At 46.2% G+C, this 144,179-nt stretch overlaps 1 protein-coding gene across 1 annotated transcript; it reads right to left on the reverse strand.

Moving 5' to 3' along the window:
• Window positions 1–4,719: 4,719 nt before the first annotated feature.
• Window positions 4,720–71,257, reverse strand: HMGCS1 (3-hydroxy-3-methylglutaryl-CoA synthase 1). The gene is made up of 10 exons (XM_085631209.1): window positions 71,076–71,257; window positions 63,738–64,195; window positions 51,755–51,880; window positions 44,976–45,140; window positions 26,428–26,596; window positions 18,106–18,276; window positions 16,330–16,436; window positions 9,026–9,151; window positions 8,258–8,427; window positions 4,720–5,799 (listed from the first exon to the last, which is right to left on the reverse strand). The coding sequence occupies exons 2-10, from the start codon at window positions 64,183–64,185 to the stop codon at window positions 5,710–5,712; spliced, it is 1,572 nt and encodes a 523-aa protein (XP_085487335.1). The 5' UTR covers window positions 64,186–64,195; window positions 71,076–71,257; the 3' UTR covers window positions 4,720–5,709.
• Window positions 71,258–144,179: the final 72,922 nt, after the last annotated feature.

Below are 144,179 nucleotides of genomic sequence, written 5' to 3' on the forward strand. Positions count from 1 at the left end.
CAGATTTTAATACAGAGCACGATTCATCAGGAGATGGTCCTTTTCTGTACAGCCTTGCCCTTCTTCGCTCAGACATACCCCAAAAAGAGTTGGTCGTCCACCCGGAACTCTTATGTGCTCCTCTTCCTTGGAGGGATGAGGCAGAGTGTAAAACGTAGGCACATTGATGGTTTGGCTACGTGAAGTGGAGTGACCACTTTTGAAGAAAGGAAGCGCTCATACGAAGCACCAGTTTGCCTGGGTATAAGTTAAAATAAGGAGGCTTGGATGACAAGGCCTGAAGCTCACCGACCCTTCGGGAAAATGTTATTGCTACGAGAAAGGCCATCTTGATGGAAGGAGCCTGAGTGGACAATTATGAAGAGGCACAAAGGGAGCGCACATAAGGAAAGTGAGGACAAGATGGAGTTCCCACTGGGGCATAACAAAAGGAGTGTGAGAAATCATATGTTGCAAACCTGTCAAAAACCTACGTACAATAGGGGATTGGAAAACGAAAGTTGGTCAGGCAACCGAAGAAAAGCAGAGATTGCAAACAGGTATCTGTTAACAGTGCCCAGAGCAGAGCCCTGCTGGGGAAGGGAAAGAATAAACAGGAGCACATGAGAAAGGGGGGCAGAAAGAGGGATCAGTTACTTTCTGTACACCATGCCACAAATTTAGCACAGTGGCAGGCGTTAACAGTCTTGGTAGAGGGACACTTGGCTGCTAAGATAACATTACAGACGTCAGGCAGAAGGTCGAAGGCTATCGCCCCTCAAGAAGGCGAAGCGTTGACTTGTTCAGGTGAAGAACCCTCCCGTGCTGCTGTAACAGAAGATCGTCCTGAAGGGGCAGCTTGATCAGAGGACCAATGACCATGCTCAACATCTCAAGATACCAGACTCTGTACCCAATCCGGAGCCACAAGAATGACTTAAGCCCGGTTGCTCATGATCTTCTTGAGAACTCTGGGCAGGAGTACTATGGGTGGAAAGTCATAAAGGAGGCCTGAGCTCCACTGAGACAAAAAGAGTCTCGGAGAGACAGCCGCCTTAGAAACTCCGCCGGGCAGAGCTGCTTGAAGTGGTGAACAGATCTAACCAAGGCTTTCCACACTGCTGAAAGAGACCTTGTACCACCTCCAGATAGAGACACCATTCATGATCGTCAGCTGAGTCTGTCCACTCTGGAATTCAGAGAACCTGCTAGATGTTGAACACCAGGGATATACCCTGCTGTTCCAGTCATGGCCAGGACTTCTTGACAAAGGGTCCACGACCCCACCCTGCCCTGCTTGATGCAGTATCATATAGTGGTGGTGTTGTTCGTGAACACTTGCACTAGCTTTCCCTAGATAGAGGGTAGAAAGGCTTTCAATGGCTATCTGATCGCTTGAAGCTCCAAGAATTTGATGTGGAGACCAGAGTCCTCTGATCTCCACCTCTACCAGTTGGCCACCCCATCCCAGAAGTGACACATCTGTCACTTCTGTCAGATCTGATTAGGGAAGGGAGAGGGGTCTGCCACTGAGCCAATCGGAGTTAGTAAGCAGGTCCTTAGCAGTTACCTTTGAGATCTGGATCATGTTGCAGATTCCCCTGATGCTGTGTCCATTGGAACTTCAGGTCCCATTGCAGAGTCTGCATATGCCAACTGGCATGTGTCGCAACAAACATGCAGGAGGCCATGAGGCCCATCAGCCTCAGTCAGTCTCACCGAAATCCAGGATTGAGGCTGAAACCTCAGTATCATAGCCTGAATATCCGGGACTCGCTGTTCGGAACTTTAGGCCCGAAACTGCACTGTGTCCAGAACATCTCTGATGAAAATGATAATCTGAAAGGGAATCAGTGTGACTTTGGCATGTCGATAGTGAACCCCAACAAATGCAGGTCTGCCTTAGTCTGGAGGTGGGAGACCAGAGCTTGGGGAGAACCCGCCTTCAACAGCCGGTCTTCGAGATAGGGAAGACTGGCACACCTGATCGCTACAGGTGTGTTGCAACCACCACCATCACCTTGGTGAACACCCAAGGGGTTCTGGTGAGGCCAAAAGGGAGCAAAGCAAAATAAAAACGCGTGTGGTCATTGTGAACCGCAGGCAACACCTGTGGGCAGGCAGGACAGGAATGTGGAAGTATGCACCCTGCAAGTCTAACACTGCCATCCAGTCTCCAGGGCAGACAGGATCTGAGCTAGAGTGAGCATCTTAAATTTCTCCTTCTGGAGGAAGAAATAGAGGGCAGGTCGAGGATAGGACGAAGGCCTCGGTCTTAGGCACTAGAAAGTAGCAGTAATAGCAAACACGACAAACTTCTGCCGCCGGCACTCTCTATGGCTCCTTTGGCCAAAAGAGAGGTCACTTCCTGGTGAAGAAGAGATAGGTGATCTTCCGTCAGCCTTTCATAAGTAGTAGCATGTAGGGAAGGGTTGTCTCGATGGGGAGGTAGTAGCCCCTTTGGACAATCTGCAAAACCCACATGTCTGATGTTATGGCCAGCCAGCGGGACAGGTGATGGCGAATCCTGCTGCCTACTGAGTGCTCATGATAAGTGGGCAGACTAGAAGGGTATGGAGGTTGTGTCTGTGGGGGTAGGGAGATGGATTGGTGGACTAACCCGACCGCTGGCAACCCAAAGGACCGGTAGGAACCACGTCGCGGCCATGCAGAGGCAGTAAAGCTTGCGTGCCGAGGTGGCTGGGCGGATAAGAAAGCAGTTGCAAGGCCCTTCAGTGCCAGGCTGGCGGAAAAACAAATCTTCTTACCAAGATTGTTCAACCTCTTAGATTACCTGTCAGAGGGTGCAGTAGGGAATGCACCAGGATTTAGATGGCATGTGGAGGCTTGGACCACCAAGCTCTCTGGGGTAGGGTGAAGTAATTTGGATGCCAAGGAACTGGGGGTGGGTTACAGAAAGCAATCGTCCTGTTCACAGAGGCTCTGTGCTGGTCTTGGACCAAATCCCAAGCAGGACATCAGTAAATGCCTCACTGAAAGGGAGAAGCGGTTCTGATGGGGACACTCCTGGATGGAGCACTTCAGTCAAGAAATTAATCTTCAGTGGCACTGAGGGCAGGCTAAGGTCCAGGATGTCAGCAGCCTACCCCACCAACATTACAAAAGAAGCTCCCTCCTCTGTAGCAAAGGGGGGGGGGGGAGAAAGCATGGCAGTATCTGGACAAGTATCCAGTCCACTGGCTTCCCCCACAACCTCAGCCCAGTCCAGTTGTTCTTCATAAGGCTGGTGTTCTTCATAAGGCTGGTATTCTTCAGGATCCAATGACCCTTCCCAATCCTTCCAGAGTCCTAGCCATAGGAATAGGGCTCCGGCCTGGAAGGCTTGGCTACAGTGGCGCTGGACGATGCCCCTCTGGCTCCATGTTAGAGTCGGGGATGAGAATGGCGATGGCACTGCCATTGGGCACCGGGAGCGTCTGCGAAGGTTAAGGTGGTACAGATCCAGATCCATCTGTGGCTACCTGGGGCCCGACTTGCGCCAGAGCTGCTGGCGTGGATTCAGTAGTGGTCCCTATCGAACCAGCGTAAGCAGAAAGTGCGCTGGAGTGAACGAACCGCTTAAAGACTAGGTACATGGCCTCAAACTCTTTGTCTAATCTGCTGGCAGACGAGGTGAAGTCGAGGCATGAAGAAAGACTTCGAATGAGACAATGACCTCAAGCTCCAGGACCTTCCTCTCAACCGGGACCGTGAATGTCATGGCTTTGCACGTTGAGCTGCCATAAGCTTGAGGGAGTGCTCCCTCAAGGCCTTCAGGTGCATGGCGTGCCAGTCAGAGCAGGTCCTCGGGACGTGATCCCGCTCGAGGAACCATAAGGCAAAAAAAAGGTACGGGTCCGTCACCAATATCTGTCAGTGACTGGCACCGCAGGGCTTGAAGCCGGCTACTTAATGACATCCCTGCCACACCGGGAGGTAAACCTCAAAAATGACTTACAAAATGTAGAAAAAACCCAGTCAAAAAAATGACTGATTGGTAGGTCTTTCTTGATCTGAGCTGGCTGGCGCGGAAAGAAAAGAATTGATGTTAGCGTGTCTGGGTGTCACCTATATAGGCACTGCAAATGTCAGTTCTGGCACGGGCGATGCCAAGCAGAGCCAAACAACGTCACCTACCGGCACGCAGGGGTACTGCTCACGAAAGACTTTCAGATCCAGTCTGGGGATAATTCGAAGGCAAGGCATGTGCGGCTAGAAGTCCCTATCAGATACAGCTTTCTCAGCAAAGTTGCACTGCCACATTAGGTTCTACCTCATGAATGTGATAGAACTAGACCCACTTTTTATTAGACATTTTAGGAACAAGGATCCATTAAAAAAATAAATAAATAAAAAAACATAATGCAGTCAAGTGTGTATTTAAAGGACTCCAGGCGAGATTTTGATTACAATGAAACTGGGAAATGAGAAATAAATCATAAAACAATGAAAGACTTTTTGGTCATAATCCAGCGATGGAAAAACTAAACTACTCATGTGGAGGACGGTCAGAAGTACATATGTTACATAAAGCGTACCATGCCCCAATTTTTAAGAGTATATAGCATACCTTGATGCAATCGATCATTGAACACATTAAACTTTTGATCTGTCAACAACTAGAGTTATTTACTCATTCGCAACACTACCATGTAAATAAATAGCCAATTAAACACACTACATTAATTTATTTGCTGGCTGAGCTTTTGTTGCAATAAATAAACGGAAACACCACAAATCTATGTTTAAATATCTGAGAGCTTTATTTTAGCAGGTCACCTCTTTAAGAGGGGGACACGTTTCTCATCAAGTTACTTGAGTCAGACTACTCTTTTGTGCACTACAATGTAGGCAGTATCAGGGCTGAACATAGCAATTTGAATCATTCACGTCCTGCATGTTAGCATTTCTTTACAGTTAGATTTGTAGCAAACTGACTGTACAAAAACATTCACAGTAAATTATTCTAGATTATCTTTAAATACACTAACACTGAATTACACAACAGAATGCAACCAGTTTCTCAAGGTTTCATGAAATTCTCAGTACATTCATATTTAGATACATAAACCGTTTAACTGTAACATTTTTAAAAAAAAAGCTTATTTTAAATTAGTTTAGATTTTCTACACGTTTATAAGTTAGCAAGGCTTTCAGCCAGAACAGAGCAGCAGTGCGTGCCTGAAAATGTAAGTGCTTGCCATGTTAATTTCTGAAATTCTACAATGTCTTATCCTCTTAAAATCCAAGTTAGAGTTAAAACAAGAGGATTACTGCAGACAAATGCTGCATTCAAAATAGTTCAACGCGGCTATAAAAGATCTTACTGAAGGGTGACCAGGGATTTATTAAAACACCCCAGCTTGTAAACCATGACAAAACAGGTTGCCGTTCCAACAGATGTGCAGTATGTCAAACATTCTCATCAGAACAGTGAAAACCCATTTTAAAAAACAAAAAAAGAACTATTTACAAAAGAAAAGGCAGCCCAAAACGCCGAGTTAACAGCACTGTGGTGATCTGATCGCTGAATGATTTAAAAACATTTTGAAATGCTTTGTAGTGTTAATTTCTGCATAATGTAATGGACCCTAAACTTGGACTCCGAACAAGTTGTAGATACATAAAAAGCTTGACAAATTACCAATTTCTCAGTCATTCTTTTTTGTACAACAAGCAGTGCTATCAGTCTTTGATCTTTTTGTTAACCCGTTCGCCCTCAGAGGTGTTTTAATGTTCTCCGTTTGTTATAATGGTAACGGATTCCTGTCCTGCAGATGAAGGAAGCCTTGGAACTTTTTTAGCAGGGCTTGGAATGTGCTTGAGAGAAAAAGGAAAAAACAACAGTTATTATTTGTAAATAAAATCCCCACATTTAACAATTTTTATTAAAGACAAAAACAGCAGCAGCAAAGACAGTACATAGGCAATACAGCTGTAGATACAGGCATTAAAGTACGAGCAAAATGTGCATCATCGTTATGGAGCATCAACAATGACCCCAAGCAATAGGCAGGTAAGTAAAGAGGGTTACATTTATTTCCACAGTTCTAGGAATCACCACATCTGTTCATCGTTTGTTGGCGCAAAATGTATTTGATTAGCTCAAAAGTGGCTGAATATTTGAACGTAGTGCAATATCTAAGGAGACAATTAACTAGCACGTGCCCTCGTTACATTTTTTTAAGCATTTTAAGTTGGGTAAAAACGGACCTGCTATAGGTTACAGATATGCATTTTCAAGATAAAGTTTCAATAGTTAAATTCTTTCAGTATATGAAAAAAAAAAAAAAAAAAGAAAAAAATCACATGGTGGAATCTATCTCGCATGGGTGAGGTAAGGCACATTTCTCAATTTCTCTATGAGGACAAAGAGGTGGGTATAAGCTATTTACAAGGCATTAGCTGAAGATTAAAGATGAAACGGTCTACAACATCACGGAGCATACGTTTCTTTTTTAGGTTTCAATGATTTTTATTGGATTTTTGTTTAACATACAATACGTCCGGTGGGTATACCCACTAAAATAAGGGATAGGAATACCCACCCCTAATTCACATCCCAGGCCTGCACACAATCCATATTAATGGCACCTAACTCAATTACAGTTATGCATCTCTTGTCTGGATCAGTCTGGCCTATGTCCAAAGGGTATCTTTGCCTGGCCAAAAGTCCAATGGCACCAAACGTATTTGAGCGCATCAGACCAGTATTGTGTACATTCAAGAACAACAGAACCTGGCACCACGTTTCAGTAAAATTTGTGCGATTTATTTTGTAAGTCGTATGCAATGGTTCCATTAGGTAGCATCTGCCACAGTCTCCGAAGCCAGAGTTCCACTGTGGGGTGGGGGGGCCTCATATTACAAGGTAACATTCAGAAGTGCCTCATTTTTATCTTTAATACAGAATGTTACCACGCCAGATGTTATTTAGAAGTGTGTTAAAGCTACAGAAGATCACTGGGGAGACAACTGGCAGAGTGCTGCTGGTGTTGAAAGTACAGGTTTCACTCGCCATGCTAGACTTTTTCTGGCATGTATTAGGAAGTGGAAGATATTTGATCATTTATACAAAATGTGCCACTGCTCTGGCCTTCTAGAGCACCAACCGTAATTTCTTTAAGAAAATGAAACCCCTCCTTTTCTTCATTTTACTGCCGGCTCCTCAGTAGGAAATTATTCCAATTCTACAACTCCGATTCCAGTATCAAAGCATAGGTGTGCCTCCATCTCCAAGGAGCATATCGTGAATAAATGTACCAACTGACATACACAAAGAACCTTCCCTTTTTAAACGTAGGAGATCTCTCAGACAATGGATATTTTCAGTCTAATTGATTCTCTTTCCTCTCTGATCAGCCTAGTCAGTCTCATGGTTTTCATAATCCACCCCACCAACACTTTAATTGGTTCAGCTCTTTAAAAACTAGCCTTGGGCCCTCTCCCATCCACACTCTACCATGTCCTTAGGTGATATTATCTCAACTTCTGAGTTTTCCCATCATCACTGTATCAATGACAGACGAATCATCTTCACCTTTCCGATATTCGTTACTACTGTCCAGACTAAAATAAATGGATGCCTCACAGCTATTCCTCATTGGGTGGACCTGTGTTCTATTATGCACTACACAAAGACTGGGATAATCTACTTACCTTTCAACTCAGTGCATGCACATCATGTGTTATTCCCTTCAACAGTATCATTTTATCACTATTAACCTTTGGGTAATAGTTCAGGCTTCAATTCTCAGATGAACAGTCCTGTGATCTGAATCGGATGACGCAGGTGGTCATCTGGTCAAGACTTTTCTGGAACTGGCATGGGTCAGGTAAATCTTCTAAATGGCATTAAAGATGTAGCTCTTGACAGCGCAGATGAGCAATTTTGTTGTCCCAGTATTAAACCTGTGGTGGCCTTTCCATACTTGAAAAGGAAGGATGTAAGTTGACTAAGTTGGCGGGCACAGAGCTGTTAGGCCAGCCAAGAGGACCACCGTTAGCTATTAAAGCCCAAGTACTCTCCCATAGAGGCTGATTAGAAGGGGTTTATCTCGAGTCTCGTGCAACGAGTTAACAAAAATTAATAATCTCTGAATCTCACTGTAATAATCTTGACAAAGTTCTGATGAACCGTCTTCTTTCTTTATATATTCATAGTATCAATATCTGCAAATACATCTATTTTGTTATAGTATGATTCATGCACTGGACTATACTTTTGAACAAAAACAGTAAAAAAAAAAAAAAAGTAACTGCACTTTGATCAATTTACCTCATTAATCACATTTGAATGGATAACGTCTACTTCAGTCCCAGCTTCTAGTGGTTGATCATCCAATACTGTGTGCCGAGAGTACTGCCTTCTGTGCTTTTCATCCACATGCACAAGGTACCATGTCCCTGCAAATAGGTCATCGACTGAGCCCTGTGGCCTGTAATTGGCTACATGAGTAAACAAAATTTGGTAAGATCCTGTTTCACTTATTTCCATGAAATACATGCATTTACTTTTCTTTGTCCTACAATCTTGCTGAGAACATATACTATATCTAAACATATTGCACGAACTTCTGCTAAACTTACATCCTGTCATTTAATTCAGATCAGTCAATGATTACTAGATTAACACTGAAAAAAAACAGCTCATTAGTTATCTTGTATGCTCTCTAAGACAAAACAAAGCCCAGCACATCCTGTGATAGTACCACTTTGCTTCTGGGGATATTTCATACATGTGCTGCTCTGTCCAAAATTGCTGCCCTTATCCCAGTTGTGCCTGCCAGCAGCAGGCTCTTTACAAATCATATGACTCAGGTTTGCTCCTGTCTATTGTATAAGACTAGCAGGGTTAAAACCATGTAGGCTATGGAGTGTAGTTTTGGCTACTTAATGTATATTCAACTTGCACCACAGTGGAGGAATAAGACTGATAAAATGTGATTTCCAAAAATGAACCGATGAAAACAGAAAAAAACTCCACCAACCAACTGACTGGTAACACACACTAATTGAAGCCATCAACTGAACTAGTTTCTTATACCTAAATGATGGGTTTCTTGTCGGAGTTTCATATTTTCAGCAAAGATCTCTGGTGGAACACATCTTCGTGAGTCAAGTCGTGCTTTAAGGTCAGACAAGCTGGCAGTCATCTTATGCAAAGATGAACCTACAAAAGAAAAGTTTCACAAATTGAGTATGGACAGGTCTGCAGTATGAAGATCAATACAGGTTGTCCTTTTGCTTTGTTCAAATAAATTAAAATGGATGGGTTCCTTTGTACAATGTTTGGTGTGTTTAAAAGTGCAAGGCAAATTTTCAATAATATAACTTATCAAGTCTGGACAAAGAGTTTTTTTACCCAAAATAAAATGGTTTAGGTTTTCGTAGATAAAGTATGCCTTTAGCGAAAATAAATTTAAGACCATTTATGTGCCAAACCAGACTAATATTAAAACAATCTCGAAATGGGGTGACAGTAGCATATCCTTCTGTCCTCGAAGAATGTACTATACCACAACATAATCACTCTGTAGTGCTAGGAACTTCTTTGGAGGTAACAGTTTTTCTTCATGCAGCGTTTGTGATCAAAGACCATGTGATAGGTTTTCCATATTTTTATTGCCAACAAGGCTGGATGGGAAAATTGGATATTATCTACATACATCTGGACTTACAGTTAATGCTGCGTATTGTGTCGTAGGCAACGGAGAGTGCTCATGATTAGGATTTGCAGTTGGTCATGGGGCATGCTGTTTAACTCCTGAGCAAACTTATGGTCCTGCACCAGCGACCGTAACTTTGCTCAGGAAAGGGAGATTTGCAAAGAGTTCCAGGTATCGGTGTCTGATTTTGCCAGAAACGGACTTCTTTTGGCATACTTTGTGAACCCTTGGAATAGGACCTGTTGGAATAAAGAATTCCTGGTTGTCAGGCATGGGTCTAGTATGGTGAAGGGACTGGTAAATCACAGAAACACAATAAGGGTGGGTTGGGAGGTTTGATGCTTTGAGTCTATTCCAGTGTCTTGCACGCTTGTTCAAGACTATTTTTCTATTTTTTTTTTTAAGTAAAGAAATCTGGATAGACAGAGGCTTGAATGGGGTCAAAAGTGAGAATACGTGATTTAACTTGGATCTCCATCAGAATGTCCTGGAGCCTGTCCTCACAAAGGAAATAGAAGTATTTGCAGTATTTGTTAGAAACTGCAAGGGAATAGTATAAAGTTTCCAATCCGCACCTTGGTATACAGATGCTCTTCGTCTTCAAAAACAGAAATGTAGGAAACTGGAAAGAATATGGAGATCAAACTATAACCTTTCTGACAAACTAATATATACCCATTCCCTAGCCAACTATAAAACAGACATCACCAAGGAAAAGTCGGCCTTTTTTACACAACAAATAGAAGCATCTAAGGACTCTGCCAGAGAACTCTTTCAGGTCATTTACGAACTCACTAAAGTCCCTGAGACTAAAAGGTAGCAACATCAGTCAATCTTTCTGCGAGGAAATTGCTTCTCATTTTCGCAATAAAGTTGAACAAATCTACAACCAATTCTCTGCCTCCAGTAACATCAACCTTCGCGTTAGTCCCACGACAGTCCAAGCTTCGACCAGTCTAAGTCCCCCTTCTAATCTCTACCAATTTTTATCTAAAACTACTGCAGATGTTCTTAATTTAGTTAACTCTACAATGTCAGGATCACCTTATGATCCATGTCCCCCCTCTACATTAAAACAGATTCCGGGTTCAGATTGCCTCATTAAAAAAAATCTTTAACAGATAGTCTGCACCTGTACTTTTCCTGATCTATGGAAAATAGCCTCTATCCTGCCACTTCTTAAGAAACCCAACCTAGACCCAGATAATCCAGCCAATTACCGTCCGATGTTACCAATCCCAGCCAAAATAGTGGGAAAACACGCAATTAACACAGTTTATTCAGAAAAATTATCTGTTGGGTCCTTCCCAGTTTGGCTTCAGGACCGAACATAGTACTGAGACGGCATTTAAAAAAAAAAAAAAAAAAAAAAAAAAAACCACAGATGAATTAAGAACTATTTTGGACAAGGGAGGCTCCGCAGCACTTATTCTCCTTGATTTGTCGGCGACCTTCGATACGGTCGATCATGCACCCTTGTTGGCAGTCTCAAAAAAACTGGGCATCGCTGATAAAGCCCTTGCCGTACTCCAATCATTCCCAACAGACAAAAGTAATTCAGTTATGCTGGAGAAATTTTCATCCAACTCATTCGCTCTTCCGTGTGGGGTCCCTGAGGGGTCCTCCCTAAGCCCTCTGCTCTTCAACATTTGTTTCAGAATTGGCCTCCCTGATTAGATAGTTTGGATTTTCCCCTACTGCCTATGCAGACGATACTCAAATCGTGGTGTCGGCCTCTAATAACACAGAAGTCACTATTTCTCAGTTTCACAACTGTATGAGAGTTGTTAGTGACTGAATGGGAAAGCATTGCCTTAAATGAAACTCCGAGAAAACGGAGGGGTTACTTTTTGGTAATAACCCTCAGTTCTGGAGCCCAGCATGTTGGCCAGCAGTGTTGGGAACTCTCCCAACTTCAGTCCAAAAGGCCAAAAACCTAGGCATAACCATAGACGACAAACTGAACTTTAATAAGCCTATTAGTTCAGTTGTCTTATCCTGCTTTAACACTCTGAGATTTGTCAGTAAGATTCTGCCGCATGTTCCTCCCACTTCCAGAAAAACATTAATACTGACAAAGTTGGATTTCTGTAACAGACTCTTTCTTAAGCTCCATAAACAATACGTGAAGAAACTACAAAGTGTGAAAAATGCGGTAGCTAGGCACATTTTTAATCTCCCCACATTCCATCCGGTTTCAGCATTCATTAAGGAACTTCACTGGCTCTCAGTGAACAGTCGCATTAAATTTAAGGCACTGTGCCTTAGCTATAAGGCCTTGCATGACTGTGATCCTAGCTACCTTAAACAGTCCCTGTCCTGGTACATAACTAATAGAGACCTACGATCAAAAAACTCCTTGACGGTCTCTCGCCCCAGTTTTAGGAGTCTCAAATGGGGAGGCAGCTGCTTTTCCTCTGATATATATATATATATATTAAAGCAGCTCCCACATTATTGAATTTTAGGAAACAAATCTAAACCTGGCTCTTTAACCTCTAGTTTCCCTCTGCCCTCACCTTACTGATATTCCCAATCCAGCGCCAAGACACCCTCGGGTATTCAAGCGCTTTAGAAACATCATAACATAACTTTTCAGAGAGTTCTAAACAATGCCTTCCCTTGCAGCCCAATTTACTTAAGATTGAAACAATCATGCTTTTGACTCTGGACCGCCTCATGGTGCCACCATATATGGAGGTAACTTTTTCTATCAGAAGCTAAGTGGGTCAATCGGAAGCTTTGTTCCAACTTGCAAACTAACTTTCTTGTTGGCCAGGCCTGTCTCAATAAGTATGAAAAAGTGGGATGGCTGAAATGCTTAAATTCACCTCAGCCACTGGTAACCACTCAGGCCAAAACCCAATCCATCATTTTGCACACCATGCCACCTCAGTTTGGACCCAGCTATCTGCAGATCAGTCTGGACTCTGCTCCAATAGGAAGTCTAGCTCAAACTGCCGAGTCAGGTCCTCCCTAAACTGCAACACAAGCAAACTAGGACAGGTTTTACCCTATTTATGAGCTCATAAGCTGGGTACAGCTCGGTTCCAGTGACAGTGTTCACCAGACCCACGGCTGGGCACAACAGTCTCAAAACCATTTGTTAGTTGCCTTACCGAAAGTCTTTTTACTTATGCTGCAGAAAGACTAGCGAATCTAGCACTTTGATGATGTTTAGGTGCACAGCTTTTAGGACAGCCTCTGGATTGGTTTTGCCAAGAAACAACAACTAAGAGTCTCATTTTGTGATTGGTGGAGCTGGAACTCGGTTCTGCTAAACTTCCACCCATTTTAGAGGTGGGGTGAGGCTGCCTGTGTGTAGGGAAAACAAGCAATGGCTCCCATGCGGAGGGGGAAAAAAATTCCCTACATGCCAGGGTCTGGCTTTGCTGCTACATTTCATGTTTTTCAGAAACCAGCTGGTGCTTTCAGTTTGTTGCTGACAAAAGAAAAAAGCGTGTAATGCTAAGTGGACTACTACACCCTGGTCGGCTTGCTCCTCATTGGGCTTTGCTCAGGTGCTTCTGTTACACTGGCAAATGCACTAGCGGACAAGTGCCAAGAGAGTATTACCAACATGGTAGCTCTAAACAGTACAAGCAGTCGTTTGTGAGATAGTGGGGAAGGGTTGGGGGGTGGAGGGGGGGGGGGGGGAGGGAACTGTAGTAGATGCCCACGGCTGCCCTAGCAGACTTCCAACTTCCAAATAAGGTTTTTTTCTGGATAATCAGTAACGAGCAAACATTATTTAACCACTGTCCTTCACTGAAAGTTCCAAAGTATAGGGAGAGAGGCAAAGAAAAATTAGACTGCACTACCGAGGATGTGAAAACACCTCGGTAGTGGTGCCCTTTTGTGTGGGCTGGGACTTCATCAACAAGCTAAAACCCAAAGGCCTACAAGTTTTCAATAACATCTGCAGATGTTTTACTACACTAATGTTCCACATAAAGATCAAAGTCACTCCTAAGAATTGTGTGCAAGAACGCTTGGATGGCAAGACCAGTGGACTCCTTGAGTAAGGTGGAGCTGATGAATTACACATTTAGGCACAAGGAGAAATCAACTATTAGATGTTTAAAGACAAGCAGATTACATAAAAAGCTAGGGAAGCAGATTAGATTAAAAACCTGGCAAGCACGTTAAGATTACCCTGTTCACGGTCACCAATCCTCAGCCTTCGCAATCAGCTCTATTCTTTGTGGGGATTTCTTAAAATCACAAGAAGTCATCTGTGAGTGTAGGTGTCAAACGAAAACACCTCAGTCACCCCATGTCATTCCTCTCTCTCCACCATGTAATTTAACTTAAGTGTGTGGGTGGTAGCCAAGTGGGCATTTACATGTTGAATCCTGAGGAAGTCAAATTCAGGGCTGAAGGTCCTCATTTGTGAAGTTACTGGCAGGTTGGGAACACGCTGTAGGAGTCCAAGCTTGACTAAATGATGTTAGGACAATCCCCTCTGACTATAAGCTTTATTGTGGAGGTGGGGGGAGTTGCAAAGAGGGTTAGTCAAAAGATATATAAGAACTCCACATGACTCATACAGAGTATGAGTGAGTGAGCTCCCTCTTTAAAATCCAAGAACATTACAAATTGTCACACTCTATAGAGGTTCTGAATTTGGATTTTTGATAAAGCCAGCACAGCCAATTTAATGAGGTCATCATTTAGATCACATTAGGTTTCCAATTTAGATTATGTCTAGGATAGAAAACCCTATGCATGCACAGAATTTGACCAGAATGTAACATATTTAAAGCAAAACAGGAAATTGATATAGATGAAGGGGCAATGTAAGGTAAATCAGCAATAGAACAGGAAATCTAATGATATGTGTCTAATATACTGGCCAGGTTTACAGTTGCTGGTGACAAATATTAGCTGACCCTGCTTTTAAGAAATCAATCCATCAGTTCAAATTCAGACTGCAATGAGGGGGCCCCTTCCTAATGTCGTCACTATGCACTCATCTCGAAGACATGCAACCAGCGAAATGCCCTACTGACAAAAGACAAAAAGAAAAATAAATTGGGTGGATCAGGTACTAGGAGCATCTGTACAAATTAACATAAGGAGTCTACTTATTAAAACTTATTGTCCAGAAGACAGTCCACATGAATATTTTCTTTGACTGTCCACAATGTATTTGGAGTATACCACAGGCAATATAGAGAGCCATTTAATCCCAACAACTTTAATAGTATTGGGTCCAGAACTGGGACCAACTTGCAGAAGAACAAAAAAACGAAATACGCACAAATACCGACTTTTTACATAGCAGTTTTGTACAGTACTTCTATGTCTTAGAAGTGCGGTAAAAATGTTGCTATTGCCATGTTCAATTTACAGACTTTGGCAGGATGGACTATTGAGTGGACCTGTAAGCCACATCATATTTCAGCAGTGAGTGTTTACGTCACCATTACTGGGAGGTGATACTCTAATGGGAACTAGAAAACAATGAACTAGGAGAGGATACAAGAGACCAAAGATGGAGCAGAAGGATAGGCATAGCACTACAAGGGAATATAGTGATTAGTGAACAGTGCAACAATCCTAAAACACAGCTACAACTGGAATGGCAGAGTCGCTTGGGTTTAAAAGACAAACATGTGACAGGGGCATAAAGGCAATGCAACACAGCACATGTACATCTGGGAATTAGAGATATTCTTACTGGAGCAAGAAGGCACCCACACCATGACAGGGAAATTCAATGATATTTCGGCCCGGGATTATTTGAAGTAAATTGAGGGCAGTGATATCTGAACATGAAGTCACACAGAGACACAGTCATGGGACACGTATACATAGAACGCACAGCTCAATGGCTGGCATCCACCACCACATGCACCATAACTGCACCAACATACACCATTCTAGAATCTGCACCTATTGTTCCTTGCACAGTAGAAAATGACACCTGCTCCACGCATATACTCATTGAAAAAGGAGAGAAGATGTTGCCATGAAGCAGACACACAGTAAATCATTGAGGCATGAGCTTCCTTTCCAAGAGACACCCATCTGTACAGTGACCACACTTGGATAATAGAGCGAAATCTGGGAGACAAAAACGTTTTTAGCTTACGGTAATAAAATGAGGGAATGCAGGGTATAGATGTGGAGGGCCGCAGAGAATGGAGTGGTTGCACAATATGTTGCAAACAACGTGGACAACACACGATAGAGCATTGCGTTCATGTAGGATTCACAATAAAAATCAACTGTGGGACAAGAAGTGGGTGCACAGATAATCTAGGGGGGGAACACTGAGAATTTAGATTACCAAAATTAAGAGTCCTGCTACTGCATATGGCTTTTCATGAGACCAATGCAGTGGGGTCGGATTCCAGGACAAAGAAGAAGCTAGAAGAGGCAGTGCTAGCCCAAGCAACAGCAACCTGAGGCACACCCATTGAATCTCGTCATTACTAGAATGACATTTGATGGGAAGTAAATTGTTCCTCCAAGATACATTCTCTGACTAGGGTTTCAAAAACTTCAGAAGATTATCTGAGGTTTATGAAAGATTCAATACGGCCTTGCTAAGAGGGTGCATGTCAAAATCTGTGAATCACTTTGATCAAGCCATATGCAAATCTAAATGTAGGACATATTGACAATATAATGAACATTTGTATTAAGGCAACATCTTTCAGTCCAAAAAACTCACCAGGTGCAGCATCCTGTGTAACAGTGAGTGAGTACAATGTAGCAGCAAAGCCAGAACCATATGAAAACACACCAATTCTTTGTCCTGCCAGCTGTTGAGGAGAATGCCTGCAGAAAAAGGTACACATCATAAGATTTTTTTTTTAAACTAATGTAAGAGGCAACATTTTTTTTCTGTAAAGGCTTGAACCTTATTCAAGAAAAGTAGGACAAGGTCACAGACAACTTAAAGTTTTCAGAGATGTGAAATATAAAGCTACAATTCTCAGAAACAAGGAGGGTCTTCGGTCAAAGAATGATACGGTTTAAGGCAAGTGAGTGGAATTTTATAAAACATCGGCTTGTCAAATGGACGGTATACTTCAGAAATTCACTTGCCAAGTATACAAATCCACCTCTCTGATGCAGTGAGGTGAAACATTGGAAGAGTTCTCCTTTTGTCACAGTTCTGATAATATCCTCTACATTCATCAGGGATCATGTGTCAGGGTTATACATTTTGGCATGGCTCTTTTTATGCCACGGTTCTATCAGAGAGTGAGTGAGTGAGTGAGTGTGTTTTTAAATAGAAGAAATGAAGCTCCACAGTTGGAAGAGTGTACAATGTTTAATAAGGTTGTGTTTGGGCAAGTTATTGCAGCCTACAGAGTTACCTTAAAAAAGCCCCAACCAGATTTTGAAATTGCGACTACAATTAGAAGCAGCCTTAAAACCCTTTCCTGAGTTTGTTCATTCCTGCTCCTCTGAAACAGACAGTCTTGCTGCTTGTATTTCCTATTAAAGCAATATCTTTGCAAACCCCATCTGACCTTCGACTAGCCTTCCTTCAAAAGGCGAGATACATTGAAAACATAAATGTTCCAAGCTGTGTGCTGCCACAAATGCCTTATGAGAACACAAGGAGAATGCTCATCTACTTGGGCACTTACTATTGCTTTACTTCATATTTAGTGAAGTCTCTCTTCAATCCTCAAATTATTTTCAGCTTTATACAGCGTTCAGACTTCAAAGCCAAGAGGTACTCAAATAATTGATGGCTACATAGCTGGAATGGAGTGTGTTGGATTATGTATAGATTAATTTCTGAAATGTGTGTGCACTAACACCAGACAGCCAAGTATGTTATGATCAACAAGCTGTGAAATTACAAATGGGCTAACGTAAATAGATGTAATCATATATAATCCGATGTAACATATGCGAAGGGTCCATTTCATTCTAATGTCCTGTTTTATCTTCTTGTGTCTTAATATCACATTAAATTCACACAAAATCCCTGACAAAGCAATTAGATTAGTGAGCATATATAAAAAAACAGAACTAGTGTGTCTTTTTTTCATGCTGGTTACAGTTTATAGTTCAAAACATTTTTAAACAACGTTCAAGACAAAAATGTTTTTGAGAAAATTATCATCATCATTTATACTTTATTTCGGCCTCTGGGGCCATTAAAGTGCATCAATAAAACAGAAAATATACACTTCTGATTAAAAACAGTGAATGCTGTCAAAAACCTTCTGTACAATAATCCATCCACAAGTGAAAAGCACAGAGCACACACACCACATAGGTAAAGCAGGAATGTGGGAACATATACTATAACATAAGCCAATTAAAATACAACCATTCATAGGTAAAATTATTTCAAAAGACATCCATATAAAAATAAACAAGTTATAAAATGTATGCTAAAATAGAACTATAGGCCAACGATGCAGGACATAGGGCCTGGTTGCAAACATACTCGCCCATCCATACAGAGAAAATGATAACTTACTGCGCTAGAAGAGAGGCTAGACAGCCATACACAGAAGGTGTGTACATATTTCCATTTTGATTAGAGACAAGCAAAGACGACTTGGTTTTCTGGTTGAAAAGCTCCTCACTGGCCTTCATAAAGGCCTTTTCCACATCTCTATCGAAGTATGTGTCTTCCAATGTTACATCTCTATAAAAACAAGAGGTTCAAGAGGTATATTTTTACATGCCATCTAAAGAGCTATACCGTCTTACTGCTAACCATGCTAAGACAAAGAATGACCATATGCACAGTACAAAGAAGGGTACAAGAAAATAAGATTAAAAATAAAAGCAGATATGCAATTTTAATAAACTTATCAGATCAAACATGGATTGGTACATACGCAGTTCAAACTTTTTTTCTTTCTTTTTTTTTTAACTTTTATTAAATTTGCACATTCTTTATGAAATTATTTGCTAAAACAAAGGCTTTCTGGTGTTGCCTTATTGCTCATTACACTGTTCGCAAATGGCCACCCCTGAAAATCCAAGAATTGCTTCCACAGTCTCACTCCTACCGGCACGTCAAACTTTTATCTCATGCAATTTGCAAAGGATCCCTCCCAAGAGTAATGTAGAGCAAGCACTTGCAATGCAATCGGTCTTGCATTTGTGAAAGTTTGAGCTCTTGGCATCGAGAATGACAATGTTTTTTACTTTTGTTTCATTGTATGCAGTGAGGTGATGATATTTGCATATTGGTATGACCTCGAGGAGCTGGAGAAGCAGAAAATAAGAAATGGGTAATGAGGGAGGGAAGACTAGAGTAATATGCGGACTAAAAACATTAGGACCAACATCCTGGAAAAATCAGACACTCATAGGGAATGCTGCAGTTCACCACCAGAGAAAAACAATGTTATTCTAAGAAAGACAAGAATCAAAAGTGGCGCTAATGTGTAATGCAACGCCGTGGCAGAGTAGTGTGCCTTTAACGGGGTTCATAGTAGACTAGTTCAATTTAAAGCATGGGGAAACAGGAAAGCGGACATATGGCCTGGTGCAAATGATGGGGGGGGGGGGGGGGGGAGGTCTCCGCGCTCTGGCAGACAGCGAAGCAAGCACAGGACCGTGTGCAAATAATTGCCCACCTACATTTAACTAGGATCAAAAAGCTACTGCAAGTCAGCAGAACTGAAACTTTAACTGCTGTGTGTTTTTATTCGATAAATTGGTTCATTCTGGGATTAGTAGTCTTGACTCGATTGAACTAATGGAAATGACTTCTTGAGGGACCCCTCCCAACCCAAATTTGGGAAAACTGTGCCTTAGTGACAGATGTGCTCAAACACCAGAGCCTCTAGTAGAGTAGCAAGCCACTGCACCATCTGTGCAGCACGAGTCCTGGAAGAGACCCCGTATCTCAGCACACGGGTTTTCCCAAACAACTCCCGAGGAGTTCCGTGCCCCAATAAAGCAAACCACAGTCTGTCCTCTACAGGCATCTCCAACTTACTAGTCAGCTACAAGACCACCAGCGTCACTCCCCCTCTACCTTCATCTCCCATTAATTCTTCGCAGTGCACTATTCAGACCATCTCCTCTGTCAGAACCTACCAGCCTCCCTCTTACCGGGCACCCTCATTCAAGAACCTTATCCCTATCTCCCTTAACAGCCCTAACACCCCCATCACTAAAACAGTTGCGTCAGAGCTGCACTGCTTGCTCCACGACTGCAGATCTGCAATCAAACACAAATTGGAAATTTCTGACATCATCACCCTCCAGAATCTTGACATGTTCTTCCTCACTGAGACCTGGTTTAATGACTCCTCTCATACTATCTTCTGGTACCCACTGACTACTCTATCTTCAGAAAAGACAGATCGGACAAAATTGGGGGCGGTGTCGCTATCATCTTCAGGAATCCTCTTCAAATGAAAGCCCTCCCTACCACCCTTTTCCGTACATTCGAATGCCTATCCCTAGAACTTCAAATACATCATGGCTCACCCTTTAGATTCCATGCCATCTACCACCCGCCCGGTAACTGCTCTTCCTTTGTGGAGGAACTCACTGACTTCATCAGTGACCAATTTTCTCAAAGTGACAGACAGATCTTCCTGGGTGACTTTAATCTCCATTGGGGCTCTTTGGAAGACTCGGCTGCTAACAAGCTTGCCACCTTTCTCTCAGCCAATGATCTCTTCCAACATTGCTCTGAAACTACTAATTCCAAGGACTCAATTCTGGATCTTGTAATATCCAAAGCAGACCTGCTGACTACTGCTCCCCCCATCCATGTAGACTGGTCTGACCACTTCCTCGTTCCCTTCCGTTTTCATCTTTCGCACGTTATAACTCTCGGCCAACCTAAAAGAGCTACTACCTGGTTCCGCAACACTAAAAACATTGATTTAAACACTTTTTGTGACTCTGCTATGCGGTCAATTCCTAGACTAGACCCGAACGTGGATGTCAACGCTCTCACCACTCAGTGCCTCTCAGTCCTAGCAGTTGAAATCAACAATGTCGCTCCACTCCAAAGTAAAAGGAAAAGACACACCCCCTCAGCACCTTGGTTCAATAAAGCTCTCTACAATGAAAGGAAAAACCTTAGAATCCTGGACAAACATTGGAGAAAATCTCCTTGTACCTTCAATCTCCATCTGCTACGTTCAGAAAGATCCAAATACCACAACCACATCTTCCATGAAAAAGCATCCCATTTCAGATCCCTCCTTGACTCAGCCAAAAACAGACTCAAAAAAACTCTTTGACCTCATGATAAACCCAAACTGCTCTCCCCTAACTACTAAGCCCAAGGACTCCACAAAGAAACCAGCCGATTTCGCCACTTTCTTTGATGAAAAGGTCAAAGCACTGGTGGATCAAGTCGCCCACCCCACCCCATTTTAGGAGCGGAAATCCTTAGTCACCTGGCAATACTCGGAAGATGACCTCCTCAAATGCATCCTTGAAACCAAACCATCCGAACACTCTTCTGACCCCATCCCTAGCATCATCGCTATCGATTTCTACACCCATACTCTCTTACTGGACCGGGCTAGTTAATCTCTTCCTCAGTCAAGGCTCCCTCCCTGTTGCCCTTAATCAGGACAGGTTACCCCTCTTCTAAAAAAACCCTCCGCTGATGCAACCGACCTTAACAACTTCCGCCCTATCACCAACCTCCCTTTTCTTTCGAAAATCACTGAAAAATGTGTTGCGAAACAACTTTCCCTACATATTATGGACAATAATCTCCTCGATGTTTTCCAATCTGGCTTCCTCCAAAATTGCAGCACTGAAACAGCCCTGCTGCAAGTGATTGATGATGCGTTGCATATACTAGACTCCGGGGAATAGTGTCTTCCGATTCTTCTAGACCTCTCTGCAGCCTTTGACACTGTTAATCAGAGCACCCTCCTCAACACTCTTCAACAGAGAATGGGATTGGATGGCACAGTGCTTAAATGGTTTGCCTCTTTCCTCTCAGACAGATCCCAAATGATTAAGATAGCGAACAGTCTTTCATCTCCATTGGCTGTTGTTCATGGTGTCCCTCAAGGTTCTATCCTGGCACCCACGCTGTTTAATCTCTACCTGGAACCATTAGGGAACCTCCTAAGCAAATCTGGGATCCATTACCATCTTTATGCGGATGACACTCAAATCTACCTCAAGGTGTCTTCCGCACACGATCTCTCTTTACTCGACTCTACTCTCAACTCCATCCACAACTGGATGTTAGCTCACCAACTCATTCTAAATCCCGCCAAAACTGAATTCCTCCTCCTTTCGACCTCTCTCTCACCTCCTCCTGTTCAATCGTGGATGGATCAGCTGAACCTGCTCAACAACAAACCCATCATTGTCGACAGCGCTAAATCTCTATGTGTCATTCTTGACAAAAGACTCAACTTAATCTCCCACATCAACTCTATTGCCAAGAACGCACGGTATCAGTTGCGCCTTCTATGGGGGATCCGTCGGTTCTTCCCGGAGAAAGACTTAAAAACCTTGGTACAATCGCTGGTTCTCTCAAGACTGGATTATTGCAATTCTCTTCTGACGGGCCTACCCAAATCCCACCTCTCCCCTCTCAAATCCATCCTCCATTCAGCAGCTCGCTTCATTTCAGGGTCTAAACGAAGCGACCACATCACTCCTATCCTGTCCTCTCTTCAATGGCTTCCGATTGAGGCAAGATCTATTTACAAAACTGCCTGCATCACACACAAAGCCTTGCACACGTCCTCCCCTCGTTACCTGGCAAATAAATTGAAATTGTCCGGAGGCTCGCGACCCTCTCGTAATGCGGAAAAGCTTCTGCTTGAGCCCCCCGTCTTCAAAAGGGAAAGATCAATGGCGCAATCCTTCTCAGGCAATGCGGTTAGACTATGGAACTCACTTCCCCCATTGCTCCGTGCCACCTCCTCTACCCGGATCTTCAAAGCTGAACTCAAAACTCTTCTCTTCCAAAGACACTTTCAGAACGAATACTTTCATACTCCGGCCCCTCTTGGAAGTTTGCTCTTCATTGTAAATTTGTATTTTTTCCCTGTGCATCCCTCACCCCTGCGTGCTGTGTTGGATTTTGTGTTTGTTTACCCTTCATTCTCAGGCCCCTCTTGGAAGTTCGCTCTTCGTTGTAAATTTGTATTTTTTCCTGTACATTCCTCACCCCTGTGTGCTGTTAGATTTTGTGTATCCTTCATTTTTAGTCTGTGTAATGTTATATTCTGTACCACTTTTCTCTTGTAACGTAACTAGCTCTATTGTACAGCGCTCCGACAACTTTGGGTAATGTAAGCGCTATATAAAAATGCACTAAATAAATAAATTACAAACTGGTGGTGGTGTTGAGGGGGGAAGGGGGGTGAGGGGGTGGACCATAGAGGGGATTCGGGACACAAGAATGACAAAAGGAAATCTTAAAGACTATTGAGGCCCATGGATAGGCTTAGCGGTAGAGTACAGGATAGAAGATTGCTCCGAACTGAAGCAGAGCAAGACTAGAATGTTAATATAAAACGGACTCTAATGTCAGCAGCGCTTTCCGGCTTGTTAACTCCACTACCAGTCTCCCAGTGGGGCCTAGCTCGCTCCTCTCTACAACGCTGAAGAGTCTTTATAGCCAGGATTCCCCTCTAGGTCAGAGATGGTAGAGACAGTCCAGGCAGCACTCAGGGTTACAACAAACAGAAAAGAAGTCCGAGTACCAAAGGTACACAGACAACCTAGCGCTGCAGTGATAATGTACCAGAAGGAGCGACTTCGAAATCGGCAAAAGAGCCCTGGATGTTCTCTGTTTTCAACACAAACATTTAGCTAACCAGTTGCACAATTCATGGCCAAATGAGACATGTGACAACATTAAAGCAGCATGAACCAGATACAAAAACTATACCTTTGTAGAAAATACGTATGTTTACCTACTAATATACACAAAGCATAATTTCTTTCACGCGTTGCTTACATCAAATGAAAATAATTCACGCCCAGGGTTTCTGTTTTACAAGCAGGCTTCTCAATGAAACCCGTCGACTTGTAAACTTTTACAGACACTACCGCTGCCGATCCTACTTTCTTTCACCAATCTGAATGGGAAATGCTTGAATCCCATCAGCTGCCCGCCACACATATTACGCCGCTCAATCCTCCCCGCCAATTGGCTACTTTAGTTCTAAGCAGCAGTGGACGCCCAGGTTGTTGGTTATTCTGGAAGTAAACGCAGCTGACGTAGGGCTTCACCTCTTCTTCGTTGGAGGGGAGTTTCCCTGTTGCCACTGTAAAACTATTTATTATTTCAAGCGACAAGCCGTGCAATGCAGTTTTATCGCACCCGAGACGCAGAGGCGTTGATCAGGAAATGTTTATGAGATGAATTACTCTGCCGTCAGCAACCCGGAAGAGGAAACCCCCCCGTGTCAGACTAGAACCAGCTGAGAAAACAAGTTCATAAAAGTGGTAATATCGTGGCGTAATAAATGAAGAGCACTGATAGGAAAATGAGTCCCAAACAATTAAATTAAGCCTTTGGACAGATACTCTAATAAAACATTATTATTATTGCTAGAGATTGGGTTACAATATATATTGCAAATTGCATGGCATTTTTGCGGCATCCTTTCCAGATTCTAGAAACCTTCATACAGTCAGTTGAGGATTCACTGTAAAAAACAGACCGCTACGTTTGCTTCCTCGCTTAACAGTACGCTGATGTAGGGACAGCATGCGCGTCGCTGCTCGTACCTGCGTCAACACTCCATGGGAGTTAACTTCTCAGAAAAGGAGGGACATGCACCCACCATTAGCAGGCTACCATTTTTAAATGACATACAGAAAAAACAATCCTAAGAGTGGGAGGAGTCAGACCCCACAAAGTACAGACAACAGAACGCCTAACAGCCCAAGCGCTGTCTAGGCTCAACTTAAAAACTATAACAGTCATAGTTACCAGGTGTACATGTAAATAAAGAAAAAAAAGTTATTTGCCTGGAACAATGGGTTTCCAACAATGATATCCACTCCAAATTCATAACCTTTGCCTAATTTACAGTCGAATTTAACATTAAATACACCTAAAATAGTTTCCCCTTTCAAAATCTCTTCTGAAATGGGGAAATAAAAAGGAAAAGTGCAACCCTTGGAGAAAAAGGAATCGCTTCTTTAAATGTAATTTATTGAGCATGGAGTTAATCCCTCACATTTGTCCTTTTGGTACTGCGTTACCCTTACCTGCAGTATAACATGATCTAAGTGGGTGGCCACAACGCTGAAGAAAATGTTGCAGCCTCCCACCCCCCCATCACATCTATATAGATTTATAGAGAGAAAGGGGGGCGAGGAGGGAGGATAAGAATGAGAATCTCCAGATATATTTTTTAGCATAGGCTAAACAGAAATATTTTTAAAATATACATGATGCAGACCTACTGCAGACAGTTTGGAGGGTTGGAGTCACAAAACCTACCAGAAAGGATAGCTGTACTTCCACCGAGCAATACAACAAATGCCATTGACTTAATATACATCGATTAGAGGCAGAACCAGTGTCGGGAGCTATCTGATGAATTTCTGTTCTGCTGCAGGAGTCAAAAGAGCCTGTTACACCGACTTCCCCACCATTATGGAGTCCTGCCTTACTTCACAAGCAATGGTGTTGTGGAGTTCAGAACCACTTCCACTGCCCTTCTATGACTGCTTTGTATGGTATGGAGAAACAGAGGCCAGTGACAGGACCTATGCTGAAGAATTGGTTGTTGTGTTGTGATGAAAGGAAGGGACAAAAACATGCTTTGCAATGGGCGAAATAAACTGCAGAACTAGTGGCAGACAGCAGGGCATGGGGAGGAAGGAAGACTAAATATTTTCATGACACTAGGACTGTGACCCGGTCAGTGACTATGAGCTATAGAGACAACCTTTAATATTGGAACTCCTGGGTGATGGGGGCAATAACAGAGGCTGGTATCTTAAGTAGGCATGGAACATATTCCTGCTTAAGTTATCAGCTCTCTGGGTTCATATCAACAAGCTATATTTTTTTGTAAAACTGGTTTAATCAAATCGGACCATATGATCTCCTTGCATACACAAATACATGCGAAGTTACCAGCATCTACACCACACACCACAGGTGAGAAAGTTGTATATTCTATAGCATCAGTGTAGGTGAGGATACAATTATCATGTGGCTTTTCAGTTTTGTCTCAAAGATTATTAGGTGAAACATAGATGGATAACAATTGTGCCAACACTGTACAGCACTTTTGCATAATTTTATTTTTTTCTCAATCATGAACACATAATCAGTTCTGAGTAGTCAGTGAGTAATCATTCTCCTTAACGTTAAATAACTGGAATTTGAGATAAACAGAATAGTTTTGAATGAATAAAACAGTTTTAGATTACTGAAAAGTCATATGAATTTCTCAGTCGTTGGACCTTAAATAAAAGCTTGGTCTTCATGCCAAGCATACTTCAGTCTTGAGATTGTTTCTGGAAAGGTTTCCCTACCCTCAAGGGGTAAAACTTCTTTAGAGGCAGAATCCCTTTTTTCATGTTTAAGAGCCATTTATGTTCGAAGAAGCACCTTCATAGTTACATAGATTTTGATTCTTCATATGACCGTTCAATTTATCATACAACATTCGTGTCAACTACTGTAAATTCTGAATTGGCTGAATAAACGCAAATACACTTTCACACAAACATAAGTGTTTCATCAACCAGCTTATAGCAAATATTATGCTAACGTTGCAAATGCCTCCTTTCGATTAAATCTACAATTCCAGTCCATAGCATGTCAGCAAAGAATGGAAGACTCAACAAGCAGAAACTCTGTTCTCACCTGAAGGCTTCAAGCCCAGCAAATACACCATTTTCAATGTCTGGGGTTGGGTCACCCAGGAAGTCGTTAAGCATTAACCTAGCAAGAGATTTCTGAACAAGCTTGCAGTAGGGAGAATGGAAGATCATGAACCCAAAGTCATTCAGGGTAAAGCGCTGGTTACATCCATCTGAAAAACATGTTCAAGGACATATTAAATGTTCATGTTTTCATCGTGGTTCCTCTGTCTTGATTTTGAGACCTTCCTAAATAATCACAAAATTATAGCCAGGCTAATATATGTACATTTAAGGGAAGCATTAAAATTCTAATCTGACAAATGCCACATTTTTTTCCTATGCATTCAAAACTGACGAACAGATTTGTGCATTGCGCATGTAATGTGCGACAAAAAGGTGTGTGCACTCCAAATAATTATACTGTATTGGAATATTTAAGCCTGCAGTTGCTCACATAAACCTCAACAAAAACAAACTAACATTTGATCTCACACATGCTTGCTCAACGTATACCAAAAGGAAAACAAAATAAACATTACAACCAAACTGATATCTATGCAGTTTTTAATCTTCTATACAGCGTTAAAAAAACATATCATCCCTCTTTTGAAAAAACAGGTGTGGTGGTCTTGACAGAGGAATGGGCAGACGTATGTTGGAAACAGGTCAAGTTATACGGACTAGGAGTAAAGATCCCTAGAAAGATAGCAGTATCCTATTCTTGCATCTCTCGTTTTGTCTTGTGATTAGATGTATCAGAAAGAGGCAAACCAGGGGGAGAAAATGAAGCCCCAGTGGCCACAGCAGTAAGCAAAATAAAGGCTTCTTAAAACTTTTGGTGAACGTATGGATGGCCCTGGAGGAGGTACCAAGGCCAGAATATACATCTTTACCCAAAAGACCAGAAGAAAGTGCTCTAGGTTAAAGCTGGTTCCCACAAGGTGATAAGGACCTTTTTACACACTCTTTTCAGCTCGCTAAACAGACAACTCTAACTATAACTCGCCACTCTACTGTGTAAGGTGTTGTGACAAATAATGTCATGTGAGAAGTTATAAGTGTTGTTATGAATGTTATGATTTCATATGCTATAAGCGATGCAGTATGCAAGGGTGTAAAGAGTCCATGGAAAAGGAAAGCGGTCTAGTTAATGTAGAGTGGTGCGTGAGGTGACAACTGTTTGGCAGTGCGCCACATAGTTATTTGAAGGTGGTGTGCAAATTATCAATTGAAGTTATAATTATGAATTTACAAATTTATGTTTGTGAATTTTAAGTTGGATTTGAATAAAAAGAATACACAAGGTATTTCTAAATATAAATTGTTCTAAACCTCTTCTTTTTCACTGTATGTTAATGGTTCTTATTTTTTAATAAAAATGTGTTTCAAATCGATGAATTGTCACCAATTGGAGTCTTGTAAAGTGGAGTGTAGAACAGTACAGTAAAAGAGAATGTCGTAGAGTCTAGTGTTGTAGAGTGGAATAGAGTGGAGTGACGTAGCGTACAGTGGAGTAAAGTGATATACAGTTGAGTGACATGGTGTGTCGCATCGTGGAGTGGAGTAACGTAGAGTGGAGCGGCATGTCGAACAGTAGAGCCGAGTATTGTACAGTGGAGTGTCATCGACTGCTGTGTCACGACATCACATGGAGCGTCAGAGTACAGTGTCGTAGAGTATAGTGGCATAGAGTGGAGAAAAGCGTTATATAGTTCAGGGTTGTTGAGTGTACTGTTGTGCAGTACAGTGGCAGAGTCTCTTGTACACTGTAGTACTGTACAATAGACTATCATTTGTGAAACAGTGCATGGTAGAGTGGAGGGTTATTATAGTTGGTGTTCTCTGGTTAGCGAGCTGAAAAGAGGGTGTAGCGAGGTCCGCTACCTACAATAATTTGAAGGTGGTGGATAAATTGTAAATGAAAGTTATAACTTTCGAATTTTTTAAGTTTGTGTAGGGAAAGGAAAATGTTATTTACCCAGTAAGCATCTGTTCTTGGCATGCAAGGCTATAGATTCACATGCTTTGCATACTCCTGCCATCTAGCGTTGGGTCCGGATGTTTGCAAGTTGTTTTTCTTCGAAGAAGTCTTTCCAGTCACGAGGTAGGTGACTCCTTCCTTCGGTTATAGTGCGCATGGGCATAGACTCCATTGTTAGACTGTTTTCCCGCAGAGGGCGAGAATGGAATTGGTAAGTGTAGAATAAAGATGTCCATGCGTATGTATGTAAATAAGAAAGTGCAACAGGTATAGGTACCCAGGGAGGCGGGTGGGAGCATGTGAATCTACAGCTCTACATGCCGTGAACAAATGCTTTCTGGGCAAGTAATATTTTCCGTTCAAGGCATGTGAGCTGTAGATCACATGCTTTGCATAGACTATACAGCAGTACACTACCAAAGTGGTTGCTAACCTGTAGCTGTTGCACTGGTTTGAAAAAAAAGTGTTTTAAGTACTTCCTGGCCTACATTAGCTTGTTGCATCGCTAACACATCTACACAACAGTGCTTGGTGAATGTGTGCGGTATAGACCGTGTTGCTACCTTACAGATGTCAGCTAGGGGAATATTACCTAGGAAGGCCACAGTAGCCCCTATTTTGCGGGTGGAATGCGCTCCAGCTGGTATTGTCAAGGCTCCTTTTGCTTTTGTATAACATGTCTTGATACATTTTACAATCCATCTTGCAATGCCCGCTTTAGATATGGGATTGCCTTTGTGGGGTGGGGGAAAAAGCAACAAAAAGTTGCTTTTTCTTACGAAAGTCTTTTGTTCTTTCTACATGATATAGTAGAGCTCTTCTAACATCTAGTATGTGTAGAGCTCGTTCTGCTACAGTATCAGGTAGAGAAAAGAACACAGGTAACTCAACTGATTGATATGAAAAGCAGGAACTACTTTAGGAAGAAATTTGGGATTGGTTCGAAGAACCACTTTGCCTTTGTGAAGTTGAAAGAAAAGCTCTTGTACAGTTTTTGTGCCTGGAGTTCACCAACTCTCCTTAGGGAAGTGATTGCAATAAGAAAAGCAACCTTCCATAAGAGGAATTGAAATTGACACCTGGGCATTGGTTCAAAAGATGGACTCATTTGCCCTGTAGGAACTATGTTTAAATTCCATACTGGTACAGGTGTGACTCTTGGTGGTATCACTCTTTAGTCCTTCCATAAAGGCCTTAATCACTGGTACTCTGAATCGAGACAGGAGTGGTCTGTTTTGTAAGTATGTAGCTACTGCTGCTAGATGCAAATGAATGGATGTGTAGGCTAGTCCAGATTGCTGTAAATGTAAGAGATAACAGATGATGTTTTGCACTGAAGCATCAAGGGGATCGATATTGTTACAGTAAATAAACCGTTTCCATTTTGCTGCATTACCTGCTCAAGTAGTAGGTTTTCTAGCCTCCTCTCGGATATTCATACAGTATGGTGGTAATTGTAAATAACCAAACTATGACTTCAGGAGACAAATTGCTAGATTGAGTTCTTTGGCATTTGGATGCTTGATTTCTCCATGGCTCGGAGTGAGGAGACTGGAGTTTAGATGCAGCTTTTGGTGTGGAACTTCTGAGAGCTCCAGCAGGGTGGTGAACCAAGGTGGACGTGCCCATGTGGGAACTATGAGAATCAGTTTGAGGGATGTTTGTCTGAGCTTCCGAACTACCAGCGGAATGAGTGGGAGGGGCGGAAAAGCGTAGGCAAATACCCCCGACTAGTTCATCCATAGGACATTGCCTTTGGAAAGCGGGTGTGGGAATCTGGAGGCGTAGCTTGGGCACTTTGCATTTTGAGCTGTGGCGAACAGGTCCATGTGAGGAAATCCCATTTCTGGAAATCGGGAACAAGAATATGGGGATGAAGTTCCCACTTGAGGATTTGCTGTCTCTCTCTGCTGAGAAGGTCTGCAATCTGATTGTTTCCTCCTGGAAGATGTTCTGCCAGGAGATACATTTTGTGGTATAAAGCCCATTTCCAAGTGGCTTGTGCTAGGCGTGAGAGTTGGAGTGTGTGTCCCGCCTCGTTTCTGTATATAGTACATAACAGTCATGTCTGTGAGTACTAGGACCGCTTTCCCTATTAGGGGAGTTTGAAAAGCTCGGAGTGCTAGAAACACTTCTGGTAGCTCTAGGTGATTTATGGAGACTCTTGTACTTTAGGCTCCATAATCCTTGGATTGTGTGACTTAGTAGGTGAGTGCCCAACCAGTGAGCGATACGTCTGCTGTTAGCACGGTCTCTGGAACTGGGTCGAGAAAAGGCTGCCCATTGGATACATTTTGTGGGTTCCACCGCTGCAGAGAGGGATGGGTGCGCCATCTACCAACACTAGATTGGTTAACTGACCCTGCGACTGGTTCCACTGACTTGCTAAGCATTCTTGAAGGGGGCGCATGTGAAGTCTTGCGTGGGGAACAATTACGAAGCAAGACGCCATCATTTCCAGCAGTTGCATCATTGATTTGGCTGAAACTGAGTGAGAAGGGACTGAATAATGTGAATTTTGGCTGTACTGGGAAAGGCTAGAGCTCTTTGAGCGTCTATGGTGGCTCCCAGGTAAGTTGTGTGTTGGAAGGCTGTAGATGAGACTTCAACGCGTTCACTGTGAACTCTATTTGGTGAAGTAAGTGAATAGTGGTTTGAGTGTGTTGGAGACACATTTGGCAAGTGCTGGCTTTGATGAGCCAGTCAGCCAGGTATGGGAAGACGTGGCTGTGCTGCCTTCTCAGATGGTCTGCGACTACTGACAGGCATTTGGCAAATACCCTGGGAGCAGTGGGGACTCTAAACGGTAGTACTTTGAATTGGTAGCGATGACCTGCTATCATGAATCTGAGGTATTTGCGATGAGTGGGATGAATTGGAATGTGGAAATATGCATCTTTTAAGTCTAGCGTAGACATAGTCGTCCTGCTGTCTAGCGTAGACAATGTCGCCCTGCTGTAGAAGTGGGAGCAGTTGTCGAAGTGTTACCATGTGGAAATGCTCTGATTGTATGTAGAGGTTTCGTTCTCTGAGGTCCAGAATAGGTCTCGGAACAGTCTTTTTGGGGAACTAGAAAATACAGGGAGTACACACCTGACCCTTAATATTGTAACGGTACAGGCTCTATGGCTCCTTTGAGCAAGAGAGATTGGACTTCTTGTTCGAGTAGGTGCAAATGTTCTGGTGACATTTTGTCAAAGCATGGTGGAATGTTTGGAGGATCGTTGATAAGCTCAAGGCAATAACCATGTTGGATAATTCCTAACACCCATTTGTCTGTGGTAATAGATTGCCAAATAGGGAGTAATTGTAGAAGACGTCCCCCGACAGGTGTTAAATGATCGGGGGGGGGGGGGGTGTCGAGAGGAAGTGTAGGCAAGTCACTGCTTGTTGGGGGAGGGCGGGAATTACGTGGTGCGGAACCTTTGCCATTGTTACCTCTGTGTCCTCCTCTAAAGAAGCCTCTTGTAGAGGAAGATCGATTGTTGCCTCTGTACGAGGCGACAGTATTATCGGAGGACATAGTTTTTGACCCTCCACGATAGGAGTGACTAAAAGAATCACGATTAGAAAGGGACTGCAGAGCTCCAATAGATTTGGCTACTTCTGTATCTTTTTTCATTTCCTCCAATGACTTGTCTACAACCGGCCTGAAGTGATGCTCTTTTTCAAATGGAGTATTTAAATTAGCCTGTTGGACTTCAGGTTTGAAACCAGAAATCCTCTACCATGCATGCCTTCTTAATAACACACTAGTGTTGATCTCTCTAGCTGCGGAGTTTGCAGCATCTAAAGCGCATCTAATTGAGGAATTGGAGAAGAGCTTCCCTTCCTGCACTAAATCTTGAGCTTTCGCTTCATGCTCATCTGGGAGATATTGGAGCAATTGCTCCCTTTCATCCCAGTGTGCCCTATCATACCTGGCTAGTAGGGCTGGGGTGTTGGCAAAGCACCAATGATTTGCTTCTTGAGTGGCTACTCTTTTGCCAGAGGCGTCAAGTAGTTTTGACTCTGTCTGGAGGGGGAGCATCCCTTGTAGTTTGTGAGTGGGCCCGTTTATGGGCATTAGAAACAACTAAAGAACCTAGTGGTAACTGCCCTTTAATAAAAGCCGGCTCAGTGGGAGCATGCTTATATTTTTTGTCTATTCTGGGAGTGAGAATACGAGCGCACACAGGGTCTTTAAAGATATCATCAGCATGTCTCAACATTCCTTTTAGCATAGGTAGAGTCTGGCTAGCCCTTTGTATGCTACAGAGTGTTTCAAATAAGAAATCTTCAAGAGATTCCTTGTGTAACGGTACTCCATGATATTGTGCCGCTCTAGCAAGTAATTCTAGGTATCCTACATTGTCGTGAGGAGGGGGAAGGCTTTACAGGGTAAAGATCTGGGTGGTTATCTGTGGGTGAATCAGTGTTGTAATTCTTCCAGGGATCTACTGGTAAAAACTTGCCCCCTCCCCCCATGCCCCCTCCCCCCATCCCCATCATCATCAGGTGGTTGTGGTGGTGGAGAGTTAGTTGGTGTAATGAATAAATGCTCCAATGGTGGTGAAGGTGCAGTAGGGGGAACGTGGTGGAGAAAGAGGAGGAGAGGGGTCAGTACCTACATTCTTCCGCTTCAAAGGAATACAAGGTGTGTCCTTTGACTCAAGTTTGGGGTTTCTTAGGTGGTTTAGTAAGGACACGTCCTGTATCTGGATTTATATAGAGCTCCTTTTGTTTTGGATCCAATTCGGGTGTTGGGGCATCATGAATTGGATCCAGCAGCTTCGGAGGAAAGTTTTTCGGTTTCGGCACGGAGGACTTCGGTACCGGGGTGGAATTACTTTTTGGTGCCGAAACAATCTTTGATTTTGGCATCAAGGATTTCGGCTCTGAGGCGGTTTTCGGCTTTGAGCTTGAATGTTTCGGCTCTGAGCAGGTCTTTGGCCAACTCGATCCGAGCCGGAAGGCTTAGTGGCGTGTTTCAGTGCCGAGCCGGATTGCGGGACATTGGTGGTGGAACCAAAGCCTTCTGCTTGGGCTGATTTGGATTTTGGAGCAAGGGGTGTTCAGTTCCCCCAGGACGTTGACCTTGTGGCAAGTCTTCTTCCATCTCGAGTCAGATTCCGGAATAGAAGAGAGTTCTTGTTCAGCACCTTGCGCGTCAAATTCGTGCTCGGATCCTTCACTGAAGATGTCCGGCGTGTATTCGACGTTTTGACTCTGCATTTCGCGGTCGAGCCAGACGATTGCGGAGCATTTTCTTCGATCTAAACGATCTGCACACGTCGCAGTCCTGTTCGTTGTGCTCCGGAGACGAGCACAAGTTGCACACTTCGTGTGAGCAGGTGCGCGGGTACTTGGCGTAGCATAGAGGACAGAATTTGCATAGAGTCCGTTCCATCGACTGCGAGATGCACAGACTTGATCAGGCCTTCCTGAAGTGTTTTGATTGAAATAGAGGTTCTGAATAGGTACAAAACACGGAGACGTGGGTTACGCGTGGATTGTGCCCTGAGGGAAACCCGAAGAACTGCTTCGAACCGGAGCGCAGCTATACACGTTCGAACACGATGGCGGAAAAAACAATCTAGCAATGAAGTCAATGCCCAGGTGCACTATCACCAAAAGGAGGCGTCACCTAACGTGTGACTGGAAAGACTTCTTCGAAGAAAAACAACTTGCAAACATCCGGACCAAACACTAGATGGCAGGAGTATGCAAAGCACGTGATCTACAGCTCACATGCCTCGAACATAAGTTTTCTAACTATAACTAAGCTTTAACCTTTTTTTGTTAAATTTCAATGGTTAAAAAAACAAACTTAAATAAAAATGTGTTTCATATCGTTCATTGTCGCAAGTGGAGAGTTATGTGGAGTTTCATACAGTACAGTGGACCAGAGTGTTGTAAAGTCTATTGTCATAAACTGGAGTACTGTAGCTTGGAATCAAGTAGAGTTTAGGAGTGTAGCATACACTGTACAAAAGTGTTATATAGTGTAATGGCATGGTGTCTCATAACAGAGTCAAGTATCTTAGACTACAGCGAGTTGTACAGTGGAATGGCATGTCGAACAGTAGAGTAAGATTTAGTAAACTGTTAGAGTGGAGTATAGTGTTTTAGAGTAGGGTGAAGTAAAGTGTCAGAGTAGAGTATTGTCAAGTGGAGTGTCGTAGACTACACTGGATGAGAGTTTTGTGGAGTGCCGTGTCATAGTGGAAAGGCAGATCGAAGAGTGAAGTTGAGTGGCAAGTCGTCAAATGCCGTACAGTGTTATACAGTGGCATAGAGTTGATGGGCATAGGGTAGAGCAGCGTGTCAGAGTGTAGTGCAGTGTTGTAAAGTGGAGTTGCATACAGTGGAGTGTTGGACAGTGAAGGGCGTACGATGAAGTATAGTACAGTGGGGTACAGTGTGATAAAGAGTAGTAGAGTGGAGTATAGAGAGTGAAGGACTATGGAGTAAGGTAGTGTAGGGTGGAGTCAAATGTCAGACTATACTGGTGTGGTGTTCAGTAGAGTGGAGTGGCGAAGCATACAGTTGAGTAAAGTGTCATACATTGGAGTACCATGTTGTATAGTAAAGTGTAGTAGGGTGTCATACCGTATTGGAAAGTGATGTAGACTGCATAAGAGTTGAGTGGCTTACAGTTTAGTTGATTTTTGGGTTTGTGGAGTGGTGTACAGTGCTGTAGAGTGTGGTACAGTGAACTGGCATACAGTGTTATACAGTACAATGGCATGGAGTTGCGTAGGTGTGAAGCGGCGCACAGTAGAGTAATGGAATAGTATGGAGAACTTTGTCAGAGTAGAGTAAAGTGGGGTGCAGTGGCATACAAAGAGTTCCGTACAGTATCTTATAGCAGACTAGAGTATCTTACGAGTAGAATGGAGTCGAGTATTGTACAGTGGCATACAGTATAGTACAATGGAATGAAGAGGTATAGACAGGAGTAGAGTGATGTACAGTGTTGTAGAGTGGAGTTGCATAGAGTACAATAGTGTGTGAAACAATGGATCTGCATAGAGTGGATTGTATAGTAGCATAGCGGGAGGTAAAGTAACGTGAGTAGAGTTGAGGGGAGTAACGTAGTGTGGAGTAAAGTACAATAGGGTGTATTGGTGTGTTGTAGAGTGGCATGGAGTGGAATGTACTTGCATCGTGAATAAACTGCTATAAACTGGAGTGGGGTCTCATACAGTAGAGTGCTGGGTCATGTTAAAAAGAGTTATACAGTGAAATAGAGTGTTGTATATTGGAGTTAACAGGCATAGATTGGAGTATAGAGTTGAACAGCGGAGTGTACTGGGATGGAGTGGAGTATAATGTTACAGAATACCCTGAAGTGTTGTAGACTTTTATAGAGTGGAGTCATACAGAGTGGAGGAGTGTGTCATACAATGGAGCTGTGTAGCGTGGATTACTGTAAAGAGGAGTAGCATACAGTGGTATAGCGCACAGTGGAATACTGTACAGTGGAGTGGAATAGAGTGGAATAGCGTAGAGTGGACTAGTGTACAGTGGAAAGGCACAGAGTGGAGTAGAGTACAGTGGATTTGCATAGAGTGGCGTGGCATACAGAGCAGTACAGTAGAGGAAACTTAAAAACTGGAGCTGCATCTTATACAGTAGAGTAGACTGCCCTGTTATAAAGTGTTGAAAACGGTTGTAGAGTTGTACATTAAAGTGTAAGGGCATAGAGTTGAGTGCAAATTTGGATAGAGGAGTGTAGGAGATAGTGTGGAATACAGTCTAGTAGAGTGGCATAGAGAGTAGTTGAGTTTTGTAGAGTTGAGTTATATAGAGTAGAGGAGAGTAAACTTGAGTAGCATAGAGTGGAGTAGCGTACCGTGAATGAAATTTAGATTTGTAACGCGCGCTAACACCCGAGGGTGTCTAGGCGCGGCAGCTCTGTAGTATTGGCTAAACCAGGGGAGGAGGGGGGTGGGGGGGGTGATGCTGGCTTGGTGCGTTCGTGCTAGTTATTGAACAGCCAATGAGGCAGTATTGGCGGTAGAGATTACTAGATTGGAGGAGGTCTCTGAGCGGAGATACCTCTCTGGGACATACCACCTGAAACTACATGTGAAATAGTCGGGCCAAGTCCATGGAGAGTTTTAAAGGATATGCAAAGAGCCTTACATTTGATACGTCTTTTGACTGGTAACCAGTGCAAAATTGGGAGGGCATGGGCCACTGATTGATGTTTCAGGATAGCAAGCAGTAGACGGACTGCTGCATTTTGGAGGACCTGCATTTTGCCGAGGGATCGTGATAGTATATAGAGAAATAGCCCACTGCAGTAATCAACTTTGACAGGATAAGTGCCGCAACCACAGCTTTCTGAAGCTCTAATGGAATAAAAGGTAACTCTTTCTGGAGAGTTTTGATCATGAAAATGCATTAAGAGGTGACCGCATTGATTTGCCCTTCGAAGGACAGCTTGGTGTCGAAGTAGACTACTAAGTTTTTCACCTTCGTAACTGGATTGGGGATTCCTTCCATCTCCTGTGGCCACCAGCTTGGTGTCCAAAAGGAGATATTGCACCCAAAGAGAAGCAGCTCAGTTTTCCCGGTGTTCAGCCAAAGACAGTTTTGGGACATCCAGTTTACAACTTCGCGCATACAGTGTTGAAATCGACGGGTGTTCGTTGGGTCCCCTGCAAAGGACGATCCAGATCTCGTCTGACTGAGAATAGTCATAACCTGTGAATCCGAAATGGGATTAAAAACGTTAAAACTAGGGATAATGACTACTGGGGTGTCTGAACCGTTTAATCCCTACTTAGTGGCAGGGGTAGGTCCCTCAGTGCACACTCCTGCCACCCGATGGGTGGAGGAAAAGGAGTCCGAAGCTGCTTTAACTTTTGCCTGAAAGATATCTGCTAGCAGATTGCAGAATTCTTGATCTACACCTGCGTTTTACTGTACGGAGAGTTTACTCAACTTCTGTACTATAGAAAAGAGTTATTTGGAAGAATTAAGGGATGTCCTAATTGAAGAGAAATTGCATGTTTTAGTGGTTAGAATGTTTGTTTTGTATTACACAATGGATTTTTTATAAAGGATCTTGTCATCAGGGATCCTAATGGGTACGCCATTTCCTTTCTAGCCTTCGACAAACTTGTTTCTGTGGTCTCAAGCCATCGTCAAACCATGGCTTGGCGAAGGGAGGTACTTGTATTGGTTATGGTTTTTAGAGGTGCTATGATATTCAAGTTATTGGTAATCCAATTGTGGTAGGTATTGGTGGCCTCATCCAGGTCATCTGGGAGCCCTGGTTTAGAGTAGTACAGGTGGGTCTAGAGAGTTTCTGGGGTAATTTTGTGCCAAGGGCGTTTCAACGATTTGTCCACAGAGGGCGGTGCCAGCTCAACTGCTGCTTCTGGGCCGATACTGAACATCACAGCTGAGTGGTCCGACCATGCTAGAGGGATAATAGATTAGATTTTAAGATAGGGGTTGTCAAAAAATGCCATCCAGAGCATGACCAGCCTTATGGGTAGGGCTATTCACTAGTAATAGGAGGCCCGCACCTCCCAGGAGATCAGTGAAAGCAGCTGCGTCTTTAGATGCTGCATTTTCGAGGTGGAGGTTAAAGTCTCCCAAGATGGTAAAATCGTAAAAGTGGACTTAATGTCCAGCAGTTGACTGCTGTTGTGCAGGAAAGCAGTACTAGGACCTGGGGGTCTATACAGTAGTACCCCGTTAAGGAATACTGACTAGTCAGGGCAATTTTAAAGACCAGCGCTTCACAGCTCGGTGCCGCTCGTAAGGGCTCGGTGGAGACTTTCAGGTGTTCCTGACATATTTGCTAGTCCTCCACCCTTCTTTAAAGGACGGTCCGATTTGGAGATGGCAAAGCCTGGAATGGAGGCCATGATAAATCTGGCTCGGACCCGGCGTGGAGCCAGATCTGGAGAGTCATAAAGGGAAACAGCGTAGTGTGGAGTAGCGTAGACTGGAGAGGGGTACAGTGGAGTGGTGTATAGTGTAGCAGCGTACAGTGGAGTGCTGTAAGTGTAATAATATATAGTGGAGTAACGTACAATGCAGTGACGTACAGCGAAGTGGTGCAGACTAGAGTGGTATACTGGAATGGGGTAGCGTGTAATAGAATACAGTGGAGTTGCATCTAAGGGAATAGCCCAGTATGGAGTAGGGTAGAGTGAAGTAGAATACACGGGCATGGCGTAGAGTGGAGTAGCATACAGTGGAGTGGAGTGGAATGGTGCGCAATGGAATACCATATACTGGAATAGCGTATGGTGGAGTGGCATACAGCGGAATGGCGTACAGCGGAATGGCGTACACTGAAGAGACGTAGAGTGGAGCTGCATACAGTGTAATAGCATAGAGCGGACTGGCGTAGAGTGGAGTTGTGCACAGTGTAATATGGTGGAGTGGCGTAAAGTGGAGTGTTGTGCAGTGGCGTGGCGTAGAGTGTAATAGTGTATAGTGGAGTAGCCTAAAGTGGAGTGGCATAGAATGGAGTGGCGCAGACTGTAATAGCATATAGTGCAGTGGCGTACATCGGAGCTGGGTCAATTGAACAGCGTAGAATGAAGCGGCGTAGAGTGGAGTAGCAAATAGTAGAGTGGAATAGCATGTACTGGAGTAGCGTATAGCCAAGTGGAGTATACTGAAGAGGCATAGAGTGGAATTGCATACAGTACAATAGCGTGGAGTGGACTTGTGTATAGTGGAGTTGTGTACAGTGTGATGGCGTAGAGTGGAGCGGTGTTGAGCAGACTGTTGTACAGTGGAGTAGCGTACAGTATATAATTGGCAAATGGCTGTTTTAGAGAATGAAAAGGCAGCCATATTGTTTTTACTCTACTTTGGCTGTTCTCAGTGTCAGGACCTTAGAAATTGGTAAGCAATAGGACAGTTCCTATTACCACTTTCTTCAAGTGGTACCCATTAATTAAAGTGGTAATAGATAGGGAAATATATATATTTAAATAAGTTTACAACTAGGAGAAGAGCTATGCATGTATCTTTTGTCTTGCAATGAATGGAACCCGATCCCATGAGTTCGTGCTGTATCTGGGGGTTTCAGCAGAGTGGGGGGAATTAGCGTTCAGTCACCCGATGACGTTTGGGACCTAGGTCCTAAAGTATTAGCTTGGGTAATTTGTATGTAAAGGCACCCATCTGCACTTCCTCGGTTCATACTCCATCCTCTTGTTACTAATTCACAGGTCACCTAAGGAGGTCTATCATCAGTCTTTGATTTCAGTTTACGATCATTTCATCCCACACCGCGAGACCCACTTTTACCCCACCTAGTTGCTGCAGCATAGAGGGTATTATTAATTCTTTCTTCCATGCATACTTCATTGGAGGCAGATGATTTTTAAGCCATAGTTACCGTACCGGACTTAACAAGCAGCCAAGATAGATCAGCAAAGCTGTGCTCCAGTTTTTAACTCTTCACTGTTTTATAGAGGCCCAGTATGTTGAAATCAAATGAATGAGTAATCCCAACCTACAGCTTCCTGCACCAGCTGCCATATCGATTTCCGAAAGTGAGTCAGTTCCGAGCAGGTCTAAAACATATGGGCTACATCTGGTGGCATCTAGTGTATTCGCTCTAGGCAGTTGTATACATTCTGTGTAGATTACATAGAGTCAGATACGCGCTGTGGAGAATTTTAAATTGAATCAGTTTGAATCTTGCAATACTCTCCTTGGGTATTTAATCATCTCGGACAACTATTTAAGCAAATTGCATATTCAGGTTGCATATCCACTACTCTTAGTGCCAAAATCTACATTTTTGTCAGCTGGAGAAGACCGATATATAGAAGGGTGGCTGCTTTTGTGGTCCTGCTGTGTGTCCTCGCAGTTTGAATAGTAGCATGCGTGGATGGCTCAAACTCTTCCCCCCTTCACCCCCCCCTGCTGCTTCTAGACCGACTTGGTCTGGTCAGAACCCCACATGAGATAATGACACACCAGTATTTGTGTGTCTTACCTTAATGGATCAAATGTTAGGAATTTGTCATTGTCCTATAGGTCCACCATAATATCAGCCAAATTCCAGGACTACCATCTCAAGGTTGATCCCCAAACATGCAAAACAGAAGATGCAACCACAGGGGCAGCTTAGGAGAGTACGCCACCTCTGTTTTAGTTTGCATGGGGCATCTTTTCCAGCAAGGTTTGGCTGCATGCAGCAATCCGGTCAAGTAGGTCATAGTCATCATGAAAAATCTGAACCCCCTAGTTATGTAACGGATCACAGGCTCCATCGCAATGGGAGGGCTGGTAGGTCATTGTTGTTGTTAAATATATTGGGTTTTAGAATAGAAACATATTTAAAAATCAAAAAAAAGTGATGTTGTTGCAGTTTACACATTATGCGCGATTAGTATGCCCAGAGGTGCGTCCCATTCTCTCTGTGCCATAGGGCTCAAGCTATACCAGACTGATGAGACCCATGTAGGTCGAAACTGGTCTGGGTTGCTCGTGGTCCCTTCTGGTGGTGGGGGGGGGGGGGGGGGGGGGGCGGGAGGGGTTCTCGCTTGGCAGATCAGGATAAGCTTTTTGTAGGAGGAGCAGAGTTGGTACTGATTTGAAGGCTGGTATATGTCTAGAGTGGCTGGTGGGCGTAAAGGGATGTAGTGGCCCAGAGTGACTGCCAGTGATCGAGCTTAATTCAACCATTCTATCCATCACCTTGCTGTTATTGAGTTTTAAAATATTCAGGATTTGTTTTTATTAAAGGGGAGTCCTAAGTACCAAACCTGTCCAAATGAACAAGATACACAGTGAGATCGTCAATAGAGTTACCAAGAGATAGCAGGTCATCATCTGCGTAGGACATGCATGTGACTGAAAAATGTCACGCTTCTGACCGCCTCCTCCCCACCCTTAGCATGGCCACCAGAGGCTTCATAGCCAAAGCAAACAGTAGAGGCCTCCGAAACAACCCTGCAGTTCCAGACACTTACTGTTGAGTTTGTGCATATAAAAGTCCTCCTCCACCACTAGCTCACCCACTCCCAAAAGTGGGTTGTTAACCAAATAGAGAAGTCTATGGGTGTTCAGTGGTGTGCTTCTGCCTAGAATGAAACAAGATTGATTCAGAGTACAGGCATAAAGGCGTAAATGGAGCAAGTCTATTCACCTGTTATTCCGGCAGTAGAACCAGAGGTGTTGTCACTACTAAACCTCTCCTTGGCCACTAGGAATGTACCTCACAAATTTAAGGAAGTCACGGTGATTCCATTGCTGAAAAAAGCTGGGGCGGATACCAACAACCTGAAAAACTTAAGACCAATTTGCCGACTTCCTTTCCTGGCCAAAGTTCTCGAGCAATATGTGCTTAGAGTTCTCTCTTCTTTTCATACACGACAAGCAGGACTTAGGGCCCACAACAGCACTGCGTTGGTGATGCTCTCGGTGCAAGATAAATTGAGGCTTGCAGCCGATAAGAATAACCCCTCAGCATTGATACTATTCGATCTCTCTGCCGCGTTTTGACACGGGGAACCACGCGCAGTTGTTGGCCCGTGTCCGGCGGCTGGGAGTCACCGGGACATTCCTCAAATGGAATACCTCCTTCCTCGAGGATCTATCTTAAATGGTCCAACTAGGAGAATGTAGGTCCAGACGGGGTGTCTTGCATTGGGGGGGGGGGGGGGCATGGGTTTCCCCAGGGCTCTGCGCTATCCCCCCTGCTATTAATATCTACCTCCAGCCATTGGTAGAAGTACTGGCAAAATTGGTTTGTCAAGTGTTTAACTACGCCAATGACACTCAGTTAATTGTACGAATTGATAATTCTCCTCAGGTACAGCTCAATGTTCAGAATATCCTCCGGCTTACTATGAACTGGAAAACTGTCAACTCACTTAAGGTAAACCCCGATAAGACAGAGGTGCTTGCTCTCACAACAGATGCTTCACCTTGGTCTAGCCTCTTCTGCCTCAAGAGTTGTGCACCACCCCGACACCGGTGCCAGCCGTGAAGAGCCTGGGTATCAAACTGGACACTCATTTAACTAACCAGTCAGGTGTCTGCTGTGGTGGGGAGTTGTACTGGCCTGATGCGGCAACTATGGAAGCTTGGGACCCTGTTGACATTTTCCACCATGCGTACCGTCGTGACGGCACTTATTGTGTCACGCTTGGATTACGGTAACGCAGTATACACAGGGCTCCCTAACAAACTCCTGGGGAAACTCCAGGTGGTTTTAAATGATGCGGCAAGGCTGATTTTTAAACTGCCAGGGAGAGCGCAATCTACCCATCTGTTACAACAGTTACAATGACTTCCTATCAAGCAGAGAGTCGGGTTCAAGGGCCTGTGCATTGCACATAAAGCACTATGTGGAGAGGCACCCCATTACATCAAAGACCGTCTGCAGCCCTACGTGTCCGGACATTGCCTCCGGTCATCCAAGGCGAGCCTGTTGGCCTGCCCACGCTTTAACAGAGCTACATTGGGGGGGCGGGCTTTTTCAGTTGCGATTCCCCAGATCTGGAACAAGCTACCGGATACTATGCGCAGGGAAGCCACCATGCTCCTGTTCAGGAGGAAACTTAAGACCATCCAGTTTACTGAGGCTTTCGCATAATCCATCTCTTTGTGCGTGGAGTATCAGTGGGACTAAGGGATCCCCGGGTTCTTGGTCTATGTTGCTAGCACCTAGAGACCTATTGGTGATTTGGCGCTCTACAATATAAACTAACATAACCTGTAATTTAGCCAACATCTTATATGTTCAGCATAGATAAAGGGCGGATTTCAAGGGAGTACATCGCCTCTTTGGAGGTCTAAAACACCTTCAGTAGTCGAGGTTCAATTGTAGTGCTGTTTGCAGCAGAAAACTCCTGGGGCTGACAAACGCAATATTATTCTTGGTTAGAAGCACAGTAGTGGGAGTCTGTGTTCTGTCAGAGATAATCAGCTAGGCAAGCATCCTGTCAGCTTTATCACCTTCCCTATATTTCTTAGTTATATATGACCTGTAGTCATGACGGCCCAGTCCAACGAAGAACTATCTGTAATCTTTTCTCATGTTGGAGACATTCAGCAGCGTCAGTAACAGCTTTCAATTTAAAGTATTTCAATGTACTTTTCAAAATCACTGATCTCCCTAATTCTCATGTCACCACATATGTCATTCCCACACAACTGCCTCTTATACTCCCTTTAATGCCTTCCACTCAACTATGGGGTCCCTGACAGTGCTGGCTTCCACCTCAGTAAACTAATCACAGTCTGGAGCATCTTTCTATATTGAGCATTAAGCAGGTCCACAGGCTCATGCCTCCATGTCGGGGTTCTGGATGGGAACTCATCCCTAACTAGTATCAATTTCAGAGGGCCACAATTCAAAATTGTTTTGATTAAACATTCGGAAATAAGAATTTCCCCTCAGAATATTAAGCTACATAAAAATAAATCAATTCTTGTGTGTAGTGTATGGACCTGTTAATAATAGGAGAAGTCTCTTTGTTCAGGGTAGATTGAGCGCCATATGTCAGTTTACAGCTATAAAGTTAGTCCATATTTTGAAACACAATTTAACACTTTAAAAAAAATAATCTTATTTTAGAAGACTCAAAATCTTCCTATGCAGGAAAGCAGTCTATGAGCAAAGATGAATCACAAGTCAGACTTGAAAAGTAAAGACACCCAAAACAAATGTTTCTGTCGGACCACAAATAATTACACAAAGTGATAGTAAAGGCTTGTTTGTAAATACAGGCCAAGTTGGATTGCACAGATCAGTAACACTAGAACTGTGCAGTGCAGGCCTGACTGCAAAACAAAAGACCATACAAAGCTCTGATTCTCATATGACAAACACCAGAAACTGGAGAAGCTGCAATGTACAGACAGCAATACCAGGAAATTTGATCCCATTTCATCAACCCATGGCAAGACACTATTTGTATGCAACAAGGCAAGTGAATATAAAATCGAGTTTTGTTATTAAAATTTAAAAGTCTCTCAAATAAACACACTCCATGGGATCATCGGAGTTTTCAGAATTTCCAAATTGGGGAATTATTGAACAAAACCTTTTATCTGATATTTCACAGCACTGTTGACTAAACGTTAGCATAATACAATTAGGATGAAAACAATATACAGTGCTGTTGGTACCAGATAGTGGGCAGAGAACATGCAAATATATACTCCTTAACTAACTCTTGAGCACATATAATTGGCATTTTCTAGGGTATTGTTCTGTAAGAATTCAATAACTTTATTTATTGCCCATCACATTATAAAATTCAACCTTCTATTAAAATTGCAGTCTCCCTCTCCTTAATTTCCTTTAACTGCATGATGTGTAAATTAAGTTCTATTTTATTTGGGATGGGGAAAGGTTGAAGTGTTTGCATGCTCTACTGTAAAGCAATCAGTCACACTTAGGAAATGCTACTAGGAGAGAGGCGAATTCCCAAAGAACTGAGAATAAAAGAACTTTGTGCAAAAATACTGAAATTACTATGCAAAACAATCAGCAATATTGATTCTTTGAAAACTAAGGCAAATCTTAAGAGATATTTATAATGCAGGCACAATACAACAGTTTTCATTTGAAAGAAACATACCTTTGCTTCTCTGGGAGTTTACTTTCTTCCGATAAACGGAATAGCAGCGATCTAATGCACTGAGGTAGCACTGTATAGATAGTTTTCCATCTACAACTGGATATTCAGACACCATATCTGGCTTATAAAAATCATAGGCATGCTGCATGTGTGTTCCACGCAGACCTAAAAAAAGAAAAGAAAAAAAAAAAGTGCAAATTGAAACAGAGGTCTTTGTTCGGCAAATCATTTAAAATCTTTATAGTATATTTTGTGACTTTCTGTTAAACAGTCTCTAAAGTTAAATCAATGTAAAGGGGAGGGATTAGTTGGGTATGCAGAAAATATGGAGAAACCAATTACAACAGTTTTAGAGACACATGATCAAATTTTGCAACGCTGCATGAAATGCAAGTTTAGACTATAGAACCGGCTGCCATAAATACGGTACACCCTAAACGTAGGTGGCATATAAAATACTGCGACAAAGAAGGTAGGCTCCCTGGACGGTGGGGCGTCTTGGTACCCAATAGCTAATTATCCTTTGTACATTTGCTTGCAAATTCATTGGCACATGGTGACAAGTGCTAGCACTCCTAATCAAGATGTTATAGGTTATGAACTCTATCAATTTGCTTCTACTGAATAAGTCAAACTTGGCTTCTTCCGGTAGATTTAGATTTCAATCCCCTTGTCAGACTAAGTGAGAAGGAGACTAGTGTTCTTTGTACTATTTCTAAGATGCCTGCACTACAAGCTTTTCAAAATGTTGCTGTAAGAAAGTGCCCTTTCTGTAGGAGTGAGCGGACCTCAGAGTTTTACGCGGACAGGCACAAACACACGCGCTCCTTTCAACCTCCTCTCCTCCACCCTTGCACGGAGTGGGTTTTGACCAGCAGGCGGTAAGATTTTGGGAAAATTTTCTGTGCAGACAGTGGGGAAAAGGGTGTTTCAGAAGCTCACGATGTCTGCATGTCTTACAGGTTGCACAGATGAATATGTGCATGTTCAGTGGGGGCATGATTCAGGGGTCGGTGTCGGATGACTCCACCACGGAGGGGATTTCCCAGAGTTCCAGAAGACGTTTTCTGTTTCTATCTGGGGTTGTACATACTCCAAGAGCTGCAGTTTACACCCAAAGGAGTGCCCCGATACTGAAAGCCCCAAAGCAGCACCACACCTGCAACATGTTGCAAAAGCTCGATAAAGACAGAGGAGAAAGGAGCAATCCAGCAGTGCTGGATCACAATATGGAGGGATGAGTGACTATCACTAAGGTGGCTGACCCAATTTGTGCGCAAGCGCTTTGAGGTGATGGTTAGTGCTTTGAAACAGCTGCAGTCACATACGCAAAATGTGTTCCCTCTAGCATCACTTCTAGGCTGCATACTCCCCCAGCACGGACCTACACGCCCCCTTCTCTGAGCCACGCACTGATCCATACTCGCCCTCAATGGGCCACCCACTCATCTTCACACTCCCTCACTAGGGATGTTTGTGTGCAATGTGGGTACAGAGTGAGCCTGTAATGGGCTAAACAGATAAATACACATGGATTAGAACGGCTCTGGGTAAAGCTGAACTACAAGCTGTGCACTTGCTGATGCTCGAAGTTTCGTCCCATCTGCAGTCTTCACAGTGTACTGGGGTGGAACCTGCTGCACGGTAGGGTCTGTCCCAACGCTAGTCTTCAAACAGAGCGCTGCAGGCGATAGCGAAGCCTCAGGGGTCACGGACACTGAAAACTGATTGCCTGAGCCACGTTTTCAGCGACAGGCACATGCTCCTGGGCTACCTAGAGACGGCGTCTGCATCCATCTGTGCCTTTCCCTGCCGTGCCATGCACCAGCCGGGATGGGTGTGTGCCGGCACCGATGGTGCGAGGAGAGTGCTACCCACGCCATGGAGGAGGTCTTGCCTTCGGCTATCCTGGTAGTTGGTGTCCCACTAGGCACCCCTGCAGAAAGCATTGCACAGGGTTTTCAAGTAAAAAGAGAACATGAGCCTCACAGGGTTGCCCGCTGACGTGTGTTCTTTGATGTACTTAGTGCCTCAGAGGGTTCAAACAACTCTTCCCACTTTGGAGACTTTTATTGGAGGAAGCTCCCAATAAAATCTGTGTCATCACATGACCAACTCTCGGAGTATACAACTAACTAGACCAGTGCAGTCAATGGCCATCTTAAGTGTGTTCAGTCAGGTATACCGCATGCCCGCCAAAGTGCAAGCATCATGCCCTCCAGGCTGGCGTCCTACTGATTAATTGGTTCTGCCGACGGATCGGAGCAGCGTAATTTGTTAGTAATTCCACGTTACAAGAGTAAAACGTAATTACTAAATTCCTCAAATCCTGCCGCAGAAATAAAAAAATTCCACCTACCCCCACCTTTTTGTATTGTCACCCCCCACTTTTTACTCCAATGCTGATGGTTATGACTCTGAAAATGCATTGGAGCCTGCTGCCCAAACCCTAGTGCCAGTGTTCTCTCCCTAAAACTGATACATGAGAATTGATTGCTATCTCAATTGGCAAGAAATGTAACCTAATTATAAGTCCATGGTACCAGTGGTACCCAGATAATGGGAGTTAAAGGGGTCACCAGGACCTGAAGCACTGTTCGTTTCACTCTGAGTGGCCCAAGTAAACAGATGACAGCAGTCCTGCCATTGCAGACTGCAGGCGCAGTGCAAATTGCCAAACTCAACTCAGCCCTCACCATGTGTGGCAAGGTCAAAGCTCTATTTTTAATATATGCCAGACAGCCATAAAGAAGATGTGAACATGTAAGTGCAAGCTCATATGTCACTATAGTGGCCGTTACCATTAAAGGCTACAATAAGAGGTAGTCTACAGGATAACATGGGCTGGCACACAGGTTGGCAGCTCCATTATGACACTGCTGAAATAGGTCATGTTTGGTATCAAACAACGTGCCTCGTCAACCCCGACAGGATTCTCAGGCCGAGGTCCATGTGGCCTGCACCCAGGTGGCTACCTTAGAGGTTGCCCACCTGGTTTCCCCAGCCTTTCCTGTGCTCTGGCTACCAGCCCCAAGCTGCTGCCAAGGAATCTGCCCCCTGCCAGGCGATGTGAGCTCTCCCAGCTGTCAGAAACAATGGCCTTGACGGGAAGGAGACACACGTTTCTCACCGACACAGAATGGCTAGTGAAGTGGCACATCAAGGTAGTGAGCTTCAAAGCTTACACGGCCTATGATATGCAACCAGGCTGCCTCCCAAAGGAGAAAACGGCCTTTCCCCTGCCCCAGGCACATTTGCACCAAGGGAGGCTGGAAATGTATGTAGTTAGGAGTTGTACAACCCCAGAAGGCTAGCCACACCTCTCTGGTGGGCTACCTGGTCTGTACAGCTAAGGAAGGCTATTGCCATTTTTACAAGTGGTAGAATAGAGAGGGTTCTGGGTAAAAAAACCTCGGGCGAATTAGCCGCTGGAGCTAGTAGCTCATTGGCCACTTTCACCCACAGCACTAAACCTAGGATTTAAAGGGAACCCCTGGCACCAGAACCTCAGTTCTGATCTGACTTGCAACAGTGGACACAGAAGATACCAGAGTCTACGACAACAGGATCTGCACAAAACATAGGTGTGATACTCTGCACCTGCGGCAAAAAACAGACTGATACTGCACTACTGCGACTCGTCCCGGAGCAAAGACCAGTTCCCCCAGACAGAGGGACCCCTTAGAGATCCAAAGGCAACCCCAGACTCACTTGGACTAGTGGCACGAATCCCTTGCAGCCCGCAAGTAAAAAACGCCGTCCAGGACCAAAGAATCGCTGACCATCAGGCCCTACGAGGGATCCCCCAGAAGTAGATGGTCCAGTGCATTGTGTTAAACTTGGTCCAGTGCATTGTGTTAAACTTAGTTCTGACCTCCAGCAAGTTTCAGGTGGCTATCATTTTCCCCTGGACCTCCAGATATCAAAATGACATCTTGCTGACTTTACCGCTGCCAAGGCTTGTTGGTGGCCAGTCCAGGCAACCAATGTCTTTACTCATTGGTGCAACATTAGTGAACTTCAAAGCATCGCTTACAGCAGTGGTCGCCTTGTCAACTTTTTGCACCTGCTTCCCCACCAGCTACGTCTAAGCAACCATCTTTGGGGTACTGGGATAGTATTGCCTAGAGAAGCCTAACCAGCATTACTACGTAATACTTCACTTTCTTACAGTTGCTGCCTATCCTGTGTGGTGTTAGGGCAAAGATGGCAGACATTGAAAAGGCAAGCAGTATTTTCAAACTTCTACATTCAGTAACATAATTTGCCATTATGAGGAAAGATTAGAAAAAAAAAGAAAAAAAAAAAAGAACAAAAAAAACCAGGCGCATGACAGTACTAACAGCTGGAATAGTGAAATGAGTTTTGTTAGAGTGTCTACCAAACTAGGCCATAGCTCCAACCTGGTGTGCCAAGAATATGGTCCTGGACTGCCTGCACCAATTCTGATGCAAAAGCCAATTACGTATTTTATTATCATTCATGTTATTACAAAAGAAAAATTATAAATGGGGTCTGTATTAAACCATTTTTTTTTGCGTAGGTTTCTTTCCATCTCCCTCCGCTACTGTGTGCCCCACAGGGCTGAGCTTTTTTTTTTTTTACACATTTGTGATTCCATTTGAAAAAAAATGTTGATTAAGAATTAAATTGCCATCATGTATTAGCATCAATGAAAGGTTTACTAAGCCAAAATAGTTTTTCTACCAGCAGTTTTTTTACTTTTCTAACTTGTAATCAATGGTTCACCCGGACCCACTTGCAGGTGTGGTCTGGGTGAACCTGGAAAGCTATACATTTCTAAAAAGCAGATAAAATTTGGGAATTCAGCAAGGGATAATTTGTGTAGATATTATATTTGGGGGAAAAACATGAACAAATTGTTAAAATGTAAAAAATAAATAAATGAAAAGAAGTAGGAAAAAAAATAGAAGTGGGTGACTTTCATTTGTAATTTTTTTTATGTGCCCAATATACTGATTTTAAGAATAGCGACTCTGAAATAGGTGTTACCTTTGCCATCATGTGATTCAGAGAGTATTCAGAAAATTATGCCTCAAACTGCTCAAAACACACACCTCCCCTCGCAATTTTGACAATACATTAACCACCAGTGGATATCTAGACACAGATCCCTCTTAAATAGTTCTAATGAACTGGCAGAGAAAACCTGTATTAACTGTGCATATTTATTTTCAGATCTGGACTTAGAATTTGATTGGGGCATTGCAGATTACTGAATGATGCAGGAGGTAGGGGGAACCCCACTTAGAGATGGTTCATCTCATTCTGGGATTATACGCATCATGCTACGAGTCTTTACATTACAGGGTGAGTTGTCTACCGCGGCAGGTAATACTTTAGATTGCTCAACCCTGGGGTGCATTGGTCTCATTCCTGGGAAGGAGGGGTCGCATGGCGGGAGAAGGGGGGGGGGGCAGGGGGGGGGGGGGGAAGACTTAGGGACACAGGGCACACACCACAATTCCTAAAATAAGTGTGGCACCACTAGCAAATGGTTTACATTGTGATCAAATATTTTTATTGCCCTTTATAAGAGCCCCTTATTCGGATCCTCAAAAACTGGGTATCTCTACATGCATTTAAATGGGGATCATGTCTCAGAATCTGGAGTGGCTGCCACAACATGTTGAAGCTATCCAATCAAGGGTTTCCCAAAGGTCCCTGGGGCCTACGGTGTGCTCACCCTGCCCCCTTCTATATTTTAACTTTTTTTTTTTTTTAGGATGCAGGGAACATATTCCTGCTTCCTGTAATGGCTGTCACAACATACTGTTCAGGTTGTGGTCAGCCAATCAGGACTGATTAGTCCCCTTTAAAGTGGTCCAGTTTTTCTTCTGTGGTGGCAGAGTGTGTGCGAGCGAGCGATGCCGAGTGAAGTTGTCGTAGTAAAGTGCTACTTTTTAGCCAGATTTAGTGTAAATCCGTTCAGTTGTTTTTTCAGTAAATGTGACAGATGTGTCCTATGGGAATTAACATGAGAAGTCAACAATTTTAGGACCACACACTGGACAGTTTAGCAGGAAACTTCCCAGGAAGGAAGTGGATCAAATTTATTTTAGAAAGGTTCGTCAAATAGCACCAAAGTTATTAGCAAAACAATAATGTTCTTCCTATGGAGCTCTGACCGGACTAACTACACAGTGGCGATAGTCACTGTGTAACATACGTGAATATATATTACAGTGTGTGTGTATACATACACACATGCATACACACACGCACACATGCATACACACGCACACATGCATACACACACGCATACACACACGCACACCCCCCCCCCAATTAAGATACCTGCATGCTTAAAATATTTAGAAAAGAAACAAAGTGCAATGATCAAGTAATGCCATCAATAGAGCATTTACTCGTAGAATGCAAAACGTATGAGTGAAGTACAGGAGAGGAAAGCCCATAGAATAATGCAGGGCTCTTTGATCCGACTGTTGTTAACTTGTCCACAGCTTTCAAGACCATTATCTCAGTTGGAGAGCAGAAAATATAGATAACTGATATATACAGCTTCTGGCATTAAGCCAACTGTAATAAATACTTGCACAATATAAATATTACTTTGAACTGCCCAAGAAAGGGGTACCTACAACTACATACTACAAAAACCACACCTATACAATGTGAACGATGGCCATGATTGCTGTATTCTGGAGAGATAAAGTACATCTGTGTAAATATCATATTTAAATTTACTTCGATAAAAGGACATAGTTTGAAAAATTTTCCTTTTGCAAGAAACTAACCTCTATCAAATGTTAAGGTGGCATTTGGACCAATCAACATAGCCACTGCACCGGCACCACCAGTTGGCCTTGCGCTCCCTGTGGCATACACAGCAATGTCTCCAGCAACGACAAGTGCATAACGTCCTGTAAAGAAACAAGAAAGAATAGGAATTACCCACCTTACATTGTAGTTAAAACAGAATTAAACATTCCCGAGTTAAGTGGCCTGTAAAACACCTGGCCAGGAGGATCAGTAGTGACGGACTGGACAGATGGATGGGGCAGGATTACTAAACTATTTTCAAGTACATATATTTTAAAAGAGGGGACAGAAAATGAAAGGGGCAACTAAACAAACTATTTTGCATCGGTTCTGGAAAATTCCGTTGTACTGGAAATTAGGGTGATTTCAAATGTTATTCTCCTGTATAAGAACCTTTGCGTTACTAAATCTTCACACTGCAGAAATCTGATGAATATGTTTTAACTAGTTCAAATATAAAAACAAGTATTTACATAGCCAATAGGTCTCACCTTTGGGACCTTATAAGTGTTTAGCCATGCAACACTTGATGTTGTTGCACCAAGGATATTGTGCTGGATAACTAAACACTTATAAGGTCACAAAGGCGAGACCTATTGGCTATGCCAATGCTTGTTTGTACTTGCACTACTGGCAACTTCTTCCTGCCTGTTCTCATGCTTGTTTGTTATAAAAAAAATTGTTATGGGGGAGCGGGACGAATAACGGGGGAGTGGAGGTTGGAAAACAGTAATTTAATTAGAACATGAGCAGCGGACGGACACTAAGGGAGAATCAACAGATGCTAGATTCCAAGGGCAGACTGACTATTAGACAAATTCTATAGGTTCTTGTTTAGGCGGTGTATGTAGAGAACGCTTTCATGCAAACAGTCAATCCTACATAAAGAAAGAGGAACCCGTACACAGACCAAAATGAACTTATGCACGCTGCGCAAAAAAAATGAAAGGCAAGCTAACAGGCGCACCTAAACAGGCTTTCAAAGAGCCAAGAAGTCCAGTTAGAAACCCACACACAAAGGCCAACAAGGCTAACTAGGACAAAATGATGGCCAAGTGCTGGGCGAGTGGATGGATACATAGTTTCTGCAGGGGAGTTGCATACTTAACTTTAGGCCCTGCTGAGGAATACATCTGTCAGAGAAAGAAACGAAGTAGAACACATGCAATCAAGGGCCTCAGCTTTCAGAAATTACTTCAACTGGTGTCAATCAACATGCCACCAGAAAAACACCATGTGAGAAGTTGGCCTGGCATATGCTGTCCACTAGTTATAGGCGACACCTTGAACCAGTCCAATTCGAATCTTAAGGTGATAGGTTAAAAGACAACCTTTAAAGAAAGCTATCCTAGTGGTAGCTGTGGAGAGCAGCCTTCAGGCTAAGTCTTGAAGGATTGTTAAGCTTATTGTTTTACCATGGATAACCTCTTGAATGACCAAATGAAAGAGTAGTCCACACAGGTATATATTCAAAATATATGTATTTATTCTAAGAACAAATCCCACTAGTCTCTTTATGAGGCTGGAGGTAAAGATACAATTCAATAAAGCATTTATAGTTACAATAAATAGCACTGGAATCACAGGGCCCGGGGGGGGGGGACCAAACCATATATTTAAAAAGTGGTATAAGAACCACAACAGTTCTGCAGACAGTGCCTAGGGCACTTAGGATCGCTGGCCCCTTACGAAACCCCCCAAGGTAGTGAGGAAGGGGACCCACGGGAAGCGTGTGCAGTGTTGAAACTACGATTGGGATCCCTATTAAACCCTATGGAGAATGTCGCGGTTGGAAATTGCGAGAATCTAGACACTTCTAGCAGGAGTTCAAGTTCAGGAGTTTTAAGTTAAGCTCTTGGAGGGCCCACACCCATGACAGTACCGAGGTACCACTGTTACCTGCCCCAGGGAAGCCGGGTGCATAGGTCGTTTTCGATGTCGGGTCGTTTTCAATGGAAAAAGGTGAAGAACTGCTGCTGGCGTGAAGCATCGTCGATGTCGTGCAGATTGAAGATGTAGATCTTGAAGGAAAGGACGTGAAAGCAGAGGGGACAGAGTCTGGGTCACTAGCCAGTGACCAGGAGCCCTCAGGAGAAAGAGACCTTCAATGTCGGGTGCTTCCAGGTTGAAGACGGGTAGCTTGGATCAGCAGCCACGGAGTCCAGGAGGCTTCAAGGAAGGCAAGCTGCTGGAGGGCGACTGTCCCACGAAGGGTGAAGGCCGCTGCGGTGTTAGTGTCCTGATTGGATCCACTAAGCCTGGGCAACTGCAACCCAGGCAAGGATCAAGAAAACAGCTACTGTGCAGACCTACGGGGTCTGAGCGAGGTCTCCAGCGAGGAGACTGTAGAGCCGGCCTGGAGCAACCAGGGGAGCTCTTGGAAGTGAAGATTGACCTCCGCTAGGGCCCACCAGTCGAGAGAGAGGCAGCAATTTGGCGTGCGTAAAGATGTGCCCACGGGTCGCCGAAGCGGGCTGGGGTGTCGATCTTTGGCACAGATGATGCTGAGAGGTTGGCTCAATGGATGGGCCAAAGCACAACTTCCCCACTCGTCGGGGTCGTGTGCTGGGCAAGAGGTGGCCGGTGTCCTGGGGTACTGGGTATCTCGGCACCCACGGGGTCCACGGTGCTCAGCTTTACTGTGCACACTCACTGGCCTCTGGGATGCTTGGGTACCCACCTCAGGATAGGCAGAAGTCTTCGATGTCCGTAGGAGCAGCGGACTTCCAACCGGGTCACTTGCAGTGTTTCAGGTGCCTGCCAAGCAGGGGAGTAACTCCTTTACCCCAACAGATATTTCTTCATTCAGCTGAGCGGCAGCTCGTCGAAGTTTCAAGTCTTTGAAGCAAAGTTCTCGTCCAAGATTAATCTGAAGCTCTGGGGACCCTACACCCACCTTTATCCAGGGATTAGGGGAGTGTCTGAATCAGAGCCCACCAATGGGAGTTCAGGCGGGAAAGGGTGGCTACACCCTCTCCCCTTTGTGCGTTTCCCACCTGGGCAGGGGACATGATGCCCCTGAACCGGTTTGAGGCGGTGTATGCAGAAGTAGGCACTGGAGAAGCCTACGTGCAAGTTTGAAAGGCATCCTATGGTGCACCCACCCAGTTCCAATCCACATAGTCTGTCTGGGTAGGTTGAGACACCTCCCTGCAACAAAATCCCTATTGTCCAGCTGCCGTGGCTGGAGTTCTGCCAAGCAACAGGCAGCCAGAGTCGTGTGGGTGGCGGGTAGTATCCATTTTGTACTTTGTGTGCTCTTTTAAATTGGGGTCTAAAATCTGCCGCTTTTACCATATCACCTTTCTAACAGGGGGGAATCATGCCCTCACTCCCATGGCTGGATTGGGGGTATGATTCCACGATGTTTGACACCAAACATGACATGGTTCTGGGCAGTCACTCTCAAGTTATCACGCTATCGTGATTACTTATAATGCGGTTAAGAGTATATGGTATGGCTGCACTACAAACAACCTCGCAACAGTTTTAACGAAAGTTGCAGAAAGGCCCTACTCAGGTAGGGGTTCCCCCCTCACACATATCTCAACACCCTGCCTTGTAGGATTAGCAAGGCCTGCCTTAAGGGTGACCTATGAGGATATATGTGTTGTATTTCAGTGGGATACAGGATACATATATCCCTGTAAGGGTTGCAAGCACCACCTTACCCAGACTACAGTAGTGGTCTGGTGGTGTCAGTTTGTATGGCTGTCCCAGGGGTGGCACAATAAGTGCTGCAGCCCCTGGTAGACCTCTGAGGGACCCATGCCCTGGGTACCATCTACAAGGGGCTCATAGGGTGTCCTCAGTATCCAATTGGTATGTACTTAGGGTACTCACATTAGTTTAGAGAGGAAGCAGATAGGCTGGGGTCCTGGATAGCAGGGCCACAGCCGGTCTAGAGTCAAAAAACAGTCAAAACATCAGCAAAAAGTTGGGGGCAACTATGCAGTCGATGCCACTCTCCTACACACCAGTCCAGGCTTTAAAGCTTGCAATGCGTGCAAGTTTTGAATTCACGTTTTAAGCGGACAACCAGCACGACTGACGAGCAGTAGAGGTCGTCTACATTACACAATGGAACTAGTTTGATGGTCGCAGTGTGCTGAGCTAAATCGCACACTCATCTGACAAGCGTCTTGCAGGTCTAGATAGTGCTCTGGACATGACAATCCCGCTTCACAACCAAATAGATCGCATCGACAGTCACTTTCAAGTTTACTTACATTAACTACATAAGTCTACCACAGGCCATACGTTCACAGCTGCAGGACCACGATGGGCCACTGAACTGGTCCACAAATTCACTACAAGTGATACAAAACCAATAGTGAAATCTGGAGTGACTGCACGATTCATCCTTGGACAAGTACATATGGCCGGTTCCGAGCCAGTGAACAGTTCTACACGTCAGTATCTGTATTATAGGGATATTTACACAATTAAATAAATTCTTAAAACAGGCACTTAAATCAGACCAATCCTGACAATTCTTCTAGTCCCACCTCTTCAAACATGGGTATTTTTACGCGTACAATACTTGGGATATCTTCCATATTCTGACTAGTTTAAATACCGGAAGCACGGAACTAGAACTGCAGGCAGTGTTTGTCGTGCCAGATAATGAGTGTAATTAAGCAGTAAGGGCTGTAAGAGGACGGCACTACGAAATGCCAATGCATATTACAAGCCTATATAAAACTCTGCACGTTTCATGAATTGCATCAGTAACCCTACTGGTGATACCTGGTAACATTCTGAAGTTTAGACTAGCCGCTATCGTGTATACAGTGAGTGATTCGCTTTCCTCCTTGGCTGAGCGTGTCGGTTACTACTTTGGGAAGATAGTGTAACAAACATGTAGAGACTGGATCAGTTGGGTTTCTTCGGGCAGACAAAAACTGAGACTACCAGGGTAGCACATGTGCCACTAGATCCCTCAGTGAATCCAATTGATATGCAAATTCCCTCACCCGTAGGCGTTGCACTTGATCAAGGTGACCACGTGCAACAGTGTGGCACCGCCAGGCTGCAGTGCAATGACAAACCTTTACGCCGAGTACCCCAGTTCCTCTGAATCAAACTGTATTAACTGATTGGGGCGGGGTAGCTGTGTTATTGTACATTTGTTGTAACCACTTGACACACAGGCCTGGCAGATACAGCTATTCTACAAAAATGTGGGAGCCGAGTTAGTACCATATGCCACGGCATCGAAAAGAATAGCATAAGAGTGACAACAAGTGCCTTGAACCAACGCCAATCAATCCACTGTAGACACCAAAGCGTGGATGCCCTGGCACAACATTAGGAGTGCTTGAATGTACACCGCTTCACTCCCGGCTCTATTTCCTACCCTGGATACTCGCAGACCGCTGGGGAGGGCAGTCCCAATCTTTCAATATCTTAACATTGATAAAACTGTCTGGAGGATGCACAAACTGTGGATGGACTTGGAAAAAAACTATCTTTTTGGAGCAGCGCTGAAGTTGTTTGAGGAAACTCATTTTGCAGATTTTAAAAAGGATTCAGAACTATATACAAGCTATTTTTTTTTTAAGCTCAAGTCTACCCCAAACTAGGACAAATAACTAGTTGCTTATGAGGATGTGCATTCTTCATGCCACTGCAGTTTATGGCCCCAAAGAGGACAAAACCGCAACCTGTGATATTATGCCGGTGCGTGCCATTATGTTGTTGATGCCAAAGTCTACCTACACCAGACATGAAAATGTACGAAACGGGAGGGTGAAACAAGAGTGGAGATTAAAGTGCCACAAGCCCTTAAGGAGCATGATGCCGAAAGTTGATTAACTATGCCAGTGTAATACCAAACATGTTTATTTACAAGTGCTAAGCCATTCTACAGTTCACTGTTTCCGATAAGCGTGTCCCAGTAGTCAATGCTTGAATTCAAGCCAGGCTGCACTACAGAACAAGCATTTGCAATGCAATAGGTCTCGCATTATAAAAGTGTGAGCAGTTGGCATTGCTAATAATAATGCAACACTAGCTATTGGCATTGTAAATGATGCCATTTATTTATGTGTTTGTTTTATAAAATAGATTAAAAAAAGGCATGGTCATGAACAATGGCAATAGCTGAAACTTTTGCAAATGCGAGACCTATTGCATTGCAAATGCTCGTTTCAGTACTGCAGGCTTTTTTAAAGTTTTAGTCACTACTCAAAATGAAATCCATTTTATCAGCGTTGCCAGTGCTCCTTTATGTTTAATTGCCTAAATGAAACACAATGTTCTAAGCAGATTGCTAAACAGCCTCTCCAGCCCCGATCACAATGTCTCACTTCATGCTGGACAGTGGGCACCCCGTTTTTATGCAGCGCCAAGACGGGGTGAACTAATGCACAGACTGAGGTCTGTCAGCCTCCAAGTCTCAAAGCATTCCTTGCAACAGTCCGCTGTGTCAAGGTTTTGCCATGTGTACAGCACACACTCTGCAACTGCATGTGGTTTCAAAGTTGGAGATGACTTCCCAAACTTTCCCAAGGTGTTCATCGTGTTGGTGACAGCGTATTTATGCTAACAGCCAAAAAAACTGTTTGTGGTTGTGTGTGTGTTGGTGGTGTGTGTGTGTGTGTGTGTGTGTGTGTGTGTGTGTGTGTGTGTGTGGTTGTGTGTGTGTGTGTGTGTGTGTGTGTGTGTGTGTGTGTGTGTGGTTGTGTGTGTGTGTGTGTGGTTGTGTGTGTGTGTGTGGTTGTGTGTGTGGTTGTGTGTGTGTGGATTTGTAGGTGTGGGTGTGTGGTTGTGGGGGTGTGTGTGAGGTTGTGGGGGTGTGAGTGTGGTTGTGGGGGTGTGAGTGTGGGAGTGGGTGGGTGTGTGGGGGGGGTGGTTGTGTGTGTGTGTGAGTGGTTGTGTGTGTGGTTGGGTTTGTGATTTTGTGTGCGTTTGTGGTTGTGTGTTGTGGTTGTGTGTTGTGGTTGTGGTTGTGGGGGTGTGAGTGTGGGGGGGGTGAGTGTGGGAGTGGGTGGGTGTGTGGGGGTGGTTGTGTGTGTGTGTGTGTGTGTGTGTGTGTGTGTGTGTGTGTGAGAGTGGTTGTGTGTGTGTGTGTGGTTGGGTTTGTGATTGTGTGTGTTTGTGGTTGTGTGTGTGGTTGTGGTGTGTTTGTGGGGCGATTGGGGAGGGCAGAGGTAGGGAAGGAGAATGGAAGGAGGAAAGGGGATGTAAAATTAGTGAGAAGTGTGCCAGGAAGGCAAAGAGAGATAAAGAGAACAGGAGGTTCAGTGGGGATAGAATGTGAAAGAAGAGAAAGTGAAGGGGAAGTGAAGTGAGGACAGCAGTAGGAAGGTGTCGAATTTAGGAGGGGACTAGATGGGGGAAGGAGAGTGGGGGCATACTAGAGGAGATGAAATGGGATCTAAAGATGATAGAAGGGCGGGGGGAGACGAGTGAACATCGATGGAAAAAGAGGAAGATGGAGGGTGGAGACCTAAAAGGTGATAAGATGAGGCAGGATCGGGAGGGGCGAGTACAGAAAGAGCAGAATCTGTGGAAGGAGAGAAAAGAAAATAGAAATGGAGAAGCATGGGGAGGGGGCAGGAAAGAGATGGGGAGGTGAGAGAATAAAGAGTGGGAGAGAAGGACCAGGAGAAAAGGATGGAAGGTGGAGAGAAGAGGAGGGAGTGGCTGAGATAAGGGTGAGGATGTAGGTGGAAGAAAGAAACTAAAAAGAGATGGGAGTGAAATGAGGCTAGAGGAGAGGGAGGCTGGAGAAGAGAGGGGCACGAAAGAGATGAGGAGGGTGGGGGTGGTAGCGAGGCCAGAGAAGAGGGAGACTGGAGAGGAGGGAGGCAAGAAAGATGTGGAGGGAAGCGAGGCCAGAAGAGAGGGAGGCTGTAGAGGGGGCAAGAAAGAGAGATGGGGGGGGGGGGGGGAGGCCAGAGGGGTGGGAGGCTGGAGAGGGGGCGGGCAAGACAGAGATGGGGGAAGCGAGGCCAGAGTAAAGGGAGGCTGGAGAGGGGGTGTGAAAGAGATGAGGAGGGTGGGTGGGGGGGGGGGGCAGCGAGGCCAGAGGGGAGGGAGGCTGGAGAGGTGGAGGCAAGAAAGATGTGGAGGGCAGGGAGGGAAGTGAGGGCGAGAAAGAGATGAGGAGGTTGGGGGGGGGGGGGGGGGGTGGGTAGCGAGGCCAGATGAGCTGTGAAGCATCCAGACTGTCCTGAAGGAAATAAGGTGCGAGGTCGGGTGAGGCCAGAAAGAGTTGAGAAGGGAGGATGGAGAAGGGAGGATGGAGAGGGGGGGGGGGGGAGGTGGAGGGTGGGGGAAGAGTGGATGAATATGTGGCGGTGGGGATGGAAAACGTGCTAGAAGCGAGCAGGGAGAGAATAAAAGAGGTGTGGAGAAGAGAAGGGTTTTACGCAGGTAGAGGGGTAGAAGGACGCTGCAAGAAAAGAACATCGGAAGATGAGAAAGAGGGGTGAGGGAGAATAGAAGGAGATGAGGACGGATAAGCAGAGGGAGAGAAAATAAGGACAATGAGGCGAGAGTGGAGAAGATAACGAGATGCAGATGCAGATGAGACGATGGCGGTGGAGACGAAAACAATGAGATACGGATGAGACGGAGGCTGGAGAAGTGAAGGGCGTAGAGGGCGGGAGAAGGGTGGGGGAGCGAGCATAGAAAAAGGGAGAGAAAATGCTTCCGAAGGAATAGTGGAGAGGAGAAGAGGAAGGCCGTGAGGCGCAGAGGGAAGAGGTGAAAGAATGAAATGTGGAAGCGTAATAAGGGAAGAAAATAAAGTGAGGGAGGGGGCTCAAGGGTGGGATATTGTAAGAAATGGGTGGCAAAGAAGTGATGGGAAGGAAGAAAGTGGAGGAGAGAACATAGAGTGCTGCTCTAGAGGGGACACGAGGAAAGGGAGTACAGGGCATGAAAAGGGTGTGTGCACACTTAAGAGTGTGCACCTGAAGATGCGTAAAGGTGGTGAGAGGGAGCAAAGGGAGGGCTGGGGAAGTAATGATGTGGAACAATGGAGACGTAGGCTGAGATGGGGGTAGTTGAGTAGGTGCAATGGCATGGTATAATCAGGAGGAGTGACGTAGGAGAGAAGGAGCGTGAGAGAGAGGTTAAGAGAGGGATGTGTGGTGGTGTGCATCAGGAGGTACTGGGACAAAGGCAGTCAGAGAACGAGGGAAAAGAGACAGACCACGTGTTGAAAGAGACAGCAAAGTGGGGAGGATGGTTATAGGATTAGAGGCGGCGCAAGTAGAAATGTGGGGAAAGAGGTGAGACGCGGAAGGACTGCATGGTGCACGCGGGAAGGAGGGGAGGAACAAGTGAGGGGAAGGAAGCACACTAGGAGGAAAGGGGGCAGGAGATATAACGAAAAAGGAAGAACAAAAACGGAGGTTGGATGGGCAAAGGAAGAAAGAGGCGACACGCGAACTGGAATAAATACAACTAAAAAGGAGGAAACAAGCATTGGCCATGAAAGTAATCGCGATCACGATCGCTGTGAAAGCGAAAGTGATCGCGATGATGCGCTAAAACACGCAAGGGATGCGTGCGCAAGCACGTGTGCTTGTTGCACATTCTAGCAAGCTGGCTAAAAAGCTGGGGGAAAAAGTGCTACCGCTGGCCACAGCTTGCCCACGCACATGCACTGCAAGCTGTAGCCGGCGGTAGCATTTTCTGACGCCCTCACTTAAGGTCTCGCCAGACCAGCGCCCAAGCGCTGGGTCAGGCGAGGCCTAAATAGTGCAAGTAATAGAATCATACTTCCATCTCGCTGTTACGTTCTCTGTCATGAAAAGAGTTATGGTAAATGCGCACACTTCAAATCGGGAAGCGCTCTTTGCCCTGCTAGCACCAGGTGACATGTTGCTAGTTGTCGTTTCGAGCACATTCCGCATGCTACTGAATACGACGTGGGGGACGGAAGTCCCCCTCAACCACGCCTGTGACACAGGAGCCCACTCAACGAAGCCTCAGAACCGAAGCGCAGTGCTTACCGGACTGCGGACAGTTTGCGGGAGCCGGCCGATCCGAAGCCATGCTCTGCTACAGAGGAGACGCCTGATCCACGAGCACCGCCCCCTGCTCTGTGGTAACGTGCCATTACACTGGCCTATCCCGGAGTGACAGGTCCGAAGAAACAACCCCGTGTTCAGCCGTCGCACACCAACCACAATGTACACATGCCTGGGCGGGGGGGGGGGAGGGAGGAGTGAGGAAACGGCGCTTAGGGCATACACGAGGGTGTAGCGAAATGAAGGGCCGACAAAAAAGCAAGGGACAAAAGATCAATGTCGTGCGAGAGTGGGTCAGAGCAGTCTCAAGAAGGCAGTGTATTTGAGGCAAAAAGGGGGCGCGGGAAAACAAATGTCTGAAAGAGAAAGCTATTGCGCAATGAAGGGGGGGCAGGTAGTGAAGGGGTGGGGTAGTTAACGGAAGAGAAGAAAGCAGGCAATGGAAGGCAGGACAGCTACTGAAAAAGGAAGGAGCTACACAAGTTAGACCAGAATGGGAAGAGAACGCCAACAGAGTACTGGAGGAGAGAGCACATACAGAGAGGAGAACTGCGAGATAGAAGGGAATACAAAAGGAGCACAGATAAGCAGAGCGCGAAGAGCACTAACGGGACAGGAATGGTAGATACGATGGGTACAATAGTACAGAGGTGTGGCCGCGAAAGTTAAAGCAACGCTGAGGGCATCAATCAAAGGGGTTTCAGTGGCGCGTTTCCCTTGCGGGAGCGAGAAAAAGCACCAGCTGTTTGCAAGTTAATTACAAACAGATGGTTTCAAAGCTCGCTCCCGCAAGGGAATCGCCAAACGTGCAAGCGTTGCTATTGAAAGCAATGCAATGCGTGCACGTTTTTGGCCTCAAAACCGAACCGATTACAAGAGGTCCCCCCTATGCAGCGCGCATGCACTGCGTAGGCCAGACCTAATAATCATGGCCACATTTTCATTGATGAGGGAATCTTCACTGACTTTAATGGCGCGGACACATGCTTGTTCAATGTAATTTTTTAGCTCAAAAACACCTTTCTATCAGTAAGGTTGCATGTTTTTTTTCTTTACTGGTTTTGGGATAGCCCCATGAAATACGAACCTCAATTTATGCCACTCAAGGGCTCCTAAACTCACTCCACAGACTGTTGTCCTGGTATGACTGTCATGTATTTTGTGTGAAGCATCTATGTTTCCCCTATGTAAAGAGCTTCCATGACCTGCCAGTGGGTCCTCTGCTCCCTGTACAGAGACTGATTGAGTAGTGCTATATAGCACTAGGGTGTAGAGATAACCACACCTAGAACTCTTTTCTGCCCCACACTACAAACAAACTGAGTAATCGATTGCTCAAATGAGTTAGTAGGTGGCGTCAATCTGCACTGGCATAACAGAAGGAATGCATTAGGCAATAAAAAGTATTCATGTGTTACTGAGAGCTTAAAGCACGGCCTAGTGAGAGGGAATTAGAGTGGATCCAAAGGCCAAGATAACCTACAATTTAGCAATGTTGTAGTTTATATAGCACCAAAATATCTATGTGCTTCTCTGGTGCAACCAAAGATGCCACATCCAAAAAAGCAACAGGTTGTCCGAAGTTGCACCTTTTAGAACATACTATATTTCCATAAAACGGAAAATAAATAAAGTGCATATGTGACACGATACGCAATACTTCTCCGTCTCTGCTATCCCCTCATGTGTGTATCATAACTCAATTTCGTAAAAATCTAGTATAGAGGAATGAGCTAACAACTTAATATGATGGCAACACACCCATTTTGATTTGGCTGCTGAGCAAGCTCCGTGTTTCTGAATACAATTCTCAGACCCAAAAAAAATATACTTCAAAACCAATTCAAAGTTGAAAAGAAAACTGGTTGTGTATTAAAATTATTCATCCATGTAATTCAGTCGTTGGGTGTAAGCTTCTAACAGGCAAAGTTTCAAACCTTGAGTTCATAAGAGAAAAACATGCAATTACCATCCCAGGAGCTGGACTCCACCCAGTTAACAGCGTTAAAGAGTGCAGCAGTTCCTCCATAGCATGCATTTGTTGTGTCGATGCCTTCCACGTCAGTATTACCAGACTCTTCAAAAAGTTGCATCAGGACAGTCTTTACCGATTTAGACTTGTCAATGATAGTCTCCGTGCCAACCTCAAGCCTCCCAATACTGTCGTAGGAAAGCTCATTCCTTTCCATAAGCCTCTGGACGACAGTCAGACACAACGAATTGATGTCTTCTCTATCAGAGCAGAAGCCCATTCTGGCCTGGCCCAAGCCAGCTGTGTATTTTCCAGCACTTACTCCATCAAACTCCTCCAGTTGTGCCTGGTCAACATACTGAGATGGGAAGTAAATCTCCAAGGAAACGATTCCTACATCTTTTGGCCAGCACGAGCCACCATTTAGAAAAAGAGAACCAGGCATAGTGGCAGTTCTGAAACGAGAAAGTAAAACTTAACTTAGAAAACGGAGCAAATTTTAAAAAAGAAATTCTTAAGTAATCTTACCAATAACTTTTGGAAATCGGATTCTGAAAGAACGAGTGTATGTGGAAACACGCTGATGTCTGAGCTTATTTACATTATAATTTCCCTCAATCTGGCTTTAACCAGGAGAGCAAAACCTTCCCAACAGTGGAATTACTCAGTTAACATTTTGAGAATATTGGTTATAATGTGTAATATCAGAACATAAAATAGCAATGCAAGAGAACCTCTTAAGGTGGTGCAAAACGTTCTACTAAGTACACAGCATGCACCGAACTAAATGAGGGAAGCTGCTAATCAGTGAGTACGCATAAGTGCACTACATGAAGCCATGCACTGTGCTGTAATGAGTTTCTTAACATGGCATTAAAATGACTTGGGTGGTTCAAAAATAATTGACCCGTTTTAGCAGACGGATATAAACATTCAGATTAACATGCAACTGGAATATTTATCCATTAAAACGTTGCAAACTCCTACCAATTTAGATAATCAGTATAAATGCCTGGTCTACATGACAAACTCCTGCTTGCTCTGGAATGTCCTATACGGGCTCTGGAATAAGGACAGAAACACCTCACCACAGTAAAATCGACAACATTTGTAAACATGGGTGTCAAGTGGCAAACTAGCCTCGATCTGTGAAGCACATACAGATCATATAGTAACCAGAGAAAGAGGAACATGTGGGAAATTCCCAACATTCCTTGGAACGCCACAGAAACCGTTTACAACAAATGCTGTTGTGCTAAAGAAACTCATGCTGGAAGACAGAGAAGCTTCCACCAGTCAGTATACTGCCTCTTAGAAACATGTTTTTTCTTAACCAAAACAAAGCCATGTTCAGCTCCCCGCTGCCTTTTGGCTAAGTTTGCTTTATAGAAATACCATATACAAATACCTCCAACTATACCATGTTTGTCCAATCCGGATTGTTAATTTCCCGACCTGCCCTTTGTTCCATTGCATGTGTAAAGGTTCTTATACATTTTGTCATTCAAATTTTGGCTTGAACCACTGGCTGTCTCTCTCTCAATTCATCTTTAAGCCTCTGCTGTTTGAGGAGTTTCAAGAGCTCCCATCCCGTCCTACTTTGCTCCTTAGGTTGTGGGCGCACTAAATCATATTCTTTGGATTGGGTAGGAAATGACAGCTCCTTTGTGTAAATGGTTTTACTCTGTAGAATGATGCTTCTATGACCTTCTAAGAGGCCCTGAAGAAAGAACGGGTTTAAGGTAAGAACTTATTCTGAGCCATTAATACTTTCACTTCAGTTGAGATTTTCTTGCAGCTGTACAGAAGAGGTAATGGCTGCCAACACCATAGTTGCTCATTTATGGTAGTGTTTATTTCACTCTTTTGTAACCAACCAATCTAAATACACTGTTACGGGACGACATTAAATATAATCACATTTCCAATATGGGGTGCTAATGCATTCAACAGGTTTGTTTTTATGTTTTCATGTTTATATTTCAGTACTGGCCACAGGCTGTCCTCATAGACACCCATTACATTTGCATCAAACTATTTTACACACTATGATTTTGCTGTACTTAACAGTTTCATCGGCTAAAGTTAAGAAGCAACGTAGAGCCACCACCTACTAAAATTGCCACCATCTTTGATCACTTCCCCTTCGAATTGCCAGAGTGGGTATACACAGTATTGGTGGAGAAATGTGGTACACTGAGGTATTTACCCAAGTGATCCAAGCAATTTAAACTTGACACCCGATAAAATACATGTGGGGGTCTCGATTTCTGCCCTTATCTAAGAGCACAAGACCCATTAAAAGTTTAAAGGTCCCAAGCAAATGTTTAAATTATCCTTTTACTGTTCACAGAACACCCCTTATAAGTGAGAATTAAGAGCCCCCTCCACCCCCCCCCACCCGGCGCACAGCAGCAACTAACAAATCCCCTAAAAGTATCATTTAAATCAGAGAAATAAATGAGTACCCAATAAAAGTGTAAACACTATGTGGGAAATTTATATAGGTACTATCTATAATTTGAAATACAATGTTTATCTATCAAAAAATCTATATAAGATTTTATCTCGCTTTATGTAGACAATGGGAAAACAAGACTGTACCCAAGTACACAATAAACATATCCCACACATACAAACCAAAAACGATTAAATTAAAAACCATCATAGGACCCTCAAGAACATCTCATGCACATGAATATACAAATTATGAATCATATGCAGTTGTCCAATCGAAGGAAAAGTGTCGACAATTCGATCCTGTTCAGCAATTCTTTTAAGAATTGTCATCAGAACAAAGTGCTACCTCTAATTAATCTGTCTCAAATTATATTGGAAAAGGGTAGAGTGGAATGGCATCCATGACACCTTCTCCTTCAAGATATCACAGCACGAAACTAGAAATAATGGCTCAGATTCGAACATTTTTGTGGTTTGTAGTACCACCAGTGCTTAATTTGAGTCGGAGGCGGCCACAGGCACTCAATTGTGGCGACCATCACTTATTTTTCCTGATCTGACATTCTCCGAAAGCAAGAAATTATATATATTAATCGTGAGCGAAAATTACGCCAACTTGAATCCAGATACATCATAGTCTTCAATACCAAGATTCCATTTGGGCTAAACTCTGATGAGGACCTTTTGGTACATTTAGGAGTCTAGACTAAAATAATTGGCTACCGAGTTCTTTTAAAGATGGTTTTAATATGCATATGGAACGGAAGGTCACGAAGGAAATACTGAATTGTGGCACAAAATGCGTAAAATCATGAGCCTTGTGGTGCACTTGCATGAAGCACTTGCTATTTGAAGGAAAGGACACAGTGACTGTGACAAACTGAGTTTGGTGGCAGCAAACTAATTGAATCAATCATGTGGTATTATCATTGAAGGGTTATAATGCAGAGAAGGTTAATCTCCAGAGGGAATGAATTGATAATGGAATCAAGCACTAGGGCATAGAGTTTGGCCATATGAACTGGGTTTTCATTGCTGGAGTATTAACACATGCACTTGCACTTCGTATATACAATGTCACCATATTTTCACTTGGGATTTATAATTTACTCGATTTTAATTTATTGAAAGGGTTTAATGTATTGAATAATCTTTTTGACAAATGAATTACTTGACAAATTGTGACCAAATATAATTAATGAAATTGTGTGCCATAAAACAAAATGAAATGTTCATGATATTTAAACAGTCAAAGTGATGAACTAGATCAAATGTGGGAAAACACAGTAAGATCGTGTACAGCCACCAACTGACAATATAGTCTTTGTTCAGGGGTGGCAGTTGCTTTGACCCATGTGACCGGGAGTTTCACCAATAGCTTTTAAAAATGTTGACAGTAAAACAGACGCTTGATGTGTGGCAAAAGAATGCCGAAACGCGTTACAGCGAAAATAATAAAAACCTAAGCGCGAAAATCGAAGGATCGGTGTGGTGTCTTTTCCAGTGTGGATCTCAGATTCAAATGAGGGATTGGAACTGGCAGCAGATATATATATTCTCCAGAAGTGACTAGAGAGTTATAAGCCTCTGTGGTTCATCACGCTAGGTTTTCATGTTCTGATTCAGAATGTTTTTTTAAATGTTTTACCTAAGCCCCTTTACTATTCTGGGCTACTAGTTATAATGTTGTCAATATATGCTGGTTCACCCAAGTGCAGACTGATTATGGTATAGGAAGGAGGTATCTATCAACAGGCGAGTGCCAGCTTCTAAACATGACACTTCAGACATTTCATATCTGTCCAAGCAATTACCAGTCAGGTCAATCACCCAGCCACCATTAGTGGATCAAGTATGAAGCTTTCACATTTTGGATCCTTTTGCCTGGCAGTGAGCCATATTTGTTGTTTGTAGGGTTAATCTGGTGTCCCCTTGCTGGGGTGCCATTGCATGAATCCTAGAATTTCCATTCCTTAAACAAGACCTAAGGTTTTTTTTTAACTGTTTATCAGCAAAAAAGCAGTTTAACATTGCTGACAGCACTGTCATACTCATAACAGTTACACACTACTGGAAACATTTTTACAGCCCTCAGAGGAGCAGTCTCTGACTATTGACACCACTTACAACCATGAAAGACTAGCAGTTCCCAATACCAACAGTACTCTCTCGCCCATCACAGACTAGCAGTCACACATTACCAGAAGTATTCTTACACCAACCACAGAGTAGCAGTAAATACAATAGGTTTGGCTGATAACTGAAATTGCCTCTGCACTGACTGGTGAACTTATGCTAGTGTTATAGTGGATGGGCAGGTGAGTGAAAGCAAGAATGAGTTCATGAATAAATACATGAGTGCAAGGATGGTAAACAGGTGCATGGATGAGTGACCGAATACATGAATGGACTAATGAGCAACTGCATGGATGGAAGAGTCCAGGCATTTCAGTTCTAAGCTACACCATATGGCATTGCCAATGTTTGTAGTACACTACTTTCCCAAAGCTCGTTTAAAGTGCTTTTAACCCCTTCGGTGCCCGCCCCTTTCCCCGCCCTGTGCCGGCCGTTACATTAGCGGGCGGGGTTTGTGACGAGCTGGACTCGTCAAGAGCACAGCGCCACCGCGGCCCATGACGAGTCCAGCTCGTCACGGGCACCGAAGAGGTTAAAAATATATATTTTAATTTCTGGCTTGACAGCAGGAACTAAAGTTACCAGTTACTTGAAATATAAACAGAGTGGCCTCTGCCTACATCCAGAACACTATTTCACTCTCACCTCATACTTTAGGCTCTTTGTAATGCATTGGGGGCACTTTTACATCGGAAAAGTAAACTGAACTACCATACACCGAATTCTTTACCTCAGGCAAATTATTAACAGAAAGCAATTTGTTCCTTTGTTTTTGTGTGTGCGGCATGTTTATTTCCATGATTTGAAGAGGAATCAAAATGCAAGCCAGATTTATTGGGTTTGCCAGTTCTCATTAATATTTGTGTCTATATTTTTATTGTGTTAGACATCGGTGGTCGAAGTGGGCAGAGAAAGGGGAAAGGACGTTTCCCAGCTTTATTAATTTGATCAAAAATTGAATTACTACAGGTTGAAAGGGAAGATGAAGAGACTCCTCTACTGTGAAGAGAGGTAAGGGAGCCAGGCAGCCTGAAGAATAAAATGCATTCTCTACAGGGTATCTGCTACCTGAATGAAGTGTAAATGTGTGCAATTGGTTAGCCTGAAAATCTAAAGGCTTCTTTGGGAGCAGTTTAGGCTTTAATGGATAGAATCTGGAATTTGCCCTTTTAATGGAAACCTTCAAAAAAGGTTTACACTAGGAACAAGTATTCTTACTAAAAATATGACTTTTGAAAGCATTTAAACAATCTTTTGGCACATTTTGCAACAACTTATTGATACGGGTTGCAACCTTATACTGCAACATATTTTTTTTTAACTGGCATATATTCACACTGCTTTCTATCAAAAGCTTCAACCTCTTAGCAATATAAATACACGTGACTATTTCGCCAGTGCACTGACCAGCAACCTGACTGTTCGGTTACACTCACACGAAGCTGAAATGGTCACATTAACAATGAGTCTTCCTACCACAAAAATGTATTTCCCATCAACAGATTTAATTTGCAATTAATTTTTATATGAGGGTTGTATATTATATATGCTGTTACCTGTACGTGAAATGACAACAAAGTAACTAGAGAAAATGTTGCTTTTTTCAGCCATGTCTCTGACCACACCCCCACTTTAGATGACCCTGCCCCACTATACTCAAGATCACAATTCCCATGCTTTTCTTTATGCACTTCGACCACGGTGTTATATACAAGAATCCTATGTAAGGCGCTCTGCCCTGTTTTTTAGGTTCAAGGCAGTGACGGTTTTAAATCCGATTGACCGGGACAGCGCCCTGGGTGGAAAGAAAATGTGGCGTTCGTTGGGGGGGGGGGGGGGGTTCGTTGTCCTGTGACAGCAGGAGGTATGACGAAGAAGGGAGGAGGGTAGGGGGTTGATGGGGTGCTAACAATTACGCTGGGGTTCATTATAGGCTGATTACAAAGTCTTTAACGGGCCCAATTGAGACCAAGTGAGATGGATGAGCTGCTGTTTACATGACATTAAGTCAGGCAACTCCCTGCTGCACCCCTCGGAATACTGGCGCCCCAGGCCTGGGCCCAGCTCACCCATACCCAAGATCGGCCCTGGCTCGTGGTATATAAAATGAGTAACATAAAATTAAATATTTGTTTTATGTTAAATTCAAGGACTTAGTTAATCACAATGCAGTAAAACGCTGACCTGACAAGCATATGAGCATGGGTAGATTGATAAAACTCTACAGCTCAGTCTCCTACTGCCCTATATGCTTATATGCACCTCATAAGAATAAACTATATAGCCCAGTCTGTTCTACTGCCCTACATGCTTGACACTTCATAAGACAGTTGCTTATGATCACATGCCTTTCTACTATTAACTGTAGCGAGGGACTCGGAAGAGTGACTTGGATGTTTCAGATCATGGGTTCCGTACGGATGCCCTAACACCCAAACGATGTCATTGCATTAATGGGAAGCGGTGGGCCAACCTTCGAGGAGAATACGGAGATCTGTGTACCAGTCACGAAATGGCAACGCAGAAAGCGGCTCTCGGCGCTAAAATACGGAACGACAACGCGCTCACTCACAAGAACAGCCTCTCAAAGAGGGCAGATTACTATTTCACAGGGAAATAAATATTCTTTTGCAGCTTTCGTTTTTAATGATCCCAAAATAACCCTCAACTGATACAAGCCAGGTAACGCAAGAGCATCTCCTTGCTGTTGCAGGATGAATAGAGGGGCGTCTTCCTTACCTCTGAGCCTCAGCCAGCACAGCGCCGTCCCTCTGTGAAGGTGTTCGCTTTCAGTACCCACTGCGTGGAGACTTCTGGAGCCTGTGCCGCTTGTCACCGGCGTGCTGTGTTTATCCAGACACCTGCCCTTGGTCTGCCGGAGGAAGCACGTTAGCACTTCCCATTAGAGGACGACCCTTAGTAATGACGCAGCGTCACACCATAGGCACGTCGAGTCTCGTACGTTGTGCTGCGGCTGCATCGGCGAATGGGAGCGGCCGCGTGAGCCTCACGGTAGCAGCTGATTGCTCGGCGCCGATGGGCTTTCTGTCGCAAGAGGAGCTCCGACTAAACGAAGCGCCTCGCTCTTAGAGGGTACGGAGAACGAGGATTCCATGAACTGGGGAGCCGAGGGCAGGATAGTAGATCATGGAGGATACAAGAGGCTTGAGACGCGTCTGGGCAGGCCTGCAGTGTTGCGTGTAGGGTTGCTGCTTTCCTCTGCTAGATCTAACGGCCATTTCTGCATGTTTGGAATGTCCCTCTGCAAAACCCTACACGCAGTCATCCGTGTTTATAGTTTGTGAATAGTTTGTCTAGCTGTAAGCTACTTTTGAAGTTTACATTTCCATACTGAAAAATAACGGCTTTTCTTTGATTTCCTGGAATGTTTTTATTGACATTGATGTACAATTAACGACCATGTTTGTAATGCATGTTACGCAGCTGACATAGGGAAGACAGTTACTTAGCAGGATTTCATAGCGTGTTTACTAAAAGCACACGTTATAGTTGGAGACACAGCCGGCCTTTCTGGAGCTCCACTGACGGATGGAAGTGGGGAAGAGAGATATTCAATGCTCTTACTTAATCTATATGCTATGCACATTTTCAGCTATGACAGGCATGTATAACAAGATGTCACACACCTCCCTCATTTACATGCACAAAACTACTCCTAGGAACAACTACACGTACTAACACTAGACACAGGATACTCACTCCACAAGGCACTTGGGTATAATGATATTTTCCAGCCTGTATGCCAACCGAAAAAACAAGCATTTGCAATGCAATAGGTCTCGCATTTGCGAGAGTTTAAGGTTTTGGCATTATAAATGACAATGCCTTTTATTGATGTTTTGATAATTAACATAAATAAAAGGCATTGTCATTTACAATGCCAATAGCTCAAAGTCTTGTAAATGCCAGACCTATTGCCCCAGGTTTTTCATTCTACTTAAAGCCCTGGTGTCCACCCAACAAACCAATGAAAACTCTGTTCAAATGTCACAGTAACATGAACCAGTGTACGCCTAATATGCTTCATTGAGCTAGAAAGTCCTTTTTAACGTTCTTGAAGGTTTTTTTTTCTTGCAAGGTAGAAAAATTCCTCTAATTCAGTCTTGAAGTGATGCGCATAAAAGAACAGGGTGAGGTGACGGGCAATTCTAAACAGGTGGAGGCAGGTGTGTGCTTCTGCCTGTGACGCCCCTTGTTAATTACTATATTCCATTGCTTTCCGTCCTTACAAACACTCTAAAAATACATAAAAAGAACACTGGGTGAAAAAAATATTTTCATGAATTAAATTCCAAATACAATTGAAGAAATGTCAAAAAAGAATTATACCTTTGTATAAAAAAAAGTTGACTTCTGTACATGTGCTGCTTCAAGTGATGGACATATCTGCCTCGAATCCCTCCAGCACACAGCCTCTCCACATGAGTCACATCGGTACTTATCATCGCCCTTTATTAGTGACACTGAATTATTGACGAAGATCACGGGCTCTCTGAGGCATGGCAACGATTCCTTTGTGAACCCTGAGCTGGACGGTGCTAAGCACAGATTCTTAGCAGACGTGTGTGTATGCCATGCCCTTAATCACAATGGACGCGCCCCTTTGAGAGACCCTGCAGTTTTTTCATCCCACTTAAAACCCTGATACAAATAATATAATACAACACTGCGCTCTGCGTCCCAACTGGCTCTTGTTTCCACCCTGTCGGACAGGAGGCCAGGGCGAAAAAGAAGGGACAGGGACGTTCTAAAACTATGTTTTGTGGATAAACCACATGTGAACACGCTGATTGGGCAACCTGCATAAGACGGCTGCTCAATAAAACTGCTATGTTCAGGACCTCCCTCTGCATGCAGACACGTGCACCCCTCTTTACCTGTGTCGCAACTACCAGATCCCGCCATCTGCAGATACACGGTTGCTGGCCCCGGGCGCTCTATGCCCCGCGTCTATTCCCGGTTCTTGATGTGCCGCAAGGTATTCTTCGGTGGCCGTGGTTCCGGGAACACAGCAGTGGGCTATATCCTTGCTGTTCCTCCATCCTGTCAAGCAGTAAGGAACAGCGTAGCAAGAACGCCAAACGGGGCACCAGCATTCAGCTGTGAGATGGGCATGCAGCTCCTGTTCACAGCAGACGCACACTAGAGGATGTCTTTCTTTTATGTTCAGTCTTCTGCACTTTGACCCCCGCCGAGTCCCTTTTGCTGTCACCGACGTCAATGTAGTGTATCTGTACGTGCTACACGACTCAGACACTATTCAATGATTTTTCCCCTTTACAAAATGGCGCCTGTACCTCCCATGAAAGGCACAAATAGAGGTCTGATATTACATCACACCTCCAAGCCGAGCTTCAACGTTAGCATTCCAGTTTCATATACATAACACCGAGCTATTATTCGAATTTTAGGGTACAAATGAACTTCAGAGTTCCCTGAGAAGTTTGCATTGATGTTGCGTCTTCTAACCCCTTACAAAAATATATGGTATATTCTGAGGCTCGTCCTATTTGGTGAAACCTATTCGACAGATTAGAAAATGCCCTTATTTCGTTTTCTGTGGTATGCGAGGTGGTCTAGAAACACAAAACTCCATTTCAATATGGCCGCTACAAAACACAAGTTAACCCCCCCTCCCCCCGAGGTCAGATAAACTAAATGAAGTGACTTTAAACAAGCAGCATGCGCTGCCCACCCCTCGCGCACACCGGCTCCTTACGCATGCGCCGCTGCCATGTTTAAGTCCGATCAGTGCGGACTAAAACTGTAGTTGGTGGCTGCTGCTTCCGGACTACACGGAAGTCAGTTGGGCCACTGAAAAACAAGGTAAGAAACACTACGCCAACACTAAGCCAATGGCAAGCAGCAGGAAAAACTACCGGCTGCTTGCCAACATATAGAGATTACTTTAGGTCTTGCTGAGACCGCGCATGCAGCACATGCGCTGCCAAGGCGAGACCTAAAAACAGAGGTTGGAGTATAATTGCTAGCATTCACAAAGGGCACATCTCGGTGTTACCCTGGCCGGGAGGCCACTGGTCAGCCGGCAGGGGCTACTCTGGGGGTTGAGGCCTTTCACTACTACTGTTTCAAGGCCCACTCTACTATGACTGCAGACTGGGCCAAGTACCGCACTTTCTGCACTTGAATCTCAGTTGTAGTGAGGACGAGCAGTCACAGGCTTCTCAGGGAAGTTAGTGTGGGAGAATGAAATCTCAGTTATCCACACCACCTCGAGCTTGCAGTAAAAATCATCAATGTCCATCCCAGTGCTTCTCTATGTATAAGCACTGCGAAAGCATACAATTTTACTACACAATTTACTGGTGTGAACCTTTATGCTTCCAGGGACCTTCTCCAGCTACCCCTCCACCTGTCTCATGGGTCTTCCACTTTCTGGAAGTCCCACCCCTGCTCTGGGTCCAGAGTTTGAGTTACTGCCTACTGGTGCAGCTTCTGCACTCATTACCCACCCTAACCTGGTTGGTCTTAGAACGTGGTCTCTTTGGCCTAGGCTATCTTAGCCTCTCATACAGTTTGTAGGAGCATCACTGGAATGCATTATGCCCTCCTAAGGCAGTGAAACCTAACCAGTAGTAGGGAGCCTTCAGGCAGACTTCAAGAGAGCTGCACATCAGCTGGCCGTGCAGCGTGTTACTTGGGGTGTTGCGGCAGAAGCAGAGGCTTTTGTCGGTGGACCTTCTCCAGCCCGCTGGTGGTAGATCTCTTCTCACAGTGCGGCTCACTTTAGCACTCCGGTGAGTACTTGGCACTTCTTCTTGACTGTGACCACAACACGCCCAAAGGTGGTGGTAGTCAGTTTCTATCTACCGCACACAGTGCCTCGAGGTGGCAACCTTATTTTTCATGCAGCATCCCATGGGCTCCTCTCAGATCTCTTGGTATTCAGGACTTGTCCCAACCCAACAGCACATTTCAGCATTATTGAGGTCACACATTTCACTTGTGGGGCTCATCAGCCAGTAGTAGGTTCTTATCCTGACTTCAGTCAGGTGTACCACTTAGGCACACAGCTTCAGATGCTGTGGTAGATACAGCGGAGATAACTGGTGAAGATGCACTGCCCGGTCGGACAGTACTGCAATACCTTTGGCACAGCTCCTTACAAGGCACTGCCAGGCAGACCATATGCCTGGGTCAATAATGGGTGTTCCTTCCACAATCAGCTCCTCCTGCAGGGTTGAATCTTTCTTTCCTTGCTCACAGGCAGGATGTTTTGTCACCCAGGAAAGTCTAGTAATTCCTCATCCGGATTGGACTCCAGCCGATGTTCCCTCGCCTCTGGACAGTTGCCTGTCAGAACAACACCAACCCTTGGCTGCTTAGTATTCCCTGAGTACTTTGTGGAGTGCCCCCTCCTTAGTATAAGTGACCACAACAACGAACACAGATGGGTCTTGGGTTCTTATATTCTGATTTTGCAGACAGTGGATGTGTATTCCAGGCGTGCTTCCTTGGAACCAGTTTGGCTAGGTTTCTCTATCGTGTCCATGCCAGGCCACCTTCCAGACCTGGCCTTTGTCTGCAATGTTGCTCTGCCTAGCAGGGGGACACTACTGTACATCATGAAGGGGACATTCCTGTCTCAGAATACCCTGACCACTTATACCACCTTGCACGTAAGAGACAATACTGCTGCAGCACCTCAAACGGTATAACATCAAGCAAACACAGTGGTCACACTGCAACCGTACCCATACCACTTATGACATCTTGCAACTGAGAGACATCACTCCTTCCACACCAGGTACAGGGCACACAACAGCAAAACTCTATCTACTCAGGTCACCTTACATCTGAGGGACGGCGTCCATAACATGCATTTGCAATGCAATAGGATTTGCATTTGTTGCAGTGGGGGAGGCCTGTGTGTTAAAGAGCGGTGCTCAGTTGTGCAAGCTGCACCGACAAAGTGAATACGATGAACTGCTGAAAAGAAAGGGGCATGGATGCCATTAAAGTGAAAGTGTGGCATGGGGCGCTTTCACAAAAAAAGCATTTGCAATTGTATTTTTTTTTTGTAAAAGTGCCCCATGCTGTGCTACCACTTTAATGTCGGCCCAGCCCCTTTCTTTAGATGCAGCTCGCTGTATTAAGCTTGACAATAAGCTGAATATGGCGAGCCGTGTCTAAAGACAGGGGCACGGCCACCAATAAAGCAATAGCATGGCATGGTATGCCTAAAAACAAAAAATGATTAAAATTGCGAGCCTGCATAAAAAAGGCCTGAGGAAATAAAAGGTGTGTGACTGCTATAGTAAAAGCGTGCCGCGCTGCTAAAAAAAAAATTAACGTTGATGAAAAGGTGCAATTTGGCTACCATTGGTAGTATAAATGTAAAAGCGGACACCATGCTGAAACCTAAAGCGTGGTGTCCGGAGGCAAAGAGGGCACCCTTGCAGGAAAGCATGTTGTACCTGCAATAGGAGAAAATTATTAAAGAAGTGCTCAAAGACTGTAAATAAATCATACTGTGTAACAACACAAGTAAAAGGGCCAGTCCTCATGAGAGGTTACAAATGTAGAAAAGGCGGTACTAAGGACGGACTACTAAGCCTATTCCTGAATCAAAAGCAACCATTTTGAGAGGACTGTAACAGGAGCAAACTGAAAAGATGAGCAGAGCTTCCAGTCCATACCTGAATACAGCATGTCTCGCAGCACATGTGCTGCCCAGGATTTGACCTAAAAAGGACGATCACAGCCCCAACCATGCATATTCTGGGTGGTTCAGAGGAATCATCTTTATCTATTCAGGTTGGCCTATAGTTTTCATACCTATTCAAATGCCAATCCCTGGCTGGGATAAGAAGCATGAGAGTAAATGCAAATTAGATTCCAGGAACCTCATATATGGAAAAGGTAATTTTCTAAATTTAATTTTCCTTAATATTTATTATAAATCAGATTGTACCATTGAATTGGGGGCATCGCTACGCTACACTGAACTTACCTGCCACAGGAGTGGCTTGGGTTCCGGATTTTGCTGCATCTACTCCTGCTTGCCCATTAGAGATTCAGTCTTCCAGGAGTCTCTGCCTTCCAGAGTGCGCATAAAACATGCCGGCTGTCCCGACGCTTTTGTTCAGGGTATCGCTACGCTACACTGCAGTTACCTGCCACAGGAGTGGCTTGGGTTCCTGGATTTCCAGCATCTACTCCTGCCTGTCCACTGGAGACTCAGTCTCCCAGGAGCCTCTGCCTTCCAAAGTGTGCATAAAACGCACCGGCTCTCCTGCGGTGCAGGATGCGCTCGGGCCAAGGGCGGGCCTATCCACGCCCGGAGGAGGCGGGGTTGGCCCCCCCCACCCCCCTCTAACGTGGTTCCTTTTGTTAACACCCTTCCAGAGGGACATACGGTGCCATGGTGAAACGAAAGGTAAAGACATGTGACCAAGGCTTAGAGGCTGTCAACACCCTGGACTCTTTCCTGCTAAAAGCGGCAGTTGTGCTATCGAAGGAGATAGAGAGGGCGGAAGGAAGGCTGTCAGGAGGAGGGGTGCTCACTGACTTTACAAGTACCTTGTCTTAATGGTGAACTCTCACCCAGAAAAGCTGTTAACTTGAGATTTCCAATTGCTGCTACTACAACGGTTCTCCAATTTCCTTCTAGTAGCATGGGCAATCAAGAATCACTTAAGGAGCCACCGGTTAAAAAAAAGAGGGGGGGTGGGCCCCTAAGACTGGTTAAATTGGTTATTGGGGGTGATGCGGCAAAGCATACAACTTTTAAGGACAGAGGCTACCCTTTTCTCAGTAGGGTCCTTTAAAATATTTTCTTCTGCCATCGAAGCTCTTCCCATCTAGCTCTCCACCACGGAGTACCCCCTAATAGAGGCAGATATCCTAGCCTTGTCTTCCAAAGGTTAGAGCTTGGGCATAAATGTATTTAACATCACATCCATTATAAACTGGTGTATGGGCAATCTCAACCCAGACAACATTTCTCAATGTAGGCCAACAAGCTCCTTGGCAAACACTGGAAATAAATAGAGAGACCAGAGAGCGCCACCCATGCCATACGGGGCCTGGATCGGTAGGACTGCGCTTCATTTGAGATGGGATAGCCATGTTCCCCGACTCCTCTGGCCCATCGATGCTCCTAGGCTTCGCTCCAAGCTCCAAAAGGGGAGTAAGGCTCTGAGAGAATTCATGTAGGAAGCTCCGGGCTTGCCTGAACTTCAGCAAGTGCTAGAGCTAAGCTATCATATAGCGCCCAGCCGAGGGAAGGCGGGATTCGCTCAGCATTCTAGTTTTTTTCCTGTCTGAGGTGGGATTTACCTTACGTAGTTATGACTGTGACATGGACCAGGGATGTGTAGATAATATAAAAAACATTCATCACCCATCTCCCTTTTTTAGGTCTCGGCCTGGCGAAAGCAGCGCATGCGCTGCTCTGCCATGCAGAGACCTTTTGGAATCGATACGATTCCAGCGTGCACACGGGGAGACAACGAGACAAAAGATGTGCACGCGGGGATTGGATACTTTACTGGTGGCGTGATACACTGGGGACTTCTTTTTTCACCGCCAGTAAAGGCAGTCCCCGCGTGCACATCTTCTGTCCGTCCCATGACGGGTCGCGCTTGTTTTTAAATGCTTTGGGATTTTTTATAGCTGTGTCTCAAATTGTCACAATATCTAGATAATATTGCCATCGAAGGTGGTACTTCACTTGCGGTTCATCGCATAATGTGCTGCACAATTTGACTTCCCTTGTACATGATTTCGACAACCCTGCCGTATAATCTGTTCTTCCACCGCCGCATAATGTGCGGCCCTGGGGAGACACGATCACGCCGAGGTAGAAAGGAGACTGCGGTTTTTCCATCAAGTTGCCATGCCTTATACCTGCTCCCAGGGCGGGACGATCTTCTGAGTCGGCGCTGCCACCGGGGGTGGTCGGTCGGAGCTCACCTACAACTCAGCGGTGTAGGTGTCTGTTGAGGCAATCCGGACCCCGACCTTCCATGGGCACCGTCTGTGGCAGTGCTCGAACGTCAAGGTCACACGTTGGGGAAAGAGGCGCCGCATACAATATCAGATAGTCAAAGTTTGGCTCACCAAAGCATTCACCCACCAATAAAGGATTCGACTGCTCAGGCTACAGACGTTAAGGGTTAGCTAACCAGAATAATCACTCTAAAATATGTGATAAACAGTCAAATAAAAAACTAGAGAAAAACTCTAACGCTGGCAGCCCAGGACATGGTTTTCTTCATAGCGCCTCGTAGCTCCTACTGCAGTTGAAGTCTGTAGCAGGCACGGAGGCCGTCACACAATCCAGAACTCAGCATTACCTTCAGGGGTCTACCCTGCAGATCATTGGTGCCTGTGTGCGCACAGCGACTTCAAGGTGTTTGATTAAAGTCGGCAGCACTCAAGCCGCAAACCTTCAGGGGTCTACCCTGCAGATCATTGGCGCCTGTGACTTCAAGGCGCTGGATTTAAGTCAGCAGCGCTCAAGACGCAAACCGTTAGTTACGGGCGGGGGGTGTGTAATGGGGCTGAAGGGTTCTCAATGGAAGCCCTCCCTACCCCCACCCGCAGGGTGGACGGAATATCCGCTGCTCATAATACCCTTGCAGGCATCGCATACACGGGCAGCTCCTGAGCAGGACTGGTTGCTCTGCTGAGGCTTTAGGCCCCAACACAACGACCCTTCACAAATAATGGTATGGTGCGGCCACCGTACATCTAAATGCACCGTTCAGATGGCGTGTATTGTGCAAGCACACTTTAAAATGTGGAGGGAGACAGTGCTTTAAATGGACCGGTACTGTCCAGTACTGAGGACTTGCGCTTCTTTAATTTGAAAGGGAGAGAGCCTGCACTTCTCAGCACTGCTGCAATGCGTTTAATGGGAGAGTACCGGCACTTCCCAGGAACAAACAGGTACTCTGTATAGCGAGTACCTGCACTTCTATACTTCCATTAAAAGCCCTGGCGGAAAACCATGTGTACTGGGCGTAGAGGTCGCGATTGTGTCCTAGGGTGCTCCACGCTCCCTTGCAGCCACAGTAAGCCCATACAATAACGGGCATGGCGGCCGAGAGTGCAAGCCAGCTTCTAAGGTACCGCGCGCGAGAGGCACCTATAGATATCCCTCCAAGTTAGGTCTGCAGATGTTTTGGGGACTGGGGTGGGCGGAGATGCTTACAGACTTGGGTTCTGGACATTTAATAGGGTCTGGTCTCTTCCCACCACCATAGCCTTGAAACTTACAGGCGACGTGCTGGTACAACTGGTTTTGATTAGACAAAACTTGTGCGACAGACATGTGGGGCCCCGTCGGTAGGGAATTGCCCTTGCGGTCTGAGAAGGCACCAAGGATGCTCGGTGATGTGCTGCTGGCAGCGTTGCGCATCCATGTAGGATGCTGCGATGAGAAGCAGCGTCCTCCTACAATAGCATTCTGATGCCTCTTACTAAGGCATGTGGGATGAAAAAACGTGGGGGGGTCTCTCAAAGGGGCGTGGCCGAGATAAGTAGGGCGTGGCTTAAAACAATTTAGCTAAAAATGTGTGCTCAGCATAGTGTGCCGCCTCAATGGTAAATTGCTGCTTCTGTCATTGCAACCAGATATATAATACAACATGTAACATTACACCATCAAGCCAGGTCTTTTGGCTTTGCCAATGGTAGTTGTATGAGAGAAATAAGCAACAACTATGCGATGGCTTCATTGTATAGAATTTTGAAAATGCTTCAGTTCTGAAATGATGATATGAAGGCGCTATAACCAGTCTCTTTGAAGTTACCTCAAAGGCAGTGAGGGTGGTACTGCTGCAGAGTTAAGATTTTTTTGGCATCCTGAGGGTGAGGGCAAAAATGTAGAGCCGAAGGCGCGCCCAAGGCAAGCCCGTCTGCGCCCGTCCGCGACCGGACGGGGCTAGGGGCGAGAAACCCTGCCGGGGACAAACCGGACCGGGGCACCCAGAGATATACAAGAGATGCACTACTAGCTCTCTCGCACCACCCTGGCCTTGACCGCTCTCACTGTCCTAAAACCTGTCCGGGAGAAACACATGGCCCATTCTCTTGTAAATCATGTAAATGGTGTAGTCTGGGACAAAGCCAGATAAGACAGCAGTCAGAACCCAACACTCTTAAACTATCATGCATATACTTTAATGCAAGGTCAGTCCCGAAGCATTCCATCAATATCTGGGACACTCTTAATGAAAAGAATCCTGATCTCGTATTTATTACGGAAACATGGTTGGACAAAAGTAACTCCCCGGACGTTGCTAATGCTTTGCCAGCCAATTACAAAATTGTTAGCCAAGACAGGAAAGATCGGAAAGGGGGAGGGGTAGCGATACTGTTTAAAAACCATCTGACCTGCCTGCCCATACAAGTAACCCCTCAAGATGAGATCGAAACACTATCCTTCCAAATACTCCACAAGGGTTTCGCTATGTTCGCTGGTGCAGTGAGATACAACCCTCCTGGTTGCCAAGCCAATCTAAGCACCAAGCTACTTACCCAACTCTTACCTGTCTGCATGAGACATAAGAACTACCTAGTAATAGGCGACTTCAATGTCCATTATGAAAAACTCGATCAGCCAGTGGTCTCACAATTGGAGAGCGACCTGCAGATCCTCCAATTAAAGCAATGGATCAAGGAGCCCACTCATATTGCAGGGCATACCCTTGACCTGCTTTTCTCCAACATCAACTCCACTGTCATCCAGGAAATCAAACCACTAGTATGGACAGATCATTCACTAATATCATTTTCATTGGAACTGCCAACTAAACTTGAGCATCCAAGCAAGCCCGAAAGGACAAATAACAGAGCATGGAGGCTAGTTACCGAAACAACATTCCTACAACACTTTCCCCCTTCTAACACTCTGCCCCTGAATGTGCTCTCAACAAATCTAGCCGCAGCACACCTGGAGTCCGAAATCACAACTACTTTGAACCAAATTGCCCCCATACCTAAGTCCAGTCGATCAAAAAGACCTCTCACTGAGAAATGGTATACGCCCCAACTCAAAATACTTAAAAGAAAGTGCCAACACACTGAACATCAATGGCGACTGTCCAAACTTGAATTAGATAGATCTCGGTACAAATCTGAGCTTAAAATGTACAATCACGCGATAAAAAATGCTAAAAAAAGCTACTTTGTGCAACGAATAAATGAAAATTGTAACTCAACCAAAGAGCTTTATAAAATAGTGAAAGAACTCTGCAAACCAACCAGCATGTCCCAAACCATTCCCCCTTCCGCAGAATCCTGCGAAAAAATCGGCAATTTCTTTTCGGACAAAATTAGTCATATATATTCCACTTTCAACCCCACTACAGAATTTGACATCAAGAACCAGAATGTTCAGACCCCACATCCAGAAGCAATGTCTGAAATGAGTACATTTGCTCCCCTCACAGAAACTGAGGTGCTGAATGCAATGGGCGTCCCCTCTGGATCCCTGCCCACACTTCATTTTTGCTCGGACAGCCTCTATCCTTTGCCCATATGTTACCCAGCTTCTCAATAAATCTCTCAACACTGCCATCTTCCCAGACATTTGGAAACAGGCAGTAATTACTCCCCTGTTAAAAAAGGCAGGGACAGATGTTCTCAATCCGGAAAACTACCGTCCAATCTCCCAACTTCCATACCTATCCAAAGTGTTGGAGAAACTGGTAAACAAGCAATTAACCAACTTCCTTGAATCTAATGACCTACTGGACCCCTCGCAGACGGGTTTCAGGGCTACCAACAGCACAGGCCACACTACTAGCAGTATATGACAATATTAGGTCCTGTACCGACCAAGGAGGAGCCATCGCTCTGATACTTCTGGACCTGTCGGCGGCATTCGACACGGTCTCCCACAACAGACTGCTGGAAACCCTCTACAAAAAAGGAATCTACTCCACAGCGTTTAAATGGTTTGGCTCATTTCTCAAAAACCGAACACAAACAGTTCGACTAGGTCAGCTCCAATCTGAACCTAAGATCATCGGCTGTGGTGTTCCCCAGGGAGCATCGCTAAGCCCCACGTTATTTAACACCTACGTCTCATCCCTGGCAGAAATTAGCAGAAAATGGGGTATTGGCATTTGCTCCTATGCTGATGACACATAGCTAATGGTAGCCCTTGAAGAAAGGCCTGAAGCCACCAAAATAAAACTACATAACTGCCTCTCAGAAATGGCACAGTGGATGCAGAAGCACTGCCTTAAATTAAATGCAGGGAAAACTGAAATCCTGCTTTTTGGAGGGGCCAAGGGGATCTGGGACGCCACATGGTGGCCACAAACACTCGGGACTGCCCCAACCCCTAAGCACTGCGCAAAAAACCTAGGTATCTTCATTGATGATACTCTATCCATGAAGGACCATGTACGGGCCCTTTGTGGCAAGGGTTTTGCCACTTTGAAACTGCTACACAGGCTTTTTCCCTGGATCCCACTAGACTGCAGAAGAACAGTCACGCAGGGCTTGCTTATGAGTCAGCTGGACTACGGCAATGCTCTATTTGTGGGCATGAACGAGTCTCTCTTCACTCGGTTACAGGTGCTCCAAAATGCCACTGCCAAGTTGGTATGCAACAAAAACAGATTAGGTTCAGCATCAAAGTGCATGAAAGACCTGCACTGGCTTCCCATGCGCCAAAGAGCGGTTTTTATGCTGCTCAGCCATGCCCATAAAGCACTATTTAACAATAGCCCCAAAATACTACAGGGTAGATTCGAGTTCTATGCCCCGACAAGACACCTGCGGTTCTCATACCTGGCATTGGCCAGAACTAAACGTATAAAGAAAGTAAGATCCGGAGGGCGCTCCTTCTCGTATATGGCAGCTAGAAAATGGAACGATCTTCCCATAGACCTCCGACTCACACCCAACTATCCGGAGTTCCGGAAAAAACTGAAAACTCATTTGTTCCCAATAAACTAACATCCTCCTGCTTGCTCCAGTAGCCTAATACCCTAGTTCATGCTGTTAGCGCCGTGATATCCCTTGGGATGAATGTCGCGCTCTACAAATAAATAAATAAAATAGAGCCCAATAGGGACCCGTCTCCGCACCTGCTTTTACAACTGCCGGTGCTCAGCACCGGCAGGACCCGTCCCACTTAAAGCCCAGTGTAAGGCTCACTTCTACAGAATACGTGGGTTCTGTTAGATAAGCATAAGCAACATGACAAACGTGCATGGGATGAAGAGGTGTTCGAAGGTGACAATGTACTGGCATGGGACGCACCTTGGAGCCGATGCTGCGATTTCATTTACAGCTCTAAAGGGAACGTACAAGTTTTATGCTGTTTTATTTAAAATACAATAAAAAGATAAAAATAAAAACGACATACAAAGGCGTACGGGTGGATCATATACAATGGAAGCAGCCAGGCCCTTGGTTTCAGGGGGTATATGAGGTCTCCTTATGAACGCAACCAATTTTGATCATACTCCGGCAGCAATGCATGCTGGGCTGAAACAAGCTGCTGTAAAGAGGGTCCCGTCAACACACGCACTGTCACATCAAAAGCCTAGCGCACAGAAATCCGAAGTAAGGCACATGAGGAACACCAGTCAGTCCCCGCCCACAAAAACAACCTTTAATTGCAAAGTGTTTCAGCCAGGCATTCCCTCTTTTCCATGCAAAGGAGAAACGCAAGCCCTGGCCACCAGATACATTTGAAATTTCAATTGAAACGTGGCTATAGGGAAAGCCTACCTCTGAGTTGCAAAGCACAAATACATTACCACCAAAGTTACCAAGCTGTAAAGATTACTTTCCAGGGAGGCCAGATACAATTTACACCATTTGAGAGTGAAGGGATGGCTGTGTTTGCATATGATTTGATTAGAATTTTTGTAAAGCACTAACAAATACACTGAGGCGTCTTGGCGCTAAGTAACAAGGTAGAAAAAACGCAGATCAAAGACTACCGACGCTATTTATTAACAAGCATTGAAAATGCAATAGGTCTCGCCTTTGATTAAGTTAAAGCCATTTGCTTTGCTTATGGGATTGTATAGCAAAGCAAATGGGTTTAACTTAATAAAAGGCGAGACCTATTGCATTTTCAATGCTTGTTCTTTTGTCTGTATCCACACAGACACACACTTACTTCCCGGTACACCATCATAGTTTGTTTGCAAAACAATCACCATGGCAGAGGAAGTGGAAGAGGTGTGGTGCAACGGCCAGGGCGGCTGACTCCGGAACACGGGGCTCACGGTTTGATCCCCGGCGGCAGGTTAGCCCAGCACAGTGTGACTCTGGGCAATAGCTCGCTTAATCTTCCCGATGGCCCCCAGCGCTGGGACGCCTCGCTGAGGCAGCTGCGCGCTTTACAAATGCTGGTTATTAATATGGCAGAAAGGTATTTCTAAAATAAGATTGTCTTGGTTGGGTTTCCTGACCTGTCTTATTACGCAACGCATGATACTTTTAAAAGTTTTTTTTTTAAACCAAGTATGTTGCTTTCCAATTGAGACCATCTCAAAGCAGTTTTTTCTCAGTGAAGTTATTTAATGTGAGGCCACGGCCTCTATGAATCACAAACAAAGCATGCGATTGTAAGGTATGCAAAATGCTGAAAATGAGACAAGTCCTGGTTTTCTGCTGGAAGTTTGTTCCCTCTAGTGGACAATCTCTGTAAGAAGGGCGTGAATTCTCCTTTTCTGAAAAAAACAGAAACATTAAGTCCCGTTTTCAGGAACCTTTTTACCTAACATAAAACAAGCATTTGCACGAATAATGGGACGGCGGGTGGGGAATGGCGAGAAGGCAAGGACAACAGGAGGGCGGGCGGGGGTGAGAGATGGCACGGACAACGGGATTAGAAGGCACAGACAACAGGAGGGAGGGGGGAGTAAGGAATGCACCAAAGCATGTTGTTCCTGCAGTAGGAGAACCTCATTAAAGTAAACAGTGCTCACAGTCTAAATAACTCCTACGGTGAAACAACCGAAGTAAAGGGGCCAGTCGCCATGGAAGGTGGCAAATGAAGAGGAGGTGGTACTAAGGAGGGACTAACAAGCCTGTTGACGAATCAGAAGCCAACATTTAGGACGGATATAGGACTTGGCCTTTTTGGCTAAAGTTCCCTAAACATTTTGCTTTCCCCCTAGACCGTTTTCCTGACATAGAGTTGCCAATTTAGATGCTTTGGGTATTTTGCCACTGCTGATCAGTGTCAAAGTACAAGTGTTCCCTGTGTAAAGTGTAATGGTAATTGGTTGGCCATTATTGGTATGTTTGCCTTACTAGTAAAGTCCCTAGTGATGTGCACTGTGTGTGCCAGAGCTAGTAATGCAAAGGTGCGCAGAGAAGGGAACTCGGGCCTGCAGTGTAGGGCCTGCACGCAGTTTGCTAAGTTAGCATGTTGTCCTGACAAGTGCAACCACTTGTCAGGCCTTACTTTCCCTTTTGCGTACACAGTGGGCACCCCCGTGGTAGGTCCTGGGTAACCCCTGGGCAGGGTGCAGTGTAAGTAAAAGGCAGGACATATACTGAGGTGTGTGCTATGTCCTGACAGTGAAAAACACTCCATTTCGTTTTTCACTGGTGAAAGGCCATCTTGCCCATAGGAAGGATGGGGGAGGCTGGGTATTGTGTTTGTTAGCCTAGTTTGCCATAAGATTAAAATGGAGAGGTGAAGTTTAGTATGTATGAACTCACAGTGTCATAACACATCTTTCTATGAAAGTGGTTTTGTCACTGTGTGTTCGGAAACCACTCTTTTAGAAAGTGGCTGAGTTTTGTGCTTTAAGCATTTCTGTGTGTCTCTTCTGAATGTGGATTGACTGTCTGGATCTGGGAGGTGAGAGGAGGGGAGCTGGAGGAGGTCTTGACCCAGGGAGGGGTTGAAATGGCACCAGACTGACCTGCATCTGGAGAGTAGGCGGAGGAGAAGCTCTGGGAGGTGAAGAGGCCTGAGTTGCTGCTATAAAACAATTAACCCATCTCCCGCTGAGTGATTAAGGATCCAGACCCCCAGTATCAAAGGGAGAAAGGTGACACTGGGAGGGAGACACCCAGAGCTGATTTAGGCAGGGATCAGGGACCCCTGAGCACAATGAACTTCATAGACATTTAGGGGTATACCTATGACCCCTGAACGTTGGAATAGAAATGGATTGAGACTGAAAAGGCTTGGACCCATTTCGTGGTCAAGAGGAACCTCTGCTAAGGAAGGAACAACTGAAGAGACTGCTGGGAAGGACCGACCCTTGCTTCGTGATCTGGGGCTGGTCTGCAGTTTGCTGTTTTAACCAAGGAAGAGACTGTTGGGACTGTGCTTTGTGTGCTGGGTCCCCCAGCTTGAAGAAGACTGTGCTTTGTGCTATGTCTTGTTACCCCAAGGGCCCTAGGTGAGCTGGCTCCCTGTTTGGAAACACGGGAACATAAAAGTTTCCGTAGAAGTTTCAAGCGACGCGGTGGGCGCGTGTTGTGGCAGCTTGAGACCCTCGGAAGGTGTGCCCTGTAATCTTAGACACACTTAGGAGAAGAGAGGCTTGGACGCGCTGGGTGCGTGTCGTGGTGCACACGAGGCGTTAGTGAAGAGCGCCTGGTCAACATGTGCATCGAAGTTGAAGTGAGTCTCGGACGCGCTGGTTGCGTGTCGTGGTGCACCGCAGGCGTTGGTGAGGAGCGCCTGGTCAACGTGTGCATCGGAAGTGGAGTGAGTCTCGGACGTGCAATATGCGTGTTGGGGTGCACCGGAGAATAAGCGAGGCTTGTACACAGTGAGCGTGCCGGGGTGCGGCCGAAGGCATTGGTGAAGAGCGCCTGGATAGCGGGGCACCGGAGTTGGAGTAAGTCTCAGTGAAGCAGTGTGCATGCTTTGGTGCAAGCTGGGAATGTGAGGGTGATCAGCTGATCATCGTGTGTACCGGAAGAAAGTGAGTCTCTGCAGCGTGGTGTGTCTTGGTGCCAACTGAGACCGCAGGAAGGAATGCCTGGTGAACGTGCACTCGAAGTCGACGTGAAGTCCCATCAGCGTTGTGTGTGTGGTTTCATGCCAGAGGAGACCCTGAGGGTGCTGTGGTGGCGTGCACACGGAGTAACGTAATCTCAGAGGTGTGGGATACGTGTGCCCTGCGGCCCCCTGGGACCTTCCTAACAGTCGTGACTTGGACCGACAGCCCTGGAGGAGCTGAGCTGCCAGGCCGAGCCGCTGAGGCCCATTGAGAAAGTTCTGCACGGAAGGCCCAGTTCGCTGAAGGAGGAGAGGAGAGTGGGGTTGAGCCCCCAGGTAACGTGGATCACTACATGGGCGGGGTGCGGGCTCGGAGGGACACTCTCCCGGCCTCTCAGTCCTTCTGGCGACGTGAGCCTTTGCTTCGGCTCAGATTGGGGATCGTACTGACCAAAGAAGTGACAGTACTGGGGCCAAAGTGAGAAGCTGTACTTTATGTCCTCTTTGATACGTGTGGGGGGGCAACTGTTATCGAAGAGGCTGACTGTCGTAATACACATTGCCAATATTGCTGCTAACGAACTGTCTTATGATGCCTGACATTATTTCTGCATAACGAAGTACACGATTGTAGTGCTACGCATTGCATTATTTCTCAATTGCAAAGTACAGGAGTGTAGCGGCCCGCATTGCATTATTTCTTCTTTGCAAAGTACATGATTGTAGCTATGCATTGCATTATTCCTTAATTGCAAAGAACATGATTGTAGCGGTGCTCATTGCATTATTTCTTCATTGCAAAGTATGTGATTGGGGTGTGACGCATTGCAATATTTCTTCGTTGCGCAGTACATGATTGTAGCAGTACCCATTGCATTATTTCTCCCATTGCAGGGTACCGGGGTGTATCGTTACGCATTGTATTATTTCTCCTTTGCCCAGCACAGGATTGTATCGTTATGCAGTGCACTATTGTTTGTCCATTGCAATGTGTGTGATTCTAGCATTGCGACCAGCATAGCATTTTGAAAGCGGTGGTTGGGATTTGAGCCTACCAGCCAGCCGGAACAAATATTAACCCTTTATTATATGCTGGCTTTTGTATCGTGTGGTCTGATCATATATCTTCTTATATAAAGTTTATACTTGTTTTATCAAACTCGTGTGGAGTTCATTTGTGGTGTCACCAGTGGGTTGCTGTGAGTGTGGTTGCACATACTGTACACTTGTGCCTTGGAGATAGGCCTGGCTGCTCGTGCCAAGCTACTAAGGGGCTGAGCAGGGCTATCTCAAACGGTGTCTTTACTTGGCCTAACGTTGAGTGAGAAGTACCAGGTCTCGCATTTGGTGACAGTGGTGTGGGACTGGGATTCCGGCTTCCAACAACGGACAATGACACAAGCCAATGGCAAATGTGGGCTGAGAGAGGGCAGGGCTTCTATTCCCTACTCCTCTAAATAAGTCTTACAGAGCAGTGCATGCGCGCTGGCTCTAGGCTCGACCTAAAAAGTCAGCGAGTACACCATCAATACGTCCAAGGGCAAACCACATCAACAGACTGTCCACTAAAGAGTGATAAATGCATGACTACAGGATCTCCATATCTGTAGCCCTGTACCACTCAACATTTACTCAACTTCAACTACAGTGGCTGCCATGTTCTAGTCAGTGACTCAGTATTCCAGGGGCTCCCTACCACTGACTGTGTAATTTAGTCAACCTCCAAAAACAGTGGACAAATTCAAGATAGTTGGCTCCCTACACCTTCAGTAAACCTTCAGTCTGGACACACACAAACTCAGAAACCATGTGTCATAACCACAGTCTTTGATGGCTACCTGATGGCCTTTGAGAATCGGGAGCCTGGTCCCCCAGATAGGGTATAGCACTTCAGATATTTGGCTAACCAGGGTTCATGATCTGTGATCACCGGTTTAGTGAATATAAGGGAAGACATTTCTGTGAATGATTGCTTAGGGCCTCTCTGAGCTAGCAGGTAGTGTTTAAGAGCCGAAAGTGGGCTCTGGTGATTTCTGGGGCCAGCAGAAAGTATTTGAGGTCCATTTGGCAGCCAGCTATTAGCAGTGCGACGTTGTCTGAGAACCAGTAAGAAGGTGGCTGGGGGTTATCGACCACAGTGATGGCTGAGTGGGGTTAAAGACCAGTTGATGGCCTCCCAACTAGTCTGATCTCGGAAGGCAGACTGCTGGTCTATAAGAGTTGGCTGATAGCCAGTTTATGTTTAAAGGATGTTTGTTAGGGCAACTGAGGGGTTGCCATGGCTGGTTTGGTGACTTTGAAGGCTACCCTGTGGGTCTTTGGTGTCTCAGAGTCGCTTAATGATCAGTGATCTTCAAACCTAAAGGCGCTAGGTCGAGCAGGTGTCCATGCTGATGGACTATAAGGGCTCTGCAGTCTCACAGAGAGGGTTGTAGGCTGGTTGCTGGTTTTCTGCAGAGCAGTTAAGGGTGTCTGCCATGAGGGGGAGGGTGTCTGAGAGACAGTATATTTTGTTTGTTAGTTTTAGTGCTGGCTCACAATGTCTGGAAATAAGCCAAAGGAGTTGAGTGTCAGTAAATGGCTGGTCTCAGGTCATCTTGTTAGCTAACTAAAGGTGTCAGAGCAGAATTTAAATCTCTTGAGAGTTCTCTGTTGTCTCTGGAAACCAGAGTAGTGTATTTGAAAGCTGGTTTCTTGCATCTGACCGCTGGCTTTTATTCATTAAATGTCACCTTAGTGTCTTTGAGGGGCTGTTAAGCATGCATGTAAGCTAGCCTAGTGTGCTGCCCTTTTCACTCTGGGCAGAGGGCTGAGCTGGGGGTCTCGTATGGGCCAGCTAAAGGTGTCATGAGTGCGAACTTAACTGTCAGAGAGACAGCGAATGGCTTTTGAGGGCCAGTAAAGTGAGTTTGCAGGGCTGATGGCTGAGGGCTTCTGCGAACCAGCTGAAAGTGCGCGTGAGGTTAGGCAGAAGGTGTTTGACAGCAGACTAAAACGTTATATGTTTTTGTTATGGCTTTTTAATCTGAGAATGAGGAGAGAGGTGTGTCGAGGTTTTCATGAGGACCAGCTGAGGGTGCTGACAAAAGCTTACCAGGGATGAGATTTTATGGAGGTCAGAAGGATGAAACATTGGTTCAGAGATGGTATCTGGGGGCCTCTTAGTGGGGGGCCTTTAGTGACTATCCCCAGGTATCAGATGCCTTGTGGAGGTTGTGTACAGGGTGGTAGAGAATAATGTAGGAACAGTTAAGACCAGGTAAAGGTGTTGGAGGGCTATCTGGCATTTATAATGCAGGTTCTTGAAATAAGAGGAACTGGTAACTTTTTTAAGCAGGTCCAGCATGGCTTCACCAAAAAGATCTCTGCCAAAGAGCCCCTTCTTGGGTGCCCGTCGGGCATTGCAGCGCCCATATGATGAAGCATGACATCCTTCAGGGTGTGTGAAGGCACTTTTTCTCAGACCTGAGCACTCTCACTCTCGCAAAGGAACTGCACACCTACTTTACATGTTTATAAAGTAGGCTCAGGATGTCTGAAGGCCAGTAGAGGGAACGTGGTGGGTTCATACGTATGGATTAATGGGTCTGCATGGTTGATGGGGTCTAGCTGTGGTATTCCAGTGGCAAGCTGGAGATTTCAAAAGCATGTCCTATATCAAAGTCCTTGCTGAGGGTTTATAAAAAATGGTAAAAGCACCACATGAAAATTTCTAGGGTCTGGCCGTGGGCATCTGAGGATCTATAGGGGCCATCTTGACGGCTGGCTGAGAGCCAGATGTGGTATGAATATATGACCTGGCTATGGCTTCTGTGGTTCGAAGGCCACCCCTGGGTTTTTGAGTGATTCTGGGCCAGCTAGGCCCTTCTAGGATTGGGTAAGATTGTCAAAGGACTAAGTAAGAGTTATTGAAGGATTGTGAGGGATGTCTAAGGTCCAGCAAAGGGAGAGCAAGTTCTTGCAATCTGAGTGCCAAAGGGTTCTGAGGCTGGGTATATGGCTAGCCTCAGGTTGTCTTGTTAGCTGACTGAAGGTGTAAGCAGACTGAGTTAACTGAGGGTCAGGTGGAGGTCTCAGAGGGCCAGCTAGGTGCACCAGGTGAACATTTCTGAAGGGCAGCATGACAGAAGATGGAGAGTAGCTTAGACTATAGATAATATTTGAAACACTCTGGACTAGGAAATTGGCTCAAAGAGCTGGCCAAGAATTTCTGTAGTCCTAGCAAGAGGCAGTTGAAGCGTGTGATAAAGTCATGGCCACAAGAATTATGAAGCAGGGGAGGGCCAAATTATGCTGCAGGGTTGAGTAAATTATGTGGCAAGAAACTGCAAATTATGCAGCACAGTTTGTGATAGTATTACTTCATTATTTTATAATCTTACACTTGTTAACACTGGGCATTGGTTGCACCTAATTTTAACATCCACATATAACAATAAGCAACCAGTGAACCTTTTCAAATGGCCTTCCCTTGCACAGCAACACGTGTTGCTGTGTTTTTAGTAACGTTTGAACCGTTTGAGCTAAAAATGATTTTTTTGGTTAAAATCTGCAGATATGCTTCAGATGATGGATTATATGCCAGATGTGGCTAAAGTAAACTATAAATATGCAAAAATTGCCGCGGCCACACAATCAAATAATTCCAGTGGTCCTGGGTAAAGTGGAGGATGTTTGAGGCCCAGCTGGAAGTACGCTAGAGTAGGATAACCTTGTCTGAGTGCCAGCTTAGGGTGTCGCAAAGGCTCCAGGATGGTCATCTCAGAGTTGTGTGATAGCTGGCTGGCAGTGTCTTAGGGCATCTCAGAGCCAGATAAGAGTTTATTGGAGCTGGCTGAAGGCCAGCAGAGGGTCTTGGTGACAGGAAATGTGGTGGGTTATCTGAAATCCCACGAAGTGCCCCAGGTGTTCTCTGCTGGCTATCGGAGACCCTCATTTGGATTTCGGGCACTCTCATACACTCTCAGTTTGCCCTCAATTCATCCCCAGACAGCCTTTTAAGGCTACTGGCTTGTTGTTAGAAATGGGATTCCTGATTGGCTGAGGTATGCACCCAGGCCAGGCTAGAACTACCAATCTAGACAGGATAGGCTAGATACCCACTAAAAGATAACCAGTGCTCACCCTCTGGTAGCTTGGCACAGAGCAGTCAGGCTTATCTAAAGAGGCAATGTGTAAAGTATTTGTGTGTAGAAATAGCGCACCTCCTTAGGAATAGTGTCCCCTAGATGCATACCTGGGTGCCCGATGGAGGAAAGTAATCTGTTTTTCAATGATATTTAACATCCAGTTAAACGCAATTTTTTTTTTGCTGATTTTATTCATTCAAGAATAATCTGATTTTCATTGTAAATAGCTTTTCATCAATCAAATGTTCCATGCACCAATAAATGAGACTAATCAAACATTTTTTAGATCATCCCAGTGCATTTCGGGCTTGCTCAGCCCTTTGTCAGGGGATGTCATTTCTGAAAAACAATAAGTGAAATAAAATTAAATGAGAAGAAGACTGTCACGGCAAAGGAATATCCATCACCTAAAGCTTATTACTGTGTAGTGAAAACCTCAGTCAGAGCGGTTGTACGAACTCATGCCCTGTGGTTAGAATACGACGTGTCTTGTATGTGCATCACAAATGCAAATCTCAAACACGATATGTGTGTGAACCTCATTTTTTTTTTTTGAAAAACCTTTATTATTTGCAGTTGCATCATCTTACAATGCACAGTCACCGTCCAGGTGGCGAAGCAGTTAAACAAAACGCACGCTTCCAGATGGTAGGACACAGCCATTCAGCCGACAACCCGGAGGTCCGGCGGCGTTGTGCAGGTTAACATGTGTACAGAAAGGAGGTGCGTGCATTGTTAAGAGAGTAGATTTGCGGCGCTGTTTGTGTGTTTTTATTTTTTTGTGGTGTCCCTGGTGCGTGTGGTCGGCGACAGAGGGTGGCGCTGTGGTCCAGCCCACTCCGTGGCTATGTCGGTTGCCACCCAGGCCCTGATCTGGAGTCTTACAGGACACCGCTGTTACCCCAAAGTGTAAAGGCCTCCGGGCAGCCGAGCGCCAGCATCATGCTCATAGTGTGGGCTGAAGCGCGACAAGGATGCTGCAGTATAGCTCACTGCGACATATATGACAACGCGTAGATCCGGCGAGCCTAGTGTGCAGCTTCGCAGTCCATATCTATGCGTGTACTACGGCGCGCATCCGTCCCTCCAGCGCCGCACCTCCCAAGCTGCCAAGTGTCAGCGCGCACCCGGCATGCCACACAGTGCGCCCCGGGCAAGAGATTGCCACACTCTCCGGGCGCTTCCGCCCCTGACAGGGAGTGTGTGTCTACGTCGCTTTGTCATCGGTAAGCAGGGTGCGCTAGGGAGGGCAGCGCCTCGGGGGCGCCGCACGACGCATCTATCGCTCGTTATCTGTGGATAGGTAAGGATCCGGTCTGGGAACTGAACCTATAAATAAACTGGTTCCCGTGTATGTGTGGCAATAGGAGGTGTCAAGGTTAGGGTCGTAAACTCAGGTGGGGTCAAGGGGAAGGGGGGAGAAGGGAGGAGGAGATCATTCTGCGGTAGAGCAGGAGGGCCGTCATCCGCCAAGCGAGGCACAGTGGGACTGCGTAGCGTGCGCGGGAAGCCGCAGGCCAGGGGGGGGGGAAAGAAAGAGGGTCGTCAAGAAGGCCGGAGTTCCCCGGCGCCCATGCTCGCACTCGCCTGCCCTGTGTGTAGGGCGCTCCTCTGTGCCGGAGAGGGAGCGGCCGGGCAGGGCAGAGTGATCATGCCCCCCCGTCCGACCCCCCATCCTGGGCAGTACGCGCGCCTCTGCAGACCGCGGCAGCAGCGAATCCCTTGTGCGTGCTATAGTTGCTTAGCGAGTACATCCCAGCAGCGGTCTCATGTAGGGCGGTAGTGTGGGGCACCAGGGGTAAGCAGGAGGGGGCAAGGGCCATCCCCCTAGCAGTCCCAGGGCTGCCGCTGCCCCGTCAGCAAGGGAGCGACAAACCCCAGGGATTTAGGTTATCCCTCTGTCCTGGCAAGCCCTCTGGAACGTTGCGAGGAGATTATCCCAAAGTTGGGCGATGGGGAACTTCCGGAGCCCTGCAGTTTCCTCGCGAAGAAGCACCGCACTCTCCGCCTGCGCCCAATTGACAAAGGAGGCCCTCCAATGTCGGATGTGTGGGGGGGCGATTGCCTTCCAATGCTTGGTTGGCCGTTATAAGACCCATGTCCCAAAAGCGTGCCTGTACTTTGTTGTCTTTCGTGCGCCTATATAACCCTAATATGCATGCTTCCCATGTGTGCGGGAGTCGTCCGTCAGCGCCGCGCACGAGCAGTGCCACTACGGCGTCCCAGTATGTCTGTACATCAGGGCAGTGCCATAGCATATGTAGGAGGTCCGCTCCCGGTAGCAAGCACCGTGGGCAAGTTGCATCTGCCCTTGCAAAGTACCTGTTAATTTTTTCGGGCGTAAGGTATGCGCGCTGTAGTATGTAGTATTGTATCATTTTAAAGCGGGGATTGCGTGGGATGTTTGTCGGACCGGCCAGTATCAGTGCCCATTCTTTGTCCGTCCAGTCTCTTCCCCTATCTGTCGCCCAGTGCTCCCTCAGCGTTAATGTGGATGGCTGCGAGTGCGCCTGCAGTGCCTGCGCCAGCCAGTGTACGATGTGCGCGCCACGACCCATAACATGTAGGTATTGCATGAAGGTATGCACCGGAGGCTCCACTGCCACGTTGCACCAGGAAGCAGTGAGTGTGTGCAAGAGGGAGGCGTGTAGGAGGAACTGTCCCGCCGGGAGAGTCGTGTCTTCAGCCAGGTTGGCGAATGCGAGCAATTCGCCATCCGCATACAGATCGCTCAGCGTGTCCACCCCCGCCTGGTCCCAGCCAGCCAGGTGGGCCTCCGTGAGCGGCCCCGTCGGGCCAGGCATACCCAAGAGCGGCAAGCTCGGGGCATAAGGCGTAGTTGCACGCGTGAGACGAAGGCACCTCAGGAAACATCTGCGCGCCACTGCCAAGTAGATCTGGGAAGGGCAGGGTGTGCGGGTTATCGGGTGGAACAGCGTATTGATTTGCGTTCGTGTCCAGGCAGCCGCGTGCGTGGCAGTGTCCTCGAGCTGCTTGCCGCTCAGCCATCCCGCCACCCATTGCATCTGTGCCACGAGATAGTACAATTCCAGATTAGGAACTGCCAAACCCCCCGAATCTGTGGGCATATATAATTTAGCCAGCGCCACTCGCGGTCTCCCCCTGTTCCAGATGAGGGAACGCAACAGCACCTCTAGTTCACGAAATAGCTTGACGGGAACATACAGAGGCATATTCGCAAAATAATAGAGTAGGCGAGGCAGCACCATCATTTTGGTCAGTGCCACGCGACTGGGCACGTTAAGGGGTAAGGTGTTTCAGAAGCCAATTTGTGCTCGGACAGAAGCGATCGCTCGGCAGAGGTTCCCTTCCAGGATATCTGCCGGGGTTCTGTATATCCGTATCCCCAGGTATCGGAAGGTGGTGGGATGCCATTGCAGCCTGTCCCCTCCCAGCCGGATGTCGCATTCAGGTATGTCCGGGCTAAAGGGATATGCCCCCGACTTGGCCCAATTTACTCTCAGGCCCGACATTCCCTCAAAGGTGCGGAAGATGTCAGCAAGGGAGGCCGGGATGGCAGTTATGTCCCTGACGTACAGCAGCAAGTCATCCGCATACAGTGACACCACGTGCAAACCATCCGCCAACGGGATTCCCCACTCCAGCCCGTGCGTTCTGAGAGTCGCGGCCAGCGGCTCCATGGCCAGTGAGAACAGCAATGGCGACAATGGCCAGCCCTGGCGGGTGCCTCTGCGGACTCGGATGGTAGCTGAGAGGAGGCGGCCCGTGCGGACTCGGACTGTCGGTCTGCCATAAAGCAGATCAAGCATGGCACGGTATCCCCCCCCCCAGTTGATACTTCTCTGTAACCGCCCGCAGGTACGGCCACTCAACTGAATCGAAAGCTTTCTCCAGATCCAGTATCAGGCATCCCGCTCTTGGCCACTGCTGCGTAGCGTATTCCTGTACCCAGAAGAGGCGGCGTATGTTGTAGGAAGTGTGGCGTGTGGGGACAAACCCATTTTGGTCTCGGTGCACCAGGGTGGGTACGTGGGGGGCCAGTCTTCTGGCTAATGTAGAAGCCAGGATTTTATAGTCCGTGTTTAGTAGTGCCAACGGGCGGTAAGAGCCCACCTGTGTGCTATCCTTGCCCGGCTTAAGAATAGAGACTAGCATGGCCTCATTTAATGTTGGGGGTAAAGCGGCATCTTCCGCTGCCGCGGTGTACATTCTTAGCAGCTCCGGGATGAGAATATCCGAGCCGGCCTTGTACAGCTCCGCCGGCAGCCCGTCCGGGCCCGGCGTTTTGCCATTTGACAAGTTAAAGATGGCTTCTCGGAGCTCGTCTGGCTCCAGTGGGGCTCCCAGTTCGTCCTGTTGCGCAATAGTCAGTTGCGGCATTTGCAGGGGTGAGAGGTAGTCGGCTATAGCAGGAGGAGGGACTGCCAAGCGGGAGCGATACAACTCGTCATAGTGGGCCGTGAAGGCATCGTGGACACCAAGTTGCGTGTATACCAGTTCCCCCCCCCCCCCGTCCACACGGCCGCCACCGGGGTCGAGCGGGCCTCTTGAGAGATCAGCCACGCTAAAAGTTTGCCAGGCCTGTCGCCAAGGTGATGCGTTCTTGCCGAGTGCGCGGCATAATTCACATTTCGGAGTCGCTCTAAAAGGCGTGCATGTTCCGTGCGGGCCTCGTGTAGCGGGCCCTCGTCGCCAGCCACAGCCCCCTCCTCTCGCATCAGTAAGTCCGACTCTAACCTAGTTAAGTCCCTCTCCAATTGGTGCCTCATGTGTCCCTGTGCATGTAAGCAGTGTCCCCGGAACACCACCTTGAAGGCGTCCCACTCCACCTGTGGAGTGGATGCCGTGCCAGCATTATCCTCAAAGTATTGCGCGGTGCCTGCAAGTAAGTTATCCCGGAAAGCCGCGTCCAGTAGCAGCGCAGGCTGCAGGCGCCAAGTGGGTACAGGAGGGTGCGGGCGTGCCCAGGCTACGGACATGAAGTGTGGGTTGTGGTCTGAGTGCGTGCGGCCCATGTATTGCGTGTCCGTCACGTGGGGTAGAAGGTCAGTAGATGCCATGAACCGGTCCAGTCGGACATGCAAGTCGTGAGCGCCAGAGTAGTAGGAATACGTCCGCGTCCCCGGGTTGCGTAGTCGCCAAACATCGTGTAGGTCCCATTGTGCGGCCCATTCCAGCAGTGCTTTCGTGGCTCCCCGTGTAGAGGCATTAGCTGGGGGTGGGAAGGAGCGATCCAGTGTTGTATCTAGAGTGCAATTATAGTCGCCCCCTATTATCCACGATGTTGCATGCCAAGGTGCCATGGTCGCTGAGAGCCGCGCCAGGAAGCTGCCCTGCTCTACGTTGGGGGAATAGAGGGACACTAGTGTGAGAAGCTGGCCATCTAGCCTGCCCTGCGCAGCCGTATATCTGCCCTCCCGATCCACTACCACCTCTGTGGTTTCCCAAGGAGTCCCAGGGCGGACCCATATCAGTGTTCCGCGAGCGTAGGAGGAATACTCCGTAGCATACAGCTGCCCTCGCCATCTACGGCGCAACGCCCGCACCTCGGCTCCGTTCAAATGGGTTTCTTGGAGTAGCGCTATGCTGATTTTATGTCGCTTTAGGTACGAGTATATATGATAGCGTCTGGCTGGTGTGTGCATTCCCCTGACGTTCCAGGTGCATATTTGTATATTAGCCATAGCAGTCACGTGTGTGTGTGCGCCTCCCTCCCTCCCCCCCCAAGGCGCGGCCCCCCGCTCAAGGGCCCCCCAGCCCCAGCAGTCCGCTCCCACCGCGCAGCCGTTGTGAGTGTCGTGTACGCAGTGCCATGATCTCCAGCAGGGTAGTGGGGTAGGGAAAATGGGGAATACAGAAAGCCTTAACATGGCAACAAAGTCCAAAATACCAAAAGGTCGGCCGCACAACAGGTCGCCGTCCAAACACTCAAGTGAGCTCGTAAACTATACAGTCTAAGGGGGTTCTTGTGGTTTATATTCTAATAGTAATCAAAACAGTGCAGTCTTGGATGTGCCCGGCATCTCTCCCGGGTGTGGTGTGCAAGCCTCCGCTGACCAGCAGACGTCTAGTGTCTTTCGTTCAATGCCGTGGCAACTGTGCGCCCAGATATAAGCCAAGGGAGGGCAAAAGTACCAGGGGGGGCAGGTCCCCCTTCAACCAGGTCAAGGTGCAGCGGGCTGGCAGTAAAACGCTGCGGGGCACACCCGTGTTTCTGCAAATTAGGTGCATGAGTCGCGTGTGGATGAGTAGAAAATGTACTTACAGTGGCCAGCTCCGTGCTCGAGTCCCCCAGTGCAGCGACAGTGTGGGCGTCGGCAGGCCCGGGGCAGCTCCAGGGGTAGGCGGGGTAGCTAGGCAGGAGCTCAGGCGGGCCCATGCCATGCGGCAGATGGCAGTCTGCTACCAAACTCCGTCAACCAAAGAGATCCACCGTCTGCGGCGTGACCTCCGGGGGTCCCCCAGAGCTCTGCGTGTCCGGGAGTCCATAAATCGCCTCATCGTCCATTGAAGACGCTGCCGGGCTGGCGCCCGGGTGGAGCGACGGCGCCGGGGAGTTGCTGATTGCCGCCACCCTGCGCAAGGCATCTTGCTGTTCCTGGTGAACTAGGGCCGCCGGTGGGGAGCGGCTCACTGCCTCTCCGAGCAACGGCGGCGTGGGCGACCTTCGGCGACGCCGCCTCCCCGATCCTCTGGACCTCTCTGCTGTGGCAGTTCCCGGTGCTCTTCGCGGCGCGTCAGGCATTCCTCCATCCAACCAGGCCTCCGCCTCCCCAGGGCTCGTGAAGAAATGCGTTTTGTCACGTACCACCACTCGCAGTTTGGCAGGCAAAAGTAGCGAGTACTTGAGGTCCGCTTCGCGCAGCCTTCTTTTTACAGCCAGGAAGGAATGCCTCTGTCTCTGCACTCCTGCTGTGTAGTCCGGAAAGAACATCACCGCAGCGTTGTCTATGGTGATTTCCCCTAGGTTCCTGGCTTCGCGCAGTATTGTGTCCCGGTCGCGGTAGTTGAGTACTCGAAGGAGAAATGGTCTGGGGTTAGAGCCCGGGGGGAGCGGCCGCGTGGGCACACGGTGGGCTCTCTCCACCACAAAGTAGGGGGAAAGCACGCCATCTGGCAGCAGGTCTCGCAACCAGTCCTCAACCTTACGGGCGGGATCCACTCCTTCCCATTTCTCCGGGATGCCCACGAGGCGGATGTTATTTCTCCGTGCCCGTCCCTCCGCGGCCTCAGCCCTGCCCTCCAAGAGCTCCATTCTGTTCAGGAGATCTTGCACCTTTTTGTCCGTCTGTACCGCCAGTGGTTCGATCACTGCCACCGTGTCTTCCAGGGTCTTAGTGCGAGCTTGTAGCTTCTTGTGATCGGCTCGGAGGTGGGTCAAATCTATCGCCACGCCATCGATTCTGGTCTCCAGAGAGGTGCGCGTCTGTTGTAGCGATTCCTCCATCCATTCCATGGCCGCCAGGACACTGTCCAGTTTTGCCGCCACGTGGTCGGTATCCATCCTGAGTGCCGCTTTCACTTGCTTTCCCCTCGTCGCTGCAGATCCCGATCCAGTACGCGTTCGCACCCCTCCAGGCATGGAGCTGGTGGCGCGTGCAAGGTAGTTTCTCCTGACGTTGTGGGGCAGGGGCCCGTCGCTCGTGTCAGGTCACCCCTGCACCGTTGGGGTTGTCGTTGCGGGCCCCGCGTCGCCTCCAAGTGCCAGGCTTCGCCGCTCCAAGCCGCCGGGCCGCGCGCAACGTGTCCCGGCCGTCGCGGATCCAGAGGCTCCGAGCAGCGCAGGGCCCGGCGGCAGCCCCACGGGTGTCCGATGGCTCCCTCCAAAGGGTCAGGTCGCGCTTGTGTCTCTTATCCACTCCGTGTTCGCGTATCTCCGCCGCAGCGGCCAGAGGTGCAGGTTTTATGCTTCACTGGCCTATGGGGTCCAGGCCGGTATCCTGGTAGCACTCTCTGTGTCCTCAAGGAGCGGTGGCATGCGCAGCTGAGCCCAACAGTGTCGCATCCCCCATCCAGAGCGATTCCGCTCTCAGAGTCCAAAGGTTGGTGGGAAATCAGTAGGGGAGAAGCCGGACTGCAGTGCAGCAGCAGCCAGGCCAGAGCGGGGGGGGGGGGGAGGCGAAGCCTCTGCGTCCCGTCGCAGATCCAAGGATCCCTATCGCCGCCGTGGATTCCCGCTCCTCCCTAATGGCATCACAGTCCCGCAGTAGTTCGAGGGCAGCTACTTATAAGCAATAGTTGTTTTTTAGGCCTCGTCTTCTCTCTGGTTCCACCCCGCCATTCCCAGGGCCCCCGTCTGCCAACTCACTCATGCGCTGGGTGTCTCAGACGGCGTCCGCACGGCTGCTCCAGGCCGTTCCCAGCCCACCACCGTCGTCGGACGGCTCCCCGGGGGGGGGGGGTCTCCAGGTGCCTCCGGTCACAATGCCCATCCCGCGGGGGCTCCTCCGCAACAGCCGGGGGCCTCTTCGTGATGCCGCGAGGCGTCCCCCGTAGGCCGCAGGTCAAGGCCTGGTGAGTCGTCCAGAGCCGCGGGCTCGCGTAAGCGTTGTCCCCAGGTGCGGGCCCACCAGCACGGCCCCAGGCTCGCCGTCGGTGTCGGTGCGGGACTCTACCTCCGATGCGCCCCAAAGTCAGCCAGGGCAGGCAGCAGGTGTCGGAACAGGTCCGCCGGCAGTAGCGGGCCGCGGAAAGGAGTTTTCAGCGGAGAAACGACCCTGGGTAGGGAGGCTCAGGCGGGAGCTCTACCCGGGCATGTCCGCTCTCATTGCGTGCTAAGCCACGCCCCCCCCCATATGTGTGTGAACCTCATGTGGTTGTTTACAGGATTAAACAGTAAAACTGAGATTGTTAAAAAACAGGCTCAGTCCAGGTAATATCAGCAAGTCTGGATAAACACGACATGTATTGTGAGGTGTTAGTAAGCCAGCTAACCCTTAGAAATCACTTGGAGTGAAGGCAGAGTCCAGCTCTCCTTCAGCTCAGTCAGAGAGCAGCAGGGCAACAAACAGAAAAGCAGGCCTTTGAGGTCTGTAGCCCAGTTGAGTTCTTAAACAGCACAGCAGTTCTTCTGACAGAGATTCAGTTATGAGTCCAATAGTGTCTGATTTTAGGGAGTCAGAGACACATTACTTATACCAAAAAGTGCCTTTGGTGTAGGGGGTGACTTCGAAGCAGCTCTTTAAAGTGCACAAGGTCCCTTTCAACCCAATCCTATCTGCCAGGCTATCTGTGGAGGGTAAATCAGTGCTTTGTGTGTGGACAGGATACTGCCTATTGAAGTGTTTCAGCCCTTCCTATTTCTCCCTTCCCAAGAAGACCCATCAGAATGCAGACGGGTGCTCAGAATGCAGATGAGCTTCACCTTCCTGTGTTTGTGGTTGTCTAGAGGGAAGGCACAAAGTGCAGCTGTCACCCAACCCAGAAATGCATTGGAGACAGGCTGTAAGGCACAAGAAGCAGTAAGTTCAGAGAAATGTCCCCTTTCTAAATGGATTTAACCCCGATCCCTCGACTTGGGGTGAATGTTTTGATTTGTTCTGCATTCCGTCCACCAATTATGTGTCTTTTGCTTTCTCGCCCTAAGTGCGCCGGCGATTGCCAGGTCTAAACTGGGGTGGTATAGTGAGCACAGTAATGTTAAATCCATCTTCACTAGTAAGGGGGATTTAAGACTTGCGAAGTAGATTTGAATGCCAAGTCGAAATGACTGCACACACAGCAGTGCAGTGGCAGTCCTGAGACAGGTTTGAAATGCTACTTACGTGGGCGTCACACTTAGTGCTGCAGGCCCACTAGTAGCATTTGAAGTACAGGCCCTGGATATATGGTATACCACTTTACAAGGGACTTACCAGTACATCAGATATTCCAATCAGGTATACACCAATGTCATCAAGTTTAGTGGAGAAGCACATGCACTTTAGCTCTGGTTAGCAGTGGTAAAGTGCTCAGAGTCCTAAGGCCCATAAAAAGAATCAGCAAAACGTGGTATTCTCCCAGACTATCAAAAATAGTCTGAGATTAAATGCAAATCGTCTGGGAGAATACCACCATGAGGATGCCAAGCCTAACAACTGTTCTGATACTCAGCAACCCGACTGACCCTGCAGCACCCCAGGTTTAGAGGCTCACAGATAGCCCTCACAAATACCCAATTGGTATTCTGCTCCTCTGTGCCAGCTCTTAGAGCTTTTCACAGCTGGCTGAGAACCCCTCAGACTTTTTTTAACTGATGCTCAGATCCCATCATCAGGTCGTCAGTTTCATGCCAAGCTCTCCGAGCAGCTCAGCTGGTCCTCAGACCAACCCTTTCTGGCTGTTCTCAGTGCACCTCAGCCACCTCTTTGAGACCTTTCAGACTACAGGCTCTCAAGGAGGGCCTCCAGATTCGCTTAGCTAGCCCACAAACACCATTTGACAGCTCTCAGTAACCGTTTTACAGCCCTCAGTCCATCAAGTGTCCTTCCGACTGCACCTATAGAATGTAAGTGCCTCTGTCATCCTTCATAGTTCTGACAACCTTCAGACTGACAGTGTATTTATTAATCAGCAAGAGAGGCTCAAAGTTTGAAATGTTGAAAGGTGAGAGCATTTGTTAGCTTGGGTAGAAATCTTTTTACCACTGTGAAGGCGATTCTGAGGCTGGGTAGTGGTGGCCGAAAATAACTGAAAGACTGATGAAGAGGTTTGAATGGTGCTTTATGGGATAAGGTTGTGAGTAGTAATGTGATCACTAGTAGAATATTTTACAGAACGCAAAAGGACACCAGAGGGGGTATGAGAGCTAGTAGCAGGCTTGCAGAGTGAAGCTCGGGGCTTAAAAAATAGTTGAGCTACAGTAGCCTGGGCACTTGCATAGTTGTCTGCAGAACCAATAGAGTGATCACCCTTAAAGCCACTTAAAACAGCAATCTGTAAGAGTTTGCCTTTAACCTGGACTTGAATCGTACACCAAATAACCACATAATGAACAAAGGCAGGAGGTTTATGAACAGTTAAACTTTATATTAAAATTCGGAACACAATGTCCACAACAACAGTAAAAGTTTCTATACTAAGTCACACATTGGAATTACCAAACTAGGCAGGATTTATCACCAGAAACCCAGCCAACCCTTGCTTCCCCACTACTTAAGGATGCTTCAAACATCCTGAAGCAGAGTATTTCCAACACTGTTCTGGAGGTTATACTCCTGGACAGGCCACTTGTCAACCTTTTAGAGTTCCCAGCGCACTACTAATTTAGTTGGTTTGAGGGGTGACTGTGTCAGCCTTTGTGCAATGTGGACAATCCTAGAGGCTTAACATCTCTATGTAAAATAGAGCTGTCTGGGGAGCAGAAAAAAAGTAATTTCTTCATTGCTGGTCAGTCACTACAGCGCAATCCTTTTTATAAAGTAAATTCTTGTTAGAGAAATTGAATGGCCTTGTGTGTGTACAGCAGCTTTAAATGCAAAGCTGGGACTCAACCACAAATTGCTTTAAGTACTTTCATTAAAGCAGGGTGTGGTTTCTAAACCATGAAACTCTCTAATCACTGGTTTATTGAAAACAGCTTTTGTTAATCCTCTGGAATCCGGCAGTTCTTACGGACATCACATTATACTCAATTATTTTGAAGAGGATTATTACTTCATAGATGCAGTCTTTTGTTGATGAACACCTGCTCTTGAATAATTCTAAGATGGGGCTTCCTCTCAGTCCTTTTGGGGTGAACTGTTTGCTGCTGCAGATGACCATACTACTATTACTGCATGGACCGCATAATGTTTCTGCTGCCATTGATATGGAAGACCGTAATGACTTGACCCAATATTTGGGTTCAGGAGTGCTGGTCTCATGTCAGGCTGTGAGGTGGTTTGGGTGTTTTCACAAACCTGGAACAGAGGTTCAAGCCACGACTTTTTGTCCATCCGCTCTAGAGTTTCTGGTATTCCTTAGTATTCGCTTTGCAGGCCATTGATTTTCTTTTCTGACTGAAAACACCAAACTGAGATTTTTAAAATATTTTAAACATGCATATCTGGTATTTATTTTGTTGAATTCAACATGCTGCTTTACTCACAAAAAAATACGGGGAGCACGTACCCCATAACTATCAGCAACTTCCACAGTAAATGTGCTTGCACAGAGGGCAGCAGCTTCCTTTCTACTACCAGCACTGATAATGATAAATTCTATTGACCTCTTTTAGGAGCCCTTGTTAGCTCCTGCTTGGTTTATGCTAACTCTTTTGCATGTTGGATAAACAGTACACCAAAATGGGAATTATCTTTCAGTTTATGCACATCCAGTTTCAGTTGTTTATTGTCCAAGCAAAAATCCATTTAACGTACTGCTTGTGCTTCAAAAATTTTAGGAAGTTTAAATGCACACCCTCTCCCCAACTTTATCTTCAACAAAGTCACTTTAAATCACCCAATAAATGGCTAGGCTCCCAGTGACTGCAAATTGCTCATAGACCATGTTAGAAATGGGATCTCTAGTTGGCAGTGGTTTGCACCCTGTCTAAGTAAGGATCATCACTCTAGTCAGGGTAAGGGAACCACACAGCAGAGGTGGTGAGCAAATAACCCTTGCTCACCCCCTTGGTAGCTTGGCACGAGAAGTCAGGCTTATCTCAGAGGCAATATTGGTACCCCGGTCAGATACCCCATCAGTGCCTGGGCACCGGTGCTCAGAGGGATAGCTACTGGGTGGAATGGTCCATCAAGACCGGGATGAACGTGTTGCCCATTGCTGTCTTGGGATCCAGAGGCCCAACAATGTCAATGCCCACGCACTCAAAAGGGGTGCTCACAACAGGGAATGGTTGCAGGGGAGCCTTACATCTCCCCCCACTCTTGCCACTCGCTTGGCAAGTCTGGCATGACCCACTGAACGCATTTGAGTTTTTTCACATTTGGTGCTAGTAAAAGTGGATGACAAGCATTTCAAAGGTCTTGCCCTGTCCCAAATGACCTGCCAGCTGCACATCATGAGCCAAACCCAGTAGGAAGGAAGGCTCTTAAGCACTGGGGTACCACCAGCACACAGCCTGCCCCAGGCTCAGCAACCTTAGGCTCACTAAATAGGAGACCATTCTCCCAATAGGTGAAATGCAGACTCTACCCGCTGCCTGGTCCTCGGCTTGCTGCCAAAGACCCACAAGAGTAAGGTACTCTTTCTGCACTGTGCAGAATTCTTCTCTGGTGGGACTCCCTTCCTGCTGCCAATGGGTCAGCTCAGGCAGGTTCCCTAGATCGGCCACTTCTTCCTCTGTAGGTTCCGGGGCGTCCCCCTCAGGTTCAGCCTCCTCCCTGACTGTGGGAATTTCTGGAGCCGGTTTCCCATGACCCTTGCCCCTCTCTTCAGACACCAGGTGACACCTGACAGTAGTCACACTGGCTCCTGTGTCTCTTAGAGCCTCTACCCATGTGCCCGCTTGGGACACTTGGGGCTAGGGACAGTGCCCTTCCTGACTACAGTCAAAGTACTTCAGGGGGTTCCTTCCCTCCAGGCTTTCCTGGGAGGAACCAACTCTTCTTTTTCTCAACAGGGGGTTGGAAATCCTTACAGTTGGAACTAGTTTGGGGGGCCATTAGAGAACTCCCTACTTTATCTTTGTCCCTCCCTCCTTCTGTTGGGGACCCCGCCCACCTTTGGCTGACTCACCCACATACAGCTTCTTTTGGACCATGGTGTTGAACCAGTGGTCTGCCTCCTTAGCAAGGTTCCTGGGGTCAGTAAGCTTGCTGTCAATCAAGTGCTGGCACAGCTCTGGAAAACAACGATTAGACAAGTGCTACCATGCAATCAAATTGTACAGCCCTTAATAGTCTGTTACCTCACTGCCCTTCACCCAACCATCCAGTGCTACATACTCCACCCAAGTTTGAGAACCAGGTTTAGTACTCTCCCTAAACTTTACCCTGTAACTTTCTGGGATGAGACTATACCTCCTGCACAGGGCTTCTTTCATGGAAGGGTACCTCATCTGGTCTTCTGTACTTAAGGCCGACAGGGTATTCCTCCCCTCCACAAACCTGCTTCCCAGTCTCTCTCAGGGATCCTATTAATTCTTAACGCTACTTCATAAGCCCTAAACCACTGTTTTAGGTCATCCCCCACTACAAAATACTTCACCACATCCTTGGGGATATGTACCCTATCCTCAGACAGTGCTGTGGAACTGCTGCCACCATCTGAGCTGAGCATGCTTTTTAGATCTAGCTCCTTCAAGCTCCGCTCTTGAGCTAGCATCATCTTTCTTTCCTCTATAGCCAATGTATCATTGTCTGCCTCTGTTGACTGGTTAGTTCCAGCTGGAGCTCCCCTTCATGCTCCATCTTGAGCCTTTCCAGCTCCATCTGTTGCTTCCTAGCATCCCACCTGTGTTCCAGCTCCCCTGGGGACAGACCTCTTGAAGAAATACTTCTACTTGCCCTGAAAGGTGCCTTCCTTCCAGGTGGACCCTGATTCACAAAATCTTCATTCAGGCACTGCTCATCCACATTATCATTCCTATCCACCATCCTCCTTTGCTGTTAGTCAGGCCCTCAGCACCTTTTGCAGCTTCTCTTACTGCGGCCTCTAATAGGACATTTGCAACCCTTCTGCCTACTTCAAAGGCAGAAAGTGGTATAAGTATTGGATCTCTGACACCCCAAGATCAGAACATGTCTGGACTGAGGATATTCTGCTAGGAAGAGCTGGATGCTGTAGGAGGAACTGCCACTCTTCCTGTTGCTTTGTTGTGATGACCTGCTGCTTCTGTCCTGGGAGTGACAGCACTGGACTTTGCATACTGTATCCTGCTTCCAAGCGAGGTTCTCCAAGGCCAGGTACGGGGATGGGGGGTGGCGGTCAGCAGACAACTTGTTTCATGGGGTGGCGGCGGTCTACAGACAGCTTGTTCTCGGGGTGGGGGGCTGTTAGACGACAACTACTCAGAAAGAGCTTAGAGACATTTAGCTAACCTGGTTGAAATGGGAAGGGAAGATAGTCCATTTATTATCTAACATAAACAGTAAGCAACTGTGAGTTGTGTGCCTTAAGCTAGTGAGCTGGTTGTGGTGCAGTTCAGAAAGCAAAATCTCCTCCTGCTTCCACGGATGGAATGATTCCTCAGTCACACACACATACACACTGGTAGGGCCCATAACACCAACATTCATTCTCATCAATCAATCCGTGCCTACAGAAAGATCTTCAAATATCCTGAACTACAGTTCTATTACTTAGATAGAGGAAACCACATCTTTTAAATTACCCTAACAGTTCCTCCATCCAGAGGTTGACTGGATCATTTAGTTGAGTTGGTATTTGATAGTCAAACCCTTAAATTCTTATATTAATCAATAAAACATTACAAGAAATAACCACCCGACACAGTTCTTCAAACAATAATTTTTCTTTATCTAATTAAATTGCAGGTTAAAAATCCTAACAAATATGATATTATCTTTTGTAATAATTACCTATTTTGGCTAGTTGTCGTTCTCTAAGTCAGAACTGGTCCTCAGAAATTCATCAGAGATTCTACCGTCCCGTCCTCTGCTGTCAGCGTGGAGTGCCGCATAGAGTAGCATCAATCAGGGTGCGTCTCGAGCTCATTGGGTGGTAACCTAATTTCCCTCTCTAGACTACTAATATTTATACCAAAATTTACATATACATGTTGCATTTACTTTATTTCCAGGCAGCTTATTGGTTGAATTCAGCCCCGTCCCAAACTTTAAGCAACATTTTAAAAAGTTCACATACGGATGATGTATAAACTAGGCGCATGGGAAAGTCGTTCCCAGGTCAGGAAAGTATCAGTCTATTGTGAATAGGTGGCTTTTGGTTCCCAAATGGCAACATTTCTTCCATGTTCAGGGACATTGGCATCTCGCCCAGAGTAGTCTTCATGGACCAGGGTTTGGAAGTTCAAGGAGAGGACACTACGTAGTCAGTGCAGACGCCTTCCTCCATTGCCAATTGCATGAAGTCATGTACTTTAGTGAGGATTCAGTCGGCAGCCATCTTTTAGTAGGCCGAAATAGTCAACTTTAAGTAAAGGAAACACAAAATCGTAATTAATACATAGAAATGACTAAAACAATGTTATTCCCTCACTAATACCCTTATGTGTATGCATTTATCTAGCCATATGCGACATTTAAAGCCGTTAATGCTGGTTTATTTAAGCGCAAAATCACATTAACATTGCTTAAGCTGGAGGAGCCTAGCGCGCAACCAAGATGGCCGCGTAGGTGCGAGGCTCCCGAGGACCTCCGCGACCTCCTGAATTAATCCTGGCGATATCCTGTCCTTGTTGAGGGGACTGTGTCGGTGAACCCGAGCTGAGGCGCTACCCGTTTTTTGGGCTCGAATCGGACCCCGAACACCGGTGGGAGCATCGATTGAAGGGTGCGGCCTTCTCCTCGCCGGCCCCCCGGATTGGAGTAGTGGGGCGATCCGGGGACGAAGTGAATAACAGCGGCGAGCGGGGCTGGGCGACTCGCGTACCCCGCACTTTCACTTTCGCTTTTGCGCCCTCCTTGCCTCAGGCGGGGTCGGGCTGCGGAGCGGGGTGCGGTGGTGTTGCCTTGTCCAGGTGCCCGGCTGACCCGCCGGCGGTGGGTTGACCCGCGGCCCGGTGGTCGCCCCCGCCCCCCCCCCTGACACCCGTGATTTGGTGTGGCGGCCCGTTTGGAGATCTTGGCACGACGGTGGAAGGGCCAGCATGTCCACCAAACAAGATGGCGACCGGGCGAAGATGAAGACAACCCGCCGTGGCACGGCGCACCAGGCCAATAGTATGGATCGCTATACGCTCCAGAAGGGTTCTCCGGAGACATCGCGGTCATCCCTGGTGGGCCCGACGGAGGCGCCTGCCCAACCGGTGGATCTGACCCTCCGGGACGTCATGGGCGCCATCGCAGAGATGAAGGCCTCAGTGGACCAGCGTTTCGATACCTTGGCGCAAAAAATTGACTCGGTCCTGGTGGATGTGGGCCTTGTGAGGGCAGACTTGTCAAAAACGAACGACCGAGTTGACTCCCTGGCCCACACCACAACGAGCCTCACTACGGACGTGGTGGCCCTCCAGAAGGAGGTGCGCCGGCTTGGCCAGGCGAGCGCCCTGATGGACCGGCGACTGGAGGATTCCGAGGGTCGGGCCCGGAGGAACAATGTTCGCATTATTGGTGTGCCGGAGGGCCGAGAGGCGGAGGCGGCAGATCTCTTCGTGGAAGAACTGATCCTGACCCATCTCCAGCCCCGGGGGCTGAGTAAGCTTTTTGCGGTGGAGCGTGCCCACCGGGTCCCTGGGGGCCGCCCTAAGACCGGTGCACCGCCGCGGCCTATTATTGCCCGGATTTTTAATTTCCGGGACAGAGACGCCATCCTCCAGACCTCCAGGCAACAGGGACCGGTCAGGCTGGACAACATGGATGTACACTTCTACCCAGACTTTACTCCGGCGGTCCAGAAGCAGCGACAGAGCTTTCTTGGTATTAAACGTCGCCTAAGGGACCTAAACCTCAAGTACTCAATGCTCTTTCCGGCTAAGCTGAGGGTGGAGGTGGATGGCCGTACGCACTTCTTCGACCGGCCCGAGGTGGCTGGGGACTGGTTAGATACTTTGCCTGGAGATCGGGGTGGGGGGGGCGCGGCTGGCGGGGAGGGCCCGCCGGATCAGAATTGAGGGGTGACTGTATAGGCCTTGCTCTGGATATTGTTCCTTTACCATATATTGCTTTCGTATGTTCCCCTCCCAGGGAGGTCGGGTGGGGTCTGCTGGGGGCTTCCCTCCTCCTCGGGGGGACTAGTTAGTACTTAGCTATGGGGCGACAGGCACACTGCACGTTGGGGGGGCTGTCTGGGCTCATGCAGGGGTGCAGGGAGGGGGGAGTTCTGTTGGGACCGGGGGGTGGGGGGGGTGTGTTGTTTGTTAGCACCGCAAGGCAAACCCGCAACTGTTTTGTTGTTTTTAAGATGCTCGGTGGGGGGCGACCGATTGTTTTGACGTATGATGGGGGGTAGGGATTTGATTGTGTTGTCATGGAATGTTAACGGCCTGGGGGATAGGATTAAGCGTGGTGTGGTCCTGCAGTATTTAAAACGTATTTCTCCAGATGTTGTCTTCCTGCAGGAGACACACCTTATAGGTAACACCTTTCATGCAATGAATCGGCGGGGATATCGTTTGGCGGCCCATTCCGGCTTCACTTCGGGCTCGCGGGGGGTGGGTATTATGGTCAAGAACTCGCTCCCGTTGGAGATTGACGAGGTGCGCCATGATGAGAGGGGACGTTACACTGTTCTGGTGGGACGAGTGGAGGGTAGAGTGTTTATCTTTATATCAGTGTACGTCCCGCCTGGGTTACAAGCCACTACATTTGCGGACCTGGGGCGCCTCCTTCTGGACCTTCCGGGTGGCCTGTTGGTGGTTGGAGGGGACTTTAACGCGGTTGCCTCTGGGTCTATGGATCGCCATCCCCCTAGGGACCTCCCCCGGGCACAGGCGTGGCTGCCCGGCCTTTTAGACACGCTGGGCCTGGTGGATTGCTGGCGCTTAAAGCATCCCGTATTGCAACAGTACACCTTCCACTCGGGGGCCCATGGTAGCCTCTCGCGGCTTGATTACATCCTTGTCCCGGCGGCCCAGGCAGGGAGGGTGGGGGAGGTGCGCCATTTGGCACGGGGTATCTCAGACCACTCCCCATTGTTGTTGCATTTCGATGTCTTCCCGAGGGGGGATGGCAGAGTGGCCCCGATCAATGCATGGTATTTGCGCGACCCCACCATTCGTGCCGACTTGATCAAATCCTTACAGCGCTATTTCGATGAGAATGTGGGGTCGGTCCCGTCTGCCATCTCCCTGTGGGAGGCTTTCAAGGTGGTTCTTAGAGGGGAGGCCCTCTCCTTTATTTCCAATGCCCGGCGGCGCGAGCGGGAGGAGGTGACCCGGGTTGAGGCCGAGATTGCAGAACTGGAGGGTGACCTGGGGAGCGGGGTAACAGACGCCAAGTTGCATGTTTTGCACTTAAAGCAGGCGGCCTATCGGGCCCTCGTCACGGAGGCGGCCAGGGGCCTCAGTAGAGAGCAGCAGGGGCGATTGTATGATGTGGGTGACAAGGCTGGCAAATTGATTGCGTGGTTGGACAAGAGGGAAAGAGCGAGCCGCGTGGTGCCTTTGATTGAGAGCGTGGATGGTGTGTGCGTCACTGAGCCGGAAGCCATTGTCTCCTGCTTCGCGGATTATTTCCGCGAAGTCTACTCCCCGGTTTCTCCCTGCTCGGAGGAAGATTCCCATGCCTTGCTTCGGGACATCGCACTGCCCTCCCTTACGGTGGAGGACAGGGATTCGCTGGATGCCCCGCCCACCTCGGACGAAATTGCCTCGGCTATTCGCTCGGTTGCATCCGGCAAGGCCATGGGCCCCAATGGTATTCCCATTGAGCTATACAAGCTACGCCCGGATGTGTTGGCGCCCCACCTACGCGCGATGTTCCTTGCGGCCCACTCGCAGGGCTCCCTCCCGCCGGACCAGCGTCTGGCTACAATTGTGGTGATCCATAAGGAGGGGAAGCCCCGTGAGCGGGTCACATCCTATAGGCCGATTTCGCTTCTGAACGCGGAGCCCAAAATCCTCGCCAAGGTGTTGGCCAACCGGTTGGTTGGCGTGGTGGGCGATTTGGTCCACCAAGACCAATCGGGCTTTATACCACACCGCAACACGGCGCTTAATCTGCGGCGCTTGCACGGGGTGCTCGCGCGTGTCCCATTTGTGCGGGAGCCGGCCATCTTGGCGTCCTTGGACGCCACCATGGCGTTTGATACGCTCGAATGGCCATATATTTGGGCGATGCTGGCGAAGTTTGGGTTCGGCCCGGGTTTCGTCAGCTGGGTCAAATTGCTATATTCGGGCCCGTTGGCGCAGGTGGTGGTGAATGGGCGAGTATCTGCCCCATTCGCGCTGGGGCGGGGCACGCGACAGGGTTGTCCCCTGTCGCCTCTCCTGTTCGCCCTGGCCATGGAGCCCCTGGCGGAGTGGTTGCGGTGGCACCCTTCTATCCGTGGTCTCCGCTGGACCCCCGAGCATGAGGACCGTGTGTCCCTCTATGCTGACGATATCCTTTTGTATCTCGCCTCCCCGCGCAAGTCACTGATCGTCCTGGTTGATGTTTTGCGCTCCTTCGGTCGCAACTCAGGCCTGGTCATCAACTGGGCGAAATCCTGTGTCTATGTGCTCTCCGGGGAGGCCCCGGTCTTGCCACGGGATTGTCCGATCCAGATTGCCTCCCAGGGTTTCCGGTACCTGGGTATATATATCACTCTTGACCCGGAGGCCCGCTATGAGCGGAACTTGCTGCCCCCCCTCCAGCGTCTGAGGGAGGACGTGGTGCGCTGGCGGCGTCTGCCGCTCTCGCCGCTCGGCCGAGCGGCCTTATTTAAAATGATGTCCCTGCCGCGCTTCCTCTACGCCCTCCAGAATACCATGGACCTGGTCCCGGCACGCTACTTTCGCGAGGTGGAGGGCCTCCAGCGGCGCCTGTTCTGGGACGGGAGGCCGCGTATTGCTCTGGCTAAATTGACGCTCCCGTGGTACGATGGAGGGGTCGCCCTCCCGGACATCAAACGGTACTACTGGGCCTCCCAACTAGCTGCAATTAATCATGGCCTTTACGGGCCCGCCTTGAACCCGGCATTTGAGATGGACAGGACGCTTCTGCCCGGTGGCGATTATAATCGAGCGCTCTACTCTGGCGCGCCCGACTCCCGTTTGACGGGACCGACGCGTGTCATGGTGCGTGTCTGGCACGCGGCTAATGCAGCTATGGGGTGGAAGGACCGTTTGACCCGAGCGTCTCCGCTGTATGCATCTGAGAGGTTGGGCTCCCTGTGGACGTCGAAGGGCTTCGAGAAGTGGGACACGATCGGAATCAGCACGGTGGGAGATCTCTGGACGAGGGGGGGATTCAAAACTTTTGAGACGCTGCAGGCGGAGTTTCAGCTGCAGGGCAGTGAGTACTTTCGGTACCTACAGGTCCGCCATGCGCTGGGCTCCGTCTTCCCGGATGTTGCATCCATTCCGGAGTCTTCCCCCCTGGAGGACAGAGTGCTAGATGGCCATGTCCCGGACAGCACGATCTCCCTCATATACAAAAAATTGATTAACGATAGATCGTGTCTGCTGACTAGTCTCCGCGAGGCTTGGGTTGCCGACGGGCTGGAGCTGGACGACGAGGATTGGATCTCCGCGGTGGCCTCACCGAAAGAGGTGGCCATCCCGGCTCGCCTTCGTTTCGTCCAGCTCAAGATCCTTCACCGGGTCTACGTGACGGGGCCAAGGCTTTTACGTATGGGTTTTGCCGGTGATGGAATGTGTAAGCGTGGCTGTGGTGCGTTGGCGACTTTCATGCATATACTGTGGGAGTGCCCGAGGGTGGAGCGATTCTGGCGTGGTGTGCATGAGGTTCTACGAATGGTTACGCGTGTCGCGCTGCTGCCTGAAGCGAGGAGATGCTTGCTGAATGTCTGGGAACCAAATGACTACTCGGTCCCGCAGGCGCGGTGGGTGACTCTGGGATACATGATAGCCAAGCGTGATATTGCCCAATTGTGGGGATCCCAGAGGCCCCCTGCGGTGTCGGCCTGGAAAGAGCATATGGATTGGTGTATGTTTCGTGAAAAGGTGGTGTATGTGGCGAGGGGTAAGCCTGGGGCGTGGATGAAACTCTGGGGCCCCTGGAACGCCTACCGCGGGGGTATTTGTGAGCCGTCGCTGCTACCGGCGGCCTCGCCGGCTCCGTCTCCCTAGATGGCGCCCCTCCCTTGGCCGCGGGCGCGCGGTCCCCCAGTCCCTGATCTACTCCCGTCCCCCTCTTCAGAATTTTGCTGCTGGTTTGGATCCCCCACTTATAGAGCACGTGTTGTCACTTTGGATCGAGGGTTGCCTTGCGGTTGTGGTTTGTTTACGTTGTTTTGCGTTAAGAAAATGGAACCGTACTGTGGGCATGGAGCTGTGAGGCCTGCACCATTGATCACTCCTGTCTTCCTACTGTGCACCGCTGAGAAAGCTTTTTGCTGTATGTATGTAATATGCTTTTGATGCTCTAGCGGCCGGCCGTGTGGTTGTAGGCCCATACCTGTAACTTCTATAAACTGCAATAAACGGTTTCAAAAAAAAAAAAAAAAAAAAAAAAAACATTGCTTAAGCTAAACATATAAATGTAATATGCGTACAAACTTAGTCCACTTATTATTTTAGCCATGCAAATGCATTCCCACGTATATTCTCATGGTTAATAAGGTTGGTTAGTTTGTCACAGCACACTGTTTAATCATTAAAATTAATCATTTAGTCGTTTTAATGTAAACTTATCTAAATGGATTGGGTATACAAAAATGTTTATTTTACCCGCTCCATCAATCCCCCCTTTGGTGATTTTATCACCACCAACAACCCACCAAAATTTCAATTTATTTCCCCTTTTGCAGAAATTTGAAATGTCTTTTTGCTTAATTAAAATTCTGTTTCCCTTTCATCTTCTCTGTTGGTTTTATCATACATACTCTCCTTCCACTCTTCCATTTCTATTTCATTGAGATCTTTTTCTGGTTTCTTTTCTCTCTTTTTGTAAATTTCTTTTTTAACCTTCTTTTTATTTCTTCTATATCTACAACATATACATCCTAATCTAAGTAGTAATAATACGAAAATCACACAGGTTAATGGAAATAATATTTTCCCTATTATAGTACTACCTAATTTACCTAAGAAAGCCTTTATAGCAGCCATCTTATTACTAATTCTAGTCCAGATACTTTCAACCTCCAGTGGTTTTATTTCATCATGCAATTCTGTAATATTTTTGATATAGACTTTTAGATCTCTGCTTTCGTCAGGAATGTAAGTGCGATAATGTTGAACTTTCAGCATTCCACAGACTCCACCCTCTTTTGCCAATAAAATGTCACGGGCAAGTCGATTTTGCATAATCATAGCACGCATGGCAACCAATTCAGTGTTTACCAATAGAAATCCTCCAGCTGTGCTTCTGGACAAACGATCCTCTATAGTGGACAGCTTCCGAATATTATTTGCATTCAAAGATATTCCCACTGCTGGTATCAAGGCTCCAAAAATATCACCTACAATTTCTAACCAAGTTTCTCTTCTGCTACGCATTAGTAGGTTATTTGGTCCACTATTTTCTACTCTATCCATGTGAAAGATCTTTGGAAAGACCAGGCCTACATAACATGTGCCATACCAATGGTCAGGCAACCTGTAATAAGCCTTGTTCCCACAAATATAATACAATCCAGGAAAAACTGGGTCTTCTCCACCTCTAAATCCCCATCCGGATGCAATGAAGTATGTATCATGACACTCACTTGTCCCTATGTATATGTAATCATATTGAGATCTTTCTCTCATGATGCATAATTTGCCTTTCTGTGGTGCATCTATAGCTATGGTTGGTCTAACATCACCTTTCATTTCCTGGTTCCCATCTATTGCCCAAATGTTTTCCCCTTCTTTATGTCCTTCTGCATTCTTGTGTATTTTCAATCTTCTCTCCTCAACCATATCCAAGAATGTTTTCTCTTCTGGTTTCAAACTGCAAGTTAAATTGTTCTTAAAAATATACTCTAGAGTTAGTCCTTTAGTTTATATAAAAATTTCTCCTAATGTATTGGCTTCTTTAGCTGGATTAAATTCTTTATTCATGGGCAATCCTCCAAGAATATTATCTATGTTAATCAAATTATACTCTAATTTTCCTACTTGATAAAATATACTAGTTAAGACACTACATGTTATTCCATAAGTTGCTGGGAGGTGATGATAAGTCACCCCTTCTGAAACAGATGCAGGTAATTGCATGCAGACGTAGCAATCCCTTACTTCCATTGTTTTAACTTATTCATACAACAATTTTGAAAACACATTACTAGAGAAATCATTTATTGACCTATCTTGATGCACATGCTCTGTGCTTGTTCTAACAGGTATTATCTTTTGTGAATTTTTCACTATATTAGTCATATTCTCAGTATGTCCTGTTAGTGTATCTAAAGTTACTTTAAAGGAGATCAAAAGAGCGAGTACGCTCCAAAGAAGCATTAATAGTCCTGTACAACAGCAACATGTCTTGCACCATCTTCTCATGAAGGTACATCTACTCTTATTATCATCTAGGTTAGCCATCTTGTTAGGTCTAGCCGTGTCTTTTGACTTAGCCTCTTCTACTCCGCCTCTTCTAGCTTTTCTACAAGAGCTAAAACTTATCAGGTTGTCCAAATACTTCGATTTTCTTATTCAATCCTGTGTATTCCTACAAGGATCGACTGAAAACACTCAGCTTGGCCTTTCGTCGTTTTTCACTTCTTTCTCATCATCCACATGCAGGATTTCCTGATCTTCCGCTTCTTCTCCAATGTCGGATAAGATAACTCTCAGGATTTCCCCAGTTTCTTCTTCCTTTATCAATTTCAGCCAAGTCTCCTCTGGATTTCCTTGACTATCTGCCTCTTCCCCTTGTTCAGGCAGTGCCACGTACGTCCATTCAGGTGACTTATACTTCTGGTTTGGTTTTCTTGCTCATTTGTTTGCTTCTGACACTTCTGTTTCTCCCTCTTTCTCTGGATGCTGACTGGTTACTTCATTCACTTGTTCAGCCTCTGAGGGTTTAGCTCGCGTCAATCTGTATCTTAGTTTCTTAATTTTATTAGGCCAAATATCTCCTTTGGCGTTCCTTCTGGCTTTGCCGTCTTTGCCGTTTCTTTCCTCGATCCAAGTTCTCTTTCTCAGAACTCGACCTTCTGGTATTTCTGTTTCACTGTCTTCAGATTCTGTTTCATTTGATTTTTCTTTTTCAGAAGTCTCCTTTTCCACCTCTTGGGTTGGCCCTACTTCTGTCCCTCCTCGGGTCTCCGGCACGCAATCCTCTTGCTGACTATTTGTCCCTTCACCTAACTGGGTGTTTCAATTCCCTACACCTCCTCGGGGATTTTCCGCAATCTGTCCCTCTCTTTCTGCAACTGTCCCTTCTTCTTCTTCCAATATTTTCTCAGGTGGAATTTCTTCTACTCTCTCATCTGGTGTAAATGTTACTTCTGACTGGATGTTCTTTTCTTTTCTTTTTTTCTTTCTGTGTTCACCACTAGCGTTTTGCTCATCTCCAGAATCTGAAGTATCTGAAATCTGCAATCTTTTTCTCAGAATTTCTTCTCTGGGGGTCTGAACTAGTCTTGGCTCATTCTCCCCCCTTTCAGGATTTTCTTTTGTTTTTATATTCTCATTGCTTGACTCATCACTTGATTCTGATTCGTCAAAGTATTCTTTTCCAATGCCGTCTGCTGGATTTGGAACTCTCAGAGTGTGACTAGCATGTATCCAGTTTTTCAGTCCTGCACACTTCACCGCAGTTGTTGTGGTCAAGATGACCTGTCTTGGCCTTCCCCACCTTGGAACCAGGCAATTTCTTCTTCTGTGTACTTTTATCCTCACCCAGTCCCCTGGGCTCAAATCATGGGCTGGTTTCTTTTCAAGTGTGGTGGCATCCGCTCCAACCTGGTGAAACACACAATGAACTGCGTCAGCCAGGCCTTTACAGTAATCCAAAATCATGTCATCAGTTATAGTCATCAGCTTGTTGACTGGCACAAACACGTGTCTCATGGCGCGTCCCATGATGATCTTGTGTGGACTCAAACCTGTGGTTCTATCTGGAGTAGACCTAATGGTCATCAGAACCAGAGGCAAGACATCAGGCCATTTCAAACCTGTGGCCAAACACATTTTTCCAATTCTATTTTTGATGGTACCATTCATTTGCTCGACCACACCAGAAGCCTCTGGTCGGTAGGCACAATGCAGTTTTTGTTGTACACCCAATGCTTCACAAATCAATTTCATGATCTCGTTGTAGAAATGTCCACCTCTGTCTGATTCTATGGTTATTGGAAACCCGTACCTTGGGATGAATTCCCTCAACAATAGCTTAGCCACTGTGGTTCCATCATTTCTTCTGGTCGGGTATGCCTCCACCCACCTAGAGAACAGACAAACTACCACCAAAACATACATCCGTTTGTTATAAGGGGGCATTTCAATGAAATCTACTTGCATTCTGGTAAAAGGTCCTCCCTCCCTATGGTACCCAGACTCACCACTGTTTTTCTTCCAGGATTGTACTGCTGACATGTCAAACATCTCTGACAGAGACTCTCTGCAATCAGCCTGAATTTTGGATTATACCAGGTCTGTTTAAAGGCCCTTATCATGGCATCCCTTCCCAGATGTCCTTGGCCATGATACACCCGTGCCATGGTTGACATCATGCTATCAGGCATTACTGGTCTTCCATCCCGATAGACCCACACATGATCCTTTTCCCTGGGTGCACATCCTGCTTTTACCCACTGCCTCATTTCTTCATCTACTGCCTCATCCTGCAATTGCCTCACTTCATCCCATGTTCCCACAACGTTAGTAAACATTATGGAGCAAAAAGACATTTCCTTTTCCTTGGACCGATTAATGGAATATTTGTTTCGGGCACAATACTGAGCCATGTCATTGGCAAAGCGGTTTCCGGTAGTGATGTAATCACTACCTTGTCCATGAGCAGCACATTTTACCACAGCCAACTCTTTCGGCATTTGTATTGCCTCAAGCAATTTTCCAACCACTTCTGCATTCCTTATGGGAGTTCCACTTGAGGTCAGGAAACCTCTTTGCAGCCATAGTTGGCCGAAATCGTGGACAACTCCAAAGCCATACTGGCTATCAGTCATCACAGTTACTCTCGTATTCCTCCCAATCTTGCATGCCTTGGTTAATGCCACTATTTCTGCTACTTGAGCGGATCTTACTCCTTTCAATGGCGATGCCTCTATAACTGCTGAAACTGTGCATACTGCATAGGCTGCGCTCAACACTCCTTCCTCCGTTCTTAAACAGGATCCATCCACAAAAAACACATGATCACTCTCTGGCAGTGGTAAATTTCTTATATCAGGACGAGGTGTCGTGCAGTAATCAAGCACATCCAGACAATCATGATCAACTTCTTCTCTTATCTCCACTCTCTCTGCATCAGGCAAAAGTGTAGCTGGAGTCACATTCACACATCTTTCCAGACTTACATTATTGGCACCTAGAATGACTTTTTCATACTTAGTCAGCCGACTATGTGACATGAACTGTGTTCGACTCCTTGTTAAAAGGATTGCCACACTATGGGGTACAAACACTCTTACTGGATACCCCATCACAATTCCTTCACTCTGCTCTAGACTTCGGCATGTAGCCACTACGGCTTTCAGACATCCTGGCAGACCTATCGCCACTGGATCTAACATTGACAAGAAATAGGCTATTGGTCTCCTTTGTCTTCCATGTTTCTGTATCAACACTGAAAGTGCACACCCATTTCGCTCACTACAGTATAGCTCAAACTCCTTTTCATAGTCGGGCATACCCAGTGCAGAGACTGTTCTTCAACTGTTTAAATGCTGCCAATTCTTCTTTGTTCAGTTCAAGGGGGTCCTTAACTTCACTTTTTGTCAATTTCACCAATGGTTTGGCAATCAGGAAAAAATTACTTATCCACTGACGACAATAACCAACCATTCCTAGGAACATTCTCACTTCTCTTTGGGTCATTGGAGCTCTCATTCCTCTAATGATTCGAATTCTGTCTATGGTTACTTTTCTCAGGCCTTTCTCAATATTATGACCCAAGTATGTCACTTCCTTCTTACAGTATTGCAATTTTGTTGGAGATACCTTAAGCCCTCCATCTGCCAAATGATTTAGCAAAGCTATAGTGTCTGTTTCACAAGCTTCACGTGTCTTTGACGCCACCAGTAGATCGTCAATATACTGGACTAAAACTGAACTCTCAGGCATAGTAAGACTTTCCAGAGATTTCTTTAACAACTGATTGAAAATGGAGGGGCTCTCTGTGTACCCCTGTGGGATTCGGCACCATGCCAAAATACGGTTTCCAAACCGAAATGCAAAAAGTGGCTGGCTGTCATGATGCGGAATGGAAAAGAAAGCATGACACAAATCAATTACTGTGTACCATTCTGCATCGTGTGGGATCTGATACAAAATCACTGAGGGATTTGGAACAATTGGACAACATGAAACAACGATTTCTCAAATTTTGCACAATCCTGAATTTCCCACTTGGCTTTTTCAGTCCCATGATAGGCGAATTACATGGACTGCTCATTAACTCCCTCAACACTCCTTGCTGGATCATCTTTTCAATCAAAGGGGTTACCCCTGCTATCATTTCTGGGGTCAATCTGTATTGTGGAATGTTTGGGTAAACAGCTCCCTCTTTTACAGCGATTCTCACTGGGTCTACATTTCTCATCAGGCCTACATCTTCCCCAGTGAAGTCCCAGACCGCTGCTTTCACTGTCTGTTTCAATTCTGGGGGTAATTCATCTGGATAGAATACTGCATAGGTCCCAGCAACCTCACACTCTCGGTTAGCCATGGTCATTTTGTACAGAACATCTTCATCTGGTGTTTCAAAGGCTATTCCGTCTGGTGTACAGAATATGGTGCAATTCATCTTGCACAACAAATCCTTCCCTAATAGATTCACAGGACTGGTGTCACATACCACGAATCTATGCATGTCTGAAAATTTCCCTATTCTGACCTTAACAGGATCAGTAAGATACGTTTTAATCTGGGTGTTAGACACACCAACTACTTGGATTGTTTCATCCGAAAGAGGAAGATTTTTCACATCTGCTGATCTGACAGTAGATCGTGTAGCTCCAGTATCCACTAGAAAAGTAATGTTTTCATCATTAACTTTCCCATCTACAAATGGTCCTGTCTGATCTATTTCTAGAGATGTGCCAAGTACGCACTCTGCTTCCTCTTTTCGGCACCGTCAATAAATTTCTTCTGGCTCACTTTCGTCATTTTGCATCCAATATTGTGACACAGCGCTCGCGCGTTGCGGTTTGTTTACCTGTTCTTCATTGTAGAATCCCGTTTCTTTACTATATCTCTGCGTACTTCGGCTCTGTGGTAAGGGTGGTTTTGGCACCTGATTCTGTAGATTAACAGCCTTCTACTGCTGCGGCGATGGGCCACTCCCCTCACACTGCACCTGTGGATTTAACGACGGATTTTCATCATTAGCAAGAGGTGGATTTTTACACTCGGATTTCCAATGCCCTAATCTGCCACAGTTGTGACAGGGAAACTTTTTCTTGGCTTCTTCTATGTTACCCTTTCCCTTTCCTGGACCAAACTTTGATTTTATGCCTGGATTATTTGCTTGTTCTATTAGCTAAGCTTCCTGTCTCCCTGCAACCTTCACTTGAGCCCACATTGCCTTTTCTTTTAGTTTCCGCTGCTTTGCCTCAATTTCATCACTAAAGTATTTAGCATGCCTCAGGATCTCATCTATTTTCTTGCTCTGCCAGTCCACGGTGTGCTGCTTGATCATGTCCCCAATCTCGGGACGCAGACCATACACAAATCTGTACACAAAATGACTCAGATCCTTTTCTCCCAGACTGTCATCTCCACTGAACTGTTTGAAAGCCAGAATTAGCCTCTCATAGTATGCGTGGACTGACTCTTTTGCTTCCTGATGTGTTCGATCTATTTTAACCCAATCTGTTTCTTTTGGAGGCACTTTGTTCTTCAGGAAAGCCATAACCTGTTCGTATTTCTTCATGACCTCCGGATCTGGGGCTCCTGTTTTGGGATCTCTCGGGTATTCTTTAGTGGGCCAGTCTATGACTATCTTACATTCTGCCCACAAGTCTGCTGGCACTATTATATCAAACAGACTATTCAAATCAATCCACAGCACTTTTGATAATTTCACAAATCTGTCTACCTGTCTATACCACTCGACCGGCTTTTCCCGTAATCTAGGGAAGTCATTTGTAAATGACAAAATGTCCTGTCTGGTCCATGGGACATGCACATATCCCCCTCCTGGGATCTCTCTCATAGGGAACTCCATCACCACCTTCTCCTTTTCTCTTACAGGAAATGCTGAAAATGTTCTGTCCGAAGTATCATCCCGCTTCCTATACCACCTGCTCTTCCATTTGTCCACATCTCCCCATTTCCTCAAGACTGTGATTATGTCCCTAATCTGCCCTATCCGCCCTGCAGCGTTCAGATTCTCTATGTCTTTTTCTGTAAAATCTACTCGGTAGGGTTTTTGTAAAGCCTTTACCTTGTCCATGTCAATTCCCATTTCACTCGCTATCTCTGCTAATCTTTCATGTACATTTTTGGCTCTCCAAGTGACGCTTTTACACTGGAATAACTCCTCATCCTGGTAATTTTTCAACTTTTCTGTGGGGATTGTCCCTACTATCAATTCTTCTAACACCATTCTCAATTTAGCCACATCAATGGTATGAGATTCTTTTTCCTTATCCTGTAAACCTTTTAGCCAATCATTCAATTCTTCAGTAGTTATGCTCACTGATTTCTCTGCATTCCCTGGTTCTGTCATTTCATTTCATTCATTTAAATCTTTATTTCGACGCATTAGCATCATAAAAGATACAATAAAAAACATTCATTTCTCTTACAATTTAACATTTCCTAACACAAAAAAAAACAAAAGAAAAAATAACAGGATCAATTAAGCTAACCTATTTATATATATCCATTGCGTCCGAGTACACGATATCTAGTTTCAAAATTCTTTAACAAACACAATTTACCTGGGCGAAAATTATACAACAATTAATGATACAATTAATAATAAATATAATTTAAGAGCTATTAAAAATAGTATTAAATCACTAACCGCTAGGACATAGTTTTTAAAAAAGTTATAAAAAACAAATAATAATCCTCTAGGTTGGGTAATTAGACATGCGATTTGAGTACATGACCGTCCTAGTCATTTTGAAATATTTAATGACAATAGTTGTGCATTTATTTATTTATTTTAAATGTAGGCCCAACTTTATTCTAATGAAATTAACAGCAAGAAGAAATCTACTGACTCCAAAAACTATCACCTGGCTAGTGTCAGTTTTAAAAATTCTACCAGCCTCCTTATAGGATCTCGAACCAATTTTAAGACAAAGCGGCACTATCCACTTTTTCCTTGGTATTGCATAGCAGGAGCAAAATAGAAGTATATGTAGATCATCTTCCTTTGTATCATGAGTACATGAAATGCAAAGGTCACTACTTGATTTTGCCCAGCTTTTTTCAAGCGCCTTCGTTCTAAGTGTACCATATCTAAATTTTAGGTACAGAGTTTTTGATAACGGCGGATGAATCTCATCTAAAAAAGGTTCAAAGGATGCTACGTCTTTAAACAATAAAAAATAATTTTCAGTTAGTGGTCCATGGATTTTTATGTACACTGACTCGTAGCTCACGTGTGACCAAAATGATAATTTAACAATTTTCCTAGAGCACGAGTTCATAGCCTCAGGATCATTCCAAAAATGGGCTAATCCAATCATGCCCAGCCAAGTTCTAACATGCTTGAACCAATAAACTTTATTGCAACTATCGAGATCCATAACTTCTTTCAGGCCTTTCTTGTAATCAAGTAATTCTGGAGTTGTCCACAGTCTGACCCACAGCAATAATGGTCTTAATATTGCATGTTGATCTGTTCGTTTCATGTTTAGATCCAGAAGGAGGGGTGTCAATGGGGTGTTAGTAGATAGTTTTAACAACCCCCTAAAGAACTTGTTCTCAAGGCTTTCAAATGTACTTCTACATGCGGGACCCCATAGTTCTGCCCCATATAATACCGCTAGTTGAACTTTGTACTTGAAAATCTCTAGGGCTGGAGTTACTGCCTTGTTCAAGCATTTTTTATGTCTCTTAAGGATTGGGAGACAGTTTTGTTTAAAGACTATCTTAGTCCTTTCTAGCTGTGATCTCCATGCTAAGGATGAGTCTATAGAGACACCTAAATAAATAAAATCCTGCGCATAATCAAGCTTCTGTCCATTTAACATTAGATTTTTCTTAAAATTTTTATGCGGGCTCAGAGCCATATATTTCGTTTTTTTAGTATTAATTTCTAAGCCTTTCGAAAAACAATAGGACTGAAACCTCTCTAGTAGATTTTGAAGGCCCCGTGGTGTTTGGGAAATAAGAATGGTATCGTCTGCGAACAGAAGGGACGAGACCCGTTCGCCCCCCAGTCTTGGTGAATCATTATCGCTGCTCTCCATATAAGACGGAATGTCATTAACAAACAGGGAGAATAAAGTTGGGGCCAGTACGCACCCCTGGCGTACTCCCCTCTTTATCGGAATAGCTTTTGTAAGTTCCCCTGTTGGACCCCACCTAACCTTGGCATAATTGTCCGTATGTAACCCAATGACCAATTTTAATAAGTCTACTGGAAGTCCCTGAGTTTTCAATGATTCCCACAAAAGTTCTCGGGGGATAAGGTCAAATGCCGCCCGTAAATCAACAAATGCCACATACAAGTGGCCTTTGCGAAGGGTGACATATTTCCAATACAAACAACAAAGCCTTAGGACTTGATCAATGGTTCCTGTTTTTGCTCTGAACCCGGTTTGATATTTCGTTAAAATTAATTCATCTTCCAACCATGTAGTAATACGATTTAATATATGCCTAGCATAGATTTTTTGGGTTATGTCTAAAAGGCTTATAGGGCGATAGTTAGCAGGATTGCTTCTATCGCCCTTTTTAAAAACAGTAATAATTTCCGCTCCATTCCATGTGTCCGGAATGGTTTCCCCAGCCGCAACAGTATTGCACAAATGATTAAGGTATGGTACCCAGACGTCCAATTCATGCTTGAATAGGTCTCCTGGTACTTTGTCCAGCCCTGGAGCTTTCCCGTATTTGACTGAATTAATAGCTAATTCTGTTTCCTGTAGGTCAAAAACTATATGTGTAGGTTTGGCATCTACAGGCGACAAAGCATACTCTTCCTGCACTGCACTTTCGGCCCCTTGAGCGGCATACAAATTCGTAAAATTGTCTATCCAAGTTGCCTCATCAAGAAAAACCTCTCTTGAGCCCTTCTCCCTTTTGTTACCCTTGGCCACTGTTTCCCAAAATAACTTTTAGTCCTTCATTTTAGCTGCCATCAGCATACAGGACCATAATTCCTCGTCCCATAAATACTTTGCGTTGGCCAGCACCTTATTGTATAATTTCCTACTTTCCTTAACTGCCAGTGGGTTTTTTGTTTTAACCGAATCAATCAGAGCTGATTTTGCTATTCGGCATTCTTTATTAAACCATAATTTACCTATAGGCTGTAAATTCACAGCACCCGTCCCTTTTTTTGGTCTTTTAGTCATAAGTTCTAATAATTCTTTAAAGAACTCTTTGTGTAGTTTAAGAAATTGACCAGGTTCGCTTTTAAAGGGATTATAGGTATCAAATATATTGGTAAGGCAGCTATAAATATTTGCCACTAACTCTTCTTGTTCCAGGATATATGCCCATTTAACAGACCGTCGATTGTTGCTTAATATGACATTATCTGGGGCTGCTTGGTATCCTCCCTCTTTGGCTTCCAACCCCATTATTAAGCTCTTTACAAAACTAATTTCGAGGGAATGATGATCACTGTCAGATCTTACTTTGACCATCAGGTCTTTTGTATATGGCCACAGGTTCACAGAAACAATAACATAGTCAATTATACTTTGACAATTGCGTCTCAAAAAAGTGGGTGCCTTGGGACTATCAGATGGAAAACGCCCATTGCATGCCCTCAGTCCATGGCTTGCCAGTACCCTTGTGATTTGAAAAGCTAGGGTAGTGCCAGCAACCACCCCATTACTAGATAAGGATGGTATACCATTAACATTATCTTCATCCTCATACAAATTATTCATTACAACAATGGGCTCAAAATTGCAGTTCATGTCCCCACATATAATCGTGCTTGTTTCCGGGTCCAGAGTATCCAGTATTGACTCTAGTTTGTCAATACATAGTGACTCCTTGTAAGATGGGCACGGTCGATTATATACGTTAAAAAGATGGATCACCCGTTTATCAACGGTAACCATTTCCAGTCCAAGTATATCTAAAGAGTCAATTCTTAGTTGCTGAATGGCTATATTAATAGACACACTAACCCATATTATTAACCCTCCTGAGGGACGACCTCTTACTGATGGAACTGCATCCAACTGGTAAGTTCTATACCCAAATTTCGTAGCCCATGTTTCTTGTAGAACACAAATATCAAAAGAATTTATGTAATGGTTCCAATCGGGGTCACTTATTTTTGAGCCCACTCCTGCAACATTCCATGACACAATCTTAGCTAAAAAGGGGCCTTGATTTAGGTTACAGCTAACGGCTGATGAGGTTTTACTTGGCCTCTTAAGTACTCCTGACCTGGTACTGTTCTGTTCATTCAGCTCTGGTTGCTCAATTCGGTCAACTTCAAGTATTGGTCCTGGGACTTCCTTAAGTTTTTTTATAGATATGATATTTTCCCCCTGTATACCGATGGATAGCAATCGAGGCAAGCCATCTTGTTGATCAGATGACCGGGGTGGACTAGTAACAGACGCGACAGGAATGACCGGTGAGACGGATGGCCAGAAAGTAAATGTATGTTCTTCCCCATGTACTGAGAGTCAATCAATGGCCTCCAATCCACTGAACCTATTGTAACAGGGGATGAAAGGTTGAACAAACTACGGGCCCATCCATTCTCCACGGTACTGCATACTATCATATTGAGGCCTGCCGGCCCTACGTTGTATTACAGTCCAGCCGTCATCCCCCTCCCTTTCCCAACTATTGGAATTTAAGTCCCTATACAACTCCCGCCCAGTTCCACCCCTAATTTGATTTGTGTCCCTGGTCCAGCTCCATCTATTATCAGGCTGTTCCGTTGGCGTATAGAAATAAGCCAGGGGTCTTGCCACAATCGATGAACCGTTTTTTCTAGGCACTCCCGAACAAATATGTCCTACTGACCGAGGGTCTTCAAATGATACGACCACACAGTCCCCTTGTATTCTTTTTCTATTGTAACCTACCCAGGGGGCCCTCTCTACCATTAAGATGTTACTTCTTGTTGTTGGTGGTAATGGATGATTAGTATTTAGCCAATGTGACACTTTGTTTTTGAGCGCCCCGTACGGTTCTAAAGTCGATGGGCCTAATTCCGGAACCCCAGTTAGGATGACTACATAATCACATGCTTCTGGGGGTAGATTAATATTCCTGCGCTTTTCTGTTTGCGTTTTATCATCATTATGTGTAGGTATACTGCAAAGAGCCGGTTCTTTTACTACTATTCCATGTGTCAGAGGAGACTTTGCACTGGTTTTACCTACATCGGTATTGATAAAATTAGATTTAGGGACCTTAGAGGCTGAATTTCTTCCCTTTTCTATTTCATTATCAAGTGTTTTTGACGTCTGTACTTTACTAATAGTGGCTGGTACCTGAATTACCTTTTTTGACTGGCTAATGTAGTCATTTTTTTTCTCTTTCTTCAGTTCTATAAGTTGTTTTTCTATCCCAGCTAATCTTGCTTCTATAGGAATGAGTAGGGTCTTAAGTATTTTTGTCAAGGAAGGTATAAGTAGGTCTTCATTCCCTATACTTATACCTGTAATATCAGCTGATGGATTATCTGATAGAATGTCAGCTAGGGAATTGTCTATAAGACTGTCGTCTATAATATTCAATGGTAATGTTTTAGGGACAACCCCTTCTTTCCCAAATTCATGGCCCTGACTTTCCCTTGTCGCACTTACATTGACTATATTATTTTCATTGCGCTTCCCTATCTTTACAGCTTTGGTGGTTTTGATAGCGGGATATTTTTTATAGAATCGCTTACTTGTTCTGTTTTTGGGGATAGCTCCCTCCCTTTTCCCTCTTCCTAAAATATTGTTGCTATCTGTCTGGCTACCTAGCTGTGGAGCTAGCAGGGTGCTTTCTGTGGTTACCAAACCCTGCGAGTCAAGAACACTACAGTCTTGAAAATCAGAATGTGCACTGGTAGTACTATGGACCACCGCATTAATATGTAAGGTGTTAGAATTGTTTAAAGTGTTATCAGGGGTTCGTACTGGGGTTCGAGCTGTAGCAATATGGCCCATAGAGGACCTTTTAGCTAAGGCGAGATCTTGAGAAACCCTTCTCTCCATAAGGACAATACCCTGGTCTATTAGTGTGTTGGTGCGTACTATAAAATCATCTAATGTTCCTGTTAATTTTGAGCTACCTGCCACAGCTTTACTACTTCTTGTTTCGCGTGAAGTCATATCAATATGATCTAAATAACAAAACACGAAATATATAAAAATAATCGATTTTTAGATCTTTTCAACTAATAGCTATGGCAATAATAATAGCAATGGAATCCCTTTTAAATGAATAATAGTGGTACACCAATATCTAATATCTTCTAAACAATTATTTCCACGTCTAAATATAGGCACTAATGTATGACAATCCTGTGATTAAAAATGTTAAAATAGGCTTGCTTACAATGTCCGATGATCATATGATGGAACAACCAGGGTCCCTGGCCCAGTCCAGTCTCTTCAGGCCTCTGAGGGCCTAAGAGGGCCCGCCCTTTGCCCGGGCTTAGCCCGGCGTGTCCCGCGCGCGTCCCGCGGTGCGCGTTTCCGGAGCTGATTTAAATCACCTGCTCTGCTCTGGGCGGTGTCGGCGATGTTCGCGGTGCCCCACTGCCTTATGGGAGATGTAGTCAGGTTTGGGAAGACTACTCGCTGGTCCCGGTGCGAGCGTTTACCGCGAAGCGGGAAACGCGAGAAGTAACTGCTTGTTGCGTCCGGTGGGGTTTGTAGGAGCAGCCCCTGTACCAGAGTCCTGCTTTGGCCACAGCTTGCTCAGTATGTCACGGCAGAATGAGACGGTTTCCCAAGAACGATCCTCCGGTGCTGATTTAAATCATCTGGTCTGCTCTAGGCGGTGTCGGCGATGTTCGCGGTGCCCCACTGCCTTATGGGAGATGTAGTCAGGTTTGGGAAGACTACTCGCTGGTCCCGGTGCGAGCGTTACCCGCGAAGCTGGAAATGCGAGAAGTAACTGCTTGTTGCGTCCGGTGGGGTTTGTAGGAGCAGCCCCTGTACCAGAGTCCTGCTTTGGCCACAGCTTGCTCAGTATGTCACGGCAGAATGAGAAGGTTTCCCAAGAACGATCCTCCGGTGCTGATTTAAATCACCTGGTCTGCTCTGGGCGGTGTCGGCGATGTTCGCGGTGCCCCACTGCCTTATGGGAGATGTAGTCAGGTTTGGGAAGACTACTCGCTGGTCCCAGTGCGAGCGTTTCCCGCGAAGCGGGAAATGCGAGAAGTTACTGCTTGTTGCGTCCGGTGGGGTTTGTAGGAGCAGCCCCTGTACCAGAGTCCTGCTTTGGCCACAGCTTGCTCAGTATGTCACGGCAGATTGAGACGGTTTTCCCTGGTTCTGTCAGTCTCTGTGGTTCTAACATTGATCCTTCTACCCTTCTGCTTCTCTCAGCAGTATTGGAACAATAAAATGGGTTCTTTGACACATGTAGTTCACCTTTACCCATAGCATGTCCCCAGGAACTTTCTTTCGTTTTCATCAGGGGCTGTTCTGCCTGTCTTTGGTTTACATATGGAACTGTTAGTCCATGCTCACTGTTTTTCTGCGTCTCAAAAATAGGCATAACAGGACCTATGGTCACAGGGACTGTAACTGCTTCCAGATTTTTCGTCAATTCCCTTATTTTCTCTGTCAATTCTAATGTGGTTTCTGTTAGTTCTCTAGAATTTTCGTTCTCAACCTTATTTCCTTTTTCTTTAAGTGAATTTCTTCTTTTCACTTCTGGGGTCATAACTTCTGTTTTAATGATTCTCAGAGTCTCCCTTACTGGCGTGCCTGTGGTTGGCGTTTCTGGTTCCTGTCTGTACGGAGGCGGGCTCTTGTAAAACATATCATCTAGGACATCATCATCAGTTTCATTAGCCCCATACCTCCGGGTTTCTACATGATTTCTCTTTTCTAGGCATTTCCTTCCTCCACTTTCTCCTTCTGTTCTAACTGGAAATAATCCTTCCGTCATATTAGCATCTCGCCACCTTCTCATTCGATCACTATGAGTTTCCCGATCATTTGGCCGTCCAAACATGTACCGGTATCTAGTGCCATTTCTCTGCTTTTCTCGCTCATGCATCTCATCTTCCCACTCTGTTAATGCCTCGAACTGTGTAGGCCTAGGTCGCGGATCTAAGCTCATCATCCTCTCCCGTAAGTTCCTTAATATTGCCAAATTAAAAGACCCATCCTCCGGAAATACTAGGACTCCGTCCTCCTTTGTATACTTTGCCCAATTGTCTAACCAGATACAAGTATGGTACCCATATTTCGCAACCATGAAGGATGCGGGGGTCTTTGCCGGAGGGAGTAACTGTCCCTCCCTAGTCACAATCTCCTTGTCTTTCACAAACAAATTTCTTATTTTACTAAACACAGATTGTTTCTTTTTCTCGGGTGAATGATAATACATCTTCCTGTCTTTTCTGAACCCTTTAGTCCTTTCTACCACTGTCCGATCCCTAGTCCAATAATAGCGCGACTCACACTAACGCACCAATCCTGGAGCGTCTACGTCGCTGTCACAACTCCCAATCCCAGCGCGACTCACACTAACGCACCAATCCTGGAGCGTCTACGTCACTGACTAGCTGTCCAATTCCAGCACGGTCCTTCTGACGTCTACAGTCGCTGCAGCAGTTTCTGCTCCTGACTCCTGTCCTCAGTCTACCCCTCCTTTACAAACCTACTCGGTAGAATTTGTTTCGATTTTACAATACTTGTTAGTTACAACATACAAACATCTCCATTGTCTGCTGCGCTAACCACAGAATAGTAAAAGATCTTTCCCACGAGAATTCTGCTTCCCGAGAGCAGTGCTTACCTCTGCCCTACTACAGAATCATTACATTCGTTGGCAAAGTAGCACATCCCTCTACTTTACCCTTCTTTCAAACATCAATTAACTGTTGTCTCTGGTATTAAAACACATATTTGGAAACGCAATGCTCCTGAGAAATAAACCAGAGTTCTGCAATCAATTCAAATGCTATTTCATTCACGCACTTTCACACAAGGAAAAACCATTCATTCACACAGAATCCTGCTTTCCCGAGAACAGTCTGTCCTACTACAGAATTATAACATATGTTAACAAAGCAGCACTTACCTCTACTTTGTCCTTCTAACAAGCTCAGAGAACACCTGCTACCTTTTCAGTAAAAAGCGTTATCGGCATACCAATTGGTTTCCTGGTACTTTAGACCAAAATTTCACAGATAACTCTTTGCTATCATATGCACTTCTCTCACACAGAAATTGTCTCTAATGGCGACACACAGCGATGTCACCGAATCGAACCCAGACAATGCAACGCGCAACTTCAATTTGTACGCGTTTTCCCGTGTACCTACGGGCAACCACAATTCCGTCTTTCCCGAGAACAGCGCTTACCTCTGTCCTACTACGGAACTGTCACCGACTTCTTACATCCCAGAAGCCGTACAAACGACATGGAACTCAATACGACTTCAACATTTAGGGCCATATGTAGGTACCTCAATGCCGGTCGGTAACGGACGAAAATCGGTAAATATCCCGTTACCGACCGGTATTGAGGCACTTGAGATGTAGGTGGCTGATTTCAGGATTCGGTATTTACCGAATCGGAATTTTAAGAAATCGGTAAAATACCGATTCGGTAAATTACCGAATCCAGAAATGCTATGTAGGGGGCACTCAAGTGAGTGCATTATTGGTGTCTGGATTCGTTATTTACCACAAACTACAAGTTGATGGTAAATGACGAATACCTTTCAAAAAGCATTTTTGTGCTATTTGTAAAGTGCCATGTGGCAGACATACATGCCCTTCGGGCATGTATGTGTGCCACATGTGCACACATGCACGAATCAGGGGTGCAACAGGGTGTCAATGTGACACCCTGCCACCCATGATAATGCCTCCCCTATTACCGATTCGGTATTTACCGAATCGGTAATAGTAACTGGCTTCCCATTCATTCCTATGGACCTCCAGGCCCATAGGAATGAATGGGAAGGGATGCATTATTACCGATTCGGTAAATACCGATTCATAAATACCGATATTTACCGAATCGGTAATAATTACCGATTATTTACCTACATACTATTTACCGATTCATAAATACCGAATCGGTAAAATTCGGTATTTATGAATCGGTAAATGGTATGTTACCTACATATGGCCCATAGTGTTAATACATACATCAATACCAATCAATAATCAATAAGCTATATATACATGCCAAATCATCAAACCAAAACAATAAAAACCATCTCTAGCTACCAAGAATACTGGTGCAGTTCAGAACGCAAAATCTCCTCCTGCTTCCACGGACGGAATGATTCCTCAGTCACACACACATACACACATCACACGCTGGTGGGGCCCATAACACCAACATTCATTCTCATCAATCAATCTGTGCCTACAGAAAGATCTTCAAATATCCCGAACTACAGTTCTATTACTTAGATAGAGGAAACCACATCTTTTAAATTACCCTAACAGTTCCTCCATCCAGAGGTTGACTGGATCGTTTAGTTGAGTTGGTATTTGATAGTCAAACCCTTAAATTCTTATATTAATCAATAAAACATTACAAGAAATAACCACCCGACACAGTTCTTCAAACAATAATTTTTCTTTATCTAATTAAATTGCAGGTTAAAAATCCTAACAAATATGATATTATCTTTTGTCATAATTACCTATTCTGGCTAGTTGTCGTTCTCTAAGTTAGAACTGGTCCTCAGAAATTCATCAGAGATTCTACCGTCCCGTCCTCTGCTGTCAGCGTGGAGTGCCGCATAGAGTAGCATCGATCAGGGTGCGTCTCGAGCTCATTGGGTGGTAACCTAATTTCCCTCTCTAGACTACTAATATTTATACCAAAATTTACATATACATGTTGCATTTACTTTATTTCCAGGCAGCTTATTGGTTGAATTCAGCCCCGTCCCAAACTTTAAGCAACATTTTAAAAAGTTCACATACAGATGATGTGTAAACTAGGCGCATGGGAAAGTCGTTCCCAGGTCAGGAAAGTATCAGTCTATTGTGAATAGTTGGCTTTTTGTTCCCAAATGGCAACATTTCTTCCATGTTCAGGGACATTGGCATCTCGCCCAGAGTAGTCTTCATGGACCAGGGTTTGGAAGTTCAAGGAGAGGACACTACGTAGTCAGTGCAGACGCCTTCCTCCATTGCCAATTGCATGAAGTCATGTACTTTAGTGAGGATTCAGTCGGCAGCCATCTTTTAGTAGGCCGAAATAGTCAACTTTAAGTAAAGGAAACACAAAATCGTAATTAATACATAGAAATGACTAAAACAATGTTATTCCCTCACTAATACCCTTCTGTGTATGCATTTATCTAGCCATATGCGACATTTAAAGCCGTTAATGCTGGTTTATTTAAGCGCAAAATCACATTAACATTGCTTAAGCTAAACATATAAATTTAATATGCGTACAAACTTAGTCCACTTATTATTTTAGCCATGCAAATGCATTCCCACGTATATTCTCATGGTTAATAAGGTTGGTTAGTTTGTCACAGCACACTGTTTAATCATTAAAATTAATCATTTAGTCGTTTTAATGTAAACTTATCTAAATGGATTGGGTATACAAATTTTTTTATTTTACCCGCTCCATCCGTTGCACTGGTGTAATTAGTTTTGAATCAGCAAACCATAGGCAATTACCAGAGGAAAGTGGGAATGTAATATGCAGTGACATGTGATCAGGTCAAAATACTAGAACTGCTATCCAGCTGCAGCAGGACAGCCATCCCTCCATAGGAGCATGTCTCCAGTCTATGATAAACTTCTGAATCCTCCTGAGGCGCAGCCGGGAGTAGTTAGTTTGACCGAGTATTTTACTGTTTTTAAACTTTGTACAACTTAGCATTTTTAAGCTTATTCACTTACCCCTCCTGCCTCACGACTGCAGTGTGCAGCCACCCTTTCTCGCAGCATAACCAGCGCGTGTGAGGGCGAAATCGCCGATCTTTCTTCACCGCCATTCCCCACGCTCTGACTGGGACACGCCCACTCCGAGGCCACGCCTCCTGCAATACGTTACTTAAGGCGTGCTGACTCGTAAGCCTACAGATAAACTTCTGAATCCTCCTGAGGCGCAGCCGGAGTAGTTAGTTTGACCGAGTATTTTACTGTTTTTAAACGTTGTACAACTTAGCATTTTTAAGCTTATTCACTTACCCCTCCTGCCTCACGACTGCAGTGTGCAGCCACCCTTTCTCGCAGCATAACCAGCGCGTGTGAGGGCGAAATCGCCGATCTTTCTTCACCGCCATTCCCCACGCTCTGACTGGGACACACCCACTCCGAGGCCACACCCCTTCTCTCCGCCCCATTTCCTTAACAATGTGCATGAACCGGAAGCGCAGCGGGCGCGCCGATTGCGCGCCGAAAGCGCGCTTAAGGCAAGCTCGTCTGTGCTCGTCCGCAATCAGGACGCGACCGGGGCCGGTCCCCCTCCGCGACCCATCAGCCACATCACCGCCACATACACGCGGACTGAGCTGTTGTCTCTGAGACCCCCCCTTTGCATGACCTGCCCCTGTCCCCCCTTTGACGCCCGGAGCCAGGTACGTGCCTGCACAGTCTGCCATTTCTCCCTCCCTGCTTTAGATTACTCTATTCGCTCAGTGCATGCTCTGAACCCTGTCTCCATACATGGAGCTCAGTCCTCCCTGACCCTCAGAGCTGCACTGATCAATTGTAGATCACTGAGTAAACATGCCATCGACATTTGGCAGTCCCTTCGGGATAACAATTGGGATCTGCTCTTTCTAACTGAAACCTGGCTGAATGACACCACTAACCCTGCTATCACCCTTGCCCTACCGGAGGGTTACAGTATCATCTGTGCCAACAGGCCCAATGGTTTACCAGGAGGTGGTATTGCTTTAATTCACAAATCCATATGGACGGTCACCCTCCCCACCTATGACCAAATTGATTGTATAGAAGGCATGCCTTTCAGTGTCCTAACTTCTTCGTCTTCCTCTTGTTCCGGAATTCTTATCTATCGCCCCCCCCATTCCATCACTGCTCTCTTATCGGCTTTGGCGGACTATATTATTCAGCTAAGCACACGTTACGCTAACTTCACCGCCTTAGGTGATTTCAATCTCCATGCTGATAACGATTCTTGTAAGCACAGCAATTATTTCATTTCCTTGTTAGCGGCCTGCAACCTAGCCCAAATAATAACCTTACCCACGCATAAAGCAGGTCATACACTGGATCTGATTTGCTCTAACCTACCATCTATTCAGGCGACCCCCCCTACCCCGGTTTTTGGTCGGACCATTTCCTCATTTCTTTTGAGATTGGCATTCCCTGCCACATTCGACCCGCTATTACCCCCAAATCATCAGGCAGAAACTGGAGTCGCATCACCCCTGAAACACTCCAGAAATACCTAAAAAACACCCAACCTGGCTTGTCACTTGATCTCAACCTATAGATTGACCACTTGGATGCATGGATCGGTCAGGCCTTAGACGCTTTGGCACCTCTCAAATCTATCAAAACTCATAGGGATGTACCCTCAGCACCTTGGTACTCTGACGAGCTCCGACAGAAAAAGACTTCTTGTAAATCCCTTGAACGCCACTGGAGACAGAACTATACCACGGAAAGTAAAATCATCTATAAAACAGCCCTCAAAGAATATCGACGAATGATTGAGGAGCACAAACGGGATTATCTGGCCTCCAGAATCAAACACGCCAACAATGGCACTAGGGAGATTTTCAATGTAGTTAGATCTTTCACTGACCCCAACGCGTTGACTCGTACTCAGCCTGCCTCACAGTCGCTTTGCGATCAACTTTCACAATTTTTCGAGGACAAAATCGAGACCATTTACTCCTCCTTCCCCATCCCTATTATAGAAAAACGGGTAGAGGAATCTACAACTTTCTCGCCACCGCCGTCCTCCTTCCTCGATTTCGCAGCAGTCTCAGAGGCTGAGTCTCTGGCCGAACTACTCAAATGCAAATCAGGCTCTCCCAATGATCCTTGGCCAGCCAAGCAATACAAAAAACTTGCACCCCTACTTAATCCCTACCTGAACCATATTTGGAATGACTCCCTCAGAACAGGCAGCTTTCCTGCTAAATGGAAACATGCCTCCCTGGTTCCCATTCTTAAGAAGCCCAATCTGGATCCGGACCTCCCCAGTAATTATAGGCCTATCTCTCTCCTGCCTGCCCCAGCTAAGATCCTGGAGAAGCTGGTGCATTCCCAGTTGGCGAATTACATCAAATCCAATGGGCTGCTCCATGAATCCCAGCACGGCTTCAGGTCGGGCCACAGCACGGAGTCGGCCCTTATTGAAATGGCTGACTCTGTGAGGTGGACGCTTGACCGGGGGGCGAGGGCGGTGTTAGTGCTGCTGGATCTTTCAGCGGCATTTGACACCGTCTCCCACAGGATCTTGCTGAGGAGGCTTGAGGACTTAGGTCTGGGTGGCGCTGTGCTGAAATGGTTCTCATCTTACCTTTCGGACCGCTCACAGCAGGTTTTCACCCCTCCTTACATTTCCCTTGCCAGATCACTCAAATGGGGAGTCCCACAGGGCTCTTCCCTGAGTCCGCTTCTATTTAACGTTTATTTTACCCCCTTAGCTAAGCTGATTGCCCAGACTGGGATTAAATCTATTTCCTATGCTGACGATATTCAGCTACTATTTACTTTTGATTCCCCATCCGTTTCTGCTTTCGAGCCGCTGAAATCCTGCCTACGAGACATTTCTAGTTGGATGGATGCCAATTCCCTCCGACTTAATGCAGGTAAAACGGAGATTCTGTTCTTCAACTCCCCATCTCCTCTGGATACCAGTTTATGGTGGCCAGTCGATCTGAGCCAAGCTCCCATCCCCAAAGACTCGGTTAGAAATCTAGGAGTACGCTGGGATAGCTACCTCAGTTTCAGTACTCAGGTACAAACGGTAGCAGCCTCTTGCTTCGCAAAGATCAGAACTATTAAACGGCTTATCAAGTATTTGCCAGCGGATTGCTGTAAGACTGTGATCCAGGCATTGATAACTTCCCATCTTGACTATGCCAATGCCCTCTATCTTGGTATCACAGCTGGTCTTTGCCATAAACTTCAGACGGTCCAAAACGCCGCTGCACGGCTGGTGGAGAATGTCCCCACTAGACATCATATGTCCCCACACCTTCGTAAATTGCATTGGTTACCCATTGCCAAAAGATGTGTTTTCAAAGCTATGACGCTGGCCTTTCGAGCGTCCAAAGGCCATGGGTCGGCTCATTTGAAAAACACCTTGCGACCGTACGTCAACTCCAGGACTTTACGCTCCAACTCCTTATTTTTCCTAGTCACCCCACGATTCAAGCGAGCACGTGCAGGTGGAAAAACCTTTGAGGTTTGTGCCACTCAGCGTTGGAACAAGCTCCCGCTAGCCCTACGCACCTGCCAAACTGAATCTGCTTTCCGTAAATCCCTGAAGACACATCTCTTCTCTTCTTAGTAGGTCTGCTAAACCCTTTGCTCCCTGTTTTCAGAGTTTCTAGCGCCGGGACGCCCCGCTGGGGCAGCTGTGCCCTTTATAAAATACACAAATAAATAAATAAATATGAAGGCCCTTGTAGGAACCTGGGGTCACCAGGCCCTAAGGGCGGTAACGTGGCGCGAGCCGGTCGGGCAACCAGAGGGCTATGTGTTAAGCAACCATACACCACACACTTCTCATGGACTAGGGACACACACAATAAGGGACGCCACACCGTTTAAATTATGCAAATACTTCAAGTTTATCCAAGTATAGCTGGTCAGTTGCAGTTCAGGAAATAACAAGGTAATACATGAATCATAATACCATCGTTCAGTACATGCGACACTCTTGGTGATATCTATGCAATGCCTAACCTCGTTCATGTACCCTCGCCCGCGGGTTAAATGCGGGAGATTCTAGCGCTGTGCGCGCTTATGTAAAGTCTTTCCCTGAACAGGCCGTCTAACACAGCGTACTACTTGTAAGGGGGAACATTGGGTTCATCAACATGGCGCCTGTCGAACTGAGCGCTCCTCGTGACCACTGGCCCCTAGTACTGTGAAGCAAGGCATATAAAACCAAGCGCTACGCGCAATCATTTACCTGTGAATACCATTGAGCAGGGCATATAACACAACGCGTTACTCTTAATCAGTTGCCTGTAACTACTTCTGAGCAGAGCATATAACACAATGCGCCGCTCGTAACCCTGAGCATGTAAATACTTTCGAGCCGGGCATATGACACCACGCGCTACTCGCGATCATTAGCATGCAAATACTTTCGAGCAGAGCATATAACATAATACGCTACTCGTGATCGTTGGCATATAAATACTTTCGAGCAGAGCATATAACATACCACGCTACTCGTGATCCTTAGCATGTAAGTACTTTCAAGCAGAGCATATAACGTAACGCGCTACTCGCGACCATTGACATGCAAATACTTTTGAGCAGAGCATATAACATACCACGCTACTCGTGATCCTTAGCATGTAAGTACTTTCCAGCAGAGCATATAACGTAACACGCTACTCGCGACCATTGACATGCAAATACTTTCGAGCAGAGCATATAACATACCACGCTACTCGTGATCCTTAGCATGTAAGTACTTTCAAGCAGAGCATATAACGTAACACGCTACTCGTAGTCCCGGTCTCTCAGGACGTGGAAGCGGAGTCGGTGGCGTGAAGCGCCACGCGAGGGTAATGTCAGTCAGTACTTGGGAAGGCTTCCAGCGGGGAGGGTTCCCGGACTCGAGGAGCAAGTCCCTATGCTCCGGTGCAGTTCACAGAGCACCGCGCTCAGTATCGTGGAAGGGGGGACACGGACAGGATCCCTCGGCGGGGTCTCTCCGTCACGCAGGCAGGGGAGGGGACTCCCACGGAGGGGACAACCCGGGCCAAGTGCGGTGTGGTTCCCAGACCAGCAGGGGGCGCACCAGGGGGGATCTCGGCCTCCGGGCTTACCTCCATCTCGGCGTCAGCAGGCGTCCGTCCTCACGACGTTGGGGGAACTCGGCCCCGACCTTGCACACCTCCTCACACGGCTGCGACGGCAGCGACGGGGCCCCGGGCTTCGCCTGGGCCTCGCGACACAGCAGGGCACTCCTCCAGGCCTCCAGGCCGCGGCGGTGAGCGCGCTGGCTTCGTCGTCGCAGGGGGGGGGGCTCAAATTAAGGATGGGGTAAAGTGCTCAGCGGAGCACGCTGCCGGGGGTCCCAGACCAGGGCAGGGAGCGCGGGGGTCACAGCGCTAGTACCTGGTCGATCCCCAGTGGCTTGGCAATCGGTTTAACAATTAGTTCAATAGGTTAGCTTGGACACGCAGTCTCAGCTCTGGCATTCAAGGCTTACAGCTCGCTCTTGTCATGCAGTCTCAGTTCTTAAAGTTAGGTTTCAGTTCTCAGTTGACAGATGAAGTCTTTTGGCGCAGATGTATCTGGCGCCCTTAAGGGGTTCTGTTACAGGGGTAGGGATGGAGAGGGCGACTAGGTCCTTCCTAGTCAGGCTGGCAGAGAGTCTCTGGGTCCTCCTACTACTGGGCAAGATCAGTGGGATTCACAGGGCACCTCACTCACTTAAGAGGCAGTATCTAAATCCTGTCACTCTCAGCGGCATAAGTCCCTGGCTAGGCCCTACCGCCTACACTCCTGGTGGATTCTTCCAGCTCTGCTTCACCCCAATGGCCAACTCACCACAATAGTTTCCCTCCCACTCTTATGTAGCCCCAGGTCAGGTGACCTCTAGCCAAGGCGGCAAAAGTAAAACCCCATCTCCCTTCTAGAAGGTTCCAGCATATTCCAGGAGCTTCCCCACTCTACCTATGGGACAAAAAGGCGGGCTGGTGTCGCAACATTGTTGTGGGTCCCAGCCAGCTCCTGGCAGCTAGGGTGCTACTATGAAAAACGACCACCCTGCAGTAGCAGGGGTCTGTGGCAGCCATCTTGGGAGAAGTAAGCACCTGCACCTTAACACTGCAAAAACGAAAAAAATGAGGGAAAAAGGGCCAAGTCCAACAGCCCTGCCTTCAGCCCACTAGGCCCACCTGTGTAGCTCTATGAGTGGAACTGGTTTAGGAACCAGCAGCCGGCTCCTGAACTCAAACTGCTCCACAAACATCTTCAGCGTTCAGTGCCCTGTGTGCAGCAGGCATGTCGTTCCTGCATTATCTGTATGTAAATAGTAGTTTCCAGAACATTCCGATCAATGTTCAAGGACACTGCTTCAGATGAGGCGACCAAATGGTAATCTTGCTCTCACTCCTATACAGCTCCTAAAAAAACAAGACGCAGACTTTACCCTGTTCCACAGGTTACCTCCCAACCTACGACATAAATACATGAGCAATTGTCGCACAAAATCATCTGTTTAGATTAAGACACTCCCTGATAAATAACCCCACAGTGACACTGACAGCTCATCTGTAATTATTTTGCTGTATTTCCTTACAGATCAACAGAAAGACGCAAGCGTGACGCACACAACATTCGTATTGGTAAGTAGCAAGCATGAATTTCTGCATATAGGTAATTTTACATGCAAAAATATTTTGTAGAATCGAATACTAAACATCATTTTTAACTATGCCCGAATTAATTCTACAACATAAACCTTTACTGTATACAAGCACTTAATGTGCTACACAATGTACTGGAATGAATTACACCTAGAGCAATTTCATACCAAAGTTCACAAGAAACTAGAAGGTGTGAAATATATATTGCCCTTGTATAGCCAGGGCCAGTACTCTTTTTAAAGCAGAAAGCAGTTGCGTGTGTTGAAGTTCTGTTGCTCAAGCACCTACAGAGCTCTCAATGTACTTCGATTTGGAGTTGGTTTGAGTCATTTGACTCACACCCTCTTTCGGTACCCTGGGCTGAAAGTAATTCCTCATTTCCAACCACTAGGTATCAGCCACCCTTGATTCTGTAACCCAGGGATGACTGGCCGCTGCTCAGTGGCTAACTCATAGGTAACATTCACTCCCATACCGAAACTATGGGTTATAGTAACATATTTATCTAACTTTTACCTGAGTCACTCTTCGATTTCCTGAGTTGCAGTCATGCCTCCATGCCCACGCAGTAGAGATACGATTCTAACTTCTCAGCACCAGAATGACAATCACTCCCTCCTTTTCCAGCCCATGGCTGAATATCACTTCTCTGTTTCCAGCCCATGGTAGGCAGTCACCTTCTCCATTCCAAGCCCATGGGTAACTGTTAACCACAACAACGCTGCCACCCATTGGAATGCCGCTGCCCGCGTCCCAAGCAGTGGGACATCAGCAGGGCAGCCCTCTAGTGGCCGCCCGTCGGAGCCTTCCCCTTTGTTTGCCTCGCGCGCGAGGCTACGCCCACGAAGGTTATGACCTCCCAATAGTGTGTAGGTGGAGGCGGGCCGTTGGGGGTGGGGGCGAGGCTTGCCCCCCTACTTAGGAGGCCCTCTCGCCCAGTTCCTCCTCTGTTCCCTGCGCGCCGCTCCAGCCTGCCAGAGCCAATAATCCAACCCCAGAAGGGTCTGGCTGTAAACTGGAGCAACAGAGAAGGTGCCAGAGAGGCGCGCCCAATCAGAACAGGGCTGTGGGGAAGATGTCCATTGAAAACGCACATACCACTGCTGGCGAAGTGGTGCTGAGAATTCCCCTCCATGTAGTGTCAAGCTGGAGTAACACAGTTACCCGGCTGCTGTGAATATGCGCACTACTTGTGTCTTAAGCATTACTGATACCAATGTAGTCGCACACAGCTGCTAAAATGGAGTAAACACTACTTTAACACCTCTTTACGCCCATTAGGAGCTTGCTATTAAAGTATGTCCTGCGCACCACCACCAGGATTTTGTGACTCCACTAAACTGTGGCTGTTGTCTATCCAGTCTCCTTTGTCCGTGGCCTCCTGTTGGCTTCCATCTCATCATTTAAATTAGAGTTGCCGCTGTCCTTCGTTGGCTCACTGCTCCGTGGGAGCTCTCTTTCTCAGCCAGGCCCGGGCAATAATATAATGTATTCGTTGGTTGTGTGCGCCCTTCTGCGGTGGCTACATATGTGCCTAGATTTGCACGGTGGTCCGCAACTGAAGTCTCCCTTTTCATAAATTCACCAGCTAGCGTCACAAACTGCTTTCCCTACTAGCGTACTGTGGGGTCCTGTGGCAGTATGGCATTGGCTCGAGCCGGGTGCACGAGCCAGCAACTTGCTGCCGTGCGGCACTCAAAGGCCTGACGTCAGCGATTGCGGAAAGCTCAGCATTCTCCCGTCAGCCGGAAGTGACGAGTGTGTGTGGTGACTGAGCGAGGAGCGCTGCATCTCTTGGAATCAAGTGGGTGGTAAAGTTATAGGCTTACTCTTTTGCTTCAAGTCTGCACAGTGGAAAACTGGAAGTTGATATGGTATTCCTTTTTGAGGCAACCCAATTTAACACGTGGAGGTTTTCACGCACTACTCGCTGCAATGCGCCCATCCTACTACTTGCACGCCTTTTATAGGAAGTGGTCCTATAAAAGGCATGTAAGTAGTAGGATGGGCGCATTGCAAATGCTTCCGGGGATGTGTCCTTTTCCAGCAGTTTCTATGCTCTTTTCTCCTATCCATTTAATTTAGCTTGTGCTCTGTTCCTCAGATTTAGCAGTTCTTGGCCTGCTTCAGGCTTGATGGTTCCTCCTTG

The sequence above is a fragment of the Triturus cristatus genome, chromosome 2_1 (genome assembly GCF_964204655.1).
Source record: "Triturus cristatus chromosome 2_1, aTriCri1.1, whole genome shotgun sequence".
Classification (NCBI taxonomy): Eukaryota; Metazoa; Chordata; class Amphibia; order Caudata; family Salamandridae; genus Triturus; species Triturus cristatus.

Bases quoted from the DNA above. Each gene is read 5' to 3' on its own strand.
- HMGCS1 (XM_085631209.1), bottom strand. From the start codon at position 64,185: ATGCCTGGTTCTCTTTTTCTAAATGGTGGCTCGTGCTGGCCAAAAGAT. The intron at 51,881-63,737 runs GTAATTGCATGT...GTTTCTTTACAG, and splicing joins GGAGTCCAGCTCCTGGGATG to GACGTTATGCACTTGTCGTT. The intron at 16,437-18,105 runs GTAAGTTATCAT...CTTTTTCTGCAG, and splicing joins CTAGCCTCTCTTCTAGCGCA to GCATTCTCCTCAACAGCTGG.